This window comes from Musa acuminata, chromosome BXJ3-6, assembly GCF_036884655.1.
Source record: "Musa acuminata AAA Group cultivar baxijiao chromosome BXJ3-6, Cavendish_Baxijiao_AAA, whole genome shotgun sequence".
In the NCBI taxonomy this organism is placed as follows: Eukaryota; Viridiplantae; Streptophyta; class Magnoliopsida; order Zingiberales; family Musaceae; genus Musa; species Musa acuminata.
Genome location: NC_088354.1, coordinates 17,709,867 through 17,854,045, shown reverse-complemented (window position 1 = coordinate 17,854,045; position 144,179 = coordinate 17,709,867). Strand labels below are relative to the sequence as shown.

At 38.1% G+C, this 144,179-nt stretch overlaps 8 protein-coding genes across 11 annotated transcripts; 6 read left to right on the top strand and 2 right to left on the bottom strand.

The window, feature by feature from the left end:
- The first annotated feature begins 22,721 nt into the window (after positions 1–22,721).
- On the top strand, positions 22,722–28,551 carry LOC103974860 (violaxanthin de-epoxidase, chloroplastic-like). 2 transcript variants are annotated; one of them, XM_065156961.1, is made up of 6 exons: positions 22,722–22,868; positions 23,430–23,719; positions 23,811–23,983; positions 25,835–25,931; positions 26,030–26,421; positions 27,748–28,551. In XM_065156961.1, the coding sequence occupies exons 2-6, from the start codon at positions 23,438–23,440 to the stop codon at positions 28,247–28,249; spliced, it is 1,446 nt and encodes a 481-aa protein (XP_065013033.1). In that variant the 5' UTR covers positions 22,722–22,868; positions 23,430–23,437; the 3' UTR covers positions 28,250–28,551. The 2 variants fall into 2 exon arrangements, with proteins under 2 accessions (XP_065013033.1, XP_065013034.1); XM_065156962.1 differs by lacking the exon at positions 22,722–22,868 and adding an exon at positions 22,887–22,910.
- A 294-nt stretch (positions 28,552–28,845) lies between these two features.
- On the bottom strand, positions 28,846–31,753 carry LOC103975089 (RPM1-interacting protein 4). Its single transcript, XM_009390000.3, has 4 exons — positions 31,500–31,753; positions 29,794–30,252; positions 29,485–29,658; positions 28,846–29,101 (listed from the first exon to the last, which is right to left on the bottom strand). The coding sequence occupies exons 1-4, from the start codon at positions 31,503–31,505 to the stop codon at positions 29,069–29,071; spliced, it is 672 nt and encodes a 223-aa protein (XP_009388275.1). The 5' UTR covers positions 31,506–31,753; the 3' UTR covers positions 28,846–29,068.
- A 5,476-nt stretch (positions 31,754–37,229) lies between these two features.
- Positions 37,230–67,935, top strand: LOC135640659 (uncharacterized). Its single transcript, XM_065155337.1, has 12 exons — positions 37,230–37,378; positions 37,497–37,599; positions 37,717–37,780; positions 38,242–38,343; positions 38,415–38,479; positions 55,622–55,720; positions 58,512–58,591; positions 60,440–60,653; positions 61,603–61,658; positions 64,272–64,385; positions 66,235–66,418; positions 67,520–67,935. The coding sequence occupies exons 1-12, from the start codon at positions 37,311–37,313 to the stop codon at positions 67,640–67,642; spliced, it is 1,272 nt and encodes a 423-aa protein (XP_065011409.1). The 5' UTR covers positions 37,230–37,310; the 3' UTR covers positions 67,643–67,935.
- A 1,529-nt stretch (positions 67,936–69,464) lies between these two features.
- LOC135640576 (uncharacterized protein At3g27210-like) lies at positions 69,465–73,308 on the top strand. Of its 2 annotated transcripts, XM_065155169.1 has the most exons (4): positions 69,465–69,803; positions 72,379–72,459; positions 72,719–72,880; positions 72,963–73,308. In XM_065155169.1, the coding sequence occupies exons 1-4, from the start codon at positions 69,662–69,664 to the stop codon at positions 73,040–73,042; spliced, it is 465 nt and encodes a 154-aa protein (XP_065011241.1). In that variant the 5' UTR covers positions 69,465–69,661; the 3' UTR covers positions 73,043–73,308. The 2 variants fall into 2 exon arrangements, with proteins under 2 accessions (XP_065011241.1, XP_065011240.1); XM_065155168.1 differs by having other exon boundaries at positions 72,719–73,308.
- A 456-nt stretch (positions 73,309–73,764) lies between these two features.
- LOC103988634 (F-box/kelch-repeat protein At1g67480) lies at positions 73,765–76,962 on the bottom strand. The gene is made up of 3 exons (XM_009407219.3): positions 76,904–76,962; positions 75,222–75,955; positions 73,765–74,539 (listed from the first exon to the last, which is right to left on the bottom strand). The coding sequence occupies exons 2-3, from the start codon at positions 75,767–75,769 to the stop codon at positions 73,909–73,911; spliced, it is 1,179 nt and encodes a 392-aa protein (XP_009405494.2). The 5' UTR covers positions 75,770–75,955; positions 76,904–76,962; the 3' UTR covers positions 73,765–73,908.
- Positions 76,963–81,047: 4,085 nt separating this feature from the next.
- LOC103988633 (SWI/SNF complex component SNF12 homolog) lies at positions 81,048–83,180 on the top strand. Of its 2 annotated transcripts, none has more exons than XM_009407217.2 (3): positions 81,048–81,236; positions 81,330–82,842; positions 82,942–83,180. In XM_009407217.2, the coding sequence occupies exons 2-3, from the start codon at positions 81,362–81,364 to the stop codon at positions 83,012–83,014; spliced, it is 1,554 nt and encodes a 517-aa protein (XP_009405492.2). In that variant the 5' UTR covers positions 81,048–81,236; positions 81,330–81,361; the 3' UTR covers positions 83,015–83,180. The 2 variants fall into 2 exon arrangements, with proteins under 2 accessions (XP_009405492.2, XP_009405493.2); XM_009407218.3 differs by having other exon boundaries at positions 81,079–81,243.
- Positions 83,181–88,784: 5,604 nt separating this feature from the next.
- On the top strand, positions 88,785–109,687 carry LOC103988632 (sialyltransferase-like protein 4). The gene is made up of 12 exons (XM_009407215.3): positions 88,785–89,098; positions 89,232–89,305; positions 92,478–92,567; positions 93,509–93,586; positions 94,941–95,041; positions 95,199–95,391; positions 95,477–95,567; positions 95,641–95,705; positions 105,953–106,107; positions 106,202–106,283; positions 106,367–106,476; positions 109,046–109,687. The coding sequence occupies exons 1-12, from the start codon at positions 89,011–89,013 to the stop codon at positions 109,239–109,241; spliced, it is 1,323 nt and encodes a 440-aa protein (XP_009405490.2). The 5' UTR covers positions 88,785–89,010; the 3' UTR covers positions 109,242–109,687.
- A 1,233-nt stretch (positions 109,688–110,920) lies between these two features.
- On the top strand, positions 110,921–113,480 carry LOC103988631 (exocyst complex component EXO70B1-like). The gene has a single exon (XM_009407213.3). It carries the CDS (start codon positions 111,141–111,143, stop codon positions 113,175–113,177), a length of 2,037 nt encoding a protein of 678 aa, XP_009405488.1. The 5' UTR covers positions 110,921–111,140; the 3' UTR covers positions 113,178–113,480.
- Positions 113,481–144,179: the final 30,699 nt, after the last annotated feature.

Sequence of the window (144,179 nt, the reverse complement as noted above, 5' to 3'; positions counted from 1 at the left end):
TTTCGCCCGCGGGAGCAGCGGCGGCAGGCGCCGCTGCCCTGCGGCGCCTCTACCCGTGGGCTGCCAGCCCCGCCAGCAGCAAGCCTGCTGCAAGCAGACCGCCGGCCGGCTGCTGCAGGCACAGCGCTTGCGCATGCGCCGGCGCTGTGCTGCCTGCCTTCGGCTGCGCTGCACGCACGCAGATCGAGGGCAGCAACTGTTGCTGCCCTTCCTTGTTTTTGCGTCAACGATTTTGACGTCAAAATTTTTCCTAAACACAACACACGCAGTTCAAAACCAATCATTCGCACGAACAACCTAGCTCTGATACCACTGTTGGGAAATCATTGGGGGCGACATCATATGCGCAACGGAAGAACAAGAAAATAAAAATCCCCGATTCCCAAAAAGATGTTCGTCGTCGTGCGAAGATTGGTGCGCAAAAATCCGCAAAACACAAAACTGCGTATAGAGATTGTGTTACCTAGGGAGATCGTATATCCCTGTTTCCTTGCAGATCCTTAGGAGAGGGTGAAGGAGGTCAAGCGTCCTCCTCTCTAGCGATGATCCACACAGTATGGTTGCGATGACGCTCCTCAAAACTCTAGGCCTTCTCTGAGGTGGAGAGGGAGAGGAGAATAGGAAAGGCAAGCAAATACTCTAGCCTATGAGGCTGTGAATCCCTCATATTTATAGAGATCCCGTGTCAAACCCTAATGGGTCCTTCCCTAGTGGGTATTGGATCTGCATCCAATAAGACAAGGGCTCCGTCGGATATCTCATATCCGAACCTCTACTCATCGCAATGCCTATCATATGTGTGTGACCTACTAGGCCCAATATCGAGCTGGCCGTGAGTCATACATGTCAGAACTCCTTCTAACTCAGTGAATTATTATCTCTGTAATAATTCACTCGACTCATCGACTACGGACGTACTAGGCCACTACGCCGTAGTCCCCAGATGATATAGGGGAATCCAATCCATTGGACCTGTCTGTCCTCAGTTACCATGTACCTATAGTCCCTCATCCATCTAATATCTCAGAGACCGTATATCGAGCATGGTGCTGTCAGACCCATACGGTTTCTACTCGAGTCTCGCTCTAATCGGATTCTCCCGGAGAACTCTTTCTCTCTCAACCCGAATGACCCTGGCCAGGGATTTGTCTAAGCAAGAACACATAGGATATTCCTCTCATGACGCCGAGAGTGGATTTGTCTAAGGACCAGATACACCACTAGGACTACGGAATCGCTGTCTGACAATAAGGCATCATCAACCATCCAGCATTCCGTAAGCGGATCAATCAGTGAACTCATTCTCCAATGAGCACCTGTACTGTATCCCTAGTTTCCCTACACGAGCAGCTATGAGACCAGCTGCATCCATCATATGGACGGGTATACAGCACACCACTCTATTCGGTTATCACGATGTCCCTCTCGAGTAACCTATGACCGGGATTATTTAGGATATGTGTTTAAAGGTGAATCGATCTCATTATCGTGATCTCATCACGATCCGATTCCCATTGCACAAATCCAAAGACATCACAATATATATATGCACATATGCAATTGTTATAAAGTGATATACGCCAAAATATAATAAGCAAAAAGATTCTGTATCAAGTCACACGTGTCATCACTCACGTGATTGGCTTGCTGGGCACCTATGACTAGCATAAACCTGTTTCTTCGTACGAACGTCGGATTTCAGCTTGCGCCGATATTCTGGTTTTCTTCATAGCTGCAAACTGCCTGCATAGATTGACTGCAATCTTGCTTAGTATCAACTTTCATATAGAACTGTCTTTATCATTCAAACGCAGCTTTCGATTTTAATCGTACAAATTTATCCGCTGCACTAATTCACCCCCCCCCCCCTCTTAGTGCTCTCGATCCTAACATCACCAAGCGAGGGCCATTTTTTGCAAGTGAACGACCACCCACGAGCGGTGAGCGTCTCGACCTAGGGGACAACGCCAACCAGCACTCTTTCCCGAGGGCACAGTTGCCCCATCATCCAGCTCATTCTACAGAAAGCTCCCAACATTGACCCATGGACCTTGCCATGCCGACTCATCAGGCACGTTATATTTGTTCGCTAACATTTTGGCGCTAGAAGGAGGGCCATGTCGTAGGAGCATCTAGTAGGAGCTCTCCCCGAGGGAGAACCACCGACCGGCCTCCCTTCCGTCGAGCCCGAAAGTCAGGCCCTCCCCGTCCCCGGAGACGGTGGGATCCTGGCCTCGATGCCAGACTGCTATTAGCGCCTGTTCAACGACCAGGGATTGTCACCCCCTGGACTCACCACAGGACTCTCGACCATGACACCCGAGGCATTCCTCGGCCTGACCAAGTAAGTGCAGGCCATTATCACGGACTTATCTAGTTTTGCCTAAGTCGTGCGGCACCCTTGCGTGTCGGTCCGCAAAGGTCAGTCTCCCCGAAGCCTCCCATGGTCCCTTAGGACCCACAAAAGAGAAAATGGGTTATAAAAAACGCCTCACTCGGGATCCACAAGCAAACATTTTCGAAAACACTTCATAGACAATGCAAATTACAAACAGACATTACAAGCTCTGAACAGTTGCACAACAAAGGGTCAAAATGGTCCATTACAGACCGAATATCTCTCACAAGTGTCTACATGACACGACCTTTATTTACAAGCCGAAGAAGGCCATCAAACCCAACTAAAATGGGGCTGTTAAGCCTTTGACCTTTCCTCTATATACTGTGCAAAGCATGAACATACCAAAAGACACGGACATACATAAGTATTACATCAAACATTCTATTTAGAAGTTTGTTCGTGACACCATGGCGGGCATGATGCAGATGCTCGCGCCACTCATTCCTCAAATCATGCGGCTAACGACTCCCCCGACTGACCTAATCCAACAGAGGTCGAGCGGGGAGCAGGTCGGGACCGGAGAAGCTCGAGAGCAAGTGACGGACCCAAGAGGTCCGCCCGGGCAAAACATACCTGTGTTAGGAACGAGTCGGCACTAGGGGGGTGAATTAGTGCAGCGGTAAAAATGATGGTTTAAGAAATTTCATTTCGTGCGATAAAATCGATTTCGAAAATACTTAACTTTGAAAGCAATAAGAACGAGGCTTGTAGTTAAAGTAAAGTGCACAAAGGAAATGCAAATCAGATTTTTATAGTGGTTCGATCATCGTGACCTACATCCACTCCGCCGATTCCTCTTCCGTTGAGGCCACTAGCATCTACTATCGATCTTCCTTTAATAGGCGAAGATCAACCTCCTTCTTACACCACTCTTCTCCTTTTACCGGGTTTTGGAGACAACCCTTACAAGTACACACACTCCTCTCTATACAGAATTCTAAAGTTAGATCTAGAGGAGGGATTTCTCAAGAGATTTCTATAGCGTTTCTTCACTTTTAAACTCTATGTGATTATGTTTGTTAACCAGGGATGAGAGGATATTTATAGGCTTCAAGTTGATTTAAACTTGGAGCCTAAAAAGATCTCATCCCAGGTTTCCTAGGTACTGGTGGTACCACCGCCATTCTTGGGTAGTACTACCGTCGTAGGATACAGTACTGGGTGGTACCACCACCGAATAGGGGCGGTACTACCACTAGCAGCATTGTTGTCGGCGGTACCATCGCCTAGGAATCCTGGGGTGTTGTTCCCCAGGCGGTGCCACCGTTGGCCAGGGTTTCAGCACCCTGGTTGGGCCTTGAATCCGACCCAAACTAGTCTAACTTCAGGCCTAGTTGGCCCCTAATAGAGTTGATGAGATTACCTCCCAATCCCAACTCTAATTATGTGCTAACTACGATTCCTAAGATATAATCTAAGCAAGATAAGTCTGATTTCTTCTAGCGAGCTTCCAGCGATCTTCCGACGAACTTTCGATGATCTCTCGGCAATGTTCTGACGGACTCCCGACAAGCTCCTGGACTTAATGATGATCTTCTTAGCGAGTTTCGACGAGCTTCTTTGGCAAGCTCCTGGACTTCTCGGTTGGTTCCCGCAGAACTTCCGACGAACGTCCGAACTTCCGTCGAACTCTCGAACTCCCAACGAAATCGTGTTCTTTTCTCCGGGACTTCATTTTGCTTTATGCTTTACTATCGTAGTTAATCCTGCATACACAAAAATACACTTCGATCTAGACAATTATTACTAAGCATGAATCATGTTGTTCGGAATGTCATTTGGTCCATCGACGCTTTGTCCGATTCTTCTGCGCATCGTCCTCTCTTATGGCCTATTGCTCAATCGGTCAATTGACCTCCGCAACTCTGATATCCTTAGCACAATATCCGCTCTTCTTGGCCCGATGCCCGAATCTATGGGCCGAAGCCTTCTGTCAATATGTCGACCGATCCTCTGGAACAACATGATTCTTCCTGCTTTAATTGTCTCATCCCGATCGAAACATCCTGCGTCACTCAAAACGCAGATTAAATCATAAACACTTATCAATTGGTGTCGCCATCAAAATTTGAGATTCAACAATCTCCCCCTTTTTGATGATGCCAACCAATTGATAACGGAGTTAACCTTAACTCTCAGAGTTTAAACAAACTCCCCCTATCAATATATCATATTGATATAACCTTGAATTCAAGCTGAATTCAAGTCATTGCAAATTTCATCATGAATATTTGCAACACGTCATCATGCATAACTGCTAGTCATAGGTGCCCAGCAAGCCAATCACGTGAGTGATGACACATGTGACTTGATACAGAATCTTTTTGCTTATTATATTTTGGCGTATATCACTTTATAACTATTGCATAAATGCATATATATATTGTGATGTCCTTGGATTTAAGCAATGGGAATCGGATCGTGATGAGATCACGATAATGAGATCGATTCACCTTTAAACACATATCCTAAATAATCCCGGTCATAGGTTACTCGAGAGGGACATCGTCATAACCGGATAGACTGGTGTGCTGTATACCCGTCCATATGATGGATGCAGCTGGTCTCATAACTGCTCGTGTAGGGACACTAGGGATACAGTACAGGTGCTCATTGGAGAATGAGTTCACTGATTGATCCGCTTACGGAATGCTGGATGGTTGATGATGCCTTATTGTCATACAGCGATTTCGTAGTCCTAGTGGTGTATCTGGTCCTTAGACTTGAGACACCAAGGATGTCCTGTATGAGTGCTCCACTCTTTGATACCAGACTTATAGGTTTGGCTGTCCCCAGATCTAGTACAGCTGGTCATTGGGAGTGGTAGTCGACCTTACGAGGGCTATTGAGTGTCAATAGAGGATCATCCACTCTCGGCGTCATGAGAGGAATATCCTATGTGTTCTTGCTTAGACAAATCCCTAGCCAGGGTCATTCGGGTTGAGAAAGAAAGAGTTCTCTAGGAGAATCCGATTAGAGCGAGACTCGAGTAGAAACCGTATGGGTCTGACAGCACCATGCTCGATATACGGTCTCTGGGATATTAGATGGATGAGGGACTAAAGGTACATGGTAACTGAGGACAAACAGGTCCAATGGATTGGATTCCCCTGTATCGTCTGGGGACTACGGCGTAGTGGCCTAGTACGTCCGTAGTCGATGAGTCGAGTGAATTATTACAGAGATAATAATTCATTCAGTTAGAAGGAGTTATGACAGGTATGACTCACGGCCAGCTCGATATTGGGCCTAGAGGGTCACACACATATGGTAGGCATTGCGATGAGTAGAGGTTCGGATATGAGATATCCGACGGAGCCCTTGTTCTTATTGGATGCAGATCCAATACCCACTAGGGAAAGACCCATTAGGGTTTGACACGGGATCTCTATAAATAGGAGGGATTCACAGCCTCATAGGCTAGAGTCTTTGCTTGCCTTTCCTATTCTCCTCTCCCTCTCCACCTCAGAGTAGGCCTGGAGTTTTGAGGAGCGTCGTCGCAACCCTGCTGTGTGGATCACCGCTAGAGAGGAGGACGCTTGACCTCCTTCACCCTCTCCTAAGGAAACAGGGATATACGATCTCCCTAGGTAACACAATCTCTATACGCAGTTTTGTGTTTTGCAGAATTTTGCGCACCAATCTTCGCACGACGACGAACATCTTTTTGGGAATCGGGGATTTTTGTTTTCTTGTTCTTCCGCTGCGCATATGATGTCGCCCCCCAATGATTTCCCAACAGTGGTATCAGAGCCAGGTTGTTCGTGCGAATGATTGGTTTTGAACTGCGTGTGTTGTGTTTAGGAAGAATTTTGACGTCAAAATCGTTGACGCAAAAGCGAGGAAGGACAGCAACAGTTGCTGCCCTCGATTTGCGTGCGTACAACGCAGCCGAAGGCGGGCAACGCAGGGGCTGCGTCTGCAGCAGGCTTGCTGCCGGCGGGGCTGGCAACCCACGGGCAGAGGCGCCGCAGGGCAGCGGCGCCTGCCGCCGAAAGGAAGTGGCGCCTGCCGCCGCAGGGCAACGACGCGCGACGCCTGCCGCCACTACTCCCGCGGGCGAAACCCCCCCACAGGGGCGGCCGCCCGGCGGTACAGCACCGCCTGCGGAGGCAGCGGCGCCCGAAGGGGGCGCCCACCCGCAGCGGCATCGCCGCCAGCGGGCGTGCCACCTGCAGGCGAGGACAGCACCCTCGCCCCGCCGCACAGGCCGCCGCCGGCAGGGTGGCGGCGGCGGTAGCAGCGAAAAGGGGAAAGGGTATTAGGGTTTTCTGGGCAAAAGACAATTTTGCCCCTCTGAATTTGAGAAATTCCAATTTCTGTCTTTTGTCCAAATTACGAAAATACCCTTAGGAATTGAGAAATTCCCTACATGTCCCTGATTTCAGAAAAATATTAATTAATTAAAAGGTTTAGTTGATTATTATTTTTATTATTATCTAGTAGTCCTACATGATGATGCTTATTTATACATGTGATGTATGATGTGTGGACGGATGATCATGGACCGTGTGATGTGTGTACTTGTGCTTATTATTATTGAGGTCTGCGAACCTCCATTATATTTTTCGTTTATTGTCGGGCCTGCGTGCATATGATTAAGTTGTAATCATATGAGGAGGTGCAGCGGGAGCGTGGATGCGATAGCGGGACCCACGAGACGGACGATCGTGATGCATGGAGATGCATCAAGATGTCGACGAAACCGACGAGGACGAGATGGACGATCACAAGGCATGGAGATGCACCGTTGCACACATAGATCTTGATGTGAGTGATTAGGCCTACTGGCTCGGGCCTAATCATATTAGGTTGTGGTCCATGATCATCTGGTGTGATTGCTTATACACATACTAGATATGTATATATATTTGCATGCGATGTAGATATATATTAAATATGTATATGTGTGACATGTCATATTAGGAGACCAAATTATAGAAACATCTCTCGATAATATTAAGTCGGTAAACGTGAGGCAATTAGATTGACCCACGTGGCCTTCCATCGTTATGAGTAGGAACCGAATCCCGGTGTAGGTTGAGTTGGTCGAGTCCCTCGAGACTCACCTATATCGCGATTCGCTATCTTGCTTACGACATAGAGATGTCACCGGTGACCTGAAGGCATGGTATGCTTGGTCGAGTCCCTCGAGAGTATATCATCAAATCAGACTCATCTTGTAACGAATGTGTTGACTTAACCGAGCATCATGGTTGGTCGAGTCCCTCGAGGCCATGGTGATTCGGAGGCCGAACAGGACGGGAATCACAAGGAGTTGTGATCGGCAAGAGTTGCCTACCTTTTAGGCTTAGTGTGATTGGTCGAGTCCCTCGAGGTTACACTAAGACGCTGATTGGATCCTGATCCCCACTAGAAGTCTGCCGGAGACTTCCGTTTCACGTGCTGAGGGTGTCGCGTGACTCGTTAGTAAAATAGTGGGAGCATATTAAGATAGAAGTCCATATCTTGATAGTTTATTTCTTGCAAAATCTGCATGTTATTCATTTCTGCTACATCTTTATTTTCAGAAAATGTCGCTTTCAAATCCCTTACGTGGCATACTTGATGTCAACCGCCTCACTGGTACAAATTATACGGATTGGCTCCGTAACTTGAGAATTGTTCTCACAGCGGAGAAAATCGTGTACGTCCTTGATACAGTGATGCCTACGCCCGAAGAAGGGGCAAGCGAGGATGAGATCGCTCGCTACGTGAAGTACATTGATGACTCCACTCTTGCTCAGTGCTATATGTTGGGCTCTATGACTCCAGAGTTACAGAGACAACATGAAAAGATGGATGCCAGATCCATTCTCCTACATGTCCGCAAATTGTTTGAGGAACAGGGAAGGACTCAACGATATGAGATATCCAAGAGCCTTTTCCGCGCTAGGATGACTGAGGGGACACCGGTTCAGAACCATGTCCTAAAGATGATTGAGTGGATAGAGAAACTCACAGGTCTAGGAATGGTCCTAGAGGATAACTTGTGTGTGGACATTGTGCTTCAGTCCCTACCAGATTCCTTTTCACAGTTCATAATAAATTTTAATATGAACAAGCTTGAGGTGACTCTCCCAGAGCTCCTCAATATGTTGAGGGAGGCAGAGAGTACTATTAAGAAAGAGAAGCCAGTTCTCTACACTGGTGAGACCAGAAAGAAAAGGAAAGCAGAAAGGTCCCTTAAGAAGGGAAAGGGCAAGGGCAAACAAGATAAAGCAAAGGTTGCTAAGAAAGACCCAACAAAGGACAAAGGCCAGTGCTTCCACTGTGATAAAGATGGGCATTGGAAGAGAAACTGCAAAGAGTACCTTGCAGAAATGGCGAAACAAAAGCTTGATGAAGCTTCAGGTACATTCATAATCAATCTCCATTTGTCAGACTCTTATGATAACACATGGGTATTGGATACCGATAGTGCTTATCATATATGCAATTCGTTGCAGGTTCTGGCAAGGCCTAGGAGACTAGAGAGAGGCGAGATGGACCTCAAGATGGGTAATGGAGCAAAAGTTACTATATTAGCTATTGGCGAGGTCGCCCTACATCTGCCTAGTGGAGCTTTTATTGCATTAGATGCATGTTATTTTGTTCCTTCTATTATCAAAAACATTATCTCCATTTCATGTTTAATAATTAGTGGATATAAATTTGTTTTTGAGAACAATGGTTGTTCGATATTATTAGATGATAAGATCATCACGAAAGGAACATTGCATAATGGTTTATTTATGTTAGACACTACTCCACATATCATGAATGTAAATGTGTCTAAGAGGAAATAAGATGAGGTGAACAATGCATACCTGTGGCATTGTAGGCTAGGTCACATCCATGAAAGAATGATTCAAAAGTTGCTAAATGATGGATATCTAGATCCATTTGACTATGTGTCATATGCAACTTGTGAGCCTTACATTCGTGGAAAACTGACCAAATCTCCATTTAGTAGAACTGGAGAGAGAGCCACTGAGTTGTTGGAACTCATACATAGTGATGTATGTGGACCCATGTCAACTCATGCCATTGGAGGTTACTCCTACTTCATTACATTTATTGATGATTTCTCAAGGTATGGATATATGTACTTAATGAAGTACAAGTCCGAGGCCTTTGAGAAATTCAGAGAGTATAAGAATGAGGTGGAGAACCAGACTGCAAAGAGTATCAAAACTCTTCGATCAGATCGAGGAGGTGAGTACTTAAGTACAGAGTTTACTCAGTTCCTCAAGGACCATGGGATATTATCCCAATGGACACCTCCTTACACACCTCAGCTCAATGGTGTCTTTGAAAGGAGAAATCGTACGTTATTAGATATGGTACGGTCCATGATGAGTTTCGCTGACCTACTTCTAGGGATATGCCCTAGAGACCACAGCTTACCTACTGAACAGAGTTCCCACTAAGTCGGTAGTGTCTACACCATATGAGATATGGAAAGGGAAGAAGCCTGATCTTAAGGTTGTTAAGATTTGGGGCTGCCCAGCCCACGTTAAAAGACACAATCCCGATAAGTTAGAATCAAGGACAGAGCGATGCATATTTGTGGGATACCCCAAGGAAACTTGTGGGTATTACTTCTATCATCTCGAGGACCAAAAGGTCTTTGTAGCTAAGAGAGCAGTGTTCCTTGAGAAGGAACACATTCTTGGCGGAGATAGTGGGAGAATGATAGAGTTGAGCGAAGTTAGAGAACCAAGCTCAAGCACCACTCTACAGCCCGAGTCTATTCAGGTACCTAATACACAAGTTTCAACTTTACGCAGGTCTGATAGAGTATCTCATCCTCCTGAGAGATATGTGGGACATATTACAGGAGAGGATGCTGAGGATATTGATCCTCAGACCTACGAGGAGGCTATTATGAGTATAGACTCCGGGAAGTGGCAAGAAGCCATGAATTCTGAGATGGATTCTATGTACTCCAATAAGGTTTGGAACCTAGTTGATGCGCCCGAAGGTATTGTACCCATCGGTTGCAAATGGATCTTTAAGAAAAAGATCGGAGTAGATGGAAAGGTAGAGACCTATAAAGCAAGGCTAGTGGCTAAAGGGTATCGTCAAAGGCAAGGTGTTGACTACGACGAAACCTTCTCACCCGTAGCAATGCTAAAATCCATCAGAATTCTATTGGCTATTGCAGCACACTATGATTATGAGATCTGGCAGATGGATGTGAAAACCGGATTCCTCGATGGGAACCTCGAGGAGGAGGTGTATATGATGCAACCTGAGGGATTCGTGTCCAAGAACAGCCCAGATAAGGTGTGGAGGTTGCTTAGATCCATTTATGGACTAAAGCAAGCTTCCCGAAGTTGGAACATAAGATTTGATGAGGCAATCATATCTTATGACTTCGTTAAGAATGAAGATGAGCCTTGTGTATACAGAAAGGTAAGTGGGAGGACTATCACCTTTTTGGTGTTATATGTGGATGACATCCTCATCATTGGGAATGACGTAGGAATGCTATCCACAGTAAAGACTTGGTTATCTAGACACTTCTCCATAAAGGACTTAGGGGAAGCATCCTATATCTTGGGGATTAGAATCTATAGAGATAGATCCAAAAGGATGCTTGGCTTGTCCCAGTCCAGGTACATAGAAACCATTGTCAAAAGGTTTGGCATGGAAAATTCCAAAGGGCAAACATGAATATGATACCTTATGCCTCAGCAATAGGGTCTATCATGTATGTCATGCTATGTACTAGGCCTGATATAGCGCATGCTCTGAGTGTCACGAGCAGGTATCAGGCGGATCCAGGCTTGGAGCACTGGAAAGCAGTAAAGTGTATCCTTAAGTACTTGAGAATGACTAAGGATCTTTTACTAGTATATGGAGGTAATAGCCTTAAGGTTGAAGGCTACACTGACTCAAGTTTTCAGTCTGATGTCGATGATAGCAAGTCGAATTCAGGGTATGCGTACACCTTGAATGGAGGAGCAGTGTGCTGGAAGAGTTCCAAACAAAATACCACTGCTGACTCGACCACAGAGGCGGAGTACATTGCTGCATTGGATGCAGCAAAGGAGGGAGTCTGGGTGAAGAAGTTCATCACAGATTTGGGAGTCGATACAGATAGCGACAAGTCGACTTCCTTATATTGCGACAACTATGGGGTGATTACTCAAATAATGGAACCCGGGTCTCATCAGAAGTGTTCTGAGGAGGTTCCAGCTTATAAGAGAGATCGTAACCCGAGGAGATGTAGCAGTGGAAAGAGTACCATCCGAAGATAACATTGCAGATCCACTAACAAAGCCGTTGTCTCATTTTGTCTTTGAGCGTCACAGGGGACTGATGGGGATCAGACACATAGGTGATTGGCTTTTGGTCAAGTGGGAGATTGCTAGTCATAGGTGCCCAGCAAGCCAATCACGTGAGTGATGGCACGTGTGACTTGATACAGAATCTTTTTGCTTATTATATTTTGGCGTATATCACTTTATAACTATTGCATAAATGCATATATATATTGTGTTGTCCTTGGATTTGTGCAATGGGAATCGGATCGTGATAAGATCACGATAATGAGATCGATTCACCTTTAAACACATATCCTAAATAATCCCGATCATAGGTTACTCAAGAGGGACATCGTGATAACCGGATAGACTGGTGTGCTATATACCCGTCTATATGATGGATGCAGCTGGTCTCATAGCTGCTCGTGTAGGGACACTAGGGATACAGTACAGGTGCTCATTGGAGAATGAGTTCACTGATTGATCCGCTTACGGAATGCTGGATGGTTGATGATGCCTTATTGTCAGACAGCGATTCCGTAGTCCTAGTGGTGTATCTGGTCCTTAGACTTGAGACACCAAGGATGTCCTGTATGAGTGCTCCACTCTTTGATACCAGACTTATAGGTTTGGCTGTCCCCAGATCTAGTACAAATGGTCATTGGGAGTGTTAGTCGACCTTACGAGGGCTATTGAGTGTCAATAGAGGATCATCCACTCTCGGCGTCATAAGAGGAATATCCTATGTGTTCTTGCTCAGACAAATCCCTAGCCAGGGTCATTCGGGTTGAGAGAGAAAGAGTTCTCCGGGAGAATCCGATTAGAGCGAGACTCGAGTAGAAACCGTATGGGTCTGACAGCACCATGCTCGATATACGGTCTCTGGGATATTAGATGGATGAGGGACTAAAGGTACATGGTAACTGAGGACAGACAGGTCCAATGGATTGGATTCCCCTGTATCGTCTGGGGACTACGGCGTAGTGGCCTAGTACGTCCGTAGTCGATGAGTCGAGTGAATTATTACAGAGATAATAATTCACTCAGTTAGAAGGAGTTCTGACAGGTATGACTCACGGCCAGCTCGATATTGAGCCTAGAGGGTCACACACATATGGTAGGCATTGCGATGAGTAGAGGTTCGAATATGAGATATCCGACGGAGCCCTTGTTCTTATTGGATGCAGATCTAATACCCACTAGGGAAGGACCCATTAGGGTTTGACACGGGATCTCTATAAATAGGAGGGATTCACAGCCTCATAGGCTAGAGTCTTTGCTTGCCTTTCCTATTCTCCTCTCCCTCTCCACCTCAGAGTAGGCCTGGAGTTTTGAGGAGCGTCGTCGCAACCCTGTTGTGTGGATCACCGCTAGAGAGGAGGATGCTTGACCTCCTTCACCCTCTCCTAAGGAAACAGGGATATACGATCTCCCTAGGTAACACAATCTCTATACGCAGTTTTGTGTTTTGCGAAATTTTGCGCACCAATCTTCGCACGACGACGAACATCTTTTTGGGAATCGGGGATTTTTGTTTTCTTGTTCTTCCACTACGCATATGATGTCGCCCCCCAATGATTTCCCAACAATAACATGATCATACTTCTCCCCCTTTATCATCAATAAAAAAGAGAAGTTCCAACTATCAAGTGTTTGAGATATAAATTCAAATCATTGCATAAAAAATATCAAGTTTTATCATCATACAATTTGTGAGCTAGAAAATTTAGCAAATGTTATATCAAGTAAGCTATCAAGATTTAGATATGCAAGATAGTAAGATAGCAAGTTTACAACATACAAGCTAGCAAAAATTTCGAAAGCAAATGCAAGATAGCAAGCTCTTTCTTCCTTTTGAAAAGTGTCATTTTTGCTTCCTTTGCAAAGTGCAAGCTAGCAATATTTTATAACATTTTAAAACATGCAAGGTAGCAATTTTGAGATGTTCAAGAAAGAAACTCTTGCTATAAGTTTTTTTTAGATGTGCAAATTAACATTTTTTGCTTCTTGAGATAGGCAAGATAGCATTTCTTGGTGATGTTTAAGATAGCAAGTTCTACATCATGCAAGCTAGTGAATCTTACAACATTTTAGAATATGCATAATTACTAAATCATCATAAATTTTAATGATGTGCAAAATTATAAATTTTGTAAGTTTGCATTTGTGCGTCTTGAGATTTGCAAGATAGCACTTCTTGCTTCTCTTTTGAGATGAGCAAGCTAGCAAATTTGCTTCTTTTGCAATGTGTAAGTTTCCAAATTTTTCATCTTGAGCTAGCAATTTTTCTCCCCCTTTGTCATTGTCAAAAAGAAGGGAAGAATACAATGTTGTAATTCTTTTCCCTTTACAATAATTTTCAAATCATGACAAAGGTAAAGTATCAATCCTTTTTCAATATGTTTGTGCATCATAATAGTTTCAAATTAAAATATACATAATTTTAAAATCTTACATTTCATCCTTTACTTTATGCATGATACAACAATATATTAATCATCATATCATATAAGATACTCAAGCATTCATAATACATCAATTTAGCAACAATTCATAGCATTTTAAATTATGATGGTATCTAAATATCAAATTACATTGTATCCTATCATGCATGCATGATCATAACTTCTTATTTGTATTTCATGCATATTTTTATTTCATCACATTCATTTCATCTCATCAAGAAAAATTAATTGGGTGATGAATACAAGAAATTGTATAAAAATCATATCATGAAAGATACGATCATGTGAATACCAAAAGGCATAATTTCTTTTGAAAAACCTCCTCTTAAATAATCAAAAAAAATCTTATGAGATCAAATAATAAAATATATTTAAAAAAAATTTAAGTCATGAATTTTGAAAAAGATATTCTCTTTAGTAAATCGTAAAAGAAACTTAGGAGAAAAAGATTTCAATTCATACATATAAAATCTTGACTTATGCATAAGAAATCTTAATTTATAAATCTCAAAATCAAAATTATTTTCAATAGATTCATAAAAAAAACATAGGTAGATTCATTAATCTCTCCTTATTGAAAAATCGATAAAATAGAGATATTTTTTAAGGAGAAAGCTTTCTTCTTTTTAGTGATTCAATTCATAAGATTGATTTCATAGATGCATGCCTTTTTCATTTTGTCAAATAAAAACATGCATCAACGTTTAGGGTTGAAAAGTAAATTTCGTCATAAAAAACATCAAGACCAAAAAACTATAACATATTAAACATAAGGCTTCTTTAAACAAGAGATTTGATTTATCATTTTAATTCCAATGATAAAATATTTATCTTTTTATGTGTTTCATTTTAAGTGATTGATTTCATATAAGCATACTCAAATTTTTTGTATGAAAACCATACATCAACGTTTAAAACGAAAAGATAAAAAATCATCAAGATCAAAAAGTGTAACACATAATTCCAAAACATATGATTTCAAATCATTATTTCAAGTCCTCATGCAATAAAATCAATAAACATAATGCAAATATTTATTTTCAAAACATTCATCATGATAAGACATACAAGCCAAAGAAAACATAAAGCATATTCATCAATCATGATTTCATTGAGCATAAAGCATTTTCAAACAAAATAAAAAATCAATACGAAAACCATCAAAATATACATTATTTCTTCTTGAAAAACATACATAGAATTGTCATTAGATTTAAATCTAATATTTTATTCCTTTAACATAAAACATACAAATTTTATTATCATTTTTAAAATTACTAACATGATAACCATGATCCAATTTTATTTTTATATTTTTCATTATGTCATTAAACATGTAAATTTCAAGAAAAATAATTAAACTCATGTAATTTAAAAATAAGTTAAAGGAGTTTCGTTTGAGTTGTTAACCTCATTGTAGCAAGCCGTTAAGGTGTAGTTTGCCACCTCGCCTTTGTTGATTTTCTCCTCGTCTTCGGAGGAGCTCGATTCATCCCAAAGTTCTTTCCTCTTCTTATGTTCATAGCAAGTAGTTGCGTTCTTTTTGTTCTTTAATTTTTGTTTCATTAACTTTATAAATTTCATGAGTAGTTTAAGTTCACCATCACTTGAGCTTATGCTCGAGTGGTCTTCATGTGTTCTAAGTGTCAAATCCTTCCTATTCTTTGGAAGGTTATTCTTGAGTTCTTCATGTACATTGTACGTCATTTCATAGGTCATTAGAGACCCGATGAGTTCTTCGATCAAAAAAGTATTCAAATTTTTTTATTCTTGTATAGTAGTTATTTTCGAATCCCAAGTTTTAGAAAGTGAGCATAAAACTTTATTCACAAGTTTAAGATTCGAAAAACTTTTACCAATAGCTTTTAAACCATTGACGACATCCGTAAAACGGGTATACATCTCAACAATGGTTTCGCTCGACTTCATTCGAAAAAGTTCAAAATCATGCATTAAAATGTTGATTTTCGAAATTTTTAACTTTGCTAGTACCTTCATGTGTGAATTTTGAGAGTGCGTCATATGTCAAAAGTCATTTCGAACATAGAAACACGATTAAACTCAGTTTTGTCTAAAGCGCAAAATAGAGTGTTCATAGCTCTAGCATTTAAAGAAAATGTTTTCTTTTCCAAATCATTCCAATGGTTCATTAGAAGAGAAGACCTTCGAAAATTGTTTTCAATAATATTCCAAAAATCAAGGTTTAAGGAAAGCAAGAAAACTCTCATGTGAGTTTTCCAATAAGTGTAGTTCGTCCCATTGAACAAGGGAGGACGAATGAGAGAGTGACTCTCTTGAAAGTAAAAAAGAGTCATTTCTCTTGGGTGTTAAACCAAATGAGAAATACGAGACTCTGATACCAACTGTTAGGAACGAGTCGACACTAAGAGTGGGGGGTGAATTAGTGCAGTAGTTAAAATATTGGTTTAAGAAATTTCATTTTATACGATAAAACCGATTTCGGAAATGCTTAACTTTGAAAGCAATAAGAAGGAGGCTTGTAGTTAAAGTAAAGTGCACAAAGGAAATGCAAACCAGATTTTTATAGTGCTTCGATCGTCGTGACCTACATCCACTCCGCCGATTCCTCTTCCGTCGAGGTCGCCAGCATCCACTATCGATCTTCCTTTAATAGGCAAAGATCAACCTCCTTCTTACACCCCTCTTCTCTTTTTACCGGGTTTAGGAGACAACCCTTACAAGCACACACACTCCTCTCTAAACAAAATTCTAAAGTTAGATCTAGAGGAGGGATTTCTCAAGAGATTTCTACAGCGTTTTTTCACTTTTAAACTCTTTGTGCTTATGTTTGTTAACCAGGGATGAGAGGGTATTTATAGGCTTCAAGTTAATTCAAACTTGGAGCCTAAAAAGGTCTCCTCCCAGGTTTCCTAGGTACTGGCGGTACCATCACCGTTCCTGGGCGGTACTATCGTCGTAGGATCTGGTACTGGGCGGTACCACCATTGAACAGGGGTGGTACCACCGCTGGCAGCATTGCTACCGGTGGTACCACCGCCTAGGAATCCTGGGGTGTTGTTCCCCAGGTGGTGCCACCGCTGGCCAGGGTTTCAGCACCCTGGTTGGGCCTTGAATCCGGCCCAAACCAATCCAACTTCGAGCTCAGTTGGCCCCTAATAGAGTTGGTGGGATTACCTCCCAATCTCAACTTCAATTATGTGCTAACTATGATTCTTAAGACATAATCTAAGCAAGATAAGTCTGATTTCTTCCGGCGAGCTTCTGATGATCTTCCGGCGAACTTCCGATGATTTCTTGGTAATGTTCTGACGGACTCCCGGCAAGCTTCTGGACTTCACGATGATCTTCTTGGCGAGTTATGACAAGTTTCTTTGGCAAGCTCCTGGACTTCTCAGTTAGTTCCCACAGAACTTCCGACGAACGTCCGTACTTCCGTCTAACTCTCGAACTCTCAACAAAATCGCGTTCTTTTCTGTGGGACTTCATTTTGCTTTATGCCTTACTATCGTAGTTAATCCTGCACACATAAAAATACACTTCGATCTAGACAATTATTACTAAGCATGAATCATGTTGTTCAGCAAGTCATTGGTCCATCGATGCTTTATCGGATTCTTTGGCGCATCGTCCTCTCTTGCGGCCTATTGCCCAATCGGCCAGTTGACCTCCGTAACCCCGATATCCTTGGCACAATATCCGCTCTTCTTGGCCCAATGCTCAAATCCATGGCCCAAAGCCTTCTGTCAATATGTCGATCGATCCTCCAGCCCAACATGATTCTTCCTGCTTTAATTATCTCATCCTGATCGAAGCATCCTGCGTCACTCAAAATGCAGATTAAATCATAAACACTTATCAATTGTTTTCATCATCAAAATATGAGATTCAATAACCCGCACTTTGCCGAGTCACACTACCCCACTTCGAGCCTGACACCATATCATCTGACTCGGCAGATGACTCGCTTAGGGCCCAGCTATCCCAGGTCAACCAATGCCTGGACGAGTTCCAGCGTGAGTTCCAAAAATCACAGAGCAAGTCCAGTGAAGGCGGCTCAGGCGGGTCCCCTTTCACTCAAGAAGTATAGGACAAGCCGGTACCTCTCAACTTCAGCCTGCCGGCATTGGAGACATATGACGACGGCTCCGATCCCGCAGAGCACGTCTCCGCATTTCGGGCTCAGATGGCCCTCTATGGCACCTTCGATGCATTGACGTATCAGGCATTTCCAACCACCCTGAGGGGACCGGCACAAGTGTAGTTCAGCCGGCTGCGCCAATCCTCAGTCTCGTCCTATGACCAGCTCGCCAGGGAGTTCGAGCAAAACTTCCTCGCCAGTGTGCGACCTAGGACTTCCATGGCCACCCTGCTCATGTTATCTTAGTGCGAAGATGAGTCGCTCTCTCAGTTCATGACACGTTTCGCCATTATGATCCGGGGATTCCCGGACGCTCCCCTCTCTAATCATGCAGCCATTTCTGATAGGTTTGAAGCCTTCGAGGTTCTTCTGGTCGCTAATCGAGAAGCAGCTAATAACTGTCTCTGAAATGCTCCAACGCACCAACCAGTACGTCGCCGCCAAAGTGTTGGTGGCGGGGAAGCGCATAGAAGGCAAGAGGCCAAGGGTGAAACAATCTCGAGGAACAACCTCAGCAGCCTTGACGCCACCCTGTTGAGGGCCCGACCGACAAGAGCTACTGCTCCTGAGGCCGCACCCCCACCCCCCCCTAAATACGTGCCGCACCGAGATCTTTTTCCAAATTAGGGAAAAGGGTCTCTTGTGACAACCCCGTCCCTTGAGGGCCACTCATAAAGTTCGGTCCAAATATTGCAGGTTCCACCAGGACTACGGCCATGACACAGAGGACTGTCATGACCTCCAAAATCAGATCGAGGCACTGATCCGGAGAGGTCACCTCGAACACTACCTCAAGGAACCCCGGGAAGCGACTCCACGCCCCAGGGGATGTTAAATCTCATATTTTGATGATGAAACTAATTGATTGTGTTTAGATGTTTAACTGCATTTTGAGTGATGCAGGTCTACTCGATCAGGATTAGACAGTTGACGTAAGATGAATTGACGTTGCGCCGGAGGAGATCACGTCAGGATATTGGACGGTAGAAGGCTTCAGACGTCAGGCATCGGGCCAAGGGGAGTGAAATTATGCCAAGGATATCGGGGTTGCGGAGGTCAACCGCCGATTGGGCAACAAGCCGCAAGAGAGGACGATGCGCTGAAGAATCGGACGAAGCGCCAACCAATGATGTGCCGGGCAGCAGAATGTCAATTCGCATTGTAATAATTGTCTAGATCGGAGTAGAGTTTTGGCTTGGGTGTGCAGGATTAACTACGATAACGATGAAGACATAAAGCGAAATAAAGTGTCGAAGTCAAGTGCGAAGGATTTGTTGCAAGTTCGACGGAAGTCCGAAGGTTTGTCGGGAATGCTGCCGGAACTAGCCGAGAATGAGTAGGGAGCTTGCCGAAGGGTTTTTCGGAAGCTCACCGGAAGGTGTTGGGAAATCTTGGGGGCGACATCACATGCGCAGTGGAAGAACAAGAAAACAAAATCCCCAATTCCCAAAGAGATGTTCATCGTCGTGCGAAGATTGGTGCGCAAAATCCGCGAAACTTAAAACTACGTATAAAGTATATTGTGTTACCTAGGGAGATCGTATATCCCTGTTTCCTTGCAGATCCTTAGGAGAGGGTGAAGGAGGTCAAGCATCCTCCTCTCTAGCGGTGATCCACACAGCAGGGCTGTGACGACGCTCCTTAAAACTCCAAGCCTGCTCTGAGATGGAGAGGGAGAGTAGAATAGGAGAGGCAAGCAAAGGCTCTAGCCTATGAGGCTCTTAATCCCTCCTATTTATAGAGGTCCCCTGTCAAACCCTAATGGGTCCTCCCCTAGTGGGTATTGGATCTGCATCCAATAAGACAAGGGCTCCGTCAGATATCTCATATTCGAACCTCTACTCATCGCAATGCCTACCATATGTGTGTGACCCTCTAGGCCAGGGATTTGTCTGAGCAAGAACACATGGGATATTCCTCTCATGACGCCGAGAGTGGATGATCCTCTATTGACACTCAATAGCCCTCGTAAGGTCGACTACCACTCCTAATGACCAGCTGTACTAGATCTGGGACAACCAAACATATAAGTCTGGTATCAAAGAGTGGAGCACTCATACAGGACATCCTTGGTGACTCAAGCCTAAGGACCAGATACACCACTAAAACTACGGAATCGCTGTCTGACAATAAGGCATCATCAACCATCCAGCATTCCGTAAGCGGATCAATCAGTGAAACTCATTCTCCAATGAGCACTTGTACTGTATCCCTAGTGTCCCTACACGAGCAACTATGAGACCGGCTGCATCCATCATATGGACGGGTATACAGCATACCAGTCTGTCCGGTTATCATGATGTCCCTCTCGAGTAACCTATGATCGGGATTATTTAGGATAAGTGTTTAAAGGTGAATCGATCTCATTATCGTGATCTCATCACGATCCGATTCCCATTGCACAAATCCAAGGACATCACAATATATATATATGCATATATGCAATAATTATAAAGTGATATACGCCAAAATATAATAAGCAAAAAGATTCTGTATCAAGTCACACGTGCCATCACTCACGTGATTGGCTTGCTGGGCACCTATGACTAGCAGAAGGTTCGTTGGAAGTTCACGGAGCTCGCCGAGAAAGGTCGGAGCTTGCCGAAGAAGCTCGTTGGAACTCGCTAAGATCAAATCATGAAGTCTAGGAGCTTGCCGGGAGTCCACAGAATGTTTTCCGAGAGTTTATCGGATGACCGCCGAAAGTTCGCTGGAAGCTCGTCGGAAGAAGTCTTGACTTACGGACTTTGTAATAGCTTAGAAAATATCTTTAAATTCATAGTTAGCATATTAATTAGGGTTAGGATTAGGTGTTAATCCTATAACTCAAGTAGGGGCCAATTGGGCCCGAGTTCGGACTGGTTTGGGCCAAGTTTGGAGCCCAACCAATGAGCTGAAATAGTGTAGGCGGTGGCATCGCCAGATTAGGCGGTGGCACCGCCCAGAACTCGAGAACTGAACGGTGGCACCGCTGGACTGAGCGGTGGCACCGCCCAGCACCCGAGAGGTCCGGCGGTGGCACCGCCACCGACAGGCGATGGCACCGCCAGCCTCGGAAACCCAAGAGAATTCAAAATTTTGAGCCCAAATTTGAATCCTCTTGGGGCCTATAAATACCCCTCTATTCTCAGCTAAGATAACAACCTTTGAGAAGCAAGAGATTGAGATAAAAGTCTTAGCAAAGTCTTTAGCAAGTTTTTGTTTTCAATAGCTTGAGTGTTCACCTCCCTCTTTCTCTTTGAAAATTTGTAAGAGTGTGAACCACTTGTAAAAGGTTGTAAGAGGGGTATTTGTCCTTCCCCTTCAAAGTGATTTGCTAGTAAAAGTTGGGAGCCTCATTGAAGAAGGCTTCGCAAGTAGATGTAGGTCATTTTGACCGAACCACTTTAAATTGGTGCATTCCTTGAATGTGTGAGTTCTTACCTTTTTGAAACCATTATTTATATAGCAGCAAGTTTTCGGTTTTCATCTTCTCACTTTACTCGAGCTACTTTCTCCAAGTCATTGACGAATTGAAATCTCTACGCATTTACGAAATCTTTTTTAAACTTACGAGTTTTAATTCGCTGCACTAATTCACCCCCCCCCCCCCCTCTTAGTGCTGCTCTGATCCTAACAGGGGACCCGTTGAAAGACAAATCGACGTCATCTCTGGAGGACCAGTAGCCGGCGACGATAGCTCTGCGGCGAGGAAGGCCTATGCCCGCGGTACGGTTGAGAAACGTCCCCGGCCCGAGCTCGAGCCAGAAATCACTTTCGAGGCCAAAAAAGTCGAGCACTCCCATCATGATGATGCTCTAGTGATCTCCATCCGGATCGCTAACTCTCGAGTCAAAAGGGTGATGGTCAACACCGGGAGTTCCGCTGACGTCCTTTACTCCGACGCCTTCAAGAAGCTCGGTTTGACCGAGGGAGACCCCACCCCCATGGCATCAGCACTCACCGGATTTACGGGAGATTCCATCTCCCCGCTCGGGACCATGGTCCTCCCTGTCACCATTGGGGAGGAACCGAGAGCGAAGACAATAATGACCTCGGGGGATGAGATGGTACTGTGCGATCGCTGTCCGGGACACGCGGGATGACGTCAGACGGCGCCACCCTGAGCCTCCGGGACAAGACATGCCAAACAGTACCTCAGAACGGATTCTGACTTAGCGTGTGGGAGTGCTCCCCTTGCTGACCAGCCAAAATATACCTTATCATTACGCATCGTATGTTTATTCTCTTTGTTAGTGATGAATTAACTGTAATGACGTGGATTAGTCCGTTAGAAATCCACAACTGATTTCTGGCAGTGGAGTACAGCGAAGTGTACTAAAAAAACATACTTTAAATTGTCTAACTGATTGTTGTAGAGTTAGTTATATGGTCAGAATCCTAAGGCTCGACCCTCTCCCACGTCATCGCGTATGACTTGTGGGAAATAGCTACCCGTAAGAGCCGTACGCTTCCACGTTCCGCGCCACTCCACCGTAAGCTGCTCTCTTATCCGATTCCCCGTCACTCATTTCTCTCTGCTATTCGTCTATCAAATTGATCCTCCCGCCATAAACCAAATCCCTCGACGTCTCTGAGAAGAACTATTCGGATCCCTAACCATTGCAGATTTCCCCTTTTTTTCGCAGGTTCGTACCGATATGAGAACACCCGCTCCGATCTTTCGCAGAGTAATATTAAACCTTTTCCCTCTTCTTTTAATGCTCCGTTCGCTTTGCACCATTAGGGTTCCTTTTCGCTGTGTGCTTTGACGATTTATAGGTTTTTGGTGTCGCTACTTGTAAGAATCAAAGATCGAGTATACTAGGGCTGTGATTTTAATCATCTAAGGGTTGCATGGTTCCTTGGCGCATCGATTCGGGTTCTTTGTTTTGGTTGGGTTTCGGGGTGGTGATGAACCGGAAGGTCCGTCATTCGGGACCTTGAGCATGATGGGATTATTGCTTCCTACCAATGTTTGTTTCTTGGCCTTTTGCATAATGCATATAGGTTCCGTAGTTAATATTTGAATCTCTAAGTGATACTTATATCCATTAAAAGTTGAAATAGATGACAGATTTTTGAAGCAGAATCTGAAATAAGAAGAAGAATACAGCATCAAGATAACCCATGTTTTTAGTTGAAGTTGAAAGTTAAGGTTATTTTGTAATTTGACTTCTGTAAGTCACTCTTGCTTTGCCATTTTTCAGTCATAGATATGAAATCTGGCCTCTTTACAATTGGTTTCTCCACGAATAGAAGCTTTGTTCCGCATGTCAAACAGTTTCCTATGCTTAATGGAAAGATACCTTGGAGCATCTCTACGTACCATTCATTTTCGAAGAAGGTAAAATCGTGGTCCAACAGAGGAATACCAAGGATCATGTGGCGTAAATCTCAGATGAATTGCTGTCGATTGGAGTTCAGGAGGCAAGCTGTCTTTAATAGTACTGCATCCAATATTGTAGTGGCAAGCAGGTCTTCTTTATGTACATATAAGGTATCTGTCAAAGAGTGACACTATAAAGAATTTTTTATGTATATTTTCAATTTACACATCTAATAACCATCTAAATCTGTGTTTTTCATAGGTTGAAGAAGAAACTGAATCGTCAACATTGCTTTTGTCTACCATAGTTAACAAGTGGAATCAGTTGTATGTAACAACTATAACAGGGTTGCTAGCGTGTACTCTTCTATTTGTGCCATCAGCTGAGGCAGTTGATTCCCTCAAGACATGTTCTTGCCTATTGAAGGAATGCAGGTAGTTTTGTCTGAGCTAAAACATTCTCTCCTGCTCCCTCCTCCCCAACCAACCTTATGTTTCTTTCACTGCTGTAACTGTGTTGCTTGCTTTAAAAAATGTCTATTCTGAACTTTTTAATTTAACCACAGCATATAATCACAAAGTAGTAACAACAAACACTTCTTGTTGAGTTCGACATGGATTTTACACTTACATTCATGGATTTTGGTACTTACTAGCTGATCTGGGATTTTGACAGACCTTTCTATCGAGTTTGTATCGACATGTATGGCTTTTGGAGCATTCGTTATTGTTAGTTTTCATTAGAATTTGTCTATTTTTCTGTATTTATTCAGACAAATATTCACATCTTACTTGTGTTGAGCCTATTTCATTTCAGTTTGTGAGTCGGTTCTCTTTGTTATCAGATTGCCTATTGGGTTAAATTTTGTATTGGAGTTTTTCGAAAACTCAATCAAAAGACTTGCATATTCTTTTATGCGCTAGGTTTGAGAATTTGGTTCCTTACTTTTCTGTTCTCCTCCATGTCCAACTTACAGAAACCTTGTGTAATTGTCATCTTTCTTTTCTCTCTCTCTCTCTCTCTCTCTCTCTCCTTTTTTTGTATTTCTCTTCCTCTGTCTTTTTTCTAGCCATTGACCTATGAATCAAGCATTCTATAGAACAGACTGTTCATAACAAGTATTGTTTCCCTCTTTTCTGCATTGCCCATAACCACCACCACTTCAAAATTCTCACTTTAAGCACAAATTATTAGTTAATCTTTTTGATCATTTATCAATTTATATAAAATTATTAGTTACTTGATATAAAATTTAAAGATCAGAAATGGCTTGTTACCATGAAATTTGAGTTTGTCGATGCTAAACTTTTAAGGTTATGCACCTAAGACTTGTCAATGATGTATTCTAGATATCTTCCTCTTCTTCTTTTACAAAAATTTATTTCATAGTTTCTTTATTAGATGGCCAAGAATTGCACCTAAGACTTGCCAATGATGGATTCAAAGTAGGTATCTATAGTTTTGAATTACGATTTGGGATCTAATTATAATTCACTTGTAATTTATTTTAAATAGACAACATTCTAACAAGAGATACAAATATTGTTCTTATTCTACAAAACTAAACACCAGAGATAATTGATGCGTTGATTTATTGATACTAGCATGCTTTCAACTTGAAAAGGTGGAAGATTATGTTGATATAAGATTTTATTGCTGCTACTTATTTGGATTCTTAGTCTATATTTGCATTTTTATTATAGAATTTCGGATGTGCAATATTGGATTTATAGAGATGGTTTGTGGCTGTTCCCAAGACAAGATACCCATAAGTTCTGTTTTTATGTGTTAACAACAAGGATTGTTGTTTCCTGGCGTGTGAGTCTGCCGAGACCTTTTCGGCACCATATAGTATTGTGTCAGCACCTCTGGCATGGTCAACAAGGTTTATGCCAACACTTGGATCTTTTCTCTACCAATTGGCATGACAATCCTTGGTTGACACCACATGTTCTCTTAGTTAGGGAGGCTTCAGCTATCATTTGCCCTACCATGTTCTCTTAGTTCTTATTGTGTAGTTAGCAAGTTGATAAGAGTGAAACCTCCTATCAAATATAGAAGACTAAACCGGGAAAGATAACCACCTGACTAAATATGCAGTTTAAAGTTCATAAAACATCAAGCAAGGTGCTACTTTGAAATGGTAGATATAAAAATGGAATTCAGGGAAGATTAAGCAAAGTTGGCCCACATATCTCCAAGGCCAAACAAATGGTTAATCTTCTTGTTGGTTGCAATGAACATGATTATTCAATTGCCATACATGCTCTTTTCTCTTTCCTCAGGGTGGAACTAGCAAAGTGCATTGCTAACCCTTCTTGCGCTGCAAATGTTGCATGTCTGCAAACCTGCAATGATAGGCCCGATGAGACTGAATGCCAGGTTTCCCCTTTTCTTTTCTTTTCTTCCTGTTGAGCATGCATAATTACATATGCTGAAAATTATTTATTTGACTTTGCTTTAGCTCTTATATCCTGCAGATTAAATGTGGGGACCTGTTTGAGAACAGTGTTGTAGATGAATTCAATGACTGTGCAGTCTCACGTAAGAAATGTGTTCCAAGAAAATCAAATGTCGGAGAGTTTCCTGTGCCCGATCCATCTGTTGTTGTCAGAACGTTTAATATATCAGATTTCAGTGGGAAGTGGTACATAACAAGCGGCCTAAATCCTACTTTTGACACATTTGACTGCCAATTACATGAGTTTCACGTGGAATCAGACAGGCTCGTGGGAAATTTGTCTTGGAGGATACGTACACCAGATAGTGGTTTCTTCACTAGATCCGCCGTCCAGAGATTTGTACAAGATCCTTCGCAGCCTGGGGTACTCTACAATCATGACAATGAGTACCTCCACTATCAAGATGATTGGTATCTCTCTCGATTCATATAAATCCATCTACTGTCATCCCTAATTGTTTGCTATATGTTCTGTTTGTCACATGGTGTATTTATGTTATTTATGTAACATACGAATTTGACATATTTTCTAGAGATACAAATCATAAGGACAATCAAGAATATTTATGTTATCTATATATATCATGAAAATTCAACATATTTTCTAGAGATACAAATCATAGGGACAGTCAAGAATATTTATGTTATTTATGTATTATGAAAATTTGACATTTTTTTCTAGAGACACAAATCCTAAGGACAGTCAAGAAAAATATTTGTGTTATTTATGTATCATGAAAATTTGGTATATTTTCTAAAGATACAAATCATAGGGGCAGTCAGGAACATTTATGTTATTTATGTATCATGAAAATTTGACATATTTTCTAGAGACACAAATTGTAAGGACAGTCGAGAAAAATATTTATGTTATTTATGTATCATGAAAATTTGGTATATTTTCTAAAGATACAAATCATAGGGACAGTCAAGAATATTTATGTTATTTATGTATCATGAAAATTTAACATATTTTCTAGAGACACAAAACATAAGGAGAGTTTAAAAAAAAAATTTATGTTATTTATGTATCATGAAATTTTGGTATATTTTCTAGAGATACAAATCATAGAGATTGTCGAGAATGGAAATTCTGAAAATAAATATGTGGAAAAACAAGGGGCAAAAAGGTTATGCCATGTTTTAAATATATGTGAACATTATTCATGTAAAATTTAATTAATCCTATGTTTGCAGCAGCAGTACAATTTGAACCATTTTATGATCCATAAGGTTTATATACTTCCTGGTATATGTCCATTTATAAAATTAAGATGCAAGAATTATTGTTAAGAGCACCGATGATTCAAAAAATGAGTTATAAAAAGAAGATGCATGTAAGGATTTTCTTATCCTGGATTCAGTGCTTTATATGGTGCTAATACAATATCCAACATATAACCCTATCAAATCTTATATTTGTATGAGATGTGACAGTGGCTTCTGAAGTCAGGCATCCAATGTTCCACCCATTGCTTCCTAGCTAGAGAACTTTACTTTATGTGATGGTTGTAAATTCAACTGGTCAAGTGGAAACAGTGTCCCTTCAATATATGGCCTTTGGGATGAGTTTTTATTCCAACCTTACATGCAATTATCAGTCTCTGCTTATGACAGTAGTTTATCAATCTGTCACTGTAGCCTTTTATTTTGAGCTTGTAGATCATTGAATTTTGGCAAGTTCACTTACCTGGCTTAAGAACTGGGAGTTTATCATCTTTTCCATGTCTTCTTCAGGTACATTATATCATCAAAGGTAGAGAACAAAGATGATGATTATATATTTGTATACTACCGAGGTAGAAATGATGCGTGGGATGGGTATGGAGGTGCAGTTGTATACACAAAGAGTGCTGTTTTACCTGAAAGCATAGTTCCTGAACTAGAAAAGGCCGCAAAGAGTATTGGACATGATTTTAGTAAGTTCATCAGGACAGACAATACCTGTGGCCCTGAGCCTCCCCTTGTGGAAAGGCTGGAGAAAACGGTGGAGGAGGGAGAGAGAACGATTATAAGAGAAGTAGAACAGATAGAAGGAGAGGTTGAGGAGATTGGAAAGACTGAAGTGACGCTGTTACAGAGGCTTGCAGATGGATTCATGGAAGTTAAGCGGGACGCTGAGAATTTACTGAAAGGGCTGAGCAAGGAAGAGATGGAGCTGTTGGATGATCTAAAGATGGAAGCGAGAGTCGTAGAAAACGTTTTCGGCCGAGCACTTCCATTGAGGAAGCTAAGGTAGCCGAACATGGTCGAGTGGGTCTCCAAAGATCTGAAAGCAGAATAATCAAGAATCAAGAAAGTTTTCGATCCGGCTTCTCCCTTAGGAAGTCAAAGGGGTTAGAAAAGGATTGTTTCAAGATGCCAACCAAGATTCAAGCTTGTGGGCTGGAGTGGTTCTCATAATTGGATGCCAGCAGCATACTGAATTCAAGAAATAGTATGTAAAGAGTCCTATCTTTCTAATTTTTTGTTTCTTCACAACACTGAATATTTTTCTTCATGAGCTAAGGTTGTGATAATTCAAATATTCTTAGAGAACCACAGGTTGACTACTTATTTCACAATTGCAATATTTGATACGAAGCTAAATGAAAAAATGAAAAAAAAAAAAAAAAAAAGTTTCATGCAAAGGATTCATGAATTTGTCTCATGCTGATGTCAGTAATGATCTTTCCACAACCAATATAAGTTTTCTATGTAGTTTTTTCTTTTCTAGTTCTCAAATGAACAATAAGCTCATAAGCCTATACAATACTTCATTGATTTCCATGATGTTGAATGATTGAATTCATTTCATCTACACAAATCTGCATTTCTACGACTAAAGAATGACAGTTAAACCATAAACAAGAAATTTGATGGCATATGAAATATGTTCAGGAGACCACAGAAAGCAGTTGCAAAAATAAGAAAAAAGAACATTATGTTAAATTGCATATAAACACTCATTATGCTTAAATGCTGAAAATATATACTTCCGAAACAGAACTCCCTAAAAAAGGCTTTTCTCGATGAATTTGGCAGCTTTAGATTTCCAAAATCTTTACCACGAAGATTTTCACTTCAAAATCCAGCTTAAGCACCCACAACCCTGGAGCAGGAACAAAGAATTTCATTATAACTATGATGAACAGCACAAGAGTTTTTTTTTTTTCCCTTTTTTTCTTATTCCTTTCAGAGCAGAAGAGGTTGCCGCAATTTATATTATTCTTTCTTAAGCATTTCCTTCGCCTGGGAAGGAAAGAAGGAAAAAAGCATTGTAACAAAAAAGGAACAGAAGAAGTCGACAACACGGATGAAACTGGCTTCCTGATAATATATGAACATGGAACCACAAAAGCATATGAACCTAAGTAGTAGTTCTGCTACAAGAGTGGTTAAAAAGGAGGTCTTTCATCTGAAAACATGACTTCCATTGCTTAGATGATTCTAATTTGTATTCTGCTATAAAGATTACAAAGAAGAGGTCCTGACCTTAGTTCCAGTACTTCCTTGCTTCTGACCACTTGGTTGTGGTGGCTCATATGGAGTACCAGGAGTTCTTCTGTTCTCAGCTATTAGCTTAAAGATGCCAGTGTACTCCTCACCAGATGCTGGATCATTTTCATCCCATCCAGCAAAAGGTGGCACTGTCACATCATGGTGAGGCTGCTACCCAAAGAACGACATTAGCTTACTACTAACTCATTTTTCATCAAATCCGAATTATGCCTCTTAGATTTCTTCAGATATGCACCAACTCAATCATGCAACATAGGAAGAACAACCGAAGCAAGTACTTACCGTTCCACAGGCTCGATCACCAGGAGTTGTTCTAATTCTTCCTGGAGTACCTTCCAATGCTGTCTTTTTGCCCGATGGAGGAGGATCATTTGCAGCTCTGTCAACCGATTTACCCTGATATCCACCATGTTGTCTGTTTGATCTCCTCTTGTTATCGGGTTTGCGAACAACACCTTCTTTACTCACAGGTGTATCAGTTTGATTGATATTACCAGCATCCTTCCTCAATGGTCTTGGATCCTTAGGTTTGGTGGTCTCAAGATTGGACCCAGTTTTAGTTGAAGATGCATCGACCAGAGATTCTACATCAGTAGAGACTATCTTTGAGTTTTCAGTACCACCATTTGGATTAGTAGTGGTTTTTCTGTCATTTTTGCTCCGAGCTTGATCAAAGTATTGGGTGTAAGGGACACTTTCAGCAGTTTCCCAGTTGCCAAATTTAGGTACTTTTGCTTGTTGCTGCATCCAAATAAACCATGCAGCACACTTTCTCATATCAGAAAAAAATTATGAAACATGATGCATTAAAAAACTTGAAATTGAAAAGAAATGTTGACATCCTATAATGATTTCCCTACTGCACAACGTAATTGGAAATATCCTGTACGCTTCAACATCAAAATGCTTAGTATTTTCTCCTACATTTTGAAGAAACTAAGCAACGATTCATGCAGATAAAAGAGTCTGATCAAGAACCAAAAGATGCAGAAAAATCATATGAGAGAGAGAGAAGTAAACATGTTTTTGTTATTAAAGGCTTGTATCACAGGACAAAATAAAAGAGACACTTGTCTTTTAGATGAAGCATGCGTATCGACTGGTATCTGCCAAATACTCATCAGATTTGAAATATTCATACATATCCCAATGATCTACCAAATGCACAACAAATCTTGTTTAAAGTAGCAAGGATTAAAATTGAAGTTCGTGGCACAAGTTTGGCAGAGGGTAATCAAATCACTTGTTTTTGATTCATAGCTAATGTGCAGTAGCAACCAATGCTATGTCTTTTGAGTAAGATGTTATTTTTATTTAGGCCATCAGTTTTTTTTTTTTCTCCTCATTGAAGAAAATAAAAACGAAAAGTTTTCTCTTTTTCTTTTCTAAATGAAAATGGAAATTTTATTAAGCTTAAACTAAGCAATACAACATCAACCAGAAACATACTCCCTAAACATGATCACCATCTCCCTGTGGAAAGGACAAACTCAATTCTCAACCATCTTAAATTGGTCAACTCCATACAGAATCGAAGCAAATGATCTCCTAGGAAGAGGTCAGAGTTTGAAATTTTGTACGTGTCAAGTGCGCATGTCATGTAATATTTGAATAAAAGAAGCAAATTTAAAGAAACTAAATTAAATTAAATCTGCTTTCCATGGCATTCAAAACTCAAAATCCCCAAATCCGCAATATATGATTGCGCTCTCCAGAAAGACAAGGCAGAAAAAACCCATTCAAATCTGTTCAAATTATTCGACACAAGTTCAGAAACAAAACAATATCAGACGGTATAAAATCCCAGACCCATCAACAAACGTCCGCTTCTGAATGATTCCGCATCAAGGGAACCATCGGCGCGACCACATCAAAGCCACCGAGCACTCGAGCAACCATCATAGTCACCCAAAGCAGCAAAAGGATTCCATCTTTTTCCCGATGGAACCAACCAAAACATCAAAACCAGAAAAAGGTGAAAGACACACCGCCATCCGATGCTCGAAGGAGTTAAAAGGTGCGGGCTTTTTCTCCTGCCACGGGTTTCCTCTTTTGAATCGCTCTAACAATCCCCACTTTGGATGGAGAAAGCCAAAGGGATGATGGAAGGGAGAGACGGCACCGGAGATCGCAATAATAGCAATGACGATACCGTCGACGAGCAGCAACTTGGCCACGACTTTGAACTTGTCTTCGAGCTCGGAAACGCGAGTGGGAAACGAGGAATACTTCCATGTTTCGATCGGCACTGCGTAAGTCTGCGATTAACTAACTAATAGTTTAAAACAAGAAATATTTCACATCGAGATGGGTTGGTTGGTTGCACACGCAATATTTTAGCTTTTTTCTTTTTTTTCTTTAATCTTTAACTGTTTGCTGATAAAACAAATAAAAAATATATATTTCTTTAAATGATAAACGAGATTCCATCTCAAAATATTAGGGTTAATAATAATTTTTATCGACCAAGTTAATTGGCATCCTTCCAAAAAAAAAAAACCTTTTATATTTTTTACTAAAAATTTATTTTTTTTTAAATTAAAAAAAACTTTCGTTCCATCAAATGGCCAATCACCTTTGCATTAATAGGTTAACTACTCCTAAGACATGTGAATTTATTTTTTTAATTATAGATTATCTCTTTTATAATTAATTATTTTTAAAAATAAAAATATTAAGATCTTTATATAAAATTAAAAATATAATTTTATATGAATAAAAAATTTATTAAAATAATAAGATTAAAGATAAAAATTTTAAAAATATAAGATACAAATACTAAAAATAATTAATTATAAAAAAATATATAATTAGACGAGATAACGACGGTATCCATCAATATTTTGTCGCATTAACCATCTAATAGGAATGAGGAGGTTGTTAAGATGCACCAAAATTCGGATCCAGCAAAGACAATGCTACTTGCTATCATGGTAAGAGAGCGAAGGAGCGAATTAAGAGGAGAGGACAATAATAAATAGACTATTTTTCCTTGGCCTGGAAAAGGTAAGTCAAATCTATTGACTCGAACATTGAAAGGTCGCTTGCGTGGTGGTCGAGGTGACAATTACAGTATATATACATTAATTTTAGGTGTTTTTCCATATTTACCCTTTCAAAGTTTAGCAAGCCCACAAAATGTAATATAGCATATAAATATGTCAGTTAATAGTCATATGATGTGACCTACAGGAGGAGAAGAAGAGAGATTTTTTTTTATGGATATATTTTGCTAATCTGAATTTAAAGGAATAAAACTATATATATATATATATATATATATATATAATAATTTAATATTATTATTATTTTATTGTATTTGCCAGAGAAGAAGAGATCCAACTCGGGACGTGCCCCAAACAAAAATACAAGACTTGAGCTGGCTTCAGTCCGGTTAGCTACGTAGATTCCCCATGTCTTGGTTGGTTTGGTAGTCAGATCTTGGCCTTCATGCTTGGAAAAATATTGGTCAAAGTTGGAGATCGCTTGAACTGGAACAATGTTTCAGTTTCAACCAACAGTGATGATATTAATATGAGCATTCATATGCTCTCTCTAACACTGACTCCAAACACTTGCACAGCACAGCTTTAGTGAAGAAGGCACAACTTTATAGGCCGACTGAGATGACTGAACTCGAGGGTTGGAAACGAACAAAGCATTCAAAGAAGAGGGATAAGAATAATTATTGAAGAAACTTTATTGAAAAAGAGAAGAAGTTTTATTGAATAAATGAAAATACTTCAATACATTAACATGTTTCCTCTCCTATTTATACAAATTAGGAGAAATGATTTCCTCAACAGAATAGAGATTTTCCTTAATAGAATAGAGAGATTTCCACAAGAAAAATTTTATCTTCTATCACTCACATCAGTACGAAACTGAAAAAAAAGAGAACAAAATAAAAAGGGGATTGATCATTAGGCGACGATGCGACGAGTTCTTCTCCGAGAGGTCGAGGGATTTGGTTTATGGTGGGAGGATCAATTTGAGAGAAGAGCGAAGACGAACAGTTAGTTAGCTGATGGTGAGGAGCGGAACGTAGGTTTTACTGACGATTCTTACTGGATGACTTGGGAGCGGGGCGACCCTCAGATTATCGCCATGAAATTCCTGCTGAGTCACCTGTTTGTCATGTCAGCACAAACTTGAGAATATTCTTTGGAATATTTTTTATTTCAAATATATTCTCCAAGTCTTTTCGGGTATTGTTTAGCACAGAAATTTATTTGTAACTCTCATTGGATCACTAAACAGGCTAAGATTAGGTTTGCTAAAAAGGTATTCCAGTTTTAGAGTGTTTTTGAGCCATGGAAGATGATGGGACAATGACTTGCACTTCTTCCTGGGGGATTAAATTGGGACAGGTAGGTGGCAGGACTATTTGATAGGCTTGATTTGGTCTGCAGATTGCTGAAGAATTGAATTCCAAGTCAGCTGAACTGCAGGAACCTGAACCTCTGGACCTATGAATTGGTTTGAAAAGTTTGACAGATGACATCAAACAAAAGGCATACAAGGCACTGCTGGATGGGTGCCAAGTCTGAAGCCATAGTAGAAGGAAAGGGGTATAAGCCTGTTCGGAGCATAAGAGGGATAATAATTGAAGGCAAATAAAAACCCTGGATGATGTATCATTGAGTAGGACCCAGGAAAATATAAAAGAAAAAAAAGAAAGAGAAAGGGACACCACCATTTTAGATGAAAAAATTAAGGCATGGATGTGGATGGATGCATGGAGAAAGTTATGTGGTAATGGGATAATAATTATTTTCTAAAGAAGATAATTTACTTCAATAAAATATTGCAAGAGATGTTCTTTTTTCCCAAAAGCTCCAAAAAAATAAAATAAAATAAATTCAAGAGGCCAATTCCCTCCATAGCCTATTAACCTTGTAAATTCTAGCAAAGTTAACTATATATATATATATATATATATATATATATATATATATATATATATATATATATATATATATATATATATATATAAAAAATATTTGCAAAGGATAATTGATAAACATAGGACTTATGATAAATAATTACTAACCTAACCTGCTTGATATAAATAAAAAATATATATCTGACTTCAGCTTTTTACTTAGAAGAGTCTCTTGAATTACTCATTATTAGACATTGAAAAAACACTGATGTGATCTTAAAATTAATGTCCCTTGAGTTCTCTTTATTAGGAGACTCTGTCTTTTAAACATGCTCTATAATTAAACCTTTTGACTTGTTAAATTAACTGTCATGGGTTTGAAGTCATTTATCTCTGAGAAATGATGGAAATGTATGCAACAGGATAATGATTATTGTAGTCATGATTTTGGCATACAACAATAACTAAGTAAAAGTGATGTCCAATTATAGGTACGGATGGTTCTTCCAAGAAAATGAATGGAGTAAGTTTCCTTATTAGAGATCATAATGCATATATAGGCAAAATAAGTTCATTATTTATAATGAAACGATTAAGAAAGAGATGAAACAAGCTTTGAAGAAAGGAGCCCAAAATATTTAGATCGACTATGATGTAGAAGCACTAGTGCTGATTTTGAACAATCACAAGGAAGATCAGTACTTTATAATAAATGTGAAAATGGCTTGCAAATCACCCTAAAACTAGCAAGATCAATAGGATATGGAGAGAACTGGATATATTGACATAACGCATGTATTTGGTAAATAAATATTCTTAATTTATTTTAGGAAGTATACTTGTTTAATTTCCCGGCAAAAGAAGAGGAATTTTACTTCACTGTTGCATCACTACTCCCAAAATAGATCCTCCTAAAAAGACTTGACAACGAGGGGTGACCAAACATGGGTCTCTCTCATCGCAAACTCTGTGATGTACATCTGCTCCGACAAGTCTGACAATTCAAACCTCTCTTAAATTAACATTTAAAAGCCTTTAACTATCTCCTCTTAGATTTTCATCATCTAAAGCCGTGACTGAGAGTTAGTTTGCACTTATTCAACGATGACAATTCCACAGCGAGGATGGCAAATTTAATAAATAATTAAAAGGAAAAAAGAGAAAACAAACCGGTAGAGATTGAACTAACCATGCTTCAGTAGATTGAAATTTGGAAAAAATTTCATTAGAATTTCTTTTGGGGATTTGTAGAATATTTGGATACATATAAAAGTAGGTAAAACTGTTAGATATGATTGAATTGGTTATTGACCAATAGAAAAAAAGTTCGTAAGATTATTTAAAGGATGTTCTTGATGGGAGGAACTTTCGTAATAACTTATTCTAGACCCTCTGCTCTCACCTATAAATAGACAGGACCTTTAAGGGTTAAAAAGAAGACGTCAATGCAGTTGAGAGATTAAGGTTTTTCTCTCAATCTCCCTCTCCCTAATTTATTAATTTAAGTGGTCTTATGAAAAAGATAAAAAGAGAGAAGAAAGAATTTCTAATTCTTCTTACAGATTGATATCTCAGATTCGATGATGATGAGTCTATAGATCAGATAAAGTTTATTCTTTTGAATAACAATAAAGAGTATGTATCATAATATTATTAGATCTAATTTTATTTGATTTCAATCTTAACATAAAAGATTTTTTTCACATTTCAGATAGCATGATTATAGGTTTTATGTTAACAAAAATTTCAAAATGATAAATGAAACTTAAAAAAAAAATGTATACATGAGAGTTCATAAATGTTAAAAGGATTCATGAAATTGCCCACGAAACAACAAGAAAGCTATATATATATATATATATATATATATATATATATATATATATATATATATATATATATTCCTACAACAAAATAAGATAATGTCACAGGCAGATGGATCGACATTAGAGTAAGTCACACACCACTCTCTGCAATTGGGAAATATATGTTGGTGCGAAACTTCATTGACTCCAAAAGTTATTTTCAAAGTGGACATCTCTCGCAACGAGGACAAAATGGATTAGTCCCCTGTCGAACCTGAATCGTCTGATTTGTTGGACATCATTGCAGGTTCTAAATCATCATCCTTTCTCGGCTGACCATCTAGAACTTCCATTATGTTATCGATACGATCCTCGAAATTAACCGTGTGGACTTCCTCCCAATCCATGGAAATAGGAGCTAGCGCTTTCCTGTCAGGTCGGACTGTGCTTGTGTTGGAATAAAGATGTCAGAGAGATGACAAACCATACAATCAACATCAACAGCCAACTCTTTCATAAATCGGTCGCCACCATAAAGTTATATATATAAATAAATAAAGCTCAATATAATACCATTATAGTTAGTTACTCACCATGACTTTTTTTTTTTTTTGTTATAATGACATTGGAACTCAACTTGATTGTATTTATAAATACAATAATAATCATGATATCTAAATTTTTTTGTATTTATGATAGTAATAACGAATCTTTTAGATATCTAAAATTTCATATATCAATTCATAATAATCATGATGTGTAATTTATAAATAGTTAAGTTTATGGAATGGATGTTTAACTGGTGGTATATATATCAAATATTTAAAAGTGTAAATTTTCCTTTTGATATATTTGCAATATTAATATATGTATAGGCAAATATGCTATTTCCGGAATTCTAAAAAGGATATTTATGTAAAACCATGTATGTTTCGGATTTATAATCGGGATAAAGTCGCCTTCAATCAGGATAATAAGAAACCCGAGTTGGAAGCTAATTCGGGTTCGGATTGGATCCAATCTGGAAATAGATCCGACAACCGCCCCTCCCCACCGGTTCTTTTGAAATCGAGGTTGGGAGGGAGAGAGAAAGAGAAGCGAAAGCGTCCATGGCGGAAACCCTAATATCGTCGGAGGAGTCTCGGATGGAACCGGTCGACCTGGAGGACATTCGAAGGTGAGGAATTCGGTGTTATAGCGAGTCTTGATCCTTGTTAATGGCATTCTTCTTCCCAATTATTCGTTGGTGGATGATGCTGCCTCCGTTCTTTCGTCTCGAAATCGAAAATTTGAAGTCGCTTAAAGGTGGTCTCCGAGATGCAAATGAGGCTCTTCGGCTCGTCCGATGCCTCGTCGGTTGATACGAACAAGTTAGACGATTGCTCCTCTGATCTCCAGGTCCCCTCTTTTTCTTGTTTCCATTTTCAAATTTTACTACAACGGCCATTCTGCTTGTATCAATGCTTGCAATACGGTAAACGATGCTTAATTCGGTTTTACTATCCAATATTTCAGGAAATGTTTAAGCGGTCGGAGGCGGAGGAACAAAATATTGCGTCTCTAGGGATTGATGATTTAGGCAAGATAATTCTTTTGCTTCTAATTTGTCAAGAATTCAAGTATGTGTTACATATACCATGAGTTTTAAAAGACGGTTCTTTTTTCTTTTTCTTTTCATTTTATCTGATATTGATTGTCAACTGCATTTTTGGGTATAAAAATTAAAAATAACGTAAATATGTGATGTCACACTTTCTTTGATTGCACCTTGCTTGTTTTGTTTCTGTAAAGTGCATTTGTTTTGTATTTTAATAGATTGTATCTTCATTATTTTTATTCGTAAATATTATTGAAACAATCTCTCTAAATACTTCAAAGTAAGACTGCGTATAGTGGCCCTCCACAGACCCCGCATTGGCGGGAGCCTTGTGCATTAGGTATGCCCTGGGTTTATTCTTGGGAAACAAGCATGGACTATTACATGTAACTTTGTTTACTTGTGACCTCTTCCATTCTTGTCAGTTCTGCTCGTTGTTGCAGAGTCATACATGGAACAACTGAAGAAGGAGATATGCTCAGCAGAGGAGGAGAACACCAATATTTCCAGTGAAGTTGAGACGCTCACGAGAATGGTTACTGGAGGTAACTTATTCTAGGTTTTTACTTTCTACTTCTGTTTGAGTTGTTGCTTTAACTACTTTGGAGTGTTGCAGATTTGGTCCAACTGGATGGTGATCTTGAAGCATTGACTTGTTCGTTGAAATTTTTCGATTCGCAGGTTTGTTATTTTCTCGTTTATTTTCAGCCTGCTGAGATCTGAACTTTCCTCCTTCTGACATCCGAGTTTAAACTTCAGCAGATTCAGCTTGTACCATAATGTGTGATATTGAGTTATTTTTTCCCCTTATTTCCATTTTCTTTTTTTTTCATGTCATGTATAGTGTTTAAAGATGAGACTTCTTGGGATCCTATTACTGATTATTCCCCTTTTCTTTTCATTTTTTTCCTATTGGTGCTTGGTAGCTTGTTAGGAGAGAGGTAATCAGCTTTTTTTCGAGTGATGCTTAGCTATCCACATCTAATGTTGTTTGGAACCTGAAGCACTGAGACATTCTTTGCAATATAGTTTTTGTTGACTCGAGGACAAGGGTTTAAATAGGCGCCCAGGTACTTGCTTAGATGCTTGGGTGAGGCGAGGTGTGGCTCGAGTGCCTCAAGCCTCGACCAAGTAGTGCACTTCAGTGAAGCGTCGCCTGGGTGCTCACCAGAACCCAAGCGTCGAGCGCCTCGGGCAAGTGCTCGTTTCAAACAAAGCACTATTAAGTCTGGTTCAGTTGAACAATAGCTAGTTGGTTTGATTGAACCAACTAAGCTACATACTATTATACTTGCAAAACCCATCGACCCACGTGCAAAGCAGCATCAAGTAGGGAACTTTAATAATGCATCGACATGCACGTAGTATTCACCTGATGTAAAAGAAGAGTTGCTAACTTATATGACTAAAAAAAATATGCATAAGAATAAATCTTATAAGATTTTACTCGAGGATAATGTTGAACATATTAGAGATGAAGAAGAAAAAGATTATTAAAAAAATGTCAATCCAAGTGGGAAAAGGGTATTTGATAGAAAAAGAAAAGAAAACATAGTTTTTAAGAAGGGTGAAAAGGGGCCGATGAACTTATATATGTACCACGGATCACAGGATTAACAAGGGCAAGCAGGAGTAAAATTAAGACAAACAAATATAAGTGATGTTTGTGGTAAGGAAATAAGGGGAAGAACAATTCAACATATTGCTCACTTCTTCTATCATGCTGGCCTTTCCCTTAGTACTTGTCGTTTAGACAATTTTAAAGAGATGATTGAAGCTATTGGAAGATATAGTGGGGGATTAAAACCTTCAAGTTATTATGAGTTGCGAGTTCCATTATTAAAAAAAGAGTTGGATTATACAAATAACTTATTAAAGGGTCATAAAGAATCATGGGTAAAACATGTTTGCTTTATTATGTCCGATGCTTGGACCGACAGGAGACATAAGAGGATAATTAATTTTATGATCAATTATTCTTTAGGAACTATGTTTGTGAAGTCAATAGATACATCATCTTTTATGAAATCTGGAGAAAAGATATATGAGTTGCTTAATAAGCTTATAAAAGAAGTTGGTGAACAAAATATTGTCCAAGTTATAACCGATAATAGAAGCAACTATGTGTTACTTGATAAGATTTATCTTTCGAATTTTTTAATCTTTTAATTACTTTGTCTCTAATTTGAATGAAAGAACTATAAAACACCTAAGTTTTATCAATTTTGTTATCTTTTGTTTTAGGTAAATTACTTGAAGCGAAAAAACAACACTTATATTGAACTCAATTTGCGGCGCATTGCATTGATTTAATATTGGAGGATATTGAAAAGATTCCTTACATCAAGAAGACTTTAAAAAGGGTAATCTTTGTCGTTGGATTTTTCTATAATTATATTGGAGTTTTAAATATGATGAGAGAATTCATAAGCAATAAGGAGTTGGTGAGATATGGTGTCATCTGATTTGCTACTTTCTTCTTGACATTACAAAGCATACATCGTAAAAATATAACCTTATAAATTTGTTTACCTCGAAGAAATGAGTGACAAGCAAATGGGCAAAATAAGCGAAAGGTAAGAGAGCCGATGATATTATCTTAATGCTATCCTTTTGGAATCTTATAGTTTATACATTAAAGGTAATGTGCCCTCTTGTTCGAGTCCTTTGGTTGGCGGATAATGAAAAAAAACCTACAATAAGATATATTTATGAGGTTACAGATAGAGAAAAGAAGACAATTCAAAAATCTTTTGATGGAAATGAAGAAAAATATAAGAAAATATTTGCAATCATTGACGAAAGATGGAATTATCAATTTTATTCTCCATTACATGTAGCAGGATATTATTTGAACTCAAAAGTCTTTTATGAGAACACCTCCATTGAGTTTAATATAGAAGTTGTAAATGAGTTATATAAGTGCACTGCAAGGTTAGTTCCAAGTCCTGAGGTACAAGATAAGATCATACGTGAATTATCTTTATATAAGAATGTCGATGGTCTTTTTGGAATTCGAATGACAGGTCGATCTAGGACAATTATATCCCCATGTATTTATAAATTTATATAATTAATTTCATGTTTAGTGTGTTATTGTTAATAATAAAGTAAATTTTGTAGTTGAATGATGAAAGTTTATTTGGAAATTTCACATCGAACTTCTAGCAATTGATTATCAAAATTCTTAGTTTGACTTGTAGTGTAGCAAATTGTGAGTGAAACTAGAGTGCCTTTGAGCATGTAAGGATCACAGAATATTTTTGTTAATTATTCTATTCTTTTTTAGATAGATGTATTAATATATTTTTAAATTATATGATATGATAGATTCACGTAAAGTGAGAAAATCAGTTAGAGCATCAAAGATTACATGATCTGGTTTATATAAATCATAATAAAGTATTGAAGGCTCATCATGAATCATGAAATAACATTAATCCAATTTCATTACAAGACATTGATTATTCAAATGAGTGGTTGGTTGGGGAAATGAATGTGAACTTGCAAGATGCCAAAGATGAGCATGTATTTGAAGATGACAGCTTGACATGGGGAGATGTGGCAAGAGCTTCACGTGTTAGAGAGTTGCAGACTTATACAAGGTAGATGATGAAGGTAAAAATGAGTGCAAGAATCTCAAGTTCGTCTCCTGCTATTGTTGAAGAGGAGAAAATATATTTTGATGAAGATGAACGAGCGAAAGAGAAAGATGATATGTTTGAGAATGACGATGTTGATTATGATAATGATTGAATTTGATGTAAAACTTTATTGCTTTGAATCATGTAACATTTTTATTATTAGAAGACGGATAATACAGTGATTTAAAAAGCAATAGTTGCTAAGGTCTCAAAATGTCCAAGGTGCTAGACGCTCACCCAAGCAAAGCGAGGCACTCTGAAATATAAAAATATATAATACGATTGATAAATATGATTATATAAATAAAAAATATGACATTAAGTTAGAAAGATCTAAAGTACCAAGTCACATTATCCATCTTCTAATAACAAAAATGTCAAAAGACTTAAAATAATAAAGTTTTGCATTAAATTCATTCATCATAATCAATATCGTCATTTTCAAACATATCATCATCCTTCTCTTCCTCTCATCATTATTCGTCAAAATATGTTTCATCATCTTCAATAATAGCAGGAGATGAACTTGAGGCTTTTGCCCTCATTCTTCCCTTCGTCATCTGTCTTATATATATTTGTAATTCTTTAACACCCGAGGCTCTTGTCACATCTTCCAATATCAAACTGTCATCTTCAAAGACAAGCTTGTCTTCGGTATCTTGTAAGATCTCACCCATTTCTTTCACCAACCAATCATTTGAATCATCAATGTCTTGTAATGAGATTGGATCAATGCTATTTTGCAAATCATAACAAACCTTCAATGCTTGATTATATTTTATATAAAAACAAAATAATGTAATTATTGATGCTCCAACCGATTTCTTCTTTTTGAGTGAATCTGTCATATCATATAATTTGAAAATATATTGATACATCTATCTAAAACGGAATAGATTAATTGAAATAAAAATATTTTGTGATCTTTACATGCTCAAAGACTCTAGTTTCGCTTATAACTCGTAACACTACATATCAAACTAAAAATTTTGATAGCCAATTGTTGTAAGTTCGAGGTAGAATTTCCTAATAGACTCCACCATTCAACTATAAAATTTATTTTATTATTAGAAATAACATAGTAACATACTATAGATAAAATTGATTATATCAATTTATTAATACTTGGAGATGTCATTGTCCTAGATTGAACTGTCATTGGAATTTTAAAGGGACCATCGACATTTTTATATAAAGATAATTTATATATGATCTTATCTTATACCTCAAGGCTTGGAACCAATCTTGTAATGCACTGATATAACCCATTTGGAACTTATGCATCAAACCCAATAGAGGTGATCGTATAAAAGAATTTTGGGGTCAAATAATATCTCCTGTTGCATGTAATGGGCGATGAAGTTGACAACTCCAACTTTCGTCAATGATTGCAATTATTTTCTTATACTTTTCTTCATTTCCATTAAAAGACTTTTGAATCGTCTCCTTTGCTCTATTCATAGCCTCATAAATATATCCCATTGCAAGTTTATTTTCATTATTCGTCAATCGAAGGACTCGAACAAGAGGGTCTATTACTTTTAATATATAAACTATAAGCTTCCAAAAGGATGACATTAAAATGATATCACTGGCCTTTTTGCCTTTCGTTTTTTTTCCCATTTGCTTGTCATCCATTTCTTCGAGGTAAATATGTTTCTTAGGTTATGTTTTTGAAGATGTATGCTTTGTAATGTGAAGAAGAAAGTAACAAATCGAGTGACACCTTATCTCACCAATTCCCTACTATCTATGAATTCTCTCATTATATTAAAAACCCCATTATGATTATAGAGAAATCCAATGACAAAGATTGCCTTTTCTAAAGTCTTCTTGATTTTAAGAATCTTTTCAATATCCTTCAATATTAAATTAATGCAATATGTCACGATTTCAATAGGTGCTCGGGCGAGGCGAGCCCCGAGGGCCTCGCTTCAAAGAGGCGCTGCCTAGGCGCTCGCTCGAGCCCAAGCGTCGGGCGCTTCGGGCGAGCGCCCTGGTTAAACCAGGCGACCGAACTAGTGTTTTACGTTTGGTTCGGTCTCTAGTGCTTCAGTTGGTTCGATTGAACTAACTAAAGCACCGATATCAGCCTCCCAACATCCCTCTCACGACTTCTCCAACCCTAACCTTGCTTGCGATTCTACCGTTGACATTTCCTCTCTACTGTCGTTGCCTCTCTCCGCTATCGTTGCCTGTCTTCATTGTTGCTGCTCTCCGTTGCTGCTGCACTGTCGTTGCTGTTGCTGCTGTCGTTGTCACTTTCGCCGCTCCCGCTCTCGCTCCTGCTACCACTGCTGCTTCTCTTAGTCAGTAGCCTCAATCTTACTCTTACACCGTTGTCGCTGTTCGTTGCTCGTTGCCGCTGCTGCCACTATCGCTGTTGTCGCTGCTCGCCACAATCGTCGCTCTCGCTCCCGCTCCCGTTGCCATTGCCGCTATTGCTACTCTTACTCCCTCTACTCACATCGACTCAACAGTATACTGCTAATAGTATATTGTTAACTGTATACTAGTCAAGGTAGACAATACCGAATGATACCGCCCGGTACGGGCAATACATACCAGTCCGACGGCATACCGGTACGCGGACCGCCCGCAACTGGGCGGAATGTTTAAAAGCGCCCCACATTGAATGATACAGAGTAATATCAGGCGGTAACGGTCGAAATTTCGATCGTTACCGCCCCGCACAACTCGGTAACAATCGAAATTGACCGTTATCGCACTATAACAATGCTACAGTGCTCCAACGATCAAATTGACCGTTGGAGCCCTTTCTCATAGTATTTAAATCCTTCTTTTTCCCTATGTCACTCCATTAGATTCTCATACTCTCTTAAACTATCTCAAACTTTTTTTTCTCTCCAAAACTCTACAAAACAACGATTTATGAATTCAATCGAGGCTAATTTGGGAAGATTAAGAGGAAGAACTTTCTAATCAAGTGGTATGTATTCTCTTTCTTTAATTAGAGAGTAATTAAGATCTTTAATATTATGATTAGTGTGTTTCATGCATATTAAATATTGAAAAATATTTATGATGTTACGATTAGTTATTTTAAAGATGATTTAATCGAAATTTGTTTGATTTTATGTCAATTCAATATGTTTAATACCTATTAGAGTGTTTGCCATGTTTATAGTGTTGAAAGAGAAGTAATTAGTGAAAAATTAACTATGTTAATCATGTAATTAGTATATCTAATGATGATTTATCAGAATTTTAATCATATTGGATCAAAATTACATATTTAATGTTTCTTTTATGTGTTTAACATATATATGATGGTAAAATAGGTTTAATTAGGTTTTATTAAAGTTATTTAATGCTGCGATTAATCATTTTAATGATGATTTAATCGAAATTTGTTCGATTTTATGTCAATTTAATGCGTTTAATACCTATTAGGGTGTTTGTCATGTTTATAGTGTTGAAAGAGAAGTAATTAATGGAAAATTAACTATGTTAATCATGTAATTAGTGTATCTAATGATGATTTTATTATAATTTAAATTATATTGGATCAAAATTATATATTTAATGTTTCTTTTATATGTTTGACATATATATGATGGTAAAATAGGTTTAATTAGGTTTTATTAAAGTTATTTAATGCTGCGATTAATGATTTTTGATCGATATTTGGTCAATTTAATATTTTTATACTGTATAGTTTATTTGATTTAAATTTGGTAGGATCATGGCACCAAAGGAACAGCCACATGATGATGCATGGGTTTATGCCCGAAAGATAGATGAGAATCGTCATCATTGATAATGTATTTATTGTGACTACATTGACAAGGGTGGAGGAAGAATAGTATCACATATATTTTTCGGGCTTTGAGGAAGTCTTATTCAAGGTTCGTATTTCAGTCCGTTATGGATTGTCCTTCTGTAAATATTGAAATATCTACAGAAAAATCATTTGAATTGTTAGACTATTTTGTTACAATATAAACTCTAAAATTCAAATGAATTAAATAATCACATATGTAGATATACCTGATTTTTTATTCTACCACCAAAACGAACGACGGGCCTCCACGGGTGGCGGATCGGGGTCCTCGATCCTATACATATATGATTTGTTTGTTGGACCCAATCATGAAATTGATCCCATGATATAGTGTATTGATACACTGTATGCCATTGATGCATCATTGTGGTGTTGATCGTAGGCTGATCGTCATGAATCATATTTGTCCGAGTCAGCTCTTAAGGCATATATTAGTGAATTTCAGAGCTTCTAGTTTCGCTACTGATTTGCTGCTCTGTATCATACTGTTGCTCAGAGAAGGATGACCAACTATCATCATACTGTTGTTGCCCGTATGATTCTCCATAATACGATGATTGTGAATACGATGAGCTTCTTTCTTTGTCTATATCATGTAGGCTCTGTCGCATCTGCTCAAATTCATCCACTACCTTCCCCTTCCCCTTCCGCGCATAAACTTGACCAGTACCTTGTCGAGTTCCATGATCTGAATCTTGGGTGGCATGTGTAAAATATTGTTCCTCAGTCCATGCACCACCCTCAAGTTGTGTAGATGAGACCAACGACTGCCCGGCATCACCGCCATCATCCGTCGAGGCACTGTTGTCCGTGTTGCTGTCATGTCTCTGGACCGAGCGAGTTGCTGAATGTGATTGTGAAGGTGTCTCGTTGCCCGACTCGATTCTTTCTAACACTGATACTACTGCCTTCCCCTTTGCCTTTGCACGCTGGGCGGACGACTATGACCGTTGGGTGTCTGTAGTTCCTCAAGCAGTTTGACTCGATGTTGTTTGACTCCTGCCACGTTGTAATCGAGGGGGATTTTTCACCTGTTGGGGTTGTGCTTTTTTTTCTTCTATTGCCTCGGTGATAAAACGTGAAGGACGCTGAGGATCTCTCGCCTTATCAAGGAGAGGATCCTCTTGGTTCTCTGTTGCTTCAACCCAATCTAACATTGGCTTTGAATCTTCGTTGTAGAATTGGAGGTCAATGGGATCAATATATGGTTCCTTTGGCTCCTTATCCAACTCAGCACATCGCAATCTTAGCCGCATGTTATAAGGGACATATACTAGTTTCTCTAACCGTCTGTAGGAGAGTTTGTTGCGGACCTTCGTATTAATCAATGCAAACGTTGACCAATTACGTTCGCAACCACTGGATGTTGTTGTCTGTGAAAGTACACAAACGACAACCTTCCTTAAATGTGGTGCATCCCCTCTAAATTGTAGCCACCACTCGATTGCAAAAAGATATAAATAAGATTTTATTAGCATAACAAATAATTAACATTAAATATAATTGATAATCAATATGTATAACTTTTTGTCACCAGGATCCATAGTGTACCGACACGATGCAGCTACAACGTCGGAGAATGAACTAACTGTTTTTCGAAGTAACCAACCCTCCATAAGAGCATCGGCTTCATCAGTAGTGTTTGGCTAAAGCTGAAATATAACATTTCGCAATGTCGTTAGGAAATCATTTTACGTTCCGAGAACATATCGATATTGAATTACCAGGTTTAGATAGTACGCTGCAAGACATAATTTTGTTAGTATGATTTTTTATTATTTGAATAATAATAAATTAAAATTTTCTGAATATGAATTTACCGGCATTATGGATATCTTGATCCATATGAACTTCGGTCTGATGATCAATGATCCATACATATTGGTCGGCCTTAAAATCATCTTTGAATGCTCTCCTGACCTCCTCCCTTGCTGAAATCAGCATATATTTAAGATACGACATCTGTGGACGCTTGTCCATATTAACCTTACGGAGGACAATATAAAGTGGTTCCACACCTTTTATGATTTTTACCGTAGTCTCCCAAAATCTAGAGGAAAGAATGGACTTTTCTATCTTCTTTCTATCGCTCAATTTCGAATATCTGGATTCAAACCATTTTTGTCAGGTGACCATTGCCTTTAAGCCATGCCTTTTTTGCTGTAATGACTTTAATGCAATAAAATTGGTAGCAAACCGAGTAATTCCAGGTCGGAGGATCTCACCGTTTACATACTTTTGCATTAAAGCGTGGACCCAATGATGATTATATATAAACTTTGTAATTGATTGTGCTCGAGCTACATAATTCTTGACCACATCCAACTCACCAATATCCTTTAGCATTAGATCTATGCAAGGAGTTGCACATGGAGTCCAAAACAAACTTTTTCTTTTTTCTATCAATTGCAAACCGGCCTTTTTGAAATTCGCTCCATTGTCGGTTATTATTTGGACAACATACTATGATCCAATCTCCTCTACTATAGTGTCTATCAAGCTCTCAATGTAGTTTGCATCTTGAATCTTTTCAGAAGCATTAACGGACTTATGAAATACTACTCTTCTATTGCAATAAACAAGAAAGTTGATACTCATTCTTGTTGGTCCTATCTAATTGTCACACATTAGTGTCACCCCATATTCGTCCCATTGCCTCTTGAAAGATTTGATCCAATCCTTTAGTTCTACTACCTCCTCATCTAAGTACACGCTGTAAATCTCCTTCGGTGTTGGAGGTTGGATCCACGTGCCAGACTTTTAAATAGAAGAGATCATGCTATGATAATATGGACCTTGGGCTGTGTTGGTTAGAATCCTGTGGAAGTTGAACCATTTTGAGATTGCCTTCCCAATATCCGGTTTTTTTTTCTTTTGTGTATGCATCGTTAATCCGTGTCTGTTTCGCTATTTGTGGGGGATAGGCTTGCGGATCAATATCAATAATATATGGTGCGGACCTCCTGCCAAGACCTCTCATAAAACCACGGAGTTCACCATACCTCATGCTATTAGTTCGGCCTAACTGAGAAGGAGCAGTTGGTTGCCTCATGCTGGCCGACCTCTGGATTCCACTACCACTGCCATGCTCCAATTGTGAGTCAGGTCGTCAATGCCTCATTGCTTTATCGACCGTATACTAATGCTCCAATGATGCATGAATCCTAGCTATGAGATCCGGGTCGATTTGATCGTTGCAATCCTCATACTGATCATAAACTAGTTCCTGTATAGCCCTGTCATATTCTTCCTTAACCCTTGCCTTCTTTTTTAATGTATCTTCCTTTGCTTGTCGTAGCTTGCTTTGAAATAATTTACGGATCTTCGTCGGAACCTTCTTGCATTTTGCAACATCAGGATACCCGCCTGCTAAATGCATTTTCACCCGAGTTATTCTTCTACCCTTGCCAATGTAGTCACAATAAATACATTGCCAATGGTGACGGTTCCCATCTATCTTTCGGGTATGAACTCATACATTATCATGTGGTTGTTCCTTTAGTGCCATGATCCTACCAAATTTAAATCAAATAAACTATAAAGTATAAACATATTAAATTGACTAAATATCGATAAAAAATCACTAATCGTAGCATTAAATAATTTTAATAAAACCTAATTAAACATATTTTACCATCATATATATGCCAAACACATAAAAGAAACATTAAATATGTAATTTTGATCTAATATAATTTAAATTATGATAAAATCATCATTAGATACACTAATTACAGGATTAATATAGTTAATTTTTCACTAATTATTTCTTTTTCAACACTATAAACATGACAAACACTTTAATAGATATTAAACATATTGAATTGACATCAAATCGAACAAATTTCGATTAAATCATCATTAAAATGACTAATCGCAGCATTAAATAACTTTAATAAAACCTAATTAAACCTATTTTGTCTTCATATATATGTCAAACCCATAAAAGAAACATTAAATATATAATTTTGATCAAATATGATTCAAATTATAATAAAATCATCATTAGATGCACTAATTACATGATTAACATATTAATTTTTCACTAATTATTTCTCTTTCAACACCATAAACATAGCAAACACCCTAGTAGGTATTAAACACATTGAATTGATATAAAATTGAACAAATTTTGATTAAAATCATCATTAAAATGACTAATCGTAGCAATAAATAACTTTAATAAAACCTAATTAAACCTATTTTACCGTCATATATATGTCAAACATATAAAAGAAACATTAAATATATAATTTTGATCCAATATGATTCAAATTATGATAAAATCATTATTAGATACATTAATTATGTGATTAACATAGTTAATTTTTCACTAATTACTTCTCTTTCGACACTATAAACATGACAAACACCCTAGTATGTATTAAACACATTAAATTGACATAAAATCGAACAAATTTTGATTAAATCATCATTAAAATGACTAATCACAGCATCATAAATATTGTTCAATATTTAATATGTATGAAACACACTAATCATAATATTAAAGATCTTAATTATTCTCCAATTAAAGAAAGAGAATATATACCTCTTGATTAGAATGTTCGTCCTCTTAATCTTTTCAAATTAGCCTCGATTGAATTCACAAATCGTTGTTTTATAGAGTTTAGGAGATAAAAAAGAGTTTAATATAGTTTAAGAGAGCATGAGAATATAATGAAGTGAAATAGGGAAGAAGAAGGGTTTAAATACTATGAGAAAGGGCTCCAACTGTCAATTTGATCGTTAGAGCACTGTAGCACTATTATAGTGTAGTAACGGTCGATTTCGACCGTTATCGAGTTGTGTCGGGTGGTAACGGTCGAAATTTCGACCGTTGCCGCCCGATATTACCCTGTATCGTCCGATACGGGGCGCTTTTAAACGTTCCACCCTGTTGCGGGCGGTCCACGTACCGGTATGTACGTATCGCTCGTACCGGGCGGTATCATTCGGTATTGTCTACCTTGTCTAATTTACATTGATTTTGCTAAACTTATACTATTACTATATTTATTTCTAACTTAAAAACCCTTTCATAATTTTTTTTTATTTTCAGGTATTTTCGATGTGTTTTACACCCTAAATTAGGTGTATCACTCGGTACACGGTATCGTACCGTACCGAACCAACCTCGAAACACCGGTACTGTACGTTATTGTAGACCTTGATACTAGTAACAATATTTTTTTATTTATTAGATTAATAATATATTATTTTAATTTTAATGCTGCTAAATTTTATTTATTTAAAATTATTGTTATTGTTTTGAATTTTGAGATTTTTTGCTAATGTGATAATGTGATTCTATAAGATTTTTTTAATTTAATATCATATTTTTATTTAAATAATTATATTTAGTAATTAATTTATATATTTTTATATTTTAGCGCCTTGTTTTGCTCGGGCGAGCGCTAGCGTTTTTGCACCTTGGAGCCTTTTGGTGCCTAGCGCTTTTTAAATCACCGTGTGTCGCAAATTGAGTCATATAAGTGTTGTTTTTTGTTTCGAGTAATTTATCTAAGACAAAGGATAATAAAATTGATAAGACTTAGGAGTCATATAATTCTTCATTCAAATTGGAGATAAAGTAATTAAAAGATTAAAAAAATCAAAAGATAAATCTTACCAACTAACACAATTTCTTTCATTGTCGGTTACAACTTGGACAACATTTTATTCACCAATTTCTTCCACAAACTTGTTAAGTAAATCATATATATTTTTTCTCCAGATTTCATAAAAAATGATGCATATATTGACTTCACAAACATGGTTCGTAAAGAACAGTTAATCATAAAATTAATAATACTCCTATGTCTCCTGTTGATCTAAGCATCTGACATAATATAACAATCATGTTTTACTTGTAATTCTTTGTGGCCCTTTAATAAGTTATTTGTATAATCCAACTTTTTTTTTCAGTAATGAAACTCGTCATAATAACTTGAAGGTTTTAATCTCCCATCATATCTTCCAATAGCTTCAATCATTTTCTTAAAATTGTCTAAACGAGTTGTACTAAGTGGAAGGCTAGCCTGATAGAAGAAGTGAGCAATGTGCTTAATTGTTCTTCCCCTCATTTCTTTCTCACAAGCATTACTTATATCTTGTTGTCTTAATTTTGCTCCTATTTACCCTTGTTGCTTTTGTGATCCTTGATACATATATAAGTCCATCGGTCCCGTTTTACCCTTCTTAATAACTATGGCTTCTTTTTCTTTCCTGTTACATACTCTTTTCTCACTTGGATTGACACTTTCAGAATAATCTTCTTCATTATGATCTCTGATATATTTAACATTATCCTTTGGTAAAATTCCATAAGATTCATTCTTTTGTATTTTTTTCATTCATATATGCCAGCAGCTTTTCTTTTACATCAGGTGGACACTTATTGTAGGTTGTTGCATTCTTAAAATTTCTTGTTAGATGTTGTTTTGTACCAAAAATATCACCTCTAATATTCTTATCACAAAAGATGCAAATAGCTACATTAGGATCTTTAGGATCCTTTAGATAATTGTATTTCTAGGCAGGATCCTTTCTTGAATTTTTTGAAGAATCTAATGAATTGCTTTGTACACTTGCCATTTATCATGAAACCCTAATAATAATTTTAAATAAACAAAGATTAGCAGTGTTAAAATCTAAATAGTATATTATCAATCTAGTAAATAGAAATTACTTTGTACAGTGGTTAACAATCTACTATTAACAATATATTATTTACTGTTAATAGTAGTTACAGGGAGAAAAGAACTGTTAACAATAACAGAGGGGGATAAAAGTGTCACTAATAGTGGAAAGTGGGGAAGGAGAAGGTAGCAGTGATGAAGGAAGCTGCGGAGGATTCAATTTAAGATAACCGCAACAACGGAGGAAGCTGCAAGCGGCAGCAGCAAAAGCTCTAGAGGGCGTCTGTCAGTGGCAAAGGAACCTGTAGTCCTCTCCCTCGACGGTAGAAGGAATTGCACACGGAGCGACGACGGAAGGAAGCTATGAGCTCTTGCTAGGCCGTTGGACTTGTCCGTCAGCGATAAAGAAAGGCTCGGTCTGCTATGTCTACGGTGGAGGTAGCGGTAGAAAGCATCGACGGAGGAGGCAACGACAGAAAGCTTCAGCGATGAAGGCAGAAGCAATGCTAGGGTTGGCTTGGGGTCGCATGGGTGTGCAAGAGTGGCTATTACAGATAAGAAACTGGTTAGTTGGTTCAATTAAACCAACTAACCGCTATTTAATCGAATCATACTTTTTTAGTCTGGTTCGATTGCTTTATTTGATCTGGGCGCTCGCCCAAGGTGCCCGACGCCTGGGTTCAAACGAGCGCCCAGGTGGCACCTCATTGAAGCGTGTCGCTAGTCCACCCACGAGGCGCTCGGGCCTTGCCTCACCTTGCCTGAGCACTTAGGCGAGCGCTTGGGCGCCTATTTAAATCACTGGGATAATGTGACTTGATACTTTAGATCTTTTTAATTTAATATCATATTTTTATTTATATAATCATATTTATCAATTATATTATATAATTTTTATATTTTAATATTTTAGAGCATCTCGCTTCGCTCGAACGAGCGCCTAGTGCCTTGGGCATTTTGAGACCTTGGTGTCTTTTAGCGCCTAACGCTTTTTAAATCCCTCTTTGAGGACCTTTTTTTATCTTTGTTGCTTGTTCAATTCCATGATCCATCCAGTAATGGGTGGGATTTTCAATAAGCAGTGTGAATATGACCTTCGGTTCTTCCATAATTAAGAATTTTCTGCAATCTTTCAACATTTGGATCACTCTCTATCTCTCTTTCTCTCTCACACAATATACCTTAATATTACAACAAAATTCTGCTTGGTTTGCACCTTAGTATGACATTAATAGTCTGTTTGTCTCCCATGTTTTAAATATCAAACATCTTAGTTCTATGCTTTTACAACTTGCATCACTCATGGTACTTGACCACTACTGGTATTTTGTGTTTGTTACTAGATCATGTATCAATCTATTCTTCTTTTATAGGGTCCACAGCTTGTTGACTTACTAAATTATATTTTTTATCCAAGAGAAGAGGCAAACAATGCTTGTTGCTTTAACAAAATTATGATTTTCCATGACTTATACCAAAAATGATGGAAGTGACTTTGATAATGTTTGTTATAGTATGCCCATACAATTCTTTTTGTTTATTTGCATGTTTTTTGAAATTAGCATGTCCTAGATTATGTTAGTTATTGGTATCCCTATTCCCTAGTTTGTCATTAAAAGTTGTGCAATTTTGAACTTTTTTTTCGTCTTTTAGCTTTTGAAAGTAATTTTCATACTCACCCTTAGCGGAATTTTTCTTTTCTGAATACTTATGCTTTAAATCCAATAAAGACTTCTGTTCATGATATTTATTTACATGTTCCCATGTTGACTGTCAACTACCTAACACAACCCACCTTTTCCATTCGTGATGACAATTAAAAGGACATTACATTATGCATCAAGGATACTCCAGAATTCGGTGGTGTAGAAGATGGGATATAATGAAGTATAGAGAATGTATGTTGAATCATCATGGAATTCAATGGTGATGCTGTTAGGCTCCCAATGTTAAAAGAAGACATTGATAAAGATACACATGTGCTGGCTAAAATAAAGAAAGAGAAACCAAGATAGGATTAAACAAAGGTGAAAGGATTGTGTAGAAGATATTGTGATTGATGGAGTTATTTTTGCAGGATCTATGAAGAAATCCGTACAGGTAAACCAATGTTCAAGTTTAAAATTAATGATGTGATTAAGAATTTTATTCCATAGGAGCAACTTACATAAAGTAATGATACAACAGGTGAGGATGTGGGACTTAATGGTGTCTTTGGAAAAAAAAAGAGACTTTACTAGCTAAATAAAAGTCCTTTAGGAACTCATAAAACCTAATGAATGGGAAATCAAGTTTTGAATCTTTTATAAGAGCAAAAGAAATAGTTGGTTTGCAAAATTTATAATGGAATTGAACTTGAAAGCTATGCCATAGAACTTTGTAGCTGTATGATTAAGCAGAAACAAGCATCAAAGATGATTGGTTTCTTGTAAGGAAGTTAAGATGTTTATTAACTAAATACTTGATAAAAATAAAGGGAAAAGAGAAAAATTCACATACAATTTTTATTGGTTAAAGAAAGTTTATGTGAGTGTAGAGATCAGATTTTGAGTGTTTTGGACTGTGTGCCAAGAGTTATTTATAGTAAATAAATGAAGACACAATGTAGTTTGTAACATTTTGGGGGCTGGATCTGTTAAGTTTTATCTCAAAAGTTCAAAAGGGCAAATTGGACATTTGAAAGTACAAATACGTAAGAATGCAAACATACCTCGAACAATCATATAGGAAAATGGAAGTATTGAAGCATGCAAGAGACTGGGAGAAAAGAAGTGACGCCAAGTTTATGTTTGTTCTGCCAATGGGCTTATGTATACTTCTAAGGATCCTCCATGTTGAGGCATTTGGCATGATATTGCTCATCCTCACTGGTGAAGACCAACTCATTTGCATTGATGCTCTTTGCAGGATCAAGTGCCAATCCTTGGAAGTTTACAATCTCTTTGAAGCTCTAACAAGTTAAAGATATCAAAATTAATGCTCCAATTCTCAACTTGGGGCTGAAGACACTAAGCTCTTATCTTAGATTTTCAGGCTTGAAAGGGTTGGCAAAAACCCTATCAAAACCCCTCAAGTACTCCACAAGAAGGCTTTTGGCTGTTGGTACAAATAGTCATAGCCAATTGACTGGAACCATTAAATCAGAGAATTGGTGAAAGGGTTTCAGCAGCTATGCTAATAGGGGTCAAATTCTAGGGATCTTTAGGGCCTAATCAAGAATTGAGAATATCAATAGTACGTCATACAGAGTTCTGCAAATCACAATCACTGGTAAACATGAAACTGAATTATTGAGCTCCGCATTTCAACTTAGATCTCATAGCTTTTGCTTGATACTTCTTTTAGTGGACTTGAGTTGTTCAACGATATCAATTGTCCATTATGTGGGCTTTCATTTTGAAATTCATCTTATTTGGTCATTAAAACCTTGAAAGCTTAATAGTGTCAAATCACAAAATGTTTGTTATGTTCAAAAATGGGAATCATGAGCAACCTCAACAAATTTGGGCTTGCTTCACTCATGATATGTTAGTGATATAATTGTATGGACCACCTGGATTCTCCTATGCTTGCTCGTAGAAACTTTCAATTCTATGTCATATTCTTTGGTTCTTTTGTTTCTTTTAGTTTCTATTATGTGTCAATGCAAAACTTAATTAGCTACATTCTTTTATCTTCATGTTGTCAGGCCTACATCAAACTTATTGGAGGAATAACTTTTATATTTTTGTAGGGTCTACACCATTTGAGTTCCAGTTGTCCTGATAACATATTACTTCACAGAGAGTCACATGAATGCCCATTGCATATGCTTAATGAGAACAAATTTGAGGTGCTAGAACTCGCCACCATTATTCAGTTTTCGACATGTGTTTTAATATCAAGCTTATTTTCTAGCTTATATATTTGTTGTACCTCTATTCTACACAACCTCAAAAAGAGAAGTAGCTTGATTTTCCATTCATTGCTGGGCTCAAGATGGGAATGGTGTTTTCCTTTTTTTGCATGAGATTTCTTGAACAATTATTATTGGAAACATATGCTCCAAATATATGACAAGATAGAACATATAATTTAATGTTTTCAGAAAATTGTAGGCACAAATAGTTGACCAAGAGTTAATTGTTTAGGTGATAGATAGTAAGACAGCCCATCACAGAAAGCAATATTAAAAAAATTTCAAGATCTAAAAAATAATTAATACAGGAAATTCCATGGTCCTGAGTATGACTCCTTTTGACACAAATTAAATTAGTCCTCACTTAAACATGCCAAAAAAGAGACTAAAAAGTAAAAAAAAGAAGATTGTAATGCTTTAGCAAGGTATGAAGCTTTTTTATGCCAGGAAGGACGGGAAGAGGAATGGAAGGGAAGGGGAGAACCCAAAAGAGAGAAAAAAGAAAAAAAAATCTTTAATCATCAATTGCTTTTGGTTGATGGTCATCTCCTGCTTGCTCAATTATCTTAAGCCGAGGAGTGAAAAATTAGACAAACTAGTGCACACTTGTGCAATGATGCCCTTTTGCCAGCCATAAATTTTGTAAAGGACTTTGTCAACTAGCTCACACTGATATCTTTCGAAAAGTTTGCTAGGGGCAAATATATGCCCCAAGATACTTGGGAGGATTGTGGCCCTTCTTGAACCCTAAAGTATTAGACTTAAGATGTTTGATACTCGGGGGACAGTTCTTCGGGATTAGGATTTCAGATTTAGCACTATCAACTTTGAGATTATAAGAAGTGAAAAGGTCAAGGGCTTTAAGGATCTTCAGGCAAGACTTCTTGTTCCCCTAATGGAAATGAGAATGTCGCCAACAAACATGAAATGAGTGATTTTAATGCCTTTCAGGCCGAAAGGAGTAATTTTCTTTTGATCTGCAAAGAGTTGATGAGTAGAATTAGGTATTGTTGGACCATGACAGAGTGGTAGGGGAAAATAGGGTCCCCTGTCCAATACCTTGGGCACTTTTGAACCACTTGGAACCCTCCCTATTATTCTACAAGAGAACAAGGGAAAGGAATTGTACGATTGGATCCATTTGATGAATCAAGGCGGGGAAACTGAAGTATTTAAGCATGTTACTGATGGCACTCCAAGCTACTTTGTCAAAGCTTTCTCAAGATCAAGCTTAATTAGAATTAAGGCATCTTTAACCTTCGACTTGTCGAGAGAATGTATTAACTTGGTAGCAATAACAATGTTGTCTTGGATACTTGTTCCCATAATAAGCGTTGATTGTTCTTGATGAATAAGATTGTTAAGGAGGGGTCTGACATGGTTGGCGAGGGTCTTAGCAAGGATATTGTAGATCACATTGCAAAATGTGATAATGCAATGAGGCCAAAGTTATTAACTCTATTTGGATTGGGTTTTCCAGGTATAAAAATAAGGAAAGTTGTTCCCCGGCTAGTGGGAAGGCCAGCATGAGCATGAAAATCACTAAAAGCATTAAGGATGGAAGAGTTTAAGTGAGGCCAATATTTCTTGTAAAACTCCACTGTGAAGCCATCAAGCCCGAAGCCTTTACCCATGCCCATTTGCTTGATAATTGAATGAATCTCATCAGGTGTAAAAGGTCTTGTAGTGTAGGATCCATCAGCTAGAGTGCGAAGTATTTGTTGGGAAAGTTAGATGGTGCTGACTGCTGAGCATTGTTTGTGGAAGAGTGAGAGGTATTTGACCAAAGAGATTCATAGTGTAAAAGAATTAAGGATGTTGACTTTTATTTCTTTTGAGGCCTTTTGTCTTAAAGCTGAAACATGGAATCAAACAGTCATTGATGTAGGAGTAATTTAGTTTATATGTTATTTGAATAAAATTTATTAGTTTTGAGATATTTTGCATTTGTCATAAATTGTCACATGGCAACATCTACTCAAGGCGAAGGAAAAGGAAAGAAATACAGAAAAATTAGAAGAAATCAAATTCATTTTTGATTGAAGATTATAAATTTTGATTGGTGATCTTAAATATTTATCTTTACAGAGATGAAAGTTTATCAATCAATAATATAATCAAGGAAAGAAGGTTATCCCTCAAATCAAGTCAAGAATATTATCTTCTTCAATGGAAGGAATAGATTGGATTTGATGTGATTGTAATTTTCTTATTTCTGTAATTTCCTTTTTATCTTTGTACTTTAGCCTATAAAAGGGACTAAAACATTGTAATAGATCAATAAAAAATGAATCAATGAACCGTGTTCTTTTCCCACCTTGTGTGTGAGTAGTGTGAGGCCATAATTATGTCTCTGATGGTATGATTCCATCGTTTATGTGTGAGATGTGCGGAGGTGCGAAGCCTTTATCCTGGGAGTTTGCTTCTTCAACCAGAGAGAGTATGGTAGTTATCCTTTTTTTTCTATTATCTTTGTATTATTATCTCTTTTTCTTTTTTCACTCTTTACCTCTCTATCATTGAAAGAAGTCCGTTGCTTCTCATCCTACATCAATCATTGTTCCTATACTTTTCTTATTAGCTTGTCCCTTTTAAGCTTCATTCCTTCAGAGTTTATATTGAGTCATTGTTCACCATGATATGTTCTTTTGATTTCTGGTATTCTACTGTGTTCGATGCAAAATGTCTTGTTAATATGTAAATATTGTTGTGCACTGATTTTCAGATTTTGGATCTTAATCAGAGGATTGAAAGGAGTAAAGAAAATATAAATATTTTACAGGATCTTGATCATGCCTTGAAAAGGTATTATCTGCAGATGGTAAAATACGATGGTTATCTTTGCATTTTTTTTGGGTTTTGTGTTCATGTGTAGTGCAAATTGTCTTCATAGATTTATATTGATACTTTAAAACTTTGTGCACTTGTTTTCCAAATTCTTCTTGGGCCCTTTCAATTATGTCAGCATGTGAGAGTTTATGAAGAGTGGGTTCCTTTGTGATTACTTTGCCTTGGTGAAGATTATTACAACTCAGACGGGATTGTGCTTTTTATTAGTGAGATTGACATGCTATTGTCTTTTAGAGCAATTTCTAGTTGCCTTGATGACATATGAACAATAAAGTTGCTATTTTTGCTATCTGGGTCATCAGGGTTTAAGACAGACAACTATCTGTTGACAGGGATCAGGTTGCAAAACATTTGCCCTCCCTAGAACCCACATTGGTGGGAGCCTCATGCATAGTGTACTTTGTTTTCTTTTTTCTTCTTTTACATTGAAGATTCATTAAACCAGCAAACAATAATGGAGTTGAAAGCAATTTCACTGATTTCTGTTCTGTTTTGTTGGCATTTAATTGTTCTGACATTAGTAATTCTTATCTGGCTTGAAACTGTATTTCAAATGACAATGTGGACAATATATGGTGTTGAAATTCATGACAGATGCACTATTGTATTTGTTGAACGGAGAAACAGTGTACAAAATCTCCTTTGGATTCAAGTTCAATTCTGTATGGTTCACACTTTATTGGGAATCTTTATTGCCCAAAAATGCAGTAGTGTAATTATCTTTGACTTGTGTTTTTAAAGACAGATTATTTATTTGTGATGACTGAAGGTGCTGGACAACTTAAGCAGAAATTAAAATTTCAGGTTTTGACTTCTTTCTGGTTATCCAGAAATTTTGGTGCCATTTAATTATGACTATATTTTCTTTTGCTTTTCTTCTTTTTTGTTTGATTTAGGGTTTTCATGTAAACATTTATGGCAGGCAAACAGAAACTATTACAAAAATTCCATGGTGCGTCTAAATTAAAACATGTATCAGTATGCAAATGTGTGTAGTTTGGTTTCACGTGCATTGATTCTAAATTTAGCTTACACTGGCATATCCTCAGGTTTACCTTTCTGGTTTTAACCCAAAGGATTTAAAATACCAAAAAGATTGACATTCAAGACATATGGTCTTGGTTTGCTTTCTGGTGTCCTGATGCTCAAAAATAATTTTGTTGCAATGGCACATTGCTCAGTTACTTTTATGTTTTTGATAACTTAATGTCTTGTACAAATATCTAATGTTTAGCTGAGGCAAAGTTTTAATCAATACTAGCCAACCTCATGCAGGCTAAATTGTGTCTTTTTTCTATTATCTGAGCATTTATGTGTCCATTGACTCCATTCCATAGATCAGTTGCTTAAGGTTAGAACTATCTTGAGTTTATCTCATGAATATAAGTGTGGCCTGAGTTCCTACATTATGAATGAATCAAATGTCTTCCTATGTTTATATATCCAAGTTTAATTGGAGCAGGAACTCTGGATATATTTATGGACAGTAATTTAATGCTCTTTATAATCATTTTTTTAGATTTCTATATACAGGTATTGCTCTTTAAGAATTACGTTGGATTTTTATTTATTCAAAGCAGTTATCAGTCTGTTGCCACATTTTCATTGGATAACTATAACAGCAATGTTGTTTGGTGAAAGCAAGTGCTCTTTTTCCATGGCTAGCTATGTATCTATGGAGCATCAGCTGGTGAACTTGCTAGTGATTATTTCTTTGGTGCTTACACATTTCAATTTTATTTTCTAAGAGAGATGTGTCATTCCCCTGGTTCTTCACTAAAGATGTCCTTATCATCTTTCCAGGTTAGAAGCAGTTGGACACCTTGAACATATGTTTTCTGATGCAAGAGTCATTGATTTTCAAGGAAGTTGTATTAGGCTGTCCTTAAAGACACCTATTCCGAACATAGATGGGTTTATTAGCCAGCATAACTTGGATTTTGTGGAGCCATTTGTATCAGAACATGAGATGTTGATAGAAGTGATTGATAAGACAATGGAATTAAAAAGTGTAGAGGTACATTTACATTCTTTCTCCTCCACTTGGTCAAGTTCATAATTTATATTCTGATACCCAAAGCTCATAAGCTTTACAACTAAGAAAACAACACAACTTTAGCCATTTATTTATGCTTCGCAATATATGCATGTAGGAGAGAATTGCAAATTTAATCTTGTGTGCCAAGAATAGAATTTTAAAATGATAAGGTTTACAGTTTCCTTGTGGTTTCTGTGTAACACAAGGAATCAAATACCAGTTGGCTGGCTAGTATGTACTGACTAATATTTACCAATACAATAAAGGATTGATATTGGACCATATAGGTTGATACTGATTGATATTTAGTCAAATATATTTTCTGGTGATACCTTGCTGTATGTTGCCCAGGACACCAGGTACATACCTGTCAAATCCATTATCAAAACCTGGATTGAACTGAGATCTAAATCCTTGATGTAGTACAACAAAATAAAGATAAGAATATATCTTTCTAGGAAAAACCAATTATGAGCAAGTTCTAATAAAATTTTAACTTCATATTACTCCTGAGAAGAACAATGTGAGTAGTGGAACAAGTTGAGGATTATTGCAGTTATTTGGTAGTTATGAAATGCAAATAGGATCTTGTGCATGTTCTTTCTGCATGTATGGAGAATCCGTTTTTACTTGTTAATAATTAAATGCACATATCAAGTGTACCAGTTCCTATACTAGAACCATACTGGTTTGACTGGTTGCCAAAATCAGTATTGGACTTGTATTAAAGGCCCTAATCTATGTTCATGACTGTGAAGTCATACACTCGTATTAATCTTCTCATACCTAGGGGCATTTGTCTTTTCGATAACTTCATGACGTCCAAAATTTTTTTTATGATTGTAGCTGTTCAGTGGTTTTGGACATGAAATTATGTATTTATATATCTATTTATTTGTTCACTGTTTTTCCATTTGTGGGTCTCCAGATTTTCCCAGATGATGTTTTTATTGATGGAGTAGTTGATACCATCAAGTCATCCAGGTATACTGCTATCAGTTTTTTGTTCTTATAAAAATGTTACGACTTATACCTGGTTATTTGACGATAGTTCATTCAGTGAAATAGCATCCGTTTCAGTGAAAATACCATAGTTCATAACTTCATATAAAGTTATATAAACTAGGGTTATTTTGTTGTTGTTCATTGAAAATAGCATCTATTCATTTACTGTCAATTATAGTTTTGACTAGTTACTAATTTCTAATAAATCCTATTGTCTTACCTGTATGCTGTTTTGACACGAACAACAAATTTTGAGTGTATAGAAGTCTATATCATGATGTTTTTCTTCCCAAAAGAAATAGTTGTCATCTTTCTATAGGAGAATTTTGTTTTGAGACTATTTTGGGTGTGAGCTTGAACATATGGAAACTCGCTGCTGACAACTGAAGAAATATCTAAGGGCATAGAAGAAATCTCGTTGTAAAGTAACTATTTGTATCCCTAACTTCTCAATTTGACTCTAGATAGTGGAATATGACCTGTTGTTGTAGTATTATGCTTCTCTTTTATCTGAAGCTAATCTTAATTTTTTGTGATTATAGAAAATTGTGTGTTATTGTTTCTCAGGGTTCTTCCAACATATTCATGTTGATAAATGGAAGTAGAACTGAATCTGAAGAATGAAATTCATTAACATCATCTAGAATGCTTTCCTTGTCTTTATCATTTCATCCTCGTGATATGTCTGCATTACAAGCTTATTCCTAAGATCAAGGTTCTGTTGGGGTTTCAATTGATACTAATATGAAATTTTGTATGTATCCTCTTTTGAAATCTTGCACCCTCTTTGACCTTCTAGTATCAGCCCCAAAAAATTAAGTATGAATCTAGTACTTGTTTGTTGATGTAAAATTACTTGAATGACTGTTCAGTGTTGTGTTGCTGGACAGAAGGCCTTGAAAAGTGACATTTTGAAGGTTAGAACTACCTGATACAATAATTAAGAGGAGAATCACCATAACTAGTGTACAGGAAATTAAATGGGCAGGTGAAAAATCTAGTACATTCCATAGTACTGAATGTAAACTTTTTATATGCTAGTATAGAAAATAAAATGCAGTAAGTTTTATTTGAGATAAAATTTAAAAGAATTGTTGATAGAAATGTGTTTATGGCTTTATGCCCCATAAATAGGACTAGATGATGAGTTCAAAGGAAATTCCAGAAAGATGTGGATCAATTTATAATGGGTTATCTTAGTACTTATGATCTCATAATTGTTAATACTTGTATTAAAAAAATGAGCTTTTGACTAACTGTAAGAGTGGACATTGATTAACCAGATGTGTTTTTTCTCTTGCCATGAATAGAGTTGAATGGAAAGAGTGGCCTAATAAGCTTGACTTATCTAATGTAGATTAATGGTATTAATTATGTTTTTGGTAAAGGAAAGAGAAAGAGAAGTGAATAGTTTTAGTAGGACTAGATGGAAAATGCCAATAAAATGCTTATGATTAGGATGGAAAAAACAAATTTGAAATTTTGGATAAAATGATATTATGATACTAATGCCTTGTGGACTTATTAGATGGCTGGTCATGTTAAAAGTGATAACAGAGGTCTTGAGAGTATCAGTAGGGGCATTGCATCAAGGAAGAGTTAGTGGTGGAACGATGAAGTTTAAAATACAGGTACTACACAAAGGACATGCTATAAAATTTGAAAATAAATAAAATAAGGAAAACTAAGGAGCTTTATTGTAGTTTGAAATGTAGATAAAAATATGGATAAATTGTTTTCCGTAAATTTTTTTATGACAAAATATTAGAGCAAATGAGTTAGAAGTTTAGATATGTCTAAAAAATTAGAGCAAATGAGTTAAATTAAATTTTAAAGAGGATGATATTACTCTATTCTATGACCTGATGAGGTTTGAAGGATTTTGGAAAATTGAGGATAAACTGAGAGTACACTACTTTAGTTGTTAAGGAGACATGTAGATGCACCTGAAATAAGTTGTTTTAATCAGGATCAGTAGTACAAGAAGAGGCAGAGAAGACCTAATAGAATTTTGTTGGAAACGATAAAAAAGGAGTTGATGTGATGGTGCCCTCAACAGAACTCAATTTGCAGGATATGTTACTGGTGTATGTAGATTGATCTTTGAATAAATATCTTTGTGGTTTTCTGTAACCATTGTATGGGAAGTCTTAGTTATATGCCAACCTCATAAAAAGTTAAAAGTATCATCGATGGCTTAGACTCTTGATGGTCTATATGTTGTTTGATGTAAATTTTCTTATCTACCATGATTGAAAACAATGTCTGAAAAATCTGCATGGTTACTCTTAAGTCTTAAGTAATCCAAAGCATCAATTTTATGGAGTTGGATATAGTTTATGTTGACTATCGGCAACCACATCTCCTAGTGCACTTCATTATGTGATAGAATATTGCAATGTCAAATATGCTACTAATATCATTTCCTTTTCTCTTAGTTAAGTATTGATAATGTTTATAATAGTTGTCCAAACAAATGCTTACTTGTTCCTAGTGCATCTCTTGCTCTCTGCTGTGTGATTTTATCTTTTTTGTGGAAACTTTCTTTTCCTGGACTCTCTTTTACTTAAACATGTTCATTTGATCACGTAGAGATTTCATTTCATCAACTACATCATCTTTGGGATGGTTTATAAGGCAAGTCCAGCATCGTATTGTTCTATGCATGTTACGACGATTACTGGTAAAAGATGCTAACAAATCAAGGCAAGTTTTTTTTTTCTTTCTTTTGTTGTTCAATTATCTTATGCTTCAAATTGTGCTATGCTTCTGGTGGATGGTGAATGATTTAGTATAAGAAACATAGTGATGGTTACTTGCCAGGGAAAACTGAAAGTAGTTTAACAAGATTTGTTAATTTCACCTTTATGGATTAGGTTTTTAAAATTTGCAAGCACCAAGGCATGTGGATAATGTGCTAGTGTGCTATGTGCCAACTGGTGCGGAACTGTACAGGTTCATACCAATTGGCCTTGGTCTTGCGCAAACCCTGTTTCAGTACTGTGTGGACAAACAACATTTAGAAGCATGGTGTGTGAACACACCACCATTTTTTGTATCCAGTTCTTGCTGATGTATGAAAAAGGATGTCATTGATTAGAAACAATAGTGAACATTGTGCTCAATGATTTTATTTTATTTTGCAAATTTTTGATCTTGTACTTTGATTGTTAGAGACTCAGAATCATTATATGGATTGATTTGATGAAGTAGGATTCATGATTGTTGAAATGTGGTCACCAAAATGATGTCATCAATATTGACTATTTTATTTAATTCATTTTTATGTAATATAAAATAAGTGGATATTGGTTGTAGTGTTAGGGATCAAAGTAAATTTATGATAAGCAAAAGTTACCTTGTTAATATCAACCTCCACTTGGGATCAGCCTTAGTAGCAAGCTCAGTTGTGGAGTTCTAGTTTTATTTTTCAGTGCAGAGTAGAAAGTAGGTCCTTGTCCTCTTGGTGAACTTATAGTAATCCTCCATTTTTTTTATAACCATTAAGAGGAAAAATCAAATCTGATAAAGCATGACACTAAATGGGGAAGACACAAAGAACATAGATGAGACATGCCATTGAATAAAATATTTATATTCCTATAAGAAACCAATAGATTCTTGCATTAGATATTTTTTTTCTAATTCGAGAAACATGCATGATCAGGAATATAAAAGGCTAAACATTATATGCATATGTGAGAAGTTGGTAGTCAAATTAGGATACAATGGAAACCTAGGATAATGAAATATCTCAAAAGTTCATATAATAAAGAAAACAACAGATCTGGATGGGTCATTATAATCTTTGACTTAAGCAGACAGGGATACACAAGTCATTCTGGACATGCTAGTTTGTTGGTTCATATGGTCAGAATTCATGTTGATCAACATAATTTTTGTTATTTTGAGAAAAACAACATGATTTTTGCTGTTGTATACACAGAATAATGGAGATGTTGAAGACTTGTTTAATCTTCTTCAACGGTCCTGCCAAACCAATGATACATCCTATTCTTCATCAGTCCTTTCAGACTTCAAACGTTTTGGCATGATAAAGGTGGACTAACTACTGAAAGACAATTGAATAGCTTAATTGGTAAGAACTATGGAAATGATGATAGCGTACAAAATATAATAAAAAGCTGGAGGCCCTCTGCGACCTCACTGGAATATATGTGAAATTATTTGCCAGCAGCTTTAACCTGATGTTATACAAAAAGAGGTTTGACTTTTACTTTGTTTAGTCAATTTCCTGGCTTTAGGCATGAAAGACCACCAATGTAAAATTTCAGACACAAATTTATATGTTTTGCAATCTGTATCAGTCACCTAAGCTCTGGAATTTGTAGAAAATTGTCTGTTATAAAATAAATAATTAAGTTTCATCACTGTATTTTGACATAAAACTAATTCAGGTTATCATACTGAATTAGTCTTGTCTGGATGTGGGCTTTTCAGAAGCCCATAGGACTTGTTCATCTACAAAGTCCTGTGTGCATGAACTTCTTTCTTCTCTTTGTTCTTCATTCAAATAATATCTTTTCAATTGCAGACACTCTTTAGAGTACTCGGACAGGGATGACACAGTTACAGCACATTTGGTGGGAGGAATTGATACCTTCATTAAGTTAGCTCACGGCTGGCCAATATCGTCTTATCCTTTAAAGTTGCTGTCAATTAAAAATCGTGACCACCAGTCCAAAGGCATTTCTCTGAGTTTTCTTTGCAAGGTCAAGGTAAATTTTATTGGTTGGTTATGGGAACAGTCTTGACTTGTTAAATTGTTGGTCATGACCATATTTGTGGTTTGGTTTTAAAATTAGCCAATGACATTCTTTTATTCTTGAGTAACCTTTCATTTCTGAAATAACCTGAACTTTTGCTAGTCTAATCTTTGCTGGTTGGTGTAGGAAAGAGAGTTCATGTGGTACAAACCTGAATTATCCTGAATAAAATTTTAGTCTTTCTGCATTTATTTTCCTTTTTTATAGTTTTCCTCTTTTTTGAATATTTGGAACTTTTAAAGATTTACAATGCTTGTTCAAATGATGTGACTAAATAATTAGATAAAGACTATTGACTGGTTATTTATGTAGAAACATATTTAATTAAAATATAAAACATCAGATTTTAATTTAGGTTTCACATTTGTCTTTGGAAATCACAATTGTGTTATTTGCTTGTAGTAATATTGCATAAACTTCATCACCATATTACTTCAAAATTATTTCTATTGGTAGAGTTAAAAGAGATACAGGGTGGGCTAGTCTGAAGACTGTCCATCTTCTTAGGTAATCTTCGAAAGCTGTCCAAAGGATCTAACGTCTATGGCCAATCTAACTATGAGAAATATCTGGTATGAGCAAGCAAGGCAGCTATCTGGTTCCTTGAGTGATCTATCCCTGCTTTTGTTTGTGACTTTATTATAGTAAGTCTAATTGTATAATTCCTTTTGCTTTCATTTTTACTTTGATGTTTGCAATCCAGGTGGACATAAATGAGGAAACACACTACATTTTGCCATGTCACTTAAAAATTATCAACTCCTTCCATTGTGCGCTCTGTGTTATCATTCTCTGCATCTTTATTATTCTGTTAAAATATTCGACACTTTGTGCTCTTAGATATGCAACCATGCTTTATGTTCATCATTAAGCATCTTCCTCCTCATGTGACTGCTTATGTTGTTCTAGTTCATGTGGAGAACTATGGCACGTTTGATTATTGGATATGGCCCATTAATTTTCTATTTGATACTAGTATCTTAAATGCGCTGTTGAAAAACTGCACTATCTATACGTTGGATGATTTATGCTGTATCTCATTTTGTTTGATAGGAAATGGCAAACTCTTTGGACATGCAATCACGTCTCCATCTGGCACGATTTGTAGATGCAATCGAAGAGATCCTCCTTCAGGAGATGCAATCTGAACTCCATTCGAACAGCATGACCGCCTAAACCTCTACATTTTTCACCTTATTCCTCCAGCAACAGAAAGTTCAGGTCATCAGAAACGAGTGAATCATATTTTATTTCTCTGATGTTTAAGCGTCTATTTGAATAATGTGATGATCTTACGACTCCCCAGGTGTTTAGGAGATTGTTCACATCTCAGCATCAAATCACCTGACGAATGGATTGTTTGTTGGTTTCATTGCATCAATCGTCTGTGGATGTTGAAGTAAATTGGATATACTTTTGTCACATGACTTTTGTCAGATTCTATGGAAAATCTGAACTCATTAAGACAATCACTACGGCTGCTGCATCTTCCTCTTAGTTATCTCCAGCCGGGGATTGATTCATTGTGCAAATAGATGACTCCATTTGCACACCTAAGGACTTGATAGATTGGTATCTATCCCCTGTTATCATCATCAAATTGCCCCACTGCAGCCGGTGTTTGACTGTCCTATGTCTGGTTCGAATATTTCTCGTCTTTTTTCCAAATCTTCCTTTCCCTCCTATTTCCATTGATCTCTCAGTAGTTAACATGACCTTAATCTACCGACAATTTATTTGTTTATGAAATTAGTTGATTCAGCAAGAAGACAGCCTAGCCTCCTACTACACACACATTAGTTGCCTTAGATTTTTAGCCTCGTAAGATAAAATATTCTTTATTTCTCCGTAAAGAAGTTTTCTTTATTTATCGTGCTTGTCATTGTTTTTGGTGGAATATATCTTCTTAAAACAAAGCACCACCCTCTGTTTCCCACTCCAGTGATAGAAGATGGTGGAGGTTCCTCCATCCCGGAATCTAAGTCGCGTAGCTTATGGTGGAGGAGCATCTTCCTAATGTGATACCAAATTTATGCATATATTTGTATATGTATGAAATCAGTGTTTTTCGTATTTATTTTACTAAATCTAAATTTAACATTTGTTTCCTCGAATACATATGAACTATGTGTGTATGTATGTACATAATATATGTGAAGTGATCGTTTGGGCAGTCATTGGAACTTAAATTGACACTAAAAGTGCCCTTCGAATAGTGATTATGGTGACAACTAAGACATTTTACATTATCTAAATCTGGTAAAATTGATTTAAATCAATTTAGATCAATTTTACCATAAGGGATATATGTGAATGGGATCTCAATATTTGGAGAACGATATATGTTTTGTAAAGAGTTTCCATGAACTAATACATTATTATTTATGAACTTTGTGTTGATGGATGTATAAAATTTTCTAAAGAATTTTGATGAGGATTATTTTATAGTTTTATAAGCACATGTAATCATAATAACACAAAGGATATCAAAAAGATTTAGATGTCAAATCAATGTCACAAGTCCAACGGCGATTACAATTTATGATATTTTTAGAATTTGAGGCATTATTATTATTATTATTATTATTATTATTATTATTATTATTATTATTATTATTATTATTATGTTTTATACACTAATAGTTATAAATAAATTAAGAATATCCTAATACGACTAGTTTAATATACTTAGTTAACTTATCCGATCAATTATATCGTATATTTCTCTGCATTGAAATCATTCATGTCACACCTAAGGATTCAGACTATGTCCTAACCACCGTTCAAGTACAACAATGGCTAACTGGCAGCTCCACATCTCCTTCAACATTGTTTTTGAGTATTAAAGGGACCATTTAGTAAGTAAGTGCAAATGCATGTGAAAATAACAGCCGAAGAAAACAACTTTTGGTGCACATGGAGATGCCACCGTTCTTGTATGAGTGAGACCCCACATGAAATATGATGGCAAGGCCACACCATGATTTCCCTGTTTCCTCACTCTCACTCTCTCTCTCTCTCTCTCTCTCTCTCCAAAACTTCTTTCACAATTGATTCTTTGACAGCAACTGTTGCTTTACATTTCATCAAGCTTCCACATTGCTTTGTTTCTTTATAACTTTATATTTGTGGTTTCTGTGGTTCATCAGCTGTCTAACTTGTCATCTTTAAGCCCACAAGGATCCAGAATTAGCCATGAGTCTCCATATGACAATTGGTTCAAAGGTCGAGAAGCTCTCGTCTCCAGGGACTCTGATGATGAAGAACAAGGATAAGTCTCTCAGTGTGGAAGACAAAGTTGAAGGTTTGGATTCTGAGAAAAAGCAGGTGGATTTTGGTACGATCTTTCTTTTAGTTTCTGTGTTTTATTTGGTTCATCTTCTAAATAGATTTTATCTTGCCAGTCTCCTGTTACTCCAAAATTATATCCCTTCATGTAATTTATAGAAGAAAAAAAATCTAGCATTGGATCCTCAAGCGAAGGGAGAAGATGGACGTGAGTTTTGCTTAATCTCAGTGTTTCATCATGACTCTTAAATTAGTGAAACTTTAGAACAGGAATGCATTTTATCAGCAATTTCTATTATTTTTGAGAAATTTGGCAGTTTTATGAGTTCATGAGTCCAGAGATGAAGATCATAATTTCTTGTGGTTGATGTTCTATATTGCATTGATCATCGATATGTTTAACCTTCATGCATAACGTTATCGCAATTATCTAAGTTGATAGAGATGAAGATCTACCATATTTGTGATGTCTGATGAACCCTGCACACACAATCTGGAGTTGTGTGCATGATGATGAGAACAAAAGATACAATAAATTAGTCATTTTTTAATATATACATAAAATCTCATATTTAAGCAGTCAGTTTCTTATGAAAGAGCATCATCCCTTTACTTTGAAAGACATCTTACTAATATTTATGTAAATTCTTATGAGAGAGCATACAATTGCTTTTCTAGATAGATAGCATTGTGTTTCAGATGATCTTTCCTGTTACTTTTAGCCTAAAAAATAATCCAATGGAGTCAGGCAATTATGTTGGACCAAATTAAAGATGGAAGGCATCAAAAATCCTCTGAGCATCACACCTTAAACTGTACCTACTGAGCAAATTCTTGAAGAGGAAAGCAGAGAAAACATATTTCAGGGTTGGATGCTAGTTGGACAGGACACCCTATAGGATGAAGTTTTGTTTGTTAATTTTCAGAACAAATTATGTATTTTGCACATCACTAATTTCTTTTAAATTGATCGATAATGACTCAGATTAAGATATCAGTAGCTACCAAGAATGTGTTTTACTTCTTTTTTTTTCCAAAAGATATCGGATGAATGACTGAATTTTAGCTTTTTATACTTCCCTAAATTATGTCAAAGCCTTGCAGGAAGAAACAGCACAAGAAGTCTTCCCTAAATTATGATCAATAATGTTGGTTTTTTTTTTTTTTTGGCATTTAGTTTTTGGGTATTAAGAAGGATTATGATAAGTAATTTAAGATGAAGGTAGCATTCGATCCCAAGTCCTTGCCATCAACAGTCAATCTCTGTATCAACCTACCATTCTAAAGTTGTTAGAACTGTTTCATTTCAAAGTGTGTTTGATGCTCTTTCCTTTTTGACGCGTAGCTGTGACTGTTGCAATCATCAGTCGTTTCATCCTAGTTATACATTTCATCTGTTTCTCATAATTTGTCATTGAAATCCTCAGTAGTACATTATGTTTGCCCGGAATTATGTGTATTTTTCTCAACTGCAGTTTTTGTATCATCCATTTGCATTCTCCAGTTTCATAGATCGTATTTAATGTTTTAGAGTACCGAGATTTTCAGAAATTGCTGTTTCAATCTTATGTAAGGGTCTATGATCTTCATCTGACTCTATTGTCAGAGGATTAGACAAATTTTGATCAGTAAATAGTATATGATGGACTCAATTTGGCGACTAGATAATACTCGATAGCTTAACCTATTAGGTTGGTTATAAGCCGCTCTGCATATAAAGCCGAAAATTTACTATTTCATTCAATGCAGAAGTTATTTTCTCTAGAAAGACACAAAAGAAAGGTAGTATCTCGATTTATTAATTTTAGTATCAGAATTAGTTATCGATCCGTGTCGCAAAGTCGAGCCGACTTGGAGAACATTATTGAAGTCATCATGACACGAGGATTGAATCTTTGATGATGTGCAAGAGCATGCAAAACTAGGGCCGAGAGCATGTGGGACGGGGTAATTTTGATGCTCAAAGCAGTTGAGTTCTTATACCGAGTATCGAAGATAAAGTTTTGGATACTTCACCATATGCTTAGATGTTCTTATTTTCAGACTGGTAAGAGGAATATTCTGACTGACTGGGTTCTATTGCTCAAAATATTGGTTAAATTGTTGGATTGACAAGATTTATGCTCCTCCAACATTCTTTAGATCAGTAGTATGTACAGTGACAAACTAGTTCGGCTAAAGAACAAACTTAGTTATTCTACATAAGCAGCAGCAACTCTCAAATGCAGTTTTCTTTTACCTTCAAATATGCATCCTGTAGGACATGTAAATCCAGATCACAGAAAAAGTGGCACTCCGACATTGCATTTTAGCTAAGCTTTTGCTAAACTAACTTGTCTTGAAGTTAACATCCATCATTAGATTGTTTCGTATGCCAATTTCTTTGGCATCATTCCTAGAAGCTAAAAGGTGCATCAAATATATTCACTTACACTGGGGATTATTCACCAGCAACAATAAAAGTATTTTTATGCTAAATTTTCATTTTTCAACAGTGAAAACAAGTGCTTATCTTTGAAAAGAAATGTTATTCTACCATCCTAACTGGTTGATTAACTTGTATTATGCTAATAGCACGCTTGACCTAATTGGCTATGGAGTGAATGGTGTATTGTGATTTGCAGGAAGTAAAGAGGAGACCTTCTTTGACTCACAGGGATGGTTAGATTCTGATAGTGAAGATGATTTTGTCAGTGTTAATGGAGGTATTTTTCAGTGGCTCAATCAAAACTAAAAATCTAAATCATCTCAAGCTTGCATCTTCTGCAATAAATTTTTATTTTTCAGTGGCTCAACCAAAACTACAAATCTAAATCATCTCATGCTTGCATCTTCTGCAATAATTTTTTATTTTTCAGTGGCTCAACCAAAACTACAAATCTAAATCATCTCATGCTTGCATCTTCTGCAATAAATTTTTATTTTTCAGTGGCTATTTATTTTTTTCTTCTTCTTTTGGTTCAGACTCGACTCCAAACTATCAGATCAACAATAATAGGACACCCCAAGTGAACAAAGTATTCTCTGCTGCTATGTTTCCAGATACCACCACATCCCAGATTTCTTCAGCTGATCCAAAAAGGAAACTTGCCCAACTCCTTCAGGAAAACCAAGTTGAAGTGGCTGGTAAGCAAAATGCTGCTTGTGGGATGAATGAAAGTGACGGAAAGCCAGAATTATATGAGACTGACGCCAGCTTACACCTCAGAATTCCTCATGAGACTTCCTCTGTCGCTGATGATGGGACTCCAAGTAAAGATTCGAAACAGCAGAAAGAGAAGAAGATGAAGGCCAAGAAGAGCTGCTTGCCGCGCTTGTGCAGCATTAGGTTCAAAGAGAGAAGGAAGCAGAAGACGAGCCCTGTTCACTGAAGCGGCTGTTGTTGCTACCACCAACCACAGGCAATCCATTTTGTTCATATTGATGAATCAAAGCTTGTATGAATGACACATAGTAGAAAATGCAACTTTTGTTCTTCGCGGAGAATCTGTGTTACGATTGCTGCTTTAGATCGGGTTTGGGTTGGATTCTATCAAGAGAAGAAATTTCTTTTCCTACTGATGCTTAGATGAAGTTCCAAGGTTGGATTCTATCATTTATATTTTGCTTGATGACAACCACACACTGTCAGAAGAAGCCAAGCGATCGGCACAAGGATGGATTTGTTGTGGTGAGCAATGGTTTGGCAATTTCGGAGATCTAATCGAAATACCATCAACAATAATTGTCCATATAAAACTGCATGCTGAATATGTTTTTTGTCTTCAAAATGGCAGCATTAGCAACAGCGAAGTGAAAAATGATGGAGGAACACTAGAAAAGAAAAAAAGGAAGAGATCCGAGCTCATCGACACTGATGCAGGACAACAAAAAGAAGCTCTCATCTCATCATCATCACACATATACATCTCCACCTTTCATAAATAGTCGTAAGATTACACAATTAAGCTAACAACAATGATTAGTGACATATCAAAAGAAAGAAATCTAGCTGTGAATAGCAACAATCAAATCAAGTCAATCTAATGTACTAACTTCCACCGCAAGTCAACAACAAATCACAAGTAAAATGATCGAGAAACTCCTGCAACTTCGTAGACGGATGGGATGGGATGGGATGGTCAATATAATATATAGCTCAACAAAAAACCCTTTTATGCTTCGATCGTGACACTGCACAAGCAAACGCCCCCCCAAGGCTTAAACGAAGAAATCTGCCATTCTGATCCTACTGGAGCATCCGGATCATACGACAGTGTATGATGCCCTGGTTCGTTCTTGACAGAGAAAAGCAACAATTTCCCACCAAATATGCCGAAGCAAAACCCGATCGCAGAGCTCCCAGAAACTGGAACCGGGACATCGTGCCATGAATTTTCGACCGGATCAAATATAGACAGCTTCCGCTGATTTCTCCACCCCATACAAAAGAGTTTCTTCCCTAGCATGGCATGGGTAGTGACCATCACGCAGCCAATCTTCATGCCATGCCATGAGTGGCGTTGCGGGCTGTACACATCCACAAACCTGGAATTGCCGATCGTGAAGCTAGAGCGGCCACCCATGACGTAAAGCAAACCATCAAAGCTGCAAGCGAAGCAACCCCACCTCGGGCGGCGAAGGCTTTCGATTAAGGTCCACTGATTTTTGTCTGGGTCGTAAACTTCGACGCTAGATAAGTTTTCGCCGTTGGGTCCCAACCCCCCGACAGCGTATATTAGACCATTAACCACATCACAGGCGAAGTCATGGCGAGCGACGCTCATCTTCGCTAGCAAACTCCATCTGCAACAAAAAAGAGCAAAAATTCGATCATGTTTCTCCCATAAAATAAAATATTAATATATTCCCACAACATTCTCATCCTTCTTCTTCGGTACTAAATTTCCTACTCCCGGGGAAGACAACGGTCACATCCTTTTCGTTCCTCGGTCACAATCCAATTTTCCATGTACTTTGCAGTGAATTTTCAATAATATCCAAAATGAATCACAGAGAAGTAAAACTAAAACAAGTTACAGAAAAAAGACAATAATATATATATTGTGGACTTGCAAGTTTCAATTACTACAAGTGAAAGATAGATAGATAGATAGGACAAAACTGCGAACAGGCAATTAATAATCAATTGTAGGAAGAAAGGAAATCATCATCAGCACAAGTACCAAAAACACATACTATATTTGAAGTAACAGAATGAAGAGAAGTGAATAAATATAGTAGAGTGAAGAAGACTTGAAACCATATCAATGGATGCACAGATATGCTCCTTGGAACATGAACAATCAGAAATAAACTCAATTTGTAACTTTGACTGACTACAGAAAATTTAGGGTCCAAAGGAGTTCGATACACAACAGGCAAAAAAAAAACAAAACATTTCATGATTTTGTTCTAATATTAGAGACCAAGATGCAGAGAAAGTATGTAATCTGACAAAAAAAAAAGTTGGGCCGAGTGAGAGTACCTGTTAAGCCGAGAATCATACTGATAAACATCATTTGAGACACATTTGGTTCCAGCATCGACAACATATCCACCCACGATAATGAGCTTCGCATCCAGAACTGCAACGCCAAACCCAGCCTTCGCAGGGCCAGGCATCGGCAGGAGCACCTTGAGTTTCTCTCCTGAGCCTCCCCAGACCTCCCAATGGCTCTCTCTCCCTTGTGCATCCCCGGTTAAGATGAAAAGCCACTCTTCGACCTGCTTGGCATCCTTTCTCACGGTAAGGAACTCCTTGCTTTGGATAAATGACCTCCATGTCTTGCAGACTGCACCCATAACGGGAATGTCACACCGAGGAACAAGTGCAAGGCAGGTCTTTGCCACATCGTCGGGCAACCCAGGGATGATGGGGTGCATTTCCATTTGCATTTGCATTTGCGTGATAAGACCATCTGCAACTTTTTGTAGAGTTGCTATGCTATTTTGCATCGGAATGTTGAGTTGCATCTCTGAATCAACAAATTGTCTTCTGAACCCAAGGAGGCCAGGCACAGCTAAAGTTGGCATTTTGCAATGACCCAAGATAGATAGATATAAGCAGCAAATCTTCCCTTTCAGTTTATTCAACGATAGCCGTCGCCACTCAAGGGAATTGCAAAGGTATGAATAATGGGGAGGATTCAAACAGTGCAAGCGTGAGCTCTTCAATGGTTTCTGGGCTGTTTCAGAGTTCTTCAAACATGGCACCCAAATCTATGTAGATTTAGAATGGAAAGATTAAGGCTCTTAAATAAATCAAGTGCCAGAAAAGAAGATGTTCAAAAAGGACAGATACATAAGAAATATATCTACACACCCTTACCTTAAGAGATCCCCAAAAAAATACATATATACATAAAAAGGAAGAACGAACATGTATCAAAGGTCATAGAAGTTCAACAATCTTTAATTCCCAGAAACCTTTATTTTTCGGATGTAAAATTAACTGATCATGGAAAATAGTTACATGCATTCAAAATATTTAAAGAATGAAAACCATATATATATATATATATATATATATATATATATATATATATATATATATATATATATATATATATATATATATATATATATATATATATATATATATATATATATATTCTCCCAATAGCAATATAGACAATGGCGAGTTTCCACAAGCTTGGAATACAGAGAAGTTGGGCGACGATGAAATTGTACGCAAAAACATACTAAAATCTGGAAGTCAAAATGCCTAAGAATTGACCATTTCTATTGTCAATGGACTTTGAAGCTCATAAAAAACATAAAGGCTGAAGCTCCAGTTTTGTTTCGTCAGGCTTAAACATGATGCATTCCAATAAAGCGGGCCGAATGTTAAATTAAGAGGTAAAGATAGCAAGCAAAACAAGTGAAAGAGAAGTTTACACATCGGAAACATTTCATCAGCAAACGATGATATAGGAACCCTTATTATCGATTCACATCACATTCAGTACACACCCCCTGAATACACGACTGGACAAGACAAAACGTTCGAAATTCTTCCACCGAGTTGACAGACCAATGAAACAAAGAAGAAAAAGAAAAGCTTGGCTACAGCAAAGGAGAATTTCAGCCAAAAATCCAACTTTTAGAGCTCCAACCAATGTCAGAAGAGTTATTCTAACTAAAACCTAAAGAAGGTGGTGAAATTACCCTAATTTCCCGAGAGCTTCCGAGAGACACCAACGCTGCTTTAGGAGTGCGACATGCATCTGCTTGTGCGTGTATATATATCTATGTAAGAGAGAGAGAGAGAGAGAGAGAGGATAATGCTGCCAGCCAAGAAGCTCGTCACTGACCATTTCTGGCCCCAAAATAGGCGAAAATTCTTATCAGCAACTGAAAATAATTATTACAGGCCAACTATTAATATATTGGTAGAATAAAAAAATTAATGACGGTTAAAGCCAGCCATAATATAGTTCAAAATTAAAATTAAAATAAGATATCTATTTCAAAAAATAATAAAAAAATTTAAATGAACAGTGCTAACAAATCATAGAAAATTTAATATAATGATAGTTGTACAATAAAAATCAGACTACAGTTATTATTTTTGAAACAAAGCTTTTTATTTTACTTCGATGCATATATATATATATATATATATATATATATATATATATATGTATATATATATATATATATATATGTATATGTATATATATATATGTATATATATATATGTATATATGTATATATATATGTATATATGTATTTGTATATATATGTATGTATATATATATGTAAAGAAATAAGTTGTATTGTTCCAATTCTTTAGGATCGACTATTAAAAACGAGAAAGGAAATGATTATTGATTGATGCACTAGATCACGTTGAATTTGATTAGCTTTGATGGAATAATAAATGAATAAATTAAATAATAAATTTAAAAAATCGATAACAATATTCTATTTATCAACACATTTGTGAGACCGGGAAAGCTGTGATTTCGCTGATGTGGGTGATTGTGATAAGGAATGCTCTCATTAGGTTTCTTAATTAGCGATATATATATATATATATATATATATTACGCATATAAAAAAAAAACTAATCTTGATAAGCACGAACAGTAACGCATCACACATTAAGATCAGCACGAATATGGAAGTAAATAAATGCGCTGACGTGGCTGTGATCAGGATGGTCAGAGATGGAGTGCTCCGTTTCCCCCTTCAAGTAATGAAGATAAGTACGGCCACGAGGGATGGATAGGAGGACGACATGGTTATCATTTCCATGTCATCATCCAAAGAGGTGGAAGACGAAACATGGAATGTTTTTTTTATCAGACAATATAAGGTCAACCTACTTTCAGTATTAATAAATAGATAATAAATTTTGATTGTACCAGACGATTTTGCATGGTGATTTCTAAATGTTGTAGGATTTGGAGAGTCGAGCTTGATTGCAATAGATTGATTATCTTTTAATTTATTCTTTTCATTCAAACCCATTACATGCGATGCATAATTAAGGACTCCCGACTCCTGACCTCTTGATTGCCAAAACCATGCATCTTAAGACATGATTGTAACGTTGTTAAAGTAATATATTTTTCTTATTTTTTATTTATTAAAAAAACAACAACATTATCCGAGAAATTTTCTCACGATTGCTCGTTTGTGTAGTTTGACAACATATACAATGTAAATAGCAAAGGTAAGCTAATCACGATGGGTTTGTGACACTTGGATGTCTCTCAAGAGCAACACAAATCTGTCTCCTGACACTTAATGATTAACATTCTCACCTATTGTTTTTGGTTTATAATCTGTGCTGAGTCTGTATTCATGTTTCATGTTGTATGCGCAAGCCAACGATTTGCTGATACTTTTTGTAATTTTCTCTTATGCAGATATGTGAAAAATAAAAGGACATGGGAATATGTTTCATTTTCAAGCTGTGTAGGCTTAGTATATTTAATATGCTTTTACTTTCTTTCTTTTTTTCCGATATCTATATTTTTTTTATTTTGATCAGATAATTTCAGTGCATATATATATATATATATTGATTATTTGATTTGGATGTTGATTCGGAATCAATAGATGTTCTATTCTATGTTGTCTTAATACGAAATAATGTTGGATAAAAATATTACAAGATTGATTCTTACAAAACTACGTCGAACTATATAGGGTATCCCAACAAAACTCTTCTAAAGTTTAAATCAGTTTTTGATTTGATGTATCTAACTAAATATCAAGTCAAGTCTATAAGACTAAAATGTATTAGGAAAGAGTCCAATCCAAAAAATATGCCTGAGGGATCTTTTATGATGAGGTTTAGGATAATTATGCCTAATTTTCTAGTTTTCTACTAAGTGTTTGAATCTCGAATTTTGATGATGAAACCAATTGATAGTGTTTATGATTTGATCTACGTTTTGAGTGACACGGGAAACTTCGATCAGGAAAGACAATTGAAGTAGGAAAAATAATGTTGGGCCAGAAGATTAGACGTCGAGCTGGAGGATCGGTCGACGTATTAGTAGAAGGCTTCGTATCATGAATTCGGGCATCGAGCCGAAGTAGCAAATATTACGCAAAGGAGATCGAAATTGCGGAGATCAACATGACGATCGGGCAAAAGGTCACAAAAGATGATGATACATCGAATGATTGGACGAAGCGCCGATGAACCAATGATATGCCAGACAAAGGATTCATCCTTTGTAATCATTTGTCTAAGATCTAAGTAGTTTAGGGGGCTAATTGAGTTAACTTTTAGTGTAACCATGCTAACTCAATTAGGGACCAATTGAGCCTTAATTGAGACTGATTTGGGCTTATTAGAAGGCTCATTCAATGACTCAAAAGGTGGGTCAAGTGGTGGAACTATCTGTGAGTTGGAAAACTCAAAAAACTCGATCTCCGAGGTTGTCAAGTAGTGGTACCGCCCATACACAGTTTCCCAGGCGATAGTACCGCTAGACTGGGCGATGGTACCGTCCAGTGTCAAGCTGCAAGTGATGGTACCGCTCGTACCTAAAAATCTCAGGGATTTAAATTTTGGTTCGAAGTTTTGAAGTCATTTGGGGTCTATAAATATCTCAATTATTCCTACATAGAGTAGCAAGCAAGGTGATTAAAAACTCTGTGTTTCTAAAGTTGAAAACCCTTATAAAGTGTAGAGTCCCTCACTCTAAAGTTTAGAGACTATTGTAAGGGAGAGTGTGAGGGAAGCTTTGTAAAAATGAGTTGTAAAGGTTCTCTCTTGAACCTGTCAAAAGGAGAATCGAGTTTTAAGAGTAGTTAATCTTCGCTTATTGAAGGAAGATCGTTAGTGGATACCAGTGGCCTTGACGGAAGAAGAATCGGTGGAGTGGATGTAGGTCACGATGGCCGAACCACTATAAAATGGTTTATATTTCTATTTTATTGTTTATCTTTGTTGCAAATCGTTTTACTTTCTCATTATTTTTGTTTCACACCCTTCCGTACGCTTTCAAAGTTAATATCTTTCCGAAACGAGTTTATTCTGAACGAAAGATTTTAGAATTGACGTTTTTACAATTGCACTAATTCAGCCTCCCTCTTAGTGTTGACTCGTTCCTAACATCTATCATTGTTAGATGTCATCATATATAATGATGAATTCGAAGAGCGTGACAAAATTATAAATAGGATCATAATATTCAAGGATAATAATTTATTAATCACGTGATAGTGAGGTATGGATGAAGTAGAAATAAAAATATCAACCAATAAGGTGAAATCCAATCTAGCTTTTATTCCAAACTAGCGATAATCAAACTCTCATCCAAAACGAATGTCTTCAAATCAACCATAAGCAAGTAGTCCGACGTTTAGGTGGAACATTGACCCAATCAAACCTCAATCACGATCGACCCAATCAAGCCTCCGGTCACTATAAGTTCGATCATAAATTTAGTATAAAATATTTTTTAAAAAAATAAATTATACACATATAAAAGTGATAATTCTATAATAAAATTAGATTAAAATATTTACAATAAAAATAGCTGTGAAGCGTCACTTTTTGTCATAGAATTGACAAAACAAAATCAGTACATGATTTATTATAATAAAAGAAAAAAAATTGTGAAGGAAAGTGAAGAGAATCCATGTGAGTGACATCATTCAATCTCAATCCAGTTTTTCTCTATTTAAAATCTGTCCTTAATTCTTTCAATCGAATGCTAGCTGATCAAATCTATTTAGATCTGATCACCCGAATCACAATCTGACCCAAATTAGGGGGTTAGGTTCAACCCTGGTCAAAAATCTCAACTCGAGGACTGGATTTGGTTCGAAGCTTCGGCCTTCTGCAAGTTCCATCAAAAAGAGGAAAAAGAACGGAAAGCAATTGCGAAGGGAGGAGCAAGGAGAGCTCGGCTCTCTTCTCTCTTCTCTCTTCCCTCTTCCCTCGTCTCTTCCATCTAAGCCCTAATTCCCAATAGCGGTTCTCCCTCCACCAGGAATCCGTCGGAAATCGACGTCCTCTCTCCGCCAAAGAGTGAGATGTTTGTCCCCATTTTGGTGTAATCTCGGTCTCTCTACTCAGATTCGATTTAAAGGCTCTTATTTTCACGTTCGGATATGTTACTAGGATCTTGAGGCCTGGAATCGGTGTTTCTTTTGATGGCGTCCAACAGCAACAACCAGCCGCGCGCCGTCGGCGGATCGCCGTCTCTCGCCAACTCGGGAATGGGCTTGCCAGCGTCAGCTAACCCGCCGTCCCATCTCCGTCCCCCGCCGGCGCCTGGTCCATCTCCTTTCCAGGGTCTCTTTCACTCGCAAACGCAATCCCAAGCCCAGCCGCAGGTCCACTCCCCCTTCCAGATCCATATGGGTTCTCAGTCCCATCTCGGTCCCCTTGGGTCGTCATCCCCCTCCTTCTCGACCCCCGGCGCCAAGCGGCCCCCTCAGAAGCCCCCAGCTAGGCCCCCGGTCCCCATCTCTGCTGCCGGCAGCCCAAGCATCAAGACCGCTGATATAACTGCCGATGCCCGGAGAAAGAAGCGCAAGCTTCCAGAGAAGCAGCTGCCTGACCGAGTTGCAGCCCTCTTACCTGAGTCCGCCCTCTACACTCAGTTGCTCGAGTTTGAAGCGCGGGTTGATGCGGCCCTCGCAAGGAAGAAGATCGACATACAAGAAGCTCTGAAAAGCCCTCCTTCCATGCAGAGAACCCTTAGGATTTATGTCTTCAATACCTTCGCCAACCAAACACGCACTATTCCTGAGCCCAAGAATGCAGAGCCTCCCTCATGGTCTCTGAAGATTGTTGGGAGGATCTTGGAGGACGGTGTTGACCCCGATCCTGTTGGTGGGCTGCCTAAGCCCAACCCCATATACCCGAAGTTCTCATCATTCTTTAAAAGGGTTACGATCGCGTTGGACCCATCTCTGTACCCAGAGAACCCAACGATCTTGTGGGAGCAAGCACGATTGCCAGCAGCACATGAAGGCTTTGAGATCAAGCGGATGGGAGATAAGGAGTTCACTGCTAGTATAAGGCTTGAGATGAATTATAATCCTGAAAAGTTCAGATTATCACCTCCACTGATAGAGGTGCTTGGAATAGAGGTTGATACACGAGCTAGAATTATAGCTGGGATATGGCAGTATGTGAAGGCAAAGAAATTGCAGAACCCTACTGATCCCTCGTATTTTGCTTGTGATCCACCTTTGAGGAAGGTATTTGGAGAAGACAAGATGAAGTTTGCTATGGTGTCACAGAAGATCTCACCGCATCTATCTCCTCCACAACCCATTCATTTGGAGCATAAGATTAGGCTTTCAGGAAATGGTGCCGTGGGCAATGCTTGCTATGATGTGCTAGTTGATGTTCCATTTCCTCTGCAGAAGGAAATGTCAGTCTTCCTTGCTAACACAGAGAAACACAGAGATATCGAGGCTTGTGAGGAAGTGATATGTGCTTCCATTAAGAAGATTCATGAGCACCGGAGGAGAAGGGCTTTCTTTCTTGGCTTCAGTCAGTCTCCTGTGGAGTTTATAAATGCTTTGATTGCTTCACAGGGTAGGGACTTAAAACTTATAGCGGGTGAAGCAAACCGAAACGCTGAGAGGGAACGCCGTTCTGACTTCTATAACCAACCATGGTATGACTTCTCCTTTGTGTGAACTTATTTTAACTTATCCCAGATCTATCTTCTCATATATTCTGACTTTGTATTATTCTACTGGTGAAAATATAACAGGGTTGAAGATGCTGTCATACGCTATCTCAACCGCAAACCTGCAACCGGTAATGATGCTCCTGGTAGCACATGAATGCAAGACTGACTCATTGCTCTCAATATTTGCCATACATTTCTAGACATGGACAGGGTTGTATTTTGTAGGTTTTCTGTCTGTTGTCTTTTTCAAGTTCCTGGACACGGAAAGGAATTTCTATAATGATCATTTTAGTTTGCTAGCAAAAATTCAATTTAACTAATGCTGAGTTGAATTGTTATGTAGTCTAACACTTCTGTCCTTTTTTATTGTCTTGGAATTCCATACTAAACTAGACAGTTGAGACCACATTAATATGATCTACATGTCTGCTATATATGGCATACAGCCAAGTACTTATTTTTTTCTCATGACCCGAGGCTTTAATAAAATAAAGAAGAGTTGAATACAAAATTTACCATCCTAGTATATCAGTTATGATTTTCCAAGCCAGTGGCTGTCTAATGAGTTGCACCATTGACACTTTGTCATGCAACAGGAACTCAACAACCTAAGTAGCTCTTTGTGTCTCATGACTAATCATTGATATATCTGAGATGAACTTAATGTGCAACATATACTTGCATAGTACTGGAGTAGTAAAAATGACACTAGGTCATTCCATCGTCATTTAGTCATATGATGTACAATTGAATGCATTGTAATTAATCTAATCGAAAATTTATTCTGTTTCTTGGTTAACTATTTTAAATAATTGCATGGTTTTTGTACATGGGATGATGGTATCTAATCTGTCCAAAATTTATTACATGGTCTTTGTACATGAATCATTGGTTGATATCATATCTTATGACAATCATCACACCTTATACTTATCTATTAGTCCTAATCCTCCTCATAGCTTTGATGCTCATAACAGGTTATATTGTTTTTATCTTTTTGTAGAAGCACTGTGTCAGGAATAGTCTCGAATGTATTATGTGCCCCTTTTTCCATTATTGGACCATGGTTGGTTTGAGGTAACAATGGGAAACTTGTAGTGCTGATAACTATAAACTAGGAACTAAAGAATGAACAGTTCATCTTTTGAACAGAAGAGCGAAAGGCTCAAGGGTACTAGGAAACTTGCATCTGTTAACTACTTTGGTATTTGCAGAACCAAAGAAGTTGACATAAGACACTGGTAATTTGATCTAGCTAGGATTATCTTGAGTCATGGTGATACAATTAAATTCACCTTTTGTCCTACACTTTGTATTTGGTTCTAATTTTTTCATGGCAGAATCAAATATACAAGTTTGAGTCTACATCAGATTCAAAATTATTTGCAGTTCTTTGGAGTTAGATCATATAATTTCAGATGGATTGAAGTGTTAGTTGATAAGATCTTATTTGTGTAAGAAATCTTATCTTATATGGAGCCTGTCATTTTGAAAGTGACTTTTTTTAACGTAGTATAAGTTAAACAAACCTCATTTGGTTAAAGTTAATTTAATTAATAAAAATGGTTTTCTGAAGATAGATTCAGCTCCCTCTCATTCCAATCCTCTTCCACATTCTTAATACATCTCACTTGTCTCTCTTCTATCCTCATAGCAAAGGGGCACTTTTGCTAAGAAATTAGAATCTTTTCCCACTCCTCTTCCACATTCTTAAAACATCTCACTTATTTCTCTTCTTTCCTCGTAGCAAAGGGGCACTTTTGCTATGAAATTAGAAAATTTTCCCATTTCATAATGCTCCCCATGTTATTAAGTTTAGATAATATATGGTTTAGGCCAAGGTGGCGAAAGGTAATAAAGTCAGAACTTTATACTAATGGTTCTATCTAGAAGTATCTATTCTTACTTTAATCTAATGACAACCGATATCATTCCTATCGGCTTGAATCTAATTTAATTTTAAGATAAACAGATCCTACTATATTTATGTAGTACGCTGTTTGCTCCCACATTCGAGGTGGGAAAGTCTTAAATTAATTTAAAAGAGGCTCATAGGGGTTCTGCTATTAAATTGAACTTAAGCATTTCGGGTAAATGGTTTAGGTTCAAAAAGTTAATGAGTCGGTTATCTCATTATACTAGGTCATGATAAAAACCCGACTTAGTATTGGCATAGTGATAAAAATCCGACTGGGTTGGTTATCTCATTATACTAGGTCATGATAAGAGGAAGAGAGGCTGGTGAGGGGTAACCTAAATTAAAAAAAAAAAGTTTAAAAGTTGTTGGTAAGCTCAATTTAATAGGCTTACCAAGTGGTAAGTGTAAGACGGAGTGTTTTGCATACCAGTTTATGCTCGAACCCCTAAATACTGATCTGCATGTAACAGTTCAGACAAAATGTAAACCTTGGTTTCAACAACTAATTGGAACATTTTAGTGAAATGCACAAAACTACATGCTTTATTGATTATATGATTCACACGATAAATAATTACATCATGGACCCTATATTTTCTGATGTCGTGATATCTTTCGTAGACATTTGTCAACCTTAAAATGATATTCCTGTAAAGTATTCCCCTTTGACCATTTGATACATTCATTACAGGCCTAATAATAAAAAGACTTTCTTTTTGTAGTTACAAACTTTTATGTCACTCTTTCCTTTCTTCTGTCTTAGTTCCTCTCCTGTCCCTCTCTTCTCCTCACTTCCATCATCCTCCACTCTGTTGGCTCCTTGTCATCCTCTTCTACCCATTGATCACAAAATTTATCCATTTTTTCCTGACGAGAGGAAATTCTTTTTTCATTCAGCTATGGATAATAGAAGTGTTTTTGTTTATAATAATGTCATGATAGATGGTGTTTATGAAATTTACCTGAGATACCATCGGTGTGCTAATTTGATTCAGTAGTATAGGCAAGTCTCTGTGACTTATGTTGAAGGTAGGATGTGGGATGTACGTGTAACTTGACCAGAAGGGTCAAAACAAGCAGGGAGTATCATCTGTTTAAGAAATTTTATCTAAAATTTAACTGTAGTGAATGTCTTTTTTGTTTTTGACAATTTGTACTATAAACTTTCAAAGTGATGCACATCAGAATCTGTTGGATGACTTTGTTGAACTTGTTTTGATCTGTGTAAATTCTTGTTTACATGTTTCTCTAATATGCTCTCTGGATTATGAAAGTGAAAAAGTCTCCTTTCACCTTTCTGTGTCTTGTTTAAGTTTCTGTTTTTATGGCGTTGTATTGGAGGAAAATTTGTGCTTTGATTTCTCAACATTCTATAACAGAATGCACTTCTCTTTGTAATCTTTGTTTCTTTCTTAGCTTATGTAGATTCTTTTATATTTGGCTTTTGTTCAGGAAAGTTTCAATGAGATGTCATATGCCCTCCCTGTTCACTTTTGATTGCCTTCAGTGTTCCTGATTTGCTGTTAGCATACTCGTTTAAATGCCTTTTTGCTGTCAGAATCTCTTAGCACTTGTTTGCCTGCCCAGCCTTCTTGTTCCTGATGAACATAAACTGATTTCTGAGTTTATATATATATATATATATATATATATATATATATATATATATATATATATATATATATATATATATATATATATATATATATATATCATTTATATAAACTCAAGATTTCTTATAGGATCACGAAGATAGTTTTCTCCTTCATGCATTATTTTGCTGTCCCCGGTAATAGTTACTTTTCCAAAACATTTCATCTTGCTACACTGGGATATATAGAAAACGCTGTTCTTAAGATATCTTGTTTACATGTATGATTTTTTCACTAGTAAGTGAAAATTATTATGAACGAGTCGGCACTAAGAGGGGAGGGTGAATTAGTGCAGCGGAAAAATTATCGGTTTCAAAAATCTTCATTTTGATTAAATCTGATTCCGACGAAAATCGTTTCGTAAAGATATTAACTTGAAAGCATATGGGAGCGTAGTGAAAGTAATAAGAATGTAAATCAGTTTGCAGTAAAGGTAAATTGCTCAAAACGAAATGCAAACCATTTTATAGTGGTTCGGTCGTCGTGACCTACATCTATTCCATCGATTCCTCTTCCGTCGAGACCATCGACTTCCACTAACAATATTTGAGCGAAGATCAACTATCATTTTACAATTCGATTATCCTTTTGACAGGTTCAGGTGTGACCTTTATAACCCCCTTCACTCCTATCTTAAACAAGACTAATACTTAGAGTTTGAGAGGAGTTCACACAAGATTACAACAGTATTTTCTTTTCTTTTTAATCTCAGTTGTGTGTGTGTTAACTAGGGATGAGAGGTGTATTTATAGGTTTCAAGTGGATTAAAATTTGGAGCCTAAAAATGTCTCATTCCGGTTTTCCCGGGTCCTAGCGGTATCACCCCCTAATACCCTACCACTAGGCGATACCATTGCCTGATAGTCTCTCGGAGATTGTTTGGACGGTACTACCGCCTAACAAAGTCTCGGAGACTATATCACGATGGTTTCACCTGTTGGGTCACTGTTTGTGCCTTTTCACTTGGCCCAACATAGCTCAAACTTGGGCCCAATTGGCCAATAATTGACTTGGCCCAATTTCAACCCAATTATGTACTAACTACGAATTTTAAGGCATATACTAAGCTAAATAAGTTCGGTAAGTCTAGGTTTCTTCTAGCGAGCTTTTGGCGAACTTCCGGTGAACCTTCGACGATCTCTCGACAATGTTCCAGCGGACTCCCAGCAAGCTCCTGGACTTCACAATGATCTTCTTGGCGAGTTCTGATGAGCTTCTTTGGTAAGCTCTTGGACTTCTCGGTCAATTCCGGTAGAACTTCAGATGAACGTCCGGACTTCCAACGAACTCTCGAACTCCCAACGAAATCTCGTTCTCGACTCCGGAACTTCATTTTGCTTTATGCCTTGATTGCTACGTAGTTAATCCTGCACACTTAAAACCTACTTTGATCTAGACAATTATTACAAAGTTTGTCTAGCATGTCATTGGTTTATCGACGCTTCGTCCGATTCTTCGGCGCATCGTCCTCTCTTGCGGCCTATTGTCCAATCGGCTAGTTGACCTCCGTAACTCTGATTTTCTTAGTACAATTTTCGCTCTTCTTGGCCTGATACCCGAACCCATGACCTGAAGCCTTTTGCCGATATGTCGATCGATAATTCGGCTCGACATCCCATCTTCTGACATGTTTCTCTCCGGCCCAATATAATTTTTCTTGGTTTTAATTGTCTCTCCTTGATCGAAACTTCCTGTATCACTCAAAATACAGATCAAATAATAAATACTATCAATTAGTTTCGTCGTCAAAATCCGAGATTCAACTAAATATATTAATGTTTAAACTTCAAAATGGCATATTGTGGTTTTGGCACATGCTTCTGTAGAGAGAGAGAGAGAGAGAGAGAGAGAGAGAGATTACTAGTGTCCTCAAGAAAACATAAAAATGTAAAAAATCGATATTGGATTCAAGCATTCATTTAAACCCATCAAATTAATATACTAATTATTCGTTCAGATCAGACAATGTAATTGATATCCAAACAGATCAAAAGCACATCACATGACATTTTAGTTTAGTTCTCCAGAGAGGGGTGGAATCAAGTTACAAGTTAATTGAGTCTACTGCATTTGGAGTAATTTCACTCTCAGCATCTCTAACTCATTTGATTGTAGATTGGCTTTGTTAGAAGAAGTGTTTTCCCGAGTTTTATATATTTATCATTTGCATTTTATCTTGAATTGTCATCTATGTTTAATATTTATTAATAGTACTTTCCCGTTTGACATTTTCTCAAACCTTACAAACTCAACACACCCCCCCGCGGCTTTTTCACTTTAGACCGGCGACGGCCCGCCCCGGCCCATATAACAAGACCTGGTACTGTTGATTAGATAGCACAACGCGACCGAAGCCCACGAAGCTGGCGGTCGAAACCTCTATCCCTCCATTCCCTTCTGGTGCCTCTCCCACTCCCGCTCTGATGCTGTAAGCAAGAGAGAAAGAGATCTGAATATCAGATCCGCAAGTGCTTTCGACCAATCCCCTGAATTTGATCTGAGAACCTCAGCGCTGCTATATCAAACCGTCGTCGTCGTCGTCGGCGGCAGCAGCAGCAGCAGCGTCATCTCCGCCAGCAGATGCGGATCTTGCAGCTGGGTTTGCTGGTTGCTCTCGCGTCGAGTGTCGCTGCGATCCTCATCTACATCGTCGGACTCTCCAATCCCTGTGAGCCCTCGGTGCTCCGCCACTATAGTTTTCTAGTTCCTAGGGGGCTTGGGTCGGCGGATCTTCATGCCTTTATTCTTCTGTTCTTGTTCCTTTCTTCTTGTTCATTTCTCTTTGCTTCCTTTCTTTGTAGATGATAGGTTTACGGTTACGGATGATGATCGGAGCGCGTTGAGGGCACTGCAGAGTGGCTTTAAGAAATGCGTGGTGAGTGTTATACGTTTCTCCTTATTCATCTACAATAATTTTGTTATTCATCTACGATTACTGTGCGAATTAGTATACAAATTAAGTGGAATTTTACATTTCGAAAATGCAATATTTTCTATGCGTGTCTTCTATTCTTTTTTCCTTGGCTTGAACTTTCTAACTGCAAAAATGTAATATTGTCGTCCTGATTCTGAGATAGCGACAAAATTTTTATTGCTTGATATATAGGAAAGATGCAATTCTGCCTAGATTTTGCTTGATAGTGCTGGAGTTGACTGAGAATTTAGAAATTGTTGTTGAACTGCTAAAACATGTCTCAGATTGATATAACCGCTAAGTCTCAGATTGATGTAACGGCTAAAACTCAAAGTCTCAGATTGATATATCCGCTAAAATTCAAGTCTCAGATTGATGTAACTGCTAAAACTCAAGTCTCAGATTGATGTATCCACTAAAATTCAAGTCTCAGATTGATGTAACCACTAAAACTCAAGTCTCAGAGTGATGTTCATGAAGACAGTTGTATGAAGGTTGACACAAGCCTCTCTACTTATAATTATGCTATAGTATTTGAAGCAAGGATTGAAATTTTGTACCATATCGATGTACCGAGCTTTGCTCGGTATGGTATGGTACAGCATACTGAGTGATACGCTAGGGTGTACCGAGTGGTATGCCTAAATAAATATATATAATTAATATATAAAATATAAAAAATAATATAAAAATATTTTAAAAAAGACGTATGCAGCCTCGGCGACGTCGCCTCCTTCTCCTCGTTGCTTCGTCTGTGGCATTCAGCGAAGAAGGCAGCAAAGATGTTGAAGGCCATAGACGTCTCTGGCCTTCGGCGAAGGAGGTTGCAGAGTCGCAAACGAGGCGATGAAGGAGACTGCCTCTTCCGCTGCTCTAGTCGCCGCCTCCCCTGATTCTCACACCTCTAGATCCTCCTCTTTACGACTCTTCTTGTCGTTATCTCCTGGATCAGGATCGTCGAGGGAGGGTGGCACCGAATCGGGATCGAGAAAAGGCATGGAAACAAGTTCATGTCAAGGTTCTCCCAATTCTCCCTCTTCTTTGAACGCCCTCTCCTTCTTCTTCCTTCTTCGACGCTTCTCCCTTAACCTCGCCACAGCCAAGTCGCAGCCAAGCTGATACCACCCGGTAGCAGATGGTAACGGTCAAAATTTCGATCGTTACCGCCCGAAACAGCCCCATATCATCCGATACAGGGCTATATCGAGCGGACTGCTCAATAACGAGCGGTTCGCGTACCGGTTCACGGGTCGACTAGTAGGACAAAATTGTAAACGTCCGATATGGGGCTGTTTCGGGCGGACTGCCCGGTAGCGAGCGGTTCGCGTACCGGTTCACGAGCCGACTGGTAGGACAAAACTGTAAACATAGTATTTTATGTAATGCTTATGTATGTCCGTGTCTTTTGGTTTATTCATGCTTTGCACAACATGTAGAGGGACGGTTGACAGCTTAACAATCCTAATTTAATTGGGTTTGGTGGCCATTTTAGGCTTGTAAATAAAGGTTGTGTCATATGGACACTTGTGTAAGATTTCGGTCTGTAGTGGATCATTTTGGATCCTTTGTTGTGCGACCATTTAGAGCTTGTAAAGTCTGTTTGTAATTTGCATTGGCTATGAAGTGTTTTTTGAAATGATTGCTTGTGAATCCCGAGTGAGGCGCTTTCTCTAACCCGTTTTCTCTTTTGTAGGTCCTAAGGGACTATAGGAGGTTTTGGGGAGGCTGACCTTTGCGGACGGACATGCAAGGGTGCCGCACAACTTAGGCAAAACCAGCTAAGTCCGTGACATACCGGTATGTACCGGCCGGTACGGGCGATACGATTCGAAATCGCAAATCTTGATTTGAAGTGTCAGAAATACTGGTGGATGATACTTTGCAATAGTTACTAGTTCGAAATTCATAAAAAATTTCTTGAAAATTCACTAATAGAAGCAAACAAAATTTCTTTTGTCTTCTAGAGATATAAATGTGATTAGACATTTTTTTTTACTCTATATTCCACTGAGGTTGGATCATGGATGTTAGAACTAATTTTTATCCTTGTTGATGTTTCAAATAAGTTACAACACTAGGATTCTATGGTTTGAATGTATTTGTTTGTAAAAAACACACATTCATCGTGGATGGGCCCACTCCTAATATACCATTCAAATATTGTTATGTATGGATCTAGTCTCTTAGGAGATACAATAGCAACCTCTTCTCATGAAAATTATTAGTCTTCCATCTATTCTTTATGGTTTTTGGCCATGGATACAATAGATGAAAACTTCTCAGGCACAAGTAATTCTGTTGGTTGGATAGCTGCCACTGTACATCGAAAAACAATTTTAGTGATCCTCTATATGAGGTCAATTTATTTTATTAATTCTTGTGTTTCACCCATTATAGGATTGTGATATCGTTGGATGGAGAGAAATAGTTAATTATTGTTACATAAAGCATTATAATTCAGAATTGAGTGGAGGCAGAAAGAGCTTCATAATCTCAGCTGATGGCTGCTTAAGTTGTCATATTATTGTTGCAATCATAGTTGGTAATATAATGTTTGATGTCCAACCCTCTAAGTCTAAGCTATGTTAAGATAATAATCCATTAGATGACTAGCTACTATGTGCCTTTGCATGGCTGAATGGTTTTTCTGGCCACCAAGCACAACAAAATCAATAATGAAAAAGCAAAATAGAAAAGGTATGGCTGACCATCCTATTCAACTAACACCATGCCAATTCAAATAACACATATTGTGCGATAGAATTGCTTGTGATACGTATCTATGCTAGGCCTGGTAGGTGCTATGGATGGGAAAAATTACAAGTTTTTGTCCTCCCTACATGTGAGACTACAATGATAGGTAAACACATTAAATTCCATCAGTAAATATGAATGTGGAAGAGAAATTTCAAACCTTTCTCCAAGCATCATCCAAACAATAAGTGCTTATTACAAACTATCCTTCAGATGGCTTTTAGGCCAATACAACTTAAGCCTCCTTATGCTTCTAAGTGGTTTTTCGTAGCAACTCGTAGTACTTGTTGATATTAGTAAAATAGCAAACGAATATCTTAGAACAATTTGCAGATTCCTGTTATGTTCCATAACTGACCATTATCCTTTGAAAATGCAGGATGCTAAAGGTTTAGGATTGCAAGCTCTGATCAGCCAGGATTATTGTCATGTCACAATTCAGTACCCTAGAGATACAGTGCCAAAGTGGGTGAGTTTGTTTTCTGTATCCAATAATTGAAGTATTTCCTTCATCATCTTTAAACAAGTCGGGAACAAAATTCTGTACCATGTATGAAATATGATTGTGAAGCATTATACAACCTTAGTTGTTCTGCGATAGTCATTTCATTTAAGCAAGTCAAGAAATTGATCCATTAGGAGGTTGTCAAACTTGAAAGGACCATTCAAACTTTCCATCAATGAAACTTTTATTTTGTAAAATACGTTATATTTTTCTTTGTAAATTTTTCCAAGGGGCATGGTTCATTCAATTAGTTCTGTGAAGCTGTTGGTCTTCTTGTCTTACTTGCTCATCCTTGACAGTTTGCTAAACATTTTTGTGCATTTCATAATTTGTTTTTTGATAATAGATTGCTTGTTAAAGAAAAACTTGTTGAACTTTAAAGAATCATAAGAAGAAAAAATGCACTTGTATTTGAACTATTTTGGTCCACTACATGGATCCTTTCGTTCATCTATCGTATAACATCCTCCAGCAATCAAGGACCATTTTCTCATTCAACCATTTATTCTCTTCCTAAATCTGAGTTAACTATCTTACCTTACCTGTGCAAAGAAGCATGCTAGAACCATCTTTAAATTTTTACAGTTCTGTCTTCATATGGTGGTCTCCTTCTTGTCATGGAACCCAAGGAATCAGCCTATTTCTGATAGATAAACAGTTTTATCATTCTGTGTTTCATTTTCATGCCATTTATCCATCTTAGAGATCCTGTGTGACTTTCATATTTGTTCATAAATAATTTATAATTTAAAATTTAAAAGAACTTATTTTAATGATGATTTTTAGAGGAATATAAATGAGCATATACATGATTTATTTGTTCATCTGAGCTGGTGTTATTTGATATTTTAGCTAGATTATTGAAATCCATCAGTATCTGATATATTTCTAAAATATTGTTATAGAGAGATCCGAAAACTGGAGAACTTGAAGGCTTATCATTTGATTTCAACCTTTGTGAAGCAGTTGCTACATGGGAGCAGGTGAATTTGTCGTTTTTGTCAAAAGTAGAGCATCAGAAATTGTTCATCATCCAAGAGAATAAACAAATTATGCTTTTCTGTGATCCACTCAATAATACTTGGTAACAAGGTTTTGGATCTCAATTCAGTACTGGTCCTGCTTATTGATCGGAATGGTACCATACCATACCATACCATACCATACCAACATTCCTATGAATTAATATGTGCAGGTACCAACCAGATTGGCTGTGTCTAGTTTCTGACACACTCAAACCCTCTTAAACTCGATTTTTCATATAGTTCTTTGATAATGAATCAACACATATGAAAAATCTATTATGAACCATTTTTGAAAAATACAATTCTGAAAATGTTAATATTAGCACATGATATACTGACCCAGGTTAGATTCATGCTGATGTAGCTTATATCCATGCAGGGTTAATCTGGATTTGTTGATCTTAGCCAGATTCATACAAATATAGCCTATGTATATCTGATCTAGCTTAGATCTACTTGAATGTAGGTTGGGTCTGAAAGGGTCCTGCTTGGATCCATGGTACCCTAGGTCAAATCTACTCTAGATCTATGCAACTGGGATACATATGCATTTTGGCTAGATCTACATAGACCTGATTTAAATTTAAGTGTATCTATGCTAGATTATCATGGATTCGTCAACCATCCTTGTTTAAATAAGATATGTAAGGAAAACAATATATAGATCTAGAGAAGCAAGCAATATCAATCCAAGCATGAATAACACAAAAAAAACACGAATCAAGGCATTAAAAAATCAAATAAGTGGAGAAAAAGCTCAAGTCAAAGATTTTATACCTTAGTTGGGTGTAAAAGGCCTCATTTCCTTGAGATTGAAACTTGAAATCTTTGGGAAAGAAAGCTTCCCAAGAAGAGAACCAACTGTTTTACAACTCAAAATGAGGAGCGAAAAGCATGCTATTGTTTGGATGAAAAGTTATAGGGGCTGCTGACCACCTAGTAACAGAGGATCCAAAATGAAAACCAGAAAGTTTGATTAATATTCATGTTTTACTGGGCAGCATGCCCGATATGAACTAGAGTACCGCTTTGTAAGGGGTGGTCCAAATGCCGATGTTAGCTCTGTCAGTAATTACCAACAGCATTAAAAACCTTTCTAGGAAGTTTAAAAATGAAATCAATATATTATAGTTTAGACATGCTGGAAATCCTGTAGGGTATATGTATTTCAGTTCTACTAGGCTTTTTTTTTCCCTTACCTGGATATATCATCTATTGTGTGTGGTCGAGCTGATAATGGTTTTAGGTATAATGACCTGTGGACAATTTGCTTGCTTCTGGTTCAAATAAATACTTGATAACTTTTTTGTAGGTTCGCAATAGTTCTTCCATACTCACAAAAGAGTTTATTGATGCTTTGCCAAACGGATGGGAGGAATATGCATGGCGCAGGATCAACAAAGGAATACAACTGTGAGTACAATTTGTCCAGCTTGATTCAGCTAAAAAAGCTGTGTTATAGTACATTCTTCATCTTTTCGCCTGTATTAGGTGCTCCAATTGAGGAAAACTTTATTTCAAGAAATTGCTAATGATCACACAAGTGGAACCTTCTCATTTTCTGTTCTAGTGATCGGTGCAAGAATAGGACATTATGCATGGAAAAACTTTCTTTAGTACTTCCAGAAACACCACCTTTTGTGCCCAAGCAATTTGGACGATGTGCTGTTGTTGGTAACTCTGGGGATCTTCTAAAAACAAATTTTGGAAAAGAAATAGATGGCTATGATGCTGTTGTTAGAGAAAATGGAGCTCCCATCCAGGTTTAATGAATACTTCTCCTACTTTGTCACAGTGGTATGTACTTCTCTTATTAGAAGTTTTTCTTTCCCCTCTCCAATATCTCAGAACTACACAAAATATGTTGGTCGGAAAAGTACATTTCGCCTTCTTAATAGAGGATCTGCTAAGGCACTTGACAAAGTTGTAGAATTAGATGGTATGAAATCTGCACCTTTTTTCATGTGTATCTCATTTTATATGTAAATCACTGTGAGTTTTGCATATTGCAGAAACTAAGAGGGAGGTGCTGATCATCAAAACCACTATTCATGACATCATGAATAAAATGATCCGGGTAACTATATCATCCTAAAAATAACTTTGACGTAAATTGTTTTTTCTTTAGAACAGATGCATCTTGTTATGCTAGGCATGTTCGTAGCAAGCTAACCTGGTAGCTACAGTATATGAATTAAGGTTTCCAATTTTAGGTACCAAACTGGTGTTGGTCCATGGCCATATTGGTACAGGTCTAGTCCATTCCAGCATATCGGCAGTAGAATGGAATGTATCATGGTACCCATCAGCTGGGGCAGGGAGAGGGTGGGAGGAAGAAGGAAGAGGAAGAAGAGGAGGAAGGGCGATGGATGAAGAAGAGGAAATTAAGAAGAGAATTGGTAGCCAAGAGGGAGGCAATGGGTGGATGGGTGCCGTGGTAAGGCAATGATGCTTAAGCTAGGGAGGCTCACGTTTGGCAAGCCCTAATGGGCATCGGCATTAATAAAAGTTCTTTATTTTCCTTTAAATTGGACCGGACCAGCCGAAATGTGGCGGTCCACATACTGGTTCATGCCCAGTCTGGCTGGTATGGTCGGCCTGGGAAAAATTAAAGTCCTTAAAATGAATCCTTGTATCCTCATGAACCATTTATTATTTGCCATAAATATATTTTCTTTCTGGATAATTCGTTTCTTAAAATGTCATTCATAATAGTGATATTTCTTGTTCTCACCTTACTTGTTACTTGGTTCTTCTATTGCATCAAATGCAAAAAGTTGTGTTTTTATCATTGTCAATTCCTTGGCATGTGCCAGCCATCCTTGATGCTTTGAGAAACAGCCTCAATTTCACTTAAATCATTATTTGTTTATTTTTTACTGTCTCTCAATTTAGCTACTGTTGTTTATATGTACTTTGATAGAGGATCCTAAAACTAACTAAACAAAAGGGATCATTGATGGATAGGAAATATTTTTCTACACAAAATAAGAACTTTACTGTAAGCTTCAACAAGAAGTCCAAAAGGAAAAATGACACTAAGACGCAAGATTCATTGACTACAACATTGGCTTATTTGTTTTTACATTATATTATATGTATATGTCCAAAATTATAAATGCCAAAGTACCTGGACATTTATTTACAATTCCAAACAATGATTTTGATCCTCCAAGGACATTTGCTCTCCCCTAAGTATTAGTCACTCATGAAGATGACCTTTTTATTTGGTTAGCAACATAAAACCTTCATACAAGATATAGTTTCAAAGTCGGAAGCTGATATCTCTAAGTGACCACACCTGTACAGACGGGAAGAGCAATATGAGGTCTTATTATAATAACACATACTGTAGATCTGGCTTCACAAAATATGACCCTTTAAAATTGATTATGGATTAGTATAATGGGAGTGAATCTCCTATATGATGAGATTGAAATTACGTTTGCAGTTGACAATGACTTCATTGTAGTATATCTTGTAAAATTTTAGTACCTTCTTATTATAGTAATAAGGTCCTCCCTTTCATCACAAAAATGGTACCACTACCTCTTTCATCACAAAATGGAACTGGAGAATATTAACAAAATTGGCTTTTTTTAAGATATCATAACATGTGTCTCACCTGGCTAAAAGCATCACTAGGCTTGTCAGTTTGAGTTCCATGACAAGTTAGGGTTAACTAGGTCCAAATTGGCAAATTATTTTAAATAGTGATAATACACAATCGAGTTGGTGTTACAAAAATTTTAAACCTTTGATTAGTGGTGATGAGCACTCTTTCCAAATAGGCTTTCTCACAAACAAAGCTATGTTTATGAAACACTCTTTTCTTGTAAATAATTAAGCAATACATGACAAGAGTTTGGGTTTTATTACCGAGCATTGGATATATCCTTCTAAATAAGTGATCCATTCTTACCAATATTCAATTCCTTTGGAATGTAGAGAAACCATGTATCTTAAGCAAAATGTATCACTGCAACCACAGATTTTATGATAGCAGATGAGGCACTTGTGGAATCCAATAATTATAAACATCTAAAAAAAAAAAGGAAGAATAAGTTTTTCGTCTTTATTCATATGATGAAGAAAGATTTTCCTTATGACTAATCTTCAGATATACTAGATCTATGTTAACCTTTTTTACTTTCTGCGTGTACTATGGTTGAACACATTTATTTATTGACAGGAAATGAAATTTTGTAAGCATAACTCACCTCGTGATAAAGCCTCTAATTGGAGAGTGCTTATCAACATCAGCCGGATGAAGATTTTTCTAACACCAAGTAGACATACCATCATTTTTTTTTATCATGTAGTTCTTTAAGTTTCTCCTAAGATTTTTATATAGTTAATACATGTAAATCAATTAAATAAGTGGATAATACTTTTGCATCTTGCATAAGGAAAGACTCCTCAAGGGAAGCTTCAAGTTGTAGAGGCAATGGCATCAATCAAAATGTCTTTTCCCTAGGGGAATTGGGAGGTTCCACAAGATATGCTTACCGTTCTGCTTCTCCTTCCCCTCATCAAGTTCTCGATAACTGTTGAGAACTCTTCAAGTGGGTTTGCCCTTGAGGTCAAATTTCAACAGCAATTCATCACTCCCTTCCATGACTTGGAAAGTAGTGTTAAGGATAGCCTTACATCCTGATAGAAAAGTGTTCTGATCTAATTCTCCTTTGAAGAAGACTCACTCTACCGCGATGTCACGAACGGTCGTCGCGTACTCGCAACAACTTCGTTCAATGAACCGTTCGTCGTTTTTGCATGCTTGAACAGAGACATGACAGCCTATTTTGCCTTGGTTTTGTGTGTTTTTGCTTGTAAAAATATATGTTTGAATAGGTTGTAGTGCACAGTGCGACCGCTCACCGCGCCGGGCCAAAAAGCCCTAAAATGGCTCCGTTTTCGCGTACCGCGGGCTGTTTTTTGCAGCCCACTGTAGCGTCCGAAATGTCAGCCATCTCAGCACCCTGGAACCCCCCGGGTGGCACAGGGCTGGATGGGGCTTCGGTATATTGTTGGGCGTCGAACAATCTTCACAAGTTCGCACGTTTTCTTGACGGGAATTTGCCTTCACGCCCGGCACCCGGTGAGCAGCTGTTTGTGGACTTGTAGCTGTTCGTTCAACTTTCTAAAGTCCTTGTTTTCCTCATTTCTCTGTTTTCTCTCATGTACGCAAGGTGCTCGCTGAATTGCTTGTAAAGCTTCCCTCTTCGTGAGACGTCGAGACTTGTCCATCACTCGTTCTTTGAAATAATCAACTTTCTCTTTTACAGGTTCTTCGGGACCTGAGTGAGGTTGCAAATTGGCTGACCTTTGCGGACGCATATCGCAAGGGCGCGTCAAGACTTAGGCAATCCCAGCTAAGTCCGAGAAGTTGGCCCAAGGGTGCTTCGCGACTTAGGGAACACAATCTAAGTTCGCGTCTTGGCTGCAAGGGTGCCTCACGACTTAGGCAATTCTAGCTAAGTCCGTGACATTGTGGTATCAGAGTGGGTAAGCAATTCGAGTAAGCAGCGAAGGAACTTCGCAATTTCGCCATGACAAAGCATCGTGGCGAATCAAGCTGGGCGGGGCAAACTTGACCTTTGCCCCAAGCAGCCGCAGGTGGGCTGCAAATGCAAACTCGCTCTTATGTCATTGGAGCCGCTTTGGAGGATCGTGGCAGCGAACATGATGAGCGAGAAATTGGCTACTCTTCGCTAGCGGAGGAGGCACAATCTGGAGCGCCAATCGTGAAGAAGAGCCATAAGGAGAGACTCACAGCGGTGGAAACTCGCTTGGATGTTCTTGAAGCGAGCTTGGAGGAACTCTACCAAGGCCAACAAAGGCTTCTTTGGGTAGAGAGCTCGCAAGAAGAAGCTGAATCCCGAATCGACAAGGTTGAGGCCTTAGTTGATCGACTGTCGGACGACACCAAAGACTCCGTGCAACATCTGCAGGAAGTCGTAGCAGAACTTACTTCCAGGGTGACTATGCTCACAAGGGCACTGAATGCGAGAGGAAGAAATACCCACGTTGCGCCGCCACAAAACTTAAAGGCTCCCGAGCCGCATTGTTATGAAGGTGCTCGAGATGCCAAAGAGATTGAGAATTTCCTGTTCGACATAGAATAATACTTTCGAGCTACGAGGCCTGATTCGGAAGAAACCAAAGTTTCGATAGTAACCATGTATTTGAATGGGGATGCAAAACTTTGGTGGCGAACCCGTTGGGAGGAGATCCAACAAGGTCGGTGTCGGGTGAACACATAAGAGGACTTAAAGCGAGAGTTGAGAACTCAGTTTCTGCTCGAGAACACAGAGTTCGTCGCAAGGAGGAAGTTGAGACAACTCCGCCAAAGTACTTCCATCTATGACTATGTGAAGCAATTTTTTGTGCTAATGTTGGACATACAGGACATGTCCGAGAAGGATAAGCTATTCAGCTTCCTCGATGGTTTGAAGCCATGGGCTCAATAAGAACTGCATCGAAGGAATGTCTCCGATGTGATCGGGGCAATTGCTGCCGCAGAAAAGCTCACCGACTTTGTTTCCTCTGAGGACCCGGGAAAAAGAAGGCAATCTTCAGGAAACCTCCCTCCAAAATATTCTCGAGGGAAGGAGCCCGGAGGCGAACAGAGGAAGAAGAGTTCCCATAAAGGGCCAAGCTCATAAGGTAAGGCCCCGAAACCTGGCGGATGCTTCTTGTGCCCACAGAATCATGCACTCAATGCTTTAACAGCTTCCATCCATCCCCCTAAATCAGACAAGGACAAAGCCGTCGCCCTTAGTTCAAGCAGTTCAGAATCTAGCAGCGACGATGAGGAGTCGTAGGGTCCCCGAATGGGAGCAATGCGTTTATTGAATGCATTGGGGGGTCAAGTGGGGGAGAACATGAAGGAAAAGCCATTGAAAGCAGGGAGTAGTGAGCTGATGTATGTGGACATTAAGCTCAATGGCCAAACAACCCGTGCATTGGTGGATACGGGCGCTACCCATAACTTTATTGCTGATCGAGAAGCAAAAGCGACTTAGGCTGATATTGGAGAAGAACCAAAGTCGAATGAAGGCGGTGAACTCGGAGGCCAAGCGAATCTCCGGGTTGGCAAAGGGAGTTCCCATCAAGATCGGAACGTGGAGCGGGAGTACTAACATGATGACGGTGCCACTCGACGACTTCCAAGTGATTCTTAGAATGAAATTCATGTACGCAGCGAAGGCAATGCCATTGCCATTCCTAAACTCCCTATGTATGATGGAAGGTGACGACCCCTATGTGGTTCCTGTCTCTCAGAGGGGAACCAGGGAACCGTAACAGATATCGGCATTACAACTAAAGAAAGGGGTACGAAAAGGCGAATTAACATTCCTGGCTGCCATAAAGCCAGAGCCACTCGACGAGAAGGCCATTCATGAACCTGCTGTGGTGGATAACGTGCTGAAGGAGTTTATAGACGTTATGCCACCCGAGTTGCCGAAGACTTTACCGCTACGCAGAGGCGTGGATCATCATATCGAGCTGGAGCCAAGAGTGAAGCCTCCAACGAGACCACTATACTGCATGCCCCCTCTTGAGTTGGCAGAACTCAGAAAGCAGTTAGATGAACTGCTAAGCAGTGGTCTCATCCGTAGTTCTAAAGCATCATTCGGAGCTCCAGTTCTCTTCCAAAAGAAACAAGATGGGAGCCTCCGACTATACGTCGATTATCGAGCCCTCAACAAAGTGACGGTGAAGAACAAGTATCCAATCCCACTCTTCGCGAACTTGTTCGACCAATTGGGCAAGGCCAAGTATTTCTCCAAACTCGACCTCCGGTCAGGATACTGGCAGGTGCGTATTGCTGAAGGCGACGAAGCGAAGACTACCTATGTGACTAGGTATGGAGCGTTTGAGTTCTTGGTGATGCCTTTCGGCTTAACCATCGCTCTGGCCACGTTCTGCACTCTTATGAACCAATTATTCAAAGAGTATTTGGATAAGTTTGTGGTCGTCTACTTGGACGATATCGTCGTCTACAACCAAACGCTCGAGGAGGATATCGAGCACCTTTGGATAATTTTCAAGGTTCTCAAGGAGAACACTTTGTTCGTGAAGAGGGAGAAGTGCTTCTTTGCTCAAACGAAGATCGTGTGTTTGGGGCATCGAATCGGTGATGGCTCCATTCGGATGGACCAATCAAAGGTGCAAGCAATTGCGGAATGGCGAACTCCAAAGAAGGTGCTAGAGTTGAGATCCTTCCTTGGTTTCGCCAACTACTATCGACGCTTCATAGCGGGGTATTCGAAGCGTGCAACTCTACTGACGGAGTTACTGAAGGAGCAACCTTGGAGGCGGTCTGACAAATGTGAAGCTGCATTCCTAGATCTGAAGGCTGCTGTGTTGGAAGAACCGGTGCTCAAGTTGCCGGACTATGGGGAGCCCTTCGAAGTCCATACAGATGTTTCAAACTTCGCTATTGGGGGAGTACTCATGCAGGAGGGTCATCCGGTGGCCTACGAGAGCCGCAAGCTCAACGAGATCGAGCGGCGGTATCCGGTGCATGAGAAGGAGATGACAGCGGTGGTCCACTATCTACGAGTTTGGTGGCACTACCTTCTGGGATCGCGATTTGTGTTGAGGACAGACAACATCGCTTTGAGCTATTTCTAAACTCAGAAGAAACTCTCCCCAAAGCAAGCACAATGGCAGGACTTCTTGGCTGAGTTTGATATGACAATGGAGTACAAGCCCGGAAAAGCAAATGTCGTGGTCGATGCATTGAGCCTGAAGGTGGAGCGAGTAAACGCCATACAATTGGAGGGTAGAGGCCAAGCAAGTCAGTTGCACTCCAACTTCCTTTCTAGGATCAGGGATGGACTGTATAGTGATCCCCAGGCAGTAACCCTATTGCAGCTCATCAAAGAAGGCAAGACATGACGATTTTGGGTCCAGGAGGGACTCGTTTACACGAAAGAGAATAGGGTTTATGTTTCTCGAGTGGACAATTTGAGGCGTGAACTCTTAAGAGAGTGTCACAATTCCCTTTGGGTTGGACATCTGAGCATTCATAGAACCTTGGCTCTTGTGGAGAGGGCCTTCTACTAGCCGAAGATGGGGACAGATGTGGAGGAGTATGTTCGAATGTGCCTCACTTGCCAACAAGACAAGGTGGAGCAGCGGAAGCCGGTGGGGCTTTTGGAGCCGTTGCCCGTACCAGAAAGGCCGTGAGAGAGCATTTCCTTGGACTTCATATTAAGTTTGCCGATAGTAGGGGGACTGGGATCGATACTCGTAGTGGTCGATCGATTTTCAAAGTTTGCAACTTTCATTGCTGCGCCCCTACACCGTTCAGCAGAGGAGGCGGCCAAGCTGACGATGAAGAATGTGGTGAAGTATTGGAGAGTCCTGCACAATATTATCAGTGATTGAGACGCTCGGTTCCTAGGACGATTCTGGACTGAGCTATTCAAATTGTTGGGGTCTAAGTTATACTTCTCCACAAGCCTCCACCTCCAGACAGATGGCCAAACTGAAAGGATAAACTCGCTCCTGGAGCAATATCTTCGGCACTACGTGAGTGCCAACCAATGAGATTGGGTGAAGCTGTTGGACATGGCCAAATTCTCCTACAACTTGCAGTGGAGCTCTGCGTCCAACAAGAGCCCCTTAGAGATCATTACAGGACAATAACCGTCGACTCCTCACACCCTAGCTATTGGATACACTGGGAGTAGTCCGTCAGCATATCACTTTGCTAAAGAATGACATCGAAATACAGATATTGCGCGGACTTACTTGGAAAAGGCGACCAAAAAGATGAAGAAGTAGGTCGACTTCGGAAGGCGACCGCAAGAGTTCAAAGTCGGCGATTTGGTGTTGGTGAAGCTCCAACCAGCATCACTCCAATTCTTTAGGAACAAAGTACACAAAGGATTGGTGCGCAAGTATGAAGGGCCCTTCCTAATTATCAATAGGGTGGGCAACGTCTCCTACAGGTTGCAGTTGCCGGCGTGGCTCAAAATTCATAATGTTTTTCACACTAGCAACTTGAAAGCCTTCCACTCAGATCCATAAGATGCTTCCCGAAGTGTTCTAACTCGGCTACCCCCCACCAGAGTCTCCTACGAGAAGCGAGTTGAAACCATTCTGGCGGATCGCAAGATAAAGCTACCCAATGGAGCTGAGTAGACCGAGTACTTGGTGAAGTGGCGAAAGCTTCCCTGAACTGAAGCCAGTTGGGAGCCCGAAGACGCCCTACGACATGAAGAAGCAATTATCAACAACTACCAACAAGCGTCGACGAGGGCGTCGACAGTTTAAGTGGGGGAGAATGTCACGAACGGTCGTCACGCACTTGCAACAACTTCGTTCAACGAACCGTTCATCGCTTTTGCATACTTGAACAGAGACATGGTAGCTTGTTTTGCCTTGGTTTTGTGTATTTTTGCTTGTAAAATTACATGTTCGAACAGGTTGTAGTGCACAGTGCGACTGCTCACCACGCCCGGCCAAAATACCCCAAAATGGCTCAATTTTCGCGTGCCGCGGGCTGTTTTCTGCAACCCGATGCAGCGCGTGAAATGTTAGCCATCTCAGCACCCTGGAACCCCCTGGGTGGCACAGGGCTGGATGGGGCTTCGGTATATTGTCGGGCGTTGAACAATCTTCATAAGTTCACATGTTTTCTTAACGGGAACTTGCCTTCGCGCCCGGCACTCGGTGAGCAGTTGTTTGTGGACTTGCAGCTGTTCGTTCAACCTGCTAAAGTCCTTGTTTTCCTTATTTCTCTGTTTTCTCTCATGCACGAGATGCTCGTTGAATTGCTTGTAAAACTTCCCTCTTCGTGAGACGTCGGGACTTGTCTGTCGCTCGTTCTTCGAACTAATCAACTTTCTCTTTTACAGGTACTTCGGGACCTGAGTGAGGTTGCAAATTGGCTAACCTTTGTGGACGCATATCGCAAGGGTGCGTCAAGACTTAGGTAATCCCCGCTAAGTCCGAGAAGTTGGTACAAGGGTGCTTTGCGACTTAGGCAACATAAGTTAAGTTCGCGTCTTGGCCGCAAGGGTGCCTCACGACTTAGGCAATTCTAGCTAAGTCTGTGATAGTGAGGTCACAAATGGTCCAAGTTGTCAAGGGTGTTTTCGTAGTTCATAGGCATAGGCTTCTTGTTGACATGGTTGTCAGTTACTGAGGTTGCTTCATAAATTGGTGTAAATGCCACTACCTGTGCACTAATCATAATCTGTATACTTGTGTGAGTCGTTCTCACTATTGCAGCATTTTATATGTTTTCTGTACAAATAAACTTCTCAATTTCTTCATAATATATTTCTGTAAGTGTGTATATATATATAGTGATTTCTCAGAGGAACCATACATATTAATAATAATAACCAAGGTCTTCAATTTCGAATAATACCGTCCGTATCAGGCGGTACGTATCGGTCCGCCAACAGACTAGTACACGGACTATATATATATATATATATATATATATATATATATATATATAAAGGCGATATTGTCCTGCGTGGGGAGAAAAGAGGCGATGTCGCAGATTTTTTTTTACTTTTATATAGAAATATATATAAGATTTTTTTACTTATATATATATATATATATATATATATATATATATATATATATACCGAGCTGTATACCGAAATATACCGCTCGGTATACAGTATCGTATCGTACCGAGCGTATTTCGAAACTCCGGTACGGTACGATATTTCAATCCTTAATAATAACATCCCCAATTCCTCATTAATCCAAGCTTTTAACTAGCAGGGTCAACTTATCTAGCATAATAGCAGATTGTGGCACATTTGACATTGTACTTTATTGTGTTCACATGCACACATCATATGCTGGATTTTGTTGCTTGAGTGTTTGTTAAGTATTAAGAATTGAAAATTACTTTTGCTTGAATGTCAGTTTCATAAAGTTTGTATCTCAGATATGAACCATATTTTGAGCACAAAACTTAAGAATTGAAAATTACTTTTGCTTGAATGTCAGTTTCATAAAGTTTGTATCTCAGATATGAACCATATTTTGAGCACAAAATTAATTTATACTTGTTTCCAGAATGTGCAATCAACCGCTTGAGCTCAATTTCTAGTAGTGATGGCACCTACGACATAATATACACCTTTGCATAAACAACTGTGTCACAATAAATACAGCCTTTTGTTCTGATAGATTTGAAGTGTGGCAAGTCTAACCTACTTGAATGAACCTCAGTTCCTAATAGATTCATATATCAAGGATTATCAAAATCCTTGCATCAGTTAGAGGTAAAATTAAACTTTCTTGACAAACTAAACTTGAACCTTTTTTCTTTTGTAGGAAGTCCCAATTGGGAATCAAGTATATCTCATGTTAGGTGCATCATTTGGCTCTTCAGCTAAAGGAACAGGGCTTAAGGCTCTTGAGTTTGCTCTATCCATCTGTGACACTGTTGATATGTATGGTTTCACCGTGGATCCAGGATACAAGGAATGGTAGAGTAGAAAGCAGAATCCTTTATTCGTGGCTTGAATTTAAACAGAGGAATATAATTCTTATTTAGCTGTAGTCATCTTTGTTTGTTTGTAGGACAAGATACTTTTCAGAGTCTAGGCTGGGGCATACTCCACTTCATGGGAGAGCATATTATCAGATGATGGAGTGTCTAGGAGTAAGTTCTTTTCTTATTTTCATACTTGTAATAGTTAAGCAGTGAAGGTCAACTTCTGAATGCCCTATTGCCCTCCTATGCAGCTTGTTAAGATCCATTCTCCAATGCGAGCCGATTTTAGTAGAGTAGTTAACTGGTTACCAAGTGAAAGCATACTTAATGCTGCTCGAACTGCATCTGAGAAAGTTCTGAGGTATCTGAAAATTATGCAGCTTACATCTGTTAAACAGCCTAAGCCTTTTCTGACAACTGGATTGATTACTTGATGTAACTCTCCAGTTGCTAAATCTTTTTATATTCTGTTTTTCTATGCATCTATGATCAATGGAAATATTCTGCATTAATTTATATGTATAATCATTGTTTTATCCAAGATATGCAATACCGTACCATACCGATGTTTCGAAGTTGGCTCGGTATGGTACAGTACCGGCGTACCGAGCGGTACATTAGGGTGTATCGAATGGTACACCAGCACTGTAGCACTGCCATAGTGTACACTGTAGCACTGTAGCATGGTCCGTCCGGTAGCGGACGGTCCGCGTACCGATAGCCTATCGGACCGGTACGTACCGCCCATACCGGGCGGTACGATTCGGTATGACAGACCTTGGTTTTACCTATGCAATTACCAATTATGATGTTATATAGCTATAAATAAGTTGATATTTTCAATCTTATCATTGACAATTATGTCAAGCTGTGATAATCACTTTTAGCAGGTACAGTATTGGGTCTAAAATTTGCTAAAATTTGTTCATGTTGGTTCATTGGGCTAACTGCTTAACATGATTTCCAATTAACTACCATCATCATGGAAAATCAAATTGTCCAGGTCCATACATTTTCATAACTGCTGCTCCACTCAGTAGTATGTTTCAGTGATTTGTCTATTGTTTAGTTTCACTTTACACATAATGGCTGATGCTTCAAGTGCTATATTAATCTCAATAGTATCTCTTATTTTCCAATGCCTTAATTTATTTCTTTGACTCTTGATTATTAGTTCAGTCTCCAAATTGGCACAGCTAATACATCTCTTTGCCCTGATTCCTAGCAAACTCAAACATATCTTGAATTTCTTTCCTCAACAATATTGCAAGGTAAATTTAATACGTGTCTAGGTACAAAATATTCTGCAGTATGTGACAATTTCTCTCATTTAATGACAGTAGTGAAAATGTTGTAATCGGAAAATGTGAAAGGATCTGATGTCCTTAAAACTATTAGAAGGATGCTGCCCTTATTAGACCTAAATGCTGTGAAGAAACCTTCAAAAACTTTTAGTTATAAATTTATATTGAACAACTCAGTGTCGTCACAGTTTCTTTCTTTATTGTATATACTTGAATGTAACAGTCCATCAAACATTGAACAATAGTGTACTCAATAGCGTGAGACAGGAATGTGGAAACCTCCACAACTAGGCTACCTTCGTCTGGTTCAAGAAAGCTTCTTCCCTCTGTGAAAGTTATAATCTTAATTCTTTAATTTATTTGTTTTGACACGCATGGACAATCAAACTATGTTGTGTGTTTTAGTTATATCAATTCTTGGGTGGACCATAATGATCAATGATAATCTCAAACCTTGTATTAAGTGGAAGATCAGTTCATTGTTTGAACCGGTTGACCTAATATATTGTATTTCTCATGGATATGGACTTTAGAGGAGTCTGTGACATGACTTGTCAGCCTTGCTTTGCACCTAAGACTTGTTGCTGGAGGACAATGGCTGTCCAGACGGTCACCAAAGAAAGATTGCTGTGTTCTTTTCTTTTTCCAGCAAAAAAGATGTCCATGGTTGACGAGACTAAAAAGCAGATTTTGGTTGTAATACTCGAGGAACTTATTGGATGGTGGTTCTGAATTTTTTGAAAGCAATGAAACTAGAAAATGATTTTAGCTAAAAACTGGCTGTAAGTACATATATGGTGATTTACCAATTATTTATGCAATTGGAGAAGAAAGAATATCTTAATGTAATGTGAAAACATTATCCTGTGAAGTGGATTAGCTGGATAAAAAAACCACTATTTCTACTGTGCATAGCAACGATGACTTTCTACCTTTTCTGATTCCAGCACTGATTGGTGAACAGAATTTTCTTGTTAGAACTTGGAAGACATGCAAGTTTAGTTATTTGAAACAGAAGATTGCATATATTAATCCTCACTGGACCCATTTGTCCTTTATGCAAGTTTAGTTATTGGAGTGCCTGCTTGATGCACCGAGGAGAAAATAGTTTGGTTTGGTAGAAATCAGATTGTTGAATATATTTGAAGAATATGATGGGCTTGCTCAAATTTATTAATATTTCCTGGTATACATGTTAGTAACATGGTGTGCTGGCTTACTTATAAGATGAGATTCCTGATAAGTTCATGGTGTTTAATGGTGAAGATAGGTTAAAGTGGTGCAGCTTGTGATGATTATTTATTGATATTATTCAGTACTGTATTAAATGAGCTATCAGCCTGCGTTCTATTTTGGGGATAAATCCTTGGGTGAAGTCTTAATTTAAGTATTTACATCGTATAATTTTAGCAGTCATTATGGCACTTCGAAATGTAGCACATGCATGTAAAATCTCTTTAGCAAATTGTTATGCTTTTGTTGTCACCAGGAAATGGAAAACATTTCCCTGTTTTAAGTTTATCATTAATTCAATTTTTTCATGGTTTTACCCTTTAGCCTGCTTTTAAATTCTGCAACTAAGTACTATGCTCAAGCTCATTACCTGGTCCGTCCTGTTATTCTCAGGAGGATTGGAGCTGGGATGGATGACCCACTTAGTGCGTGTTCTATTATAAAGAAACGTAGCACGGGAAAGTCTCCCAGTATCTCAGGCCTAAGAGAGGCTGCTATCAACCATCAGAGATATATGAATGGTGCAACTACTTATCCTCTGGAGAAAAACACTGGAAATGGAATGCTATGTATTGTCCCAGACATATGATTGACTCGATGTCGTCATTATGGCTAAAATCAACAAAGTTCCGAGAAGGTATCACCAACCAGGTTGAAGTTGAATTCCGTACTGTTTGAAGCTGACTTGCTAGCTGCACAAGTCATGCCAAAATTTTGATCCTGCATGGAAAGTTCAAACAATTCTAGCTCGCTGGCGAATGATCTCCTCCAGGTTCCTAGTCTGATAAGAGAGCCATGTTTTGTGTTTTGATTCAGTTTAAATTCAAGGTATCTAGTTTGGCATTGTTTATTCAGTTAAAATTGCCTATTGTCATAAATAATAGGCAATTTCATATTCTTTTTCTGTTCTTTTACTGTTTTTTTGGGTTATACTTTCTGTTGCATCTTAGAGCACAAACATGAAATTGCATGTATTATATTTTCTTCTGTTCGATCTTTTCTTGTATTCTGAGAGCTTTCATGATCTTTGTTGAAGCAGTTGCCTAGATTTAGATTTACATTTTTCACCTTAGCATGCGGTAGAATATTGATAAGACTTGAAGCTATTGAGAGTTTATAAGCATGCATTTATACTTTAGTTCCGTGGCTATGGAACCGTCAGTTTCAGTTTCGAATTCATCAGGCTCAATTTGCTAAAACTAGTAATCGAAACCAAACTGCATAGGTTCAATTGTCAAATTTTTTTTATTTTTAATTAAAGTAATATAAAATATAAAAAATAAGAATTTTATTTTTAAAATTTTAAAAAATGGATGTATAACTCTAATGAGCAAAATGACATTAAAAAAAAAAAGATGGTATAGAAACGTTAAAATTATAAAATTTATAATCAAACTAAATTTCTCTTTTGAAAAAAAAAAATTATAAAAGTTTTAATCAACTTAATATCTCTCTCATGAGAAGATTTGAACTCAATTCAATTAAATTTAAATCTAATAATTTAACCATTAAATCATAAGTAGTAGATGATATATTTTTAATTTATTTTATAATATGTAATTTGTCTGAAACTAGAATAATCGATTCTGATATTTTAAATATAAGGAATTGGAACCGAATTATCCAGGGTCAATTTCTGCTTTGTTTAGAATCGAAAAACTATCAGACTTACTTGTTGTCCCGTTGAAAGGATTATTTGTGTTGCCTGGATTTATTTTGGGATAGAATTGGTTGAGAGTTTTCAACTATACTTTAACTAGGATAGAGTTATGGTTAACCAAACTCCTCCAATTTTAGTACAACTAGAATCAGCAAACATATGTATGCACATTAATGTGTGTGTATATATATGTATATATATATATATATATGTGAGAAAATGGCAAAACGAGCCAATCAGCTACAGAAAACATTCATTGAGTCGATGATTCATAGAATCATTGGCGTGCACCATGCAAGAGTTGGACACTGAATTGGATGATTAATCATAGGAGAGACCTCGTCAAACACATTCTTGGTGATTCCCTTGTGAGCATGTTGGGTCAAGTGTAACGTACCTAATTGGACCATGAGTTATAATGATCAAAGCAAGAAGTTGGACCTGGTTTGATCGAGTCAAGATGGGTTCGATTTAGATTAGGTGCCAGGACTCGGACCCACCTGAATTTTAATAGTGTCGGACGAAATCCCAGGCGTCACCCAACCTTCACGTTTAGACCCGTTGTTGGTTTATATATATATATATATGTGTTAAGGGACAATGGATTAGGAGATAGAAGAGAATAAAGTGACTCGAGTCCGTTGTCGTTGCGAAGAAGCAAGCCGAATCCATCTCCAACCTTGCCCCTTTCCATTCTTCCTCCCTTTCTCCCGAACCCTAACCCTAACCTTGACATCCTCGACCACGATCCCCCGACCTTAGCCCTAGATCGCTTCCGACCCCTCGCCACACTCCCGACTCCACTGCCACCGGATCTCCGACCGAGTGATGGCGGCGGCGGCGGCGAGGGCCGATGGCCAGGAGAAGGTCATTGCCGCAGCGAAGCACATCGTCAGCAGCCTTGCTACCTCGAAGAACGCTGCCGAGGACATGATCCGCATCCTCTCCGGCTTCGACAACCGCCTCTCCACCATCAACGACCTCTTCCCTGCCTCCTCCTCGTCCGCTAGAGGAGGCGACGGCGAAGGCGACGGCGTCGACGTCGACCGGTCCGAGGCTGAGCTGCGCCTTGAGGTAGCCCAGAAGGTCGTTCTCCGCTGGGACGCCTCCGATTCCCTCCTCTGGGAGTCTTCCCCCGAGGAGGCCGAGGAGTACCTCGCCGCCGTCGATGATCTCATCTTCCTCGCCGACCCTGGCACCTCCCCGAGCGCCGCCGCGGCTGCGGAAGACCTAGTTAGTCGTGCGGAGGTTGCGCTTCAGATGGCAATGTCCCGTCTTGAGGAGGAGTTTCGCCACCTGATGGTCCGCAATGCAGTCCCCCTTGACTCCAACGGGCTCTGCTCCTCCATTCGCCGCCTCTCCCTTTCCTTTGCATCTGATGGCGGTGAGACTATGGAGGACTTTGAGAGCTCCATTGATGACGAACACCAGCTGCAGCTTCCGCCGCAACAGCAAGAGGGCAGTCCTGAGGATAGGTCCGGAAGCAGTCTGATAGACGATCGGAGTTTAGATCTGATCCATCCCGAAGTCATCGCTGATCTGAAGGCCATCGCAGACAAAATGATCTGGGCCAAGTATGATCGAGAGCTCCACCATGTTTACTGCACTGTCCGACGGGACATCCTCGATGAGTGCCTCTCCATCCTCGGCATCGATCGAATGAGCATTGAGGAGGTACAGAGAACTGAGTGGCGGATGCTTGATGACAAGCTGAAGAAGTGGATTCAGGCTATGAAGATCGTTGTTCGGGCTCTGCTCTGGGGAGAGAGACGGCTCTGTGACCAAATTCTTGCTGCCTCAGAGGAGCTTAGGGACGAGTGCTTTTCAGAGACCACCAAAGGGTGTGTCATGCAGCTACTCAACTTTGGGGATGCCATTGCGATATGTCAGCGGTCTTCAGAGAAGCTCTTTCGTATTCTGGATATGTATGAGGCCCTCGCAGATGTTTTGCCAGATCTCCAGGCCTTATATGCCGGAGACCCAAAGGACCTCCTATGTGAAGAGGCTGAGGGGATTCTGAAGAGGTTAGGTGATGCTGTAAAAGGCACTCTTACGGAGTTTGGAAATGCAATCCAGAAGGAGCCATCGCGGAAGCCAACACAGGGAGGTGAGATCCATCCCATGACACGTTATGTGATGAACTATGTGAAATTGCTGGTGGTTTACAATGATACATTAAATTTGCTTTTGGATGATGGAGTGTGTGGTAGTGATCAGTCTCATTCTGAAGGTTGTGAGAATAGGAATACCAACGGAGAGAATTTGGAGAGTATGACTCCACTAGGTCGTCGCATGCTTTTGATAATCTCACATTTAGAAACTAACCTGGATGAAAAATCTAAAGTTTATGAAGATGGAGCAATGCGGTATATATTTTTGATGAACAATATACTCTACATAGTTAATAAAGTGAAGGATTCAGAACTTGGGAAGCTTTTGGGAGATGACTGGATAAGGAAGCACCGCAGCCAAATTCGGCAGTATGCCACAAGCTACCTGAGGACTTCCTGGACAAAAGTGTTGTCTTGTCTGAAGGATGATGGATATGGGAGTGGGAGCTCCAGTAGCGTTTCAAAGGTTGCTCTCAAGGAAAAGTTCAAGAACTTTAACTTGGCATTCGAAGAAATTTATAGGGTTCAGACAACTTGGAAGGTTCCAGATCCTCAGCTCCGAGAAGAATTGCGGATTTCTATTTCAGAGAAGGTTATCCCAGCTTATCGCTCTTTTATGGGGAGGTTTGGTAGTCAACTTGAGGGCGGAAGACATGCAACAAAATATATAAAGTACATGCCAGATGATTTAGAGTACCATCTTTCAGATTTGTTCGAAGGCTTGCCTGGACTCACTCCGAGAAAAAAAGCTTAGTCCGTGGAAGGGCGCAGGTATGATCTGAATCTCATTAGTGGTCCCTTTATGCAGAGTTCAGATATATTGCTGAATGTGAACTTGCAATGACCCTTTGCAGAACTTGTATTGGTTATACATAGTAACAATTATCATATATAGATGTCGTAATAACTCAATGTGTTGTTATAATAATGTATAGGTCTAGTGGGTGTGAATTACTGGTGTCTTCTTAGATTTTTAATATGTTGTCAAACAAGTGAATGTTGATTGGATCTGTTTGAATTACTATAGCTCTTTAAACGTTTGATGGGTTTTGATGAACTAGCCCTGCTGCTTCTGTTTAGGTGCCTTTGCTTTTTATATACCATTATTTGTGCAAAGCTACTAAATGTATTCTTGCAATTTGCTTGATGAAATTCAACCAAAAGTATAATTAGGTGCTCTAATGAGTATTCTATTCCATGTCTCTTTTTCAACAAAAGAATTAGTGCATGTTTCATTTCTTTGCACATGGAGCCCTGTGTTTGTTTGGTTAAATCTCCATACAGTCCTTGGTTGCTCGTAATCTATTACATGATATATTGTGACATAGTTATCAGTTAATTGATGGTGTGAGTTGATCTTTGACTTTTTTCATTCACAATTGAAACATTTGCTGCGCAATCTACTAGTTAATTGATGGTGGGAGTTGATCTTTGATTAACTTCTCTAGATGTTTATTTTTCTGGTTGTAGATACATGATGCTTTTGAACTTAGTGTTTCTCTCTTTTTTCGTCCTATGATATGATACATGGGGCTAATATAGATGGCTATATCTTCCATTTACAAGGCTTCATCTCTACAAAGCCTTTTTTCCCTTATTTTTCAATATTTTCTTGTACTTCAAGCAGTGATTTAAAAAGCGCTAGGCGCCAAGGTCTAAAAACGGCCGAGGCGCTAGGCGCTCGCCCGAGCGAAGCGAGGCGCTAAAATATAAAAATATATAATATAATTAATAAATATAATTATTTAAAATTTTAAATAAAAATATGCTATTAAATTAAGAAAATCTAAGATACAAAATCACAATGTCACATTAACAAAAAGTTTCAAAATTCAAAACATTAAAATTTTACATCAAAGTCATTCATCATAATCAATATTATCGTCATTTTCACACAAATCATCTTCATTGAATTCGTCTTCTTCCTCTTGTTCTTCGATTCCTTCCTTTTCATCAAGATATGTTTCATTCTCTATGTCTTCAACAATAGCAGGAGCCGAGCTTGATGCTTTTGCACTCATTTTTCTCTTTGACATCTGTCTTGTATATGTTTGTAATTCTCCAGCACCTGAAGCTCTTGCCACATCTCCCCACGTCAATCTATCATCTTCAAATACAAGCTCGTCTTCAGCATCTTGCAAGTTAGCACCCATTTCTTCTACTAACCACTCATTTGAATCATCAATATCTTGCAATGAGATTGAATCAAATCTATTTTTCAAATCATGACGAGTCTTCAAAGCTTGATTATACTTTATGTAAACAAGATCGTGCAATCATTGATGTTCTAACCGATTTTTTCTCTTCGAGTGAATCTGTCATGTCATATAATTTAAAAATATATTAATACAAATATCTAAATAAATAAATTAATTAAAATAAAAATATTTAGTAATACTTACATGCTCAAAGACACTCCAGTTTCGCTCAAAACCCGAAGCACTACATGTCAAACTAAGTACTTTGACAGCAAATTTCTGTAAGTTCGGGGTGGAATTTCCAAATAGACTCCACCATTTAGCTGCAAAATTTATGTTATTATTAGCAATAACATAGTAACATAATATATATGAAATTAATTATATCAAATTATTAATACCTGGAGAGGTAGTTGTCCTGGATCGAACGACAATTGGAATTCCAAAAAGACCTTCAGCATTTTTATATAAAGATAATTCATGAATAATCTTATCTTGAACCTCAATGCTGGGAACTAATCTTGCAACACACTAATATAACCCACCCAAAACTTCTGCATTAAATCCAACAGATTTAATCTTATAAAAGAATTCAGGGTTCAAATAATATCCTGCTGCATGTAAGGGACGATGAAGTTGACAATTCCATCTTTCGTTAATGATTGTAAAAATTTTCTCATATTTTTTTTTATTTTCATTAAAAGATCTTTTAATCGTCTCCTTTGCTCTATCCATAGCCTCATAAATATATCCCATTGCAGGCTTATTTTCATTATCCACCAACCGAAGGATTCGAACAAAAGGGCCCATTACCTTTAGTATATAAACTACATGATTCCGAAAGGATGACATTAAGATGATATCAGCAGCCCTCTTGTCTTTTGCTTCTTTTGCCCATTTTCTTGTCACCCATTTCTCAGAGGTAAACATATTTCTCAGAGTATGTTTTTGACGATGCACGCTCTGTAATGTCAAGAATGAAGTAGCAAATCGGGTAACATCATGTCTCACTAATTCTTTATTCCCTGTAAATTCTCTCATCATATTCAAAGCCCCAATGTGATTATAAAGAAATCCAACAACAAAAATTGCCCTTTCTAAGGTTTTTTTGATTTCTAAGATATTTCCAATATCTTCCAACATTAAATCAATACAACGTGCTGCACATGGAGTCCAATACAAGTGTTGTCTTTTTGATTCAAGCAATTTACCTGAGACAAAGGATAACAAAAATGATAAGACTTAAGAGTTTAACACACTTAATTGAAGATAAAATTATTAACAAAATCAAAAGATGAATATTACCAGCTAAAACATAGTTGCTTCCATTGTCGGTTATGATTTGAACGATATTTTGTTCTCCAATTTCTTCCACGAAGTTGTCAAGTAAATCATATATCTTGTCTCCAGATTTTACAAAAGATGAAGCATCTATTGACTTCACAAACATAGTCCCTAAAGAACAATTAACCATAAAATTAATTATACTCCTGCGTCTCCTGTCAGTCCAAACATTTGACATAATAGAGCAACCATGTGTTGCTCATAATTCTTTATGACCCTTTAGTAAGTCATTTGTATAATTCAACTCTTTTTGCAGCAATGGAACTCGCATCTCATAATAACTTGGAGGTTTTAATCCTGCACCATATCTTCCAATAGCTTCAATCATATCCTTAAAACTGTCTAAACGAGTTGTACTAAGGGGAAGACCAGCCTGATAGAAGAAGCGAGCAATGTGCTGAATTGTTCTTCCTCTTATTTCTTTATCACAAGCATCACTTATATTTGTTTGTCTCAATTTTGAGCCTCCTGCTTGCCCTTGTTGTTTCTGGGATCCTTGAAGCATATATAGATCCATCGGTCCTTTTCTACCTTTCTTAGTACTCATAACTTCTTTTCCCTTTTTGTCGTATACTCTTTTTTCACTTGGGTTAATACTCGTAGAATAATCTTCTTCTTCATCTCTGATATGTTCAACATTGTCTTCTGGTAAATTCCCATAAGATTCATTCTTTTGTGTTTTCTTTTCATTCATATAATTCAGCAACTCTTCTTTTACCTCAGGTGGACATTTTTTGCAAGCTGCTGCATTCTTGAAATTTCCTACTAGATGTTGTTTTGCACGAAAAATGCCACCTCTGGTAGTCTTATCGCAGAATATACAAGTCGCTGCATTAGGATCTTTCGGATCCTTCAAATAAGTATACTTCCATGCAGGATCTTTTTTTGATACCATTGGAGACTCTATTGAGTTGCCATTTATGTTGGAGACTCTTTCGGATCCTTCAAATAAGTATACTTCCATGCACGAAAAATGCCACCTCTGCTTTCTGCACTTGCCATTTATGTTGAAACCTAACAATAATTTCAAATAAATAAAAATTAATAACATTAAAATCAAAATAATATATTATTAATCTATTAACAGAAAATTAATCATTTCAAAATTCAAATAAACTTAATCTTAAGAGTATACTGAGCCTGATGGAGAAACGAGGAAGCAGCGGTGAGCGGCGGCGGCAGTGGCGAGCGGCGGCGGCGGCAGCGGGAAAGGGAAAGGGAGCGGAAGGCGCGAGCAGCGGGAGGCCTCGAGGGAGGCGCGAGCAGCGGGAAGGCTCGCGGGAGGGCTCGCGGGAGGCGCGAGCAGCGGGAGGGCTCGCAGGAGGCGCGAGCAGCGAGAGGGCTCGCGGGAGGCGCGAGCAGCGGGAAGGCTCGCGGGAGGGCTCGCGGGAGGCGCGAGCAGCGACAGCGGCGAGCAGTGGCAGCGAGCGACGAGATCGCGATCGGGATCGAGAGCGGCAGCGGCAGCAGGTTAGTGTTGGGTTAGGGTTAGGGTTAGGGTTGGGGTTATATCGGTTTAGTTGGTTCGATTGAACCAACTAACAACCGAACCAGGATCGAACCAGACCTAAGATTCTGGTTCGGTCGCCTTGGTTTACCCAGGCGCTCGCCCGAAGCGCCCAGCGCCTGGGCTCGGGCGAGCGCCCAGGCGGTGCCTGTTTGAAGCGCGTCGCCTGGGACATTAGCGAGGCGCTCGGGCCTCGCCTCGCCTCGCCTCGCCTCGCCTGAGCGCCTAGGCGAGCGCCCGAGCGCCTTTTGCAATCACTGACTTCAAGTTTATTTTCATCTATCACCCTTCTTTAGGATGTCTTTCAAGATCAGCATATTTGCCTTGTATTTAAATCCAATCTGCAGCTGGAAGCATTGAATTAGAGGATGAGTTGCCTCACGTTGTTGCTTTAACTATCAAGGGATTCTTTGCTGTTGTATATATATTCATTGCTGATCTGCTGTCTATTTGAGCAGCTATGCAGACAAAGACATAGTATATATATTAGAGAAGTGTAAGTAGGAGGAAGATTAGAAAAAGAAGAGGTGAATGTTTTTAAAAGCTAACTTTTACTTCCATGTTTTTAATGTCAATTTTGATTGTCAGCCTGATGTGCTGAGACTGATCTGTCCTGGTCTAATTTAAATAAAAGGGTCGTGATTGAATGTTGAGTTTGAGCATTTAGCTTGATGTGGTCTCCCAACTTGAATTTTTCCTGATACGTAAGATTGAGATTTGAGTTTTTGATGTGGATTATCCCTAGGTCATGGGTTACCGCGAAACTACTGAGGCCCTTGCAACACTTGAGACAGTTGCTAGGACTAACCTAATGGGGGAAAAATTAGTATTTAATGTGGGGGAGAGTGTGCCTGTGTCACCTGGAGAGGTCCCTTCTTGTAGTGCTACAGCCCTAACCATATAGATTATGGAAGACTTATTGTATCAGGCTTGATTCGAAGAATATTCCTAGCAGGATTTGGTGCCCGTGGAGAAAATATCGGTAGCCTGTTTTGCTGAATTATTTGCTAAGATCTACACTAACAAAGATCCGAGGCTTCATTTTTTAAATTAAAGGAAAATATCAAACAGTAAATGCCTAGGATATCTCTGAACTAGATAACTCTTTTCTGTCCTAATAAATATCAGTAAAGATCTATATAATCTTTGATTTCTTGAAAGAAACTTTTGAATTGAACATAAAAGATTATTATTTGAATCTGATGAGCTTGTATTCATATTCCTTGTTATTTGTCTGTATATCAACGAAATATTTTTTTCCATTATGTTTTGTTTTTGATCCAGGTATTTAGTATGTTTAAATTAAAAATGCAAAACCTGAACAATAAGCGATTGAAACTGCCAACATTCTAGAAATGTTTTGACTATCAGTCGAATCAGAAGCTGAAACAGGAAGTTCAGACTTTAGTTTTGGTGAACTATGGCTCTAGAAGTTTGGTTGTAGAATGAAGACATTATATCTGATAGAAAAGAGACTCATAAGATAACAACAGAGTCGTAAGGACTAAAGATGATTGTCATTCGTCTATAATATTAAGTTTTGAAATATGTAATCAGGAGCATCATGTTCGAGGACATTGTATATGTTGTGTTTCATCATGTTAATGGAGTTGGGTCAAATTTATTGGAAAGTGAAGAATACTTAGTTCTCTTGAGTGGCTCTTTCTGTAACACTCCTGGAATCTATATTATCTTGGGATGGAAAGCAATGTGCTAACACAGATTTGAGAGTTTGTTAGCTGAGTGACTCTTGGAGAAGATTCTTCTTGTCTTATTTTGAGGCTGGATCTAAAGTTTTACTACTGGAACTGTGAAGTTGTGTGTAGAAATAAATAAAGATGGCTAGTGGAGCTGAAGTCTGAATTATACCTTATCATCGCAGTGTGAAATTATAGATCAGGATTTAGTATTTGGTGTTTTGAACAGAGTGTTAAACGACGGGTCCCATTCTATATGGGAAGTCTGTTTTATGTATGTATTTATCCTTGATTCTGAAGTTTGAGGGAACAACTTTTACCGCAAAATTGATGTTATTTGTTGTTGCTAAGAATAGATGACCCTTTTGGAACTTGTTATGAATAGTTGATTTAAATATTTAGATGATGCATAAGACAAACTGCAGAAGAATTTGTTATTATATTGCAGAAAAACGAATTAACCTGCTCTTTCTCGTTTAGCTCATTTGCTGATTTGTTCTTTTCATTATTCTCGGTGCTCTAGTGGTATGCTTGTGTATTTGATTATTTGGCTATAGATGGTGTCATAATAATATAGCTAAAAACATATTATCGTCTGATTTGTGCTCCAAGATAATTATTTAACTTAATCGACTGTTAAATTTTCTCATGGATAAACTGGATTGTTGTTTCACAAAAAAGTAGTTTGATGTGCAAAAGTTAATTTTAACGTATATAATTGACTGTGACGTGACAAATGGTTCTTCCAACTTTCTGAGCACATTCATTGGTTTCCATGTCTTGATGAGACTCTAATTGGTACACAGGTACTGTTAGGTGCTCAAAAGACTTCCAGGCATCTGATTTAGTTCATTTTCTGCACTTAATTTTCCATTCCAACTTGTTAAACCTTCTTCATAAGATGCATATGGTTTACTCTGTTTCCGGCACACCATGTTACGATGGTGGCTTCTAAAGTGTTACCATGGGTGTTATTTAGTGGAGGAGGCTTGGATGTATACAAGTATTATTTTAATCTATTTATTCATTAAAATGTTGCAAGAATATTCCAAGTACAAGCGAAACAACTAAATCCGGTTTCAGTATGAAAAATAACATAAAAGCGCATTGAATGTAGTATTTGTTGGTTGGATATGGAGAAACTGTTTTAGATAAGTTGGCACTTCCACAATTAAGATGGATATGGAAATTGGATACACGGCACAGTCAATTAAAGATCATCGATCGATACTATCGGGCCCAACTTCGCCTCTGTGCAGGTGGGTGCCAGTTGCATGAAACAGTCCATAAATGGATTTTATTTTTATTATTTTTCAGTAAAAAGGTGTCGAGAACCAGCTAAATTTCCTTTTAAGGGTCTTCCTAGATAGCTTCTGAAATAAAATAGAGCTATAACACCAATAAGAGTGGAAGGCTCATCATATGGATGATCATCCATCAGCATTCATTTATATGAATGGGAGTGTTACAATAATAAAAAAAAGAGAACATAATCATCAAGGATTAATCCTCGGAAAGATGAAACAACATATGCATACTTTGACCAATGACAGCATGGGATCAATCAGGCGCATAAGAGGATGGCTACCTTTGCTTTCTTATACCGTGAAGAATCAAACATGAAATATTCTCTTATCAACCTCCTCTCATTGCAATTTTTTTTTTAGAAAAAAATATAAAGGTCTCATAGGATTCTTTTACATTAAGGTATCATAGGATTCTTTTGAGGGGCAACTTTCCTTTGTCCTCATATTTCTAACAGCCTAAGTTGTCTTAGTCGTCACGCTAACGACAGCACCAGCTCAAATAGATAGAATCAATGGATTAATATTCTAATCAACCATATAATTTATTTAAATTAATATCATGATCAAACAAGAATAAAAAGCTACTTTTATGAATTAAAAGTGTAACAATCCTTTGCTGTATAATAATTTAATAAATTCATTGTATTATCACATAATATCATCTTATGAATTGATTTTGAATGTCTGCTTAATAATAATTTAGTGAAGTATATACTAATGTGTTTTGTAGTATAGTAAGTGTCATGCAATTGATGGACTGAATTATGGGATTATTATCTCATCTTTTGCCTTTACTTACAATGTCATAATTTCAATTATCTTTTTTTATTTATGTCGTGTCTTTTATTTTATTCATTTATAATTTATTTTGCATTATCATACAATCAAAAAGCATTATGATAAAATAATAAAAATAAAACTATAGATATTATTGATAGTTTATAGAAAAATCAATCATTAATAAAGAATTCATTATAAAAAAAGGATGATAGATATGCTTGATCATAATATATATAAGTAAATAAACAAATAAATCTTAAAGAAATTAACTCATTAATAAAAAAATATATTGATGTTGTTCTCTTTGCTTTATCATGAAGATTGTATGGCCGTTATATTCATTTGCTCATCGCAAAATTCTTCATATTAAATTTACTTATTTATTTATTATTTTAAATGATTGAAACAAATTATACAAATGTATTATGAATGTGTTAGAATAATATTGTGTTATAATGGTGATTATACTCCCATAAATCACTTACAAATACTGAAACATAAAATAGAGATATACATTTGATCAATTTCTTTCTTTTATTGATTATAATTAAAAATAGGTTAATAAACTCACAAAAAAATAATATTATAAATGGTTGTCTATCATTGTTATGGATAAATATCTCATTAATAAAGTTTTGATAATTATATAGCTATTCAAAAAATGATCTTTTTTTATCATCATAATATTAGTAACTGAATTTCTTTGGGTTATTTGTTCGGAGGTGTTTGTCTTATTGTTTATCAAGATTAAAAGAAATCTATTTTATTCAATTTGATTTTGCCTTAAAACATGTTGACTATTTATAGACACTATGAATAGGATCAAATAATATTATCATAGGATGATGATTATACTTTCATAAATCACTTTAAAGTGAAAAAATAGGTAACAAAACTATATATCCCATTGACTTTAATTGATAGAAAAAAAATAAAATGAGCAACCATTAAATATATGAAATATGAGAAACATTTATCTTGGTTGTCAAAAATTTTAGCAAAGTAATAAGTTAATTATATTATCACATTTATATTGAATCTCAGATTTTAATGATGAAACCAATTGATAAGTGTTTATGATTTGATCTGTGTTTTGAGTGACGTAGGATGCTTCGATTAGGATGAGACAATTAAAGCAGGAAAAATCATGTTGGGCCGGAGGAAAATATGTCAGAAGATTGAACGTCCGATCGGAGGATCGGTCGATGTATCGACAGAAGACTTCGGGCCATGGATTCGGGCATCGGGCCAAGAAGAGCAAATATTAAGCCAAGGATATCGGAGTTGCGGAGTCAACCGAGTGATTGGGCAATAGGCTATAAGAGAGGACAATACGCTGAAGAATCGGACGAAGCGTTGATGAACCAATGACATGCCGAACAACATGATTCATGCTTAGTATTAATTGTTTAGATCAAAGTGTGTTTTTATATATGTAGGATTAACTACGATAGCAAGACATAAAGCAAAATGGAGTCCCAAAGTCAAGGACGCGATTTCGTTGGGAGTTCGAGAGTTCGTCGAAAGTCCAAACGTTCATCGGAAGTTCTGTAGGAACTAACCGAGAAGTCCAGGAGCTTGCCGGAAGAAGCTCATCGGAACTCGCTAAGAAGATTGTCGTGAAGTCTAGGAGCTTGCCGAAAGTCAGTTGGAACATTGCCGGGAGATTGTCGGAAGTTCGTCGAAAGAAACCAAGACCTAGGGACTTGTTTAGCTTAAGTATACCTTAGATTTCATAGTTAGCAATTGGGAATGGATTTGGGCCAACCCAATTAGGGGCAAGTTAGGCCCATGTAAGGATTGTGTTGGGCCCAATGAAAGACCCAAACAGTGACCCAAGAGGTGGCACCGTCGGTCTGGGCGGTGGTACCGCCCAGACATAGTCTCCGAGAGTTTGTAGACGGTGGTACCGCCAGTCTAGGATATGGTACCGCCCAGTACAGCCTCCCAAGCGGTGGTACCGCCCAATGCAGTGTCAGTGTCAGACTGACACTAGTGGTGGTACCGCCTAACACAAGCGGTGGTACTGCCCGAACCTAGGAAACCCGGGATAAGATATTTTTAAGCTCCAAGTTTGAATCAACGTGAGGCCTATAAAGACCCCTCTCATCTCTAGTTAACATATACAAGCATAGAGAATTTAAAGAGGGAAAAACGCTATTGTAATCTCTTGTGAGAATCCTCCTCTTCTAGTCTAAGTGTAAGAATAGTTTGAGAGAGAAGTGAGTGCTTGTAAGGGTTGTCTCCTAAACCCGGTAAAAGAAGAAGAGGGGTGTAAGAAGGAGGTTGATCTTCGCCTATTAAAGAAGATCGATAGTGGATGCCGGTAGCCTCGACGGAAGAGGAATCGGTGGAGTGGATGTAGGTCACGACGACCGAACCATTATAAAAATCTGGTTTGCTTTACTTTGAGTAATTTACTTTAAATTGTAAACTGCTTTCTTATTACTTGCTACGCTCCTCTTATTGCTTTCAAAGTTAAGTATTTTTAAAATTGGTTTTATCGTATGAAACGAAGAAATTTTCGTAATCGACGTGATTTGACCGTTGCACTAATTCACCCCCCCCCCCCCCCCCCTCTTAGTGCCGACCCCTGTTCCTAACAATTGGTATCAGAGCCTCATTTTCTCATTTGGTTTAACACCCAAAGAGAAATGACTCTTTTCGGCTTTCAAGAGGGCCACTCTCTCATTCGTCCTCCCCTTTTCAATGGGACAGACTACACTTATTGGAAAACTAGAACGAGAGTTTTCTTACTTTCATTGAATCTTGATTTATGACATATAGTTGAATTTGGTTTTCAAAGGTCTTCTCTTTCAATGAACCATTGGAATGATTTGGAGAAGAAGACGTTTTCTTTAAATGCTAGAGTTATGAATGCTCTATTTTGCGCCTTAGATAAAAATGAATTCAATCGGGTTTCCTTTTACGAAATGACTTTCGATATTTAGCACATTCTCGAAATCACACACGAAGGCACGAATAGAGTTAAAGAGTCTAAAGTCAATATTTTATTGCATGATTTTGAACCTTTTTGAATGAAGCCTAGCGAAACCATTGTTGACATGTATACCCGTTTTATGGATGTCGTCAATGGTTTAAAAGCTCTTGGTAAAAGCTTTTCGAATTTTGAAGTCGTTAACAAGATTTTAAGATCTCTTTCTAAAAATTGGAATTCGAAAATAACGGCAATACAATAATCAAAAGATTTGAACTATTTTCCAATAAAAGAACTAATTGGATCTTTAATGACCTACGTAATGACTAATATGGCACTTGACGAACATGAGAATCACCTTCCAAAGAACAGGAAGGATTTTGAACTTAGAACAATTGAAGACCACTCGAGCATAAGCTCAAGTGATGGTAAACTTAAACTACTCATGAAATTTTAAAAGTTTATGAAACAAAAATTAAAGAACAAAAAGAATGCAACTATTTGCTATGAATGCAAGAAGAAGAACAGAAATTGGGATGAATCGAGCTCCTCCGAAGACGAGGGGAAAATCAACAAAGGCGAGGTGGCAAATTACGCCTTAACGGCTTTCGACGATGAGATAATTAAAATACCCTTAATTTATTTTGAAATTACATGATGCTTTTCATGAGTTATTTTTAATTTAGTTTAGAATAATTATTTTTCTTAAAAATTACATGTTTAAAAATGAAATGAAAATGTAAAAATTATAATCATGCTAGTAATTTTGAAAATGATAATGAAAATTATATATTTTATTTTAAAAGAATAAAATGTTAGATTTAAATCTAATGATGATCCTATGTATGTTTTTCAAAAAGAAATAATGTGTATCTTGATGATTTCCGATTTTGATTGAAACCATACTTGATGTCTTAATGAAAATATTAAGAGATTTGATATCATGCTTAATGATGATGCATGACTTTTGTATGGAAAACTAAGCATGAAAAATTAGATTCACCTAAAAAGAAAAATGCATGACTACAACAAACAAAATGATCTTGATGGAAAATACTTTATGTTTGATGAAATCAATTTCGATGATGCATAATGATGTAATTATGTAATAAAAATATTAAATATTTTGAAACCATGCTTTGATGTCATGCATAATGATCATGTTTAATAAATTTCTAAATTATGCATGATGATTCTTGAGATTTATGAATTATCGATTTTTCCGATAATGAAAGTGGCTTTTTCGATTTTTAAACATTGATGCATATTTTTATTTGGCATAAATGAAATAAATCACATGAATTGAAATAACTAAAAAGAGAAAAATATTTTCTTGAAAATTTCTTTTTCTCTATCTTATCAAATTTTCACTAAGAGATTGATAAAGTTGTTTATGTCATTTTGAACCTCTTGAAAGTGATTTTGATGATTTGAATAAGTTTCATCTAACTATGATTTTTATCTTGATTTCTCAGAATTATAACTTGAAAATTCTTTTTATAAATCAAAATTATCCACTATGATTCTTTCTTTTCACTATTTGAGTTATTAAAAAAGGAATCATAATATGTCTCTTGATATTCACAATTTATCTTCATTATTTATGCATCTCATCACCAAAATTCTCTTGATATTTTTCATGTGATGATATAAAATTATGAATGAAATACTCTTGATATTATTTTGATGCATACAAATGTGAAGTTATGATCATGCATGGTAGGATGTAATGTAATTTAACTTTTTGATACCATCATGATTTGAAATATTTATGATTTGTATATCGCATGATATGATTGAATCATTATTGTAAAAGAAAAAGGAGATTGTTAGCTTGCACATTGCAAAAGAGAACAAAAAATATGTGCTAGCTTGAATGATAAACATGATATTATTTTTATAATACAAATTTATTGTTCATGAAAATTGATGTAAAGGGAAAAGGACTACAAAATTGTATTCTTCCCATCTTTTTGCCGATGACAAAGGGGGAGAAAGAGTTGTTAATATGCACATCTCAAAGAGAAAGATGCTAACTTGCACAATTCAAGAATGAAGCAAAATTTGCTAACTTACGCATCGCAAAGAAAAGCAACAATTACTAGTTTGCACATCATAAAGAGAAGCAAAAAAACTTGCTTATCTCAAAAGATGTAAAACTTTGCCAACTTTCATATGTGTAAAATTTGCTAGCTCACAAATTGTAAGGAGAAAAACTTGCAACTTGCACATTGCAAAAGAAAAGCAAACATGCTAAACTTGCACTTATCTAATTATTGCTAGCTTGCATGAGGTAGAACTTGCTATCTTGAACATCACTAAGACTTGCTAGCTTGCATGATGATAAAACTGTTTGTTATGCAATGATTTAAAATTATGTCTAAACACTTGCTTAGATGATGCACTTCTTCTTTTTGTTGATGATAAAGGGGGAGAAGTATGATGTTATGCATAAGTTTTATGATAACATGTTGCTTGGATTTTTGAATCCAAGAGTTTCTATCAATATGACATATTGATAGGGAGAGTTTGTTTAAACTCCATATCAATTGGTTGTCATCATAAAAAAGGGGGAGATTGTTAAATCTCATATTTTGATGATGAAACTAATTGATAAGTGTTTATGATTTGATATGTATTTTGAGTGACGCAGGATGCTTCGATTAGGATGAGACAATTAAAGCAGGAAGAATCATGTTGGGACGGAGGAAAACATGTTAGAAGATTGGACGTCGGGCCGGAGAATCGGTTGATGTATCAACAGAAGACTTCGGGCCATGGATTCCGGCATCAGGCCAAGAAGAGCGGATATTGAGCCAAGGATATCGGAGTTGCGGAGTCAACTGAACGATTGGGCAATAGGCCGCAAGAGAGGACGATGCGCCGAAGAATTGGATGAAGCATCGATGGACCAATGACATGTCGGACAACATGATTCATGCTTAGTATTAATTGTCTAGATCGAAGTATGTTTTCACATATGCAAAATTAACTATGATAGCAAGACATAAAGCAAAATGGAGTCCCAGAGTCAAGGATGTGATTTCATTGGGAGTTCGAGAGTTCATCGGAAGTTCTGTAGGAACTAGCCGAGAAGTCCAGGAGCTTGCCGGAAGTCCATCGGAAGTTCGCCGGGAGATCGTTGGAAGTTCGCCGGAAGATCGTCGGAAGCTCGCTGGAAGAAACTAAGACCTAGGGACTTGTTTAGTTTAAGTATGCATTAGATTTCGTAGTAGTACATAATTGGGAATGGATATGGGCCAACCTAATTAGGGGCTAGTTGGGCCCATGTAAGGATTGTGTTGGGCCCAATGAAAGGCCCAAACAGTGATCCAAGAGGTGGCACCGTCATGACACAATCTCTGAGACTATGTCAGGTGATGGTATCGTCGGTCTAGGCAGTGGTACTACCCAGACACAACCTTCGAGAGGCTATCGGCGGTGGTACCGCCCAGCACAGCATCCCAGGCGGTGGTACCGCCCAACACAGCATCCCAGGCGGTGGTACCGCCCATTGTAGTGTTAGTGTCAAACTCTGCATTGTGACCTACATCCACTCTGCCGATTCCTCTTCCGTCGAGGCCACCGACATCCACTATCGATCTTCCTTTAATAGGCGAAGATCAACCTCCTTCTTACACCCCTCTTCTCTTTTTACCGTGTTTAGGATACAACCTTTACAAGCACTCACTCCTCTCTCAAACTATTCTTACAATTAGACTAGAAGAGGAGGATTTCTCAAGCGATTTCTACAGCGTTTTCTCACTTTAAAACTCTCTGTGCTTGTGTATGTTAACCAGGGATGAGAGGGGTATTTATAGGCTTCAAGTTGATTCAAACTTGGAGCCTAAAAATATCTCATCCCGGGTTTCCTGGGTCCGGGCGGTACCACCGCCTGACACTGAACCATTGGGCGGTACCACCATCTGACATAGTCTCGAAGACTGTGCCATGACGGTACCATCTCTTGGGTCATTGTTTGGGCCTTTCATTGGGCCCAACACAATCCTTACATGGGCCCAACTGGCCCATAATTGGATTGGCCCAAATCCCATCCCAATTACGTGCTAATTATGAAACTTAAGGCATACACTAAGATAAACAAGTCCCTAGGTCTTGGTTTCTTCCGGTGAACTTCCGATGATCTTTCAACAATGTTCTAGCGGACTCCCAACAAGCTCCTGGACTTCACGATGATCTTCTTTGGTGAGTTCCGATAAGCTTCTCGTAGGCTCCGGGACTTCTCGTCAGAACTTCCGACGAACGTCCGGACTTCCGACGAACTCTCGAACTCCCAATGAAATTACGTTCTTGACTCCGAGACTTCATTTTGCTTCATGCCTTGCTATCTTAGTTAATCCTGCACATGTAAAAACACACTTCGATCTAGACAATTATTATTAAGCTTGAATCATGTTGTCCGACATATCATTGGTCCATCGACGCTTTATCCGATTCTTCGGCGTATCGTCCTCTCTTGCGGCCTATTGCCCAATCGGCCAGTTGACTCTGCAACTCCGATATCTTTAGCGCAATATATGCTCTTCTTGGCCCGATGCCCGAATCCATGGCCCGAAGCCTTCTGTTGATACGTCGACCGATCCTCTGGCTCGACGTCCAATCTTCTGACATGTTCCACTGGCCCAACATGATTCTTCCTGCTTTAATTGTCTCATTCTGATCGAAGCATCCTGCGTCACTCAAAATACAGATTAAATCATAAACACTTATCAATTGGTTTCATCATCAAAATACGAGATTCAATAAGGTCTAACTTTGTGAAGACTCGTGCTCCCTTTAATTCATCAAGCAATTCATCTACTACTGGAATAGGGTATTTGTTCTTGATGGTTATGCCATTGAGAGCTCGGTAATTAAGCACATTTGCCATGTTTCATCCTTCTTTCATACGAGGAGCACTGGTAAAGAGTAGGGGCTGCAACTTGGCTGAATAACTCATGTTTCGAGCATCTCTTTTACAATCCTTTCTATTTCTTCCTTCTAGAGATATGGATACTGATATAGACGAGTATTTGCTGCAGGTTTAACCCGAAGAATCAGTATACAATGATCATGCCGACGGGTAGGAGGTGGGTTGCACGGTTCGTCAAATATATCTTAAAATTTAGCAAAAAAAGAAAGTATGTTTGGATCTTCAAATTTTGTTGGCTCTCCCTTAGTTTGCTGCTCAAGTTGTACCAAAAAGCCACTACATGCTTTGTGCAAAACCTTCTCCATTCATTATGTGCAAATCGTCGCTATGTCGCCCCCACGTTTCCCGTATAGTATCACCTATTTTCCTTTACTGTAAAATTTCATAATTAATTTCATAAAATTCTAAGAAACATGACCTAATGTCGTCAGCCATTCGATGTCGAGCACAACCTCATAACCATCAAGAGGGTGGAGGAAGAAATATGCAATTATCTCTTGGTCCTACAGCAACAGTTTCACCTGCTGGCACCTATGATCACATTTCAAAATTCGTCAGTCGGTGACTTTAACATCAAACCTACTACAATTCTCAATAGTAAGGCAATCTGGATAGCAACCTTGCTGTTCATAAAATTATTAGTGCTCCTGGTGTCAATAAGAACGGTGATAGGTTATTGCTTCAGAAGTCCTCTCACTTTCATCATTTACGGGTTCGCATAACCGGCTGGGGCATGCATCGTAATATCAACCGGCTACTATTCTTCATCTGTGACCTCTTCCTTATGCTCCTGGATTTCCTCCTCCATGTCTTCAAGAAGTTCAATTAGTAGGAGGCGGTCCCTTTTGCAGCGATGATCGCGGTTCCATGGCTCGTCGCAATGCCAACAAAGACCCTTTGCTGATCGGTCACGTAGTTCTTCTCTTATAAAATATTTTGGCAGCGAAGGACGACTGGGAGAAGAAGGAGATTTATATGCCATGGGCCTAAGAGAGGTTCTTATCCTCCAAGCATCTTGGTTAAGCCGTTCTTCTTGCATTTGGGCGAAAGAAATCGTGGCTGTCACGGTACGGGGCTGCCGCACCTTAACCTCCCCTTTTATCTCTGGCTTGAGTCCTTTGATGAATGTTTCTAACAATTTATGGTCAGTCTAATCATGAGCAAGGTAGGATAGCTTCTCAAACCTGGTTTGATACTCTTGAATCGTAGAGGTTTGTCGAATCTTTGCGAGTTGGCCATCGATATTTTCATACTCCGTAGGTCCGAAATGATTCAACAGTGCGTTCTTTAATTGATTCTACGTCGGAGCCCCATGATTGTATTTTAGCCAATTGTACCATTGAATAGTATCTCCTTCAAGGTGGATAACAACAATTTCCACCATAGCATCATCCGACGTTCGATAGTAGCTAAAGTAACGTTCGGCGTGCAAAATCCACCTCGTCAGGTCTCCTTACCATCGCGGGAAGTCCAACCTCATGCGTGGCTGAAGCATGTCCGAGGGATGTCCCTTCTTCTCTAGAGGCCTCTTTGAACTCTCTCCTCACTGAAATTTGGTTTGACTCGACGGTTGTCCAATTCTGAATTATGCAAACAAAGCACGTAATTTGTCCTCTAAGCGTGATTCAAGCCACGATTCAATCCAAGATTCCAATGCTTTAAATTTGGCATCAATTGGATCTTGAAAAGCCATAGTATTTGCCTGTAGATCAGAGATGTCCTTGTCTTTTTTCTATTGACGGGTTAATGGCATGGGGTGGTGGAAGGTTCGGAAAAATTGAGGATCACGGAAAGGTACTGTAGTAGATTTTTACGTCTAAAGTGTAGTGGTTTGGACGTAAAAGTTTAGTGGTTTATATTGATAATTTTTTTATGAAACCAAAGGGAAATATGCTGTTAGGAAGTGTCAAAGCCGTCGTAATAATTTCATAGAGATTTGGATAGAAAAAATGCAGTAGCAAGATCAAACAAACTATGTTATGCGGTTAGAATTCTGCAGTGCATCTTTCGTCATAGAGATAAAAACTTTGCGATGAAAAGTTTATGCAGCAAAATAGGAACAATTTTTTTTTTAGATTTTCAAATAAGGATAACTAAATTGTATCAGTAGTAAGGTAGGAAACCAGAACCTATTACAATTCATGGGAGATCAAAGGATGATCCGCGATGGTGGAGATGACGGTGGAATTCAACGACGATCTTTTAAGCAATTGTGGGAATTGCTTTGGGAGGCTATGGAGGGCTGATGGATGGCTGTGGAAGGGCAGCGAGACACCAAGAATGCTGCTCTGATACCAAGTGTTAGAACCCTTGCAGATTCTAAGCTTAGGGTTGATCTCTTTAGGGGATCGACCTCCTTGGAACTCTATAGGGGTTCCTTCCTCCATGTTGATGCTCAAAGGCTGCTAAAAAGATTCGTCTATTCCTTGAGAAAAGAGGATGAATACATGACTATTTATAAGCCTTCTAAACCCCAACTCCTAATAGGACTCCTACTTCTAATCAACTCCTAATAGGACTCCTACTTCTAACCAACTCCTAATACTTCTCTAAGAAGCAACCTCCAAACTAATCCTAACCTTAGCCGACCTCTTTACCTCTTTAATAGGGGTCAGCTAGGTAGATTTTACATGAATACCCCTTTCAATTAAACTCAATTAGGACTCTCCTAGCTAAAGTCCTAACACTAGGGTTATTTAGATTGAGGGAGAAAGAGTTCTCAGGAAGAATCCGATTAGAGCGAGACTCGAGTAGAAACCGTTTGGGCCTAACAATACCTTGCCCGAAATATAGTCTTTAAGATATTAGATAGATGAGGGACCATAGGTACACGGTAAATGAGTGCTAGCTATAGGTGCTCTATAAGCCAATCACGTGAGTGATGACACGTATGACTTGACACACAATCTTTTTGCTTATTACTATTATTTGATATTTTATCACTTTATATTGCATGTTGCTTGAATATATTGTGATGTCCATGGATCTATGCAATTGGACTCAGATCGTGATGAGATCACGATAATGAGACTGATTCACCTTTAAACACATATCATAAATAATCCTGGTCATAGGTTACTTGAGAGGGACATCGAGATAATCGGATAGACTAGTGTGGTGTATACCCGTCCATATGATGGATGCAACTAGTCTCATAGTTGCTTGTATGGGGACACTAGGGATATAGTATAGGTGCTCACTAGAGAATGAGTTTACTGATTGATCTACTTATGGAATGTTGGATGGTTGATGATGTCTTATTGTCAAACAGCGATTCCGTAGTCCTAGTAGTGTATCTGGTCCTTAGACTTGAGTATAATATCCCTTATTTCTAAATTTTCCTATAAGTTTCTAATTGTAATGTAAATATCCATTTTAAATTCTATAGAAGAGCCTAAATATAAATCTGAGAACCTATTTATGAAATCTAGGGACCTGTTTGAAAAAAAAAATCTAAGGACCTATTTGTAAACCCTAAGGACCTAATCATAAATATAATAATATAATTACTAAACTAAAAAATATATAAAATAATAAATCCCACCACCTAAGCCTCTCTGCCTTCGTTCTCAAGGAACCTGAGAAGGTAACTTGCGTTGGAAAAGAGAGGAAGAGAGAAAGAAGGAAGAAAAAAAAAGAAGAGGAGAAATTTGGGGCTTTGGGTTTTTTTGATCAAATCTTCCAATTTGGGGTCAAAATTCTCAAAGGAAGTATTATAACCCCATCTTACAAAAATATTAGTCTCTGTTCTCATATTAATTTTGAATAATTCAAAAGATTTTAGCTTGGAATATGATATTTCTCTTGTTAGATACAAAACCATGAATCTGAAAAATTTTGGTTATCTAACCTCTTTTTATTGTTTTAGACATAACGTTTAGCACGAAACTTGGATTTAGGCAAAAACTAAATAATTTGAAATTAGACTCTTAGACCTTTCTTTGGACACCGAGATTGAAAGATTTGGACACCGAATACCTATCCTAACTTCTATTTCAATTAACCATACATATTATGCAAAACAGAGATCATAACTTCTGATCCTTGGATACTAAACTACTTATAATTCCCAGTTGGAAACTCTGACTTTTGTAAAACTTATTTTTCAGAAATTAGATTGATAGATCTTTTTTTGATACTTGGATTAAAAGATTTAGAGTCTAAATGCCTGTGCTTAGTTATGTTTTGAAACCGACCCTATGAATTCTGCAAAATAGAGATTTTATTTCTTGACCTTTGGTTACCAAATTATTTATAACTCTCAGTTAGAAACTCCAATTCATATGAAAATTATTTTATCTAAAAGTAGATTGAAATATCTTTCTAAAGATACCTTTCTTGAGAAAATTGGAATACAATTGATAGTTTGAATTATTTGTTCAATGTGCCTCTCAAATTCTACCAGAAATCGAGCTTTGGTCAATTTCGCCTATTCTAGTTTCATTCCATTTGGAAATTGATTTTATTTAGTATTCTTTCTTTAATTGAGCATTATATTGCTGCTTTGAATTCTTTTATGATATTGTCTTTAAATTATTTGCATTCTTGAAACCTTTTATATAAAGTTTATATTGGATCCCATTATTTCCTATGGACACATGTATATTCTGTTGTTCCACATATACTTCTGATATGTGCCAAAATCCTTGTATACTCCTGCCTCTATTTTCCTTCAAATTTGAATGTATTTGTGAAAGATTATGTTTGCATCATATTGACTCATAAAGGCACATGTATATTTCTTTGTTCCACATGTGCTTCCGATATGTGTAAAATTTATTATTCACACTGTCCTTTTGTACTATGGTGTTTATGGGATACTATGAACCTTTGCCAGAAATGGTAAAGGAGTTATGCTTAGAGCTCGCGATGCTCTGCCGACCCCCTATGACTTTTTTCAGACATGGGTGGATGGAGCTCCCAGATGTGGAAGACTTATGTTTGGTGGTCATTTAGAAATGGATGTACCATATTATGTTATGATCCCACTTCACATTCTATATGTTTGATATGATATCCAAAGCTTTGGTTATGTGTTTATATATATTCTTTGGATAAGAATGATATGAATGCAACGTCAAATTCGAGTTTGAGCTTCTATTTCATATTTGTTCTTTGATATGCTCGAAATGGTTCGTATGCTGTTGATATGCTTTGAAATATTTCATATACCATTGATATGTTCCGAAATGTTTCATTTGTTATTAATATGCTCAGAAACATTTCATACACCATTGATATGCTCTGAAATATTTCATCTACCATTGATATGCTCCGAAATATTCCATATGTCATTGATATGCTCCGAAACATTTCATACGCTATTGATATGCTCCAATTACTCTATTCCATTTGTTCTGAACCAAATATGTTTTGAATGAAATGACATTATGATTTTGTATCTAATGAGATGGTATATTTGAATCTCTTGTATTCTGCCTTGCATTGTGATACCTTGTTTGTTTGAAACTGTCATTTTTTGTTCTGGATATGTTTTGTCACTTGCTGAGCTGTTTTTGGCTCACTCCATTATTATATAAATCTTTCAAGTAATCTTGTCACTCTTTGAGATATTTGAATTGGGCTGAGACAGTGGAGAGCTACTCAGAATTACGGACAAATCTTATTGGTTGATATATTGTGATTATTGTTGTATAAGGATATTTTGTATGTAATGAAATATTGTTGATGAACCATCCATTTGGATATATCATGTAATGAAATGGATATATCATGTAAAATTTTAAAAGACCTCTCATATTTGGAATTTTGGAATGTTTAGTTTACAATGATAAGAAATTATGGTAATTGATTGGAATTATGATTGTGTAAATTATTCAGCTTGTGGATTTGTAAGTGTTGTTAATGTTTTGTTAAGTTGGCTTGGGTTTTCATAAATGTAAATTATCGAGTGATGTAATACATGATTATAAACTGCATAAGTTTTATGGATATGAATTTGATTGAATGTTTCTCAATGTCCTCAAATGTTAGTTTAGATCCCGGATTGATTTGTGACGAAATTTTAATATTATCGATTCGGGGGGCCATGACATTAAGACACCAAGGATGTCCTGTATGAGTACTCCACTCTTTGATACCAGACTTATAGGTTTGGAGGTTCTAGATCTAGCACAGTCGGTCATCCAGAGTAATAGCCAACCTTACGAGGACTATTAAGTGTTGATAGAGGATCATCCACTTTCAGTTTCATGAGAGGAATATCTCATGTGTTATGACTCAAACAAATCCCTAGCCAGGGTCATTCGAATTGAGAGAGAAAGAGTTCTCCGGGAGAATCTGATTAGAGTGAGACTCAATGAGAAACCGTAGGGTTTGACAGCACCATGCCCGGTATATGGTCTTTCGGATTTTAGATGGATGAGGGACTATAGGTATACGGTAACTAAGTATAGATAGGTACAATGGATTGGATTCCCTTATATCATCTGGGGACTACGGCATAGTGGCCTAGTACGTCCGTAGTCAATGAGTCGAGTGAATTATTATAGAGATAATAATTCACTAAGTTAGAAGAAGTTCTGATAGGTATGACTCACGGCTAGCTTGATATTGGACTTAGAGGGTCATGCACATATGGTAGGCATTGTGATGAGTAGAGGTTCGGATATGAGATATCTGCTGGAGCCCCTATCTTATTGGATATCTAATAAGCCCATGAATTATTGGATCCTATGGATGAGATCCAATAAGAGCCCGTGAGAGATTATTGAATAGAGATCCACTAATCTAAGAGGCTTGGATAGTTGGATGGAGATCCAATACCCAATATGGCAAGATCCATTAGGGTTAAGTTGACAGGGAACCTCTATAAATAGGAGGAAACTAATGATTCATAGGCTAGAGCTTCTTGGTTGCCTCTCCTATTCTCCTCCCCTTCTTTACCTCAGAGCAAGCTTGTAGTTTTGAGGAGCATCATCGCAGTCCTGCTGTGTGGATCACCGCTAGAGAAGAGGGTGCTTGATCTCCTTTACTCTCTCCTAGAGATCTGCAGGGATTCAGGGATATACAATCTCTCTAGGTAACACAATTTTTATTATATGTAGTTTTTCTGTTTTACAGATTTTGCGCACCAATCTTCACAAGACGATGAACACATCTTTGGGAATTAAGGATTTTATTTTTATGTTCTTCCGCTGTGCATGTAATGTCACCCCTAGATTTCCCAACAGTGGTATCAGAGCTAGGTTGTTCGTGCGAAAGATTGATTTTGAACTGTGTGTATTATGTTTTAAAAAATTCTTTGACATTAAAATTGTTAACACAAAAGGCGAGAGAGGGCAGCAACTGTTGTTGCCCTTGCAGGTTCGCCAAAGGCTGGGCCACCTATAGTAGGCCACCTGCATGTAGAGGCAGCAGGCGGCTGGTGGCTATCTGTCAGCAAGCAAGACGCCTACGATCGGGCACTGCACCTGCACACAAAGGCGACACCTACGGGCGCTATGCCCGTGAGTAGAGGCGCCGCAGTCCGTGGTCACTGTGCTTGCGTTCAGTGATGCCGCGGGGTAGTGGCGCCTACGACAGCTGCGCTCGCAAGCATAGGTGCCTACGATCGCTGCGCCCGCAGGGGCGCCCACCTGTAGGGGCGGCGCCACCTGCGTATCATGGACTTAGCTGGTTTTGCCTAAGTTGTGTGCCACCCATGCATGTCCGTTCACAAAGGTCAGCCTCCCATGGTCCCTTAGGACCTACAAAAGAGAAAACGGGTTAGAGAAAACGCCTTACTCGGGATCTACAAGCAAACATTTCCGAAAAACACTTTATAGACAATGCAAATTATAAACAAACTTAACAAGCTCTGAACGGTTGCATAACAAAGGGTCAAAATGGTCCGCTACAGATCGAATATCTCTCATAAGTATCTACGTGAGACAACCTTTATTTACAAGCCTAAGAAGGCCACCAAACCCAACTAAAATAAGGCTTTTAAGCCTTCGACCGCCCCTCTATATGCTGTGCAAAGCATGAACAATCCAAAAGACATGGATATATATAAGTATTACATCAAACATCATGTTTAGAACTTTGTCCGTGACATTCTCCCCCACTTATTCCTTCGACGTCCTCATCGAAGCCTTTTGCCAACACTGCAACTCCTCGCCTTTGCTGAGTCATCAATCTTTGCTCTAGCTGCAATGTGCCTCTTGGCTCCCACTCTCCATTGCTATTGTTGAGTAGTCAAACTTTTGATCTGCTATGCTGTTTCAACTCGCCAATAACTTTGACTCTAGTGTGGGGTTGGCTGAGTTGTGTTGATCCTTGTTGATTCTTGCGAATCCTCCAGATGAAGGAAAAGACCATCCTTACTATGCGCCAGTCTCTCAAATACCATATGCTGCTTGAACTGGGTGGATGCTTGTTGGAGCTTTAACGAGCATCGCCTCGCAAACTTTCAAAGTTTTGGGTCCTTCCTCCATAAAATGTCCATCGACTCTTCTTTCATTTAGTTGTCGCTTCCAAGTAGATTCGCATCACTTTCGCTTTCGATTGGCATTCTGTTGGGAAATAAAACAAATAACCTACTCTCAGTAGCACTGATCACCATTAGTGAGGATTTAACAACTATTATCTTCTATTATCTTTGAAGGGTCTTTGAACCTGTGCAACGCTCCTCTGTTGGATAGATAAGAGAATTGGAGTACTCGGTTTCGCCCATTCTCTTAAGAGTTGAGAAGGCAATGGTTACTTGACATCGCCCGCCTCCTCAAGGATTGTACTTCATGCATCGAGCTAGTTACTGACCTTCGCCTTCTCTTTGCTCACACTTCTGAAGCACTCGAAGTGTTTGCACTCCTTGCATTGAGTTAGCTACTGTGATTCACCTTCTCAATGCCATCAAACTTCTAGAATGCAGGAAGTTTTAACCCTAACTTGGAGTAATTCTCTAATAGATTTGGTCGCCTTTAGGATTGTACCATCTTCTCCATCAACCCTACCGCCTACTCCACTTAGTAGCAAAGGTACAACACCGCATACTACCTGCTCCGTTCCTTGGTTGTGCACTCTTGCATGACCCGAAGTCCTTCACTTTGGCTATCTTAATGAGAAGCTCGTTGACATCGGTCTTACGAAGTTCCTTGGCCTCTACCCTTCAGCTTTGTCTCAATACTTAGAGTTTGCCTATGCATGCTCCACCTCCTCAGCCCCTTTCATGACCAAGCGCTCTACCTCCATGAGAGCAAGGGATCAATGACTTTCATGGTCTTACGATACCATGACGCTGCCATGCCCATGGCCCTACTATTCGTCGCTTCACATCTGCATCCCTTTTCTTCACGATCAGTAGATATGTCTCTATGGCACTCGTCCGAGTCCACCTCCATTCTAACTGATGCTTGATTTTGGGTAGCTAAGTCCCTCTGGACTCATCATCGCTTCCTCGCCCCTTTCGACCCCCTGCTTCAATACCTTTGTGTTCCCCAAGCAGCTCCCTTTGGTCGATGGAAAGACAGACTGCAACTCCCATGCATGGCCTCTGCCATCATGTTATAGGGTTTACACCGATTCTGTTCTCCTTAGCTTCCTTGATAGTAATGTTCGCTTACTCAACCTTGTCCTCTGACTTGCCGGGCTCCCTTAAGCGAATATGGGATCTGGAGCAGTCCAACTCTCCAGTTGCTTCGATCATACCTCTGTATGATCAAGTCCCTCCCATGGGACTCACTAGTACTTGCATTTGAACTTTTCCCTCTGTGGAACACAGCCCCCATATGCTGATAACCAAGGCTTTCATCTGATGCAAGATTCGATGCACGCACGGAAGACCCGCCTCTGCAGTACCATGACCTTCAATCCTTGAATCCATAGCCCTTCTTGCCATCATGTTGTTCACCAAAGTGGAGCTTCCAATAGCTCTTGATCATACCTCTGTATGATATAGTCCCTCACGGGACTATATCGTGTGTATCGCATTGCCACGAACTATTCCACCATGATCCGCTACACTATGTTGCCTCTTGGTGACATCTTTATTACATTCTGATCCTTGTGGGATGAACTCGAATTGTGATCCCTCCATGTGTGGCCTTTGCCAATATATCGCAGGGTCTTTTCCACTTTCGATTTTGTTCGCTCCTTTGGCAATCGACCTTTATCCACCCACTCTTGGGTCACACCTAAATGAAGCACTGCTCTAGGACAGTCCATTGCCTAGTAGCTCCCGAAGTCCACCGACTTCGCTGCAATTAGTGCACCATTGTTTGGATCCTGGGCCTCTGCCCCTACCAGCACAATCTCTACTATGCACTGCTTCCTACTTGGCGGCTTGACTTACAACACTGTGGCATATTCTTCAAGAGTACTCGCCTCCGCATCCTCTTGCCCTGTGCCAAGGCCTTTTGAACCTAACTTCGCCTCCGTAAGTTGAGTTACCTTAGTTCCTCCATCAAATGCTTCTCCGAGGTAAGGTGCATGTGCCCAGAAGCTCCCTTCATCTTTGGCACCATGCAAGATGAGTCCGCTCCGTCAGAATGAAGGACCCATGGAACAACATGATCCTGCTCTTGCCTCTGCAAGAGTTCATGTCCTTGACCTCTGTCCAAGGAAAGCACTGTGCCTTCGCTCCATGTTCCATCTTCTATGCTAGCTCCCTTCATACGACTTGGGTACTTCGCCAAGTTACACCTAAGTTACTCCGCTCCTCATTTTTACATTGAGTTGATGGTGGCTCTCGTGCCCACCATTCCATGGGTCAGCCCTCCCTTGAGTCCAATCTCCATATCGACTTCAAGTATGCCTTCATTTATGTTGCTTTGGGTTGCTCCCCCACTTGATCTCGCAATGCATCCACTAATGCATTCTCTCAAGGAAACTGATGAAGATATTGAAGCCATCACACATACAGTGCATGCATTGGCTGGCTATGCTAACCCACAAACTATGAAAATCAGAGGAACTTTGAAACATCAGCATGTCACTATGTTGATTGATACGTGCGACACTAATAATTTTATGGACAAGAAAGTTACAGCCCGATTAGCTTACCACATTGAAGGCTGTGACAGATTTGAAGTAAAGATTACTGATGGACGGATTTTAACTTGTGATAGCAAAGGCCTGGAGTTTCTTGCAATGATTACTACACTAAAAGATCGACCTGTCGCTTACACTGTCAAAAAGTGGAGACCATACTTACTTGATCAACGGGTTATGATGCGTTGCAGATAGTCCATGGCTAAAGTGCTAAAAGAGAACCTTCTCGAGATTGATGCTGCTCAGCCTTGAGGACAAGGCTGATTTGAAGAGGGAGGAACTATTAGGACCCTTTTTCTGAGCTTTTGAATAATATTTATTGAGTCCGTTTAGTCCAGTTGTTTATTGAGTCAGTTTGGTTCAGTTAAAGTCAAGTAGAGGTTTATTTAATATTTATTTATTATTAGAGTTCAAGTCCTGATGGACTCTGGGTGGAACTCTATAAATAGGGATGTAACTGCTTCTTTTCAATTATCTATAAAAAATATTATTCTGTCTTTTAACAAACCCTAGGAAGCGGATCCCCTCGAAGCAATCAAGGAGGGCCGATCCCCTCGAAGCGATCAAGGAGGGCCGATCCCCTCGAAGTGACAAAGGAGGACCGATCCCCTCGAAGCGATCAAGGAGGCCGATCCCCTCGAAGCGATCATTATCATTCCCTTTCTCTTCTTCTTTTTACAATAAGACTTTAGGGTCTATCAAAGCATTCCCATTTCTTCCATTTCTTCTACGATAAGACCTTAGGGTCTTATCAGTTCTTTAGATGAAATTTGAGTAATTAGTTTCATGTTAGCATGACCTAATTTCCTATGCTAAAGCCAAGCATCGTCATTCAAAACCAAAAAATATATTTCATTACAAAGATCATTAATGTCAATAGTGTATACGTTATTTTGCTTTAGTATAATTATAGATGTGTTTTTGTATGGTTTTTTAATAATGCAAGCATTAGTTTCAAATTTAATGATGTATCATTTATCACATAATTGACTATTGCTCAAAAGGTTATGCTTTAAGCCATCAACTAACAACACATCTTCAATAGAAAAGGTGGATTTGTTACCTATGGTTCCTTTGCCAATGAATTTACCCTTGTTATTGTCTCCGAAGGTGACATATCCTTCGTTTATGCTAGTGAGCTTAGAGAATTGAGATGGATCTCCGATCATATGCCTTGAGCATCTACTATCAAGGTACCATCTCTTGCTCCTAGCTTGTGATGGTGTATTTTTCTACAAAAAGAGATGATTTTTAGGTACCCATTTGACCTTGGGTGCCTCAAAAATTGATCTACATAGCTTACCATATTGCATTGAGTCATTTGAGGTTCTTTTAGGAACGCAAATCAATTTGTGTGACTATATTTCTTAAATGGACAATGATAAGCTACATGCCCAAATTTGTAACAAAAGTTACATTTCTTTCAGGGTGAAACATGCAAACTAAGGCCTTTAACAAAGGTGGTTAGATTTTGGTGAGAGCTACTCACAAATCCGATTCCGCCTTTTCTATGAACGTGACCCTTATTAGCAATGATCATGTTCAAGGACTTGCTACCAACCTCAAATGTCTTCAAAGTTTCTTTGAGTAGTAAGTTTTTCTTTTGAAGTATTTCTAGTTTATGGCATTTTGTGCAGGAAGCTAAGCATTTTTATGCTTAATCTTTACTCTAACAAAGTCGCTAATAAGAGAAGCATGTTCCTTTTTCAAAGAGTTGTACTTTTTATTCAAGATTCTACATTCATCAAACAATTCATGAAAAGCACTTGAAAGTTCATTGAAAGTTAAATTTGCGTCTAATAAACTTGTTACCTCATCTCCAATAGCCATTAGCGCATAGTAAGCAACTTGCTCGATGTTGGTTGGCTCCTCTTCTTCGGAAGTACTTGAGTCATCCCATGTAGCTTTGAGAGCCTTCTTCTTTGGTTGCCTCCTCTTTGCTTAGGGACATTCACTCTTGAAGTGTCCCGGCTTCTTGCATTCATAACATATACTTATTCTTTCTTAGGTTCAAATTTATTTTTAGTATCATTTTTAAATTTATTTATTTTTATGAATCTTTTGAACTTCTTTGTTAAGAGTGTCATGTCATCATCAAAGTCCTCATCACTTGAGTTTTCTTTCAAGTGGTCTTCTTATGTTCTCAATGTCATATCCTTCATATTCTTTGGAAAGGTGTCCTCAAGCTCTTCATGAGCTTTACATGTCATTTCATAGGTTAGTAGTGACCCAATTAGTTCTTCAAGAGGAAAATTATTTAGATCTTTGGCCTCTTGAATGGCCGTTACTTTAGGGTTCCAACTTTTTGGAAGGGATCTTAAAATCTTATTAACAAGTTCAAAATCAGAGAAACTTTTACCAAGTCCTTTTAGACCATTGACGACATCCATAAATCGGGTGTACATGTCTTCAACAGTCTCACTCGGTTTTATTCGAAACAACTCATAAGAATATACTAAAAGATTAATTTTTGTCTCCTTCACTCTACTAGTGTCTTCATGAGTCACTTCGAGTTTGTGCCAAATATCAAAAGCTATTTCACAAATCAATACTGAATTAAACTCATTTTTATCTAATGCACAAAACAAGGCATTCATAGCCTTTGCATTTAAATCAAAAGTTTTCTTCTCCAACTCATTCCAAGAAGACATTTGAAAGTCATTTTCTACAATATTCCATAATTCAAAATCCATTGAAATTTGGAAGATCCTCATTCTAGTCTTCCAATATGTGTCATCCGTCCCATTGAACATGGGCGAACGTGTCATTGAATAACCCTCTCAGTTGTCGGCAAATGCCATCTCTCTTGGGTTTAAAACCAAATGAGAGTGAACCTTGCTCTAATACCAATTGTTACGATCAAAAGCGGCACTAAGAGGAGGGGTGAATTAGTACAACAGAAAACTTTCATGATTTTAGAAAATTATTCATTTCGTTTAAAATCGATTCCAACGAAAATGGTTTCGATTCAATCTGGTTTGGTGAGAAGTTGAACTCGAAAGATTTCCTAAAAGTGCAAGAGAATATTAAGGAGGTTTGTAGTAAAGTAAATTGCACAAATGAAAAGCAAATAGAAATTTAGAGTGGTTCGATCAAGCTGACCTACATCCACTTTCGGATTCCTTCTCCGACGAGGTCACCGGCGTCTACTAAAGGCCTTCCTTCAATAGGTAAAGATCGAACACCTCTTTACAGAACTTTCTCCTTTTCCCGGGTTTAGGAGACAACCCTTATAAGTCTCACTCCTCTTTCTTGGATGGTTACAAGGTTAGGAGATAAAGGAGGAGAACTCTAACTTTTACAATACTTTTATGACTCAAGAATTCAAGATTAAGCTAATACTTTTATACCCTTTCATGCAGAAAAGAGTAGGATTTTTATAGGCCCCAATGGCTTCAAAATTGGAGCCAAAAAGTGTCACATCCTCGGAATTCGGGATACTAGCGGTACCACCTCTGTTATTGGGTGGTACTACCGTCGCTGATCTAACACTGGACGGTACCACCATCAAATAGGGGCAGTACCATCGCTAGCAGCACTGTTGCCGATGGTACCACCACCCAGTTTAGGCGGTACCTTCCCACCAATAATGACTTTAGAGATCTCTATACATCTTAGTGCTACCAAGATGCATGGTGTACTTTGAATTATGACCTTCCCTCAAGATTTGGTTCTTGATATCTGGGTCATTTGGAACAAATATTCTATCCCCAAATCTCAATAGGCCATCATCTGAAACTTAAAAATTTGGCTTCAATCCCTTTTCTACCTCATTCCTTAAGTAGATTAAGCATCGATCTCATATTTATCCTTCTTTAATTTGTTGAATGAGATCATATTGCACTTGGATGGAGGCCATCAATATCATTGAGTCTTGCTCTTTTTTCTTAACATTCAAATTATAAGTTTCTTCCAATAACTTTCATTGTTTTACAACCAAAGTCACCATAAAACTTGTAGATTTTCTATTAAGTGCATCAGTTACAACATTAGCTTTACCCGGGTGATAACGAATGGTACAATCATAATCTTGATAAGACCCTAAAGTCTTATCGTAAAA

Coding starts and splice junctions, on each gene's coding strand:
- LOC103988634 (XM_009407219.3), bottom strand. CDS start 75,769: ATGCCAACTTTAGCTGTGCCTGGCCTCCTTGGGTTCAGAAGACAATTT. Junction 74,540..75,221: donor TATGATTCTCGGCTTAACAG/GTACTCTCACTC, acceptor TTTTTGTTGCAG/ATGGAGTTTGCTAGCGAAGA.
- LOC103974860 (XM_065156961.1), top strand. CDS start 23,438: ATGAAATCTGGCCTCTTTACAATTGGTTTCTCCACGAATAGAAGCTTT. Junction 23,984..25,834: donor TGCCTATTGAAGGAATGCAG/GTAGTTTTGTCT, acceptor CTCTTTCCTCAG/GGTGGAACTAGCAAAGTGCA. Junction 25,932..26,029: donor CCGATGAGACTGAATGCCAG/GTTTCCCCTTTT, acceptor TATATCCTGCAG/ATTAAATGTGGGGACCTGTT.
- LOC135640659 (XM_065155337.1), top strand. CDS start 37,311: ATGGCGGAAACCCTAATATCGTCGGAGGAGTCTCGGATGGAACCGGTC. Junction 38,344..38,414: donor CACGAGAATGGTTACTGGAG/GTAACTTATTCT, acceptor GGAGTGTTGCAG/ATTTGGTCCAACTGGATGGT. Junction 38,480..55,621: donor TGAAATTTTTCGATTCGCAG/GTTTGTTATTTT, acceptor ATATTTTTGTAG/GGTCTACACCATTTGAGTTC.
- LOC135640576 (XM_065155168.1), top strand. CDS start 69,662: ATGAGTCTCCATATGACAATTGGTTCAAAGGTCGAGAAGCTCTCGTCT. Junction 69,804..72,378: donor GAAAAAGCAGGTGGATTTTG/GTACGATCTTTC, acceptor TGTGATTTGCAG/GAAGTAAAGAGGAGACCTTC. Junction 72,460..72,718: donor TTTTGTCAGTGTTAATGGAG/GTATTTTTCAGT, acceptor CTTTTGGTTCAG/ACTCGACTCCAAACTATCAG.
- LOC103975089 (XM_009390000.3), bottom strand. Junction 29,659..29,793: donor GTGATCGAGCCTGTGGAACG/GTAAGTACTTGC, acceptor TTTGGGTAGCAG/CCTCACCATGATGTGACAGT. Junction 29,102..29,484: donor AAGGAAGTACTGGAACTAAG/GTCAGGACCTCT, acceptor TTCCTGCTCCAG/GGTTGTGGGTGCTTAAGCTG.
- LOC103988631 (XM_009407213.3), top strand. CDS start 111,141: ATGGCGGCGGCGGCGGCGAGGGCCGATGGCCAGGAGAAGGTCATTGCC.
- LOC103988632 (XM_009407215.3), top strand. CDS start 89,011: ATGCGGATCTTGCAGCTGGGTTTGCTGGTTGCTCTCGCGTCGAGTGTC. Junction 92,568..93,508: donor GAGATACAGTGCCAAAGTGG/GTGAGTTTGTTT, acceptor ATATTGTTATAG/AGAGATCCGAAAACTGGAGA. Junction 106,108..106,201: donor GATCCAGGATACAAGGAATG/GTAGAGTAGAAA, acceptor GTTTGTTTGTAG/GACAAGATACTTTTCAGAGT.
- LOC103988633 (XM_009407217.2), top strand. CDS start 81,362: ATGGCGTCCAACAGCAACAACCAGCCGCGCGCCGTCGGCGGATCGCCG. Junction 82,843..82,941: donor GACTTCTATAACCAACCATG/GTATGACTTCTC, acceptor AAAATATAACAG/GGTTGAAGATGCTGTCATAC.